Below are 131,523 nucleotides of genomic sequence, written 5' to 3'. Positions count from 1 at the left end.
TGAACACAAGAAGTAAATGATACAGTTTCTCGCAGCGTCGACATTATTTATACAAAATATCTGATATCTGAATTTGTTAAACTAGTGACAACAAAGTACACGAATGCAAAAAAAAATTGACGAAACTGTAGCATTACCATTGCCTTCAACTTGCTTTGCCTATGTATCTTTGAGATTCATTCACTTATCTTAGATTGTTAGAACCGAAATTGAGATTATGTTGATTTTATGCAATGATGCATTCAATTATAATATATATTTATATAAGAAATGTTTATATGTTTATTTTATGGTTTATTTATTATAGAAATATAGGCTATCTAATAACTCTAAACTGTTGCTTTAATTAAATTAATTAAATTAATTTAAAGTTAATCAATTTGTCTTTTTGTAGTCAGTTTAATGTAACGTAAGTGAATTTTATTGGAAAAATATCTTTCAACGGAAGCAGCTGTGTTTGCATGTAAACAAATTTTTTTCGAGCTATTATTCTGTGGATATACCAAAGGGTTCTGTTTATATTCCAATCAATGTTATAATGTAGAACAACTGCATCCAAGGTCATTACACAGAACGTTCTTGTTTGAACTGCTGCAATATTAGCTATTCCTCTGCAGTAGAGATTCTAAATATCGGTGAGTTACATCAGCTTGAATTACAACTCCAGCTGCCTTTTAGGTCGGTGTAAACAAATTCTACTTGCAGTGGTGAGTTGTCTGCTGAGTATGTTCAACTTTGATATCGAACTCAATTCCATAAGATACGTACTATTCCCCTTAAGTTACAAAAGTTAAATAAATTATAATAAAAGTGTGTAGACATAAAAACAAGACAAAAAATAACCCTTCAAACTTCTTTATACGGAATGAAATCTATAGGATGCAGATAAGAAGAAGGAGCGCATTAAGTTTAAATGAATCTGCGAAAAAAAGCTGTGAATTTGATAAAAAAAAAGGACAATGGATTTTATGTGTACTCGTCTGCGACTATAAATATGGGTTGCACTTCATTCAAGAATCATTCAGTGTTCTGTGTTGAGTTCAAAGAGTTATGCAGAGTGCAATGTGGCATAAGGAATTTAAGGATACAATTTTTGCATTTTGGCTCAGAAGATGATATTCAAATCAATTTTGAGAAGTTAAAGGTACATAGAATAATTTACACTTAAGACAGTTAGTTGTCATAGCCAACAATAATTACCTACTAAGTTAAAATTAAATTAAATTTATTTCTCAATAAAATTAATAATAAAATAAAAAAATAAAATATAACAAATTTATTTAAAGACAAATAAAGAATATTTTTTAAAAAAAAGTTAAGTGATTTAAACGTTAATTGGACATTATTGAAATATTTCTAAGATGTTGTGAAATAGTGTTGAGCTAAATTAATTAAATTTAATAAATTCATAGCGTGAAACGAATGTCACGTTACATAGATTAAATAAAAAAAAATAATTAACTTCATATAAATTATTTTATATACATATTTTATATAAATATTTATAAATATTTTTATATATATATATATAAATAAAAGTTTTATATAAATTTTATTTATATAAGTTGTTATAATATATAATATGTTATAATATATGAATGCCATAAATTAAATAATTAATAAAAATATTAAATAATTTTAAAAATACATTTATATAAATAAAAGTTCTATAAAAATTTTATTTATATAAATTATTATAAATTATGAATTTCATAATTAAATTTTAAGATTTTAAGAATTTTAAGATTTTTAAAAATGAATTAAATAAAATAATGAATAAAATAATTATCACGCGCCAAACCTATTACTATAATCTACTTCAATATATTATCATATTTTAAAATATAGCCCATTTTTTTTTTTAATTGAAGGTTTTAATACTACGACATCATTGGAGATACAATCAGTTGGATAGTTTGACTTTTAAAATTTTCTCAAGTTGCCTTTTGGAAAAATCGTAATCATGGATGCTTAACTACTTTGAAATCATCACTAAACATTGAATCACTCAGAAATGCTAGAGAACTACAAAAGCTGTTTCGGCCAAATCAAAAAATTTCTCTTCGTTGTGATTATTTGGGTTTATTGAATAAAAATGTACAATAGGCAGAAACAATATAAATATCTTTTATTTTAAAATAAAGTAAATATTAAAAAACGATAGAATCTCACATATGGAACTGTTCAAAAATTTGGCATATATGCCGCCAAATATCAGTTCAATATGAACATAGAATATTCGCATTCATGATATCAGTAGACATCTGCTCAGCAATAAATTTTAGTAATGCTATTTTAGTATGTAGACGGATCCACAAGTACACTAAAAACCAACAGTATTAGAAACTAAAGAGCAAAAGTGCCGTCTAAAAGCACTTTGCCTTTTCAATATGTTTAAGATTTCACAACGAATTCTGATGATCAACTCCCACATGTAAGGTATAAATAAGGCTAGTGATTCCTTTGGTAGTGTTAGCGCTTTAAATTCAAATAAGGAAGATTTTTCTTATATAAATATTCTCTTAAAACCTAACTTGATAATTTATTCTGATAGTTTCTTGCATGTGTAGTTTCCAAGTTTATAAATTTTAATTTATTAAATTTTTTCATTTAGCTTTACCGACTACCCATCGTATTTATAGCCATTATTGTTATACATATTGAGAAATAGTGCTGATATGCAGCGCAATATTGTTGCCTTAAGAGAATATGGTCGTTACCTTGTTCAGATTCTCCTTATAATTTAATTATTTATTATTAATTTATAACTCATATGAAACTCAAGCTAAATTATTTATAACTTATTTTAACAACTTGGATTCGATTAAGTTAGATAAGAACTGACTGAAACCAGTCATATCAAAATGTGATATGAAATATAATAAATTGAAATATCCAATATCAAAATAAAGCCTCAGATTTAAGGTAATATAATATAGAGAAATATAGTTTTATACATTTTAGATTTATAGTAATATTGGGGACTGTCAGACTAACTTGTGGTATAATTTGCCAGTTGATAAGGTGGTCGGATTGCCCACTGCCATTATTACAAGTCTTCGTGATTTTGTGCGTGGCTAGTACATTGAAAAAAATGAGTTCTTGATTCAAATATTTTTGATTGTACTTCTGCAATTATTATTTGAAATTAATTGAACACGGAAACAAATTTAATACAGTTCTACGACTCTAATATATTGTTTTAGGAATTTTTCGCAAAATGGTGAAATCATGAAGTCTGCAGGTACACCGAATAGATCTTAGCTGAAATTATAGAAGAAGATTATTTTACCACACGGTTTTCTTATGAAAGTAAAAAATATTTTTTCTTATTTCCAAATTTCCGATTGTGGAGTTAGATGACACTTAGTAGCGACGTAAAAGATGGATGTAACGAAAAAAAATTTGCATCAGATCTAAGTCAAAAAACAATGTTTAATCAAGTATTTTTTACCTTCAATCACACTAAAACTATAAAACTTATGAAACACTTGTTTTTATTGTACTATTGCTCAGTGCACCTTTAGACACTCATCCGACGGTACTTCACTCGGTTGCATTACCCTCAAACCGATATCCCAATCACTAATATTCTTCTGGGCAATCTCGCTCAAACCATGTAGTTCAAGCGCCTCCTATACTTCGTTGAGAGGCATTCTGCATCATCTCACTTGTTACCCTAGTCACAAAGTCCATCACTAATATATGTTATCTCCCAACGCTCTTCCAATAATCCCACCCATTTTACATACTCTCCGTTCACCTGTGCCAAGACAATGCTTACTGGCTTAGATAAACCTAGACCTCTAGATATTAAGCCTCTTCACAACATCTTTCCTCTTAATTACTATAGTGAAGTTTTCACACTGCGGTGGATATCTTTTACATTCATTCTTAAAAGATGGTTTTTGTGGGTTAAAGTCCCACACTGTAGTTGATGATGCTTTCCACCTACTACAGAAAGCAAAATTCGTATGATTACGTATTATTTGTAATTTCAAACTTGTCAATAGTACTCGTAGTAACACTGGGGCTGGTAGTACTATGAGTATAGATGGCACTCATTATACGAAAGTAGTTTATTCGGTCTTTGATAAAGTCGGGTGTGTACATGGAACATGTTCTAAAGTTTCCTTTATTCCAAGCACACTATTCACCGCGAGTGTTATCTTCAGTCAAGATTATATTGTGGACGTGTAACTTAAATGACTATATGGTATTAGTATCAGTTATTATGTACTTGAAGTAAGAAAATACAGTCTATTTATATTAGTAATGTTACGAAAATAGATCAAATATTTATTAACATAGGCTTATAAGATGTGTATTAATACTTCATTAATGATAAATTAATATCATTTAAATTAGTCTTAACCTCCACGTACATTTCGAAGTACGCGTATCTAATATACATTCTGAGATTTTTTTAAATCTGAATTGATTTAATTATGTGAAATATTTTTTAAATGTTTTTTAATTAAATAATTAATCAAAGTATTTCATTTAACATATACTCGGCCTGAGTTGTGAATTTCACAATTTGTTACTTAAACCATTTAATATTTCTAATAAATCTGGCAATAATTGTATCTTTTGTGGCTAATTAAATTATTCATTTCGGCTTTGAGATATATTTCTTAATTATTTTAATAAGCTTGAAATTTTAGTTTAATTAATTTAACATATTTTGGCTAAAAGTGGAGTAATTGTCATGAAGCTCGGCATTGGCGAATGCAACTTTTTCTTGAAAAATTTACGATTTCGGTAAAAAGTAAACCCAAACGAAAGTAAAAATTTTAATCGAGTTGACATGACCACAATTTGTTCCTTTTCGCATGTTTTGTGTTTTTGTTGTTGTTGGTCGTGTTTTATATTTCGGACAGGTTGTTTTTAATGTTTTTAATGTTTTTAATGTTTTTGTTGTTTTATTGTTTTTATTGTTTTTGTTAATAATTGTACGTAATTTCAATTTGCGCAAATATTTTCTGTCAATGACAGTTTATGACATTTGCAACTCATTGTTGCGTTCTGGTTGAGCACGTCAACTAATTCGCTATTTTCTTAAGCGTTTAATGTGTACCGCTGAGGTGCGCAGCGTCGCGGACAATCTGCAGAGTTAAAGTACGTTACAATATTATTGACTGATTATAAACACATACACAAAAATATCTTTCATTCATATTATTTTTAAATTTTTTAGGTGCGAAATACAATAATTGCGGTACGTTCGGTCTTATATACCGGATTATTCGATATTCGATTCGGTCTTATATTTATACTAATGTTAGTATTAACCCTACTTTTTTTTCGAGGCTGGGGAACAAAATAGTCTACACATACCCGCAGAAACGTCTTTCTGTGGGTAGCGCACGGTTCGCGCTAATCGCTAACATGCTAAAAAACTCCCCTTTTCAGGATGAACTACATGACCCGGAATCACCACTAGGAATTGCTTCAGATCATGCATATCCTGATTGTAACATTTAATCTTACGACGCTGCTTTTGTACCTGCGTCCAGGCGCCTCAGTTTTGCACGAAGTACTGCCTCCACGTATCTCGCCACCACAGACCAGTTGCTCTCACTTGCCAGTAGTAAGGGTACTACGTTTTCCGGGGTCCACATACCACCAATCTGTGCTTCTAGGCTGGTTTGTAGGCTGAGTATACATGTATATGAGTATTTCTTATTGGGACTCAAAGGATCAAACATGGAGTTATAATTGAATATCTAATCAAAGTAAGTAATTCTTTCAATCTGTGGTGGAGCTAGTCCAACATCGACTACATTACTTTTGCAAGATCTCGTTTATTTTCTGAAATTTCGACACACTATTCCGACTCCATAACATTAATATGTAGTATATAGACTAAAACACCACCTGTTCGGCGAGACTCAATCCCCTTCGGGACTGCTTTCGTATTACTTCTAAAATAGTCTCTTTTATGTTGGCATTTCTATGCAAACCTTTGTGATTTTTGATCTGCGTACAGACCTCCATTTGTACACAGCATTTTCTTAGCGTCTGCTTCTAGATCTATTTACTTCGCTTTGAGGATTTAAATCACATATGACTTTATTTTTGCGATTTATTGATCTATTTATTTATTTATTGGAAAGATTGATCTACCAGACTGTATTTATGGCGACGGATACTGAGACGATTCTGGGCTATTAGCTCTTCTCTAAATGTGAGCCATCTATTACAGAAAAGAAACTGTGATCTGCGTCGTCACGGTCTCCGTCGCCATGAATGAAGTTGGATAGATCAACCTTTCCCATGTGATACAGGTATTTACAAAAATATCCATGTTTGGTCAGCATCTGAGTAAGACAGTAAATTGTGTCTCCCGATTTTCGCTTGAGCCAGGTAATTATATTTGGTGTCAGTCTAGCTGAAATTTGCTTGAAATTTATTTTCTAGAATAAGAAAAATTGAAGCAATTTATATGATAACACGTAAGATACATAATTTCCGCAAGTCTCAATCTTCAGTATCTCAGAACCTTTAGTAATCTGAACAAAACTGGAAAATATAAAATACGCAGTACAAGTGTGTAGCCCGTTCGACTACTGATTCGCTAATCCGGCTAACATGATATGTACATATCTGCTAGATAGTCTAGTAAAATGTCACACTGCTTTGGACTATGCGGTTATACCTATGTATGATTTATTTACCTATAAGCTTTTGTTGCTAATTTCTTAAATACTTTATTTCACTTTTAATTATTTATTTATCGATTAATTTAATGAACAGTCAGTTTTTTGTTTTTACCCAGTTTTTTTAATTAAGATATATATGTAAAGACATGTAAGACTATTTATGGATTTGTAATATGACTTCAGCAATCCGAATGTCTTAGTAATTCGGATTAAGCTCAGAATAAATGGATTTATTATATATGTAAGAGAATTTCATTAATCTATATTTATAATGTATATATAGAATATATGAGTCTATATATTATTGCGTATCAAATTTTTTATTTTGACTAAAAACACTTGTTGGTGCACTATATATTAAGAACCCGTTTGCAGTTTCTGATATATTGTACAGAAACTTAATGAAATTATTTAAATATCGGAGCAATTTATAATATTTATCAAAAATGTGATGTTAAAACCATCTTCTATATGGAGTATAGCACTCATGATAGTTCCATAATGCCGACACATTCCCATTTTTTGAAATATAACGATTATATATTGTTTTGGTAATTTGGTGTACGGTTATATCGGCAAATATACGAGTTCGTTGTATAAACAATTTCTGAAATTACAATATTTCAAGGTTGCATGTGTGCCATAGTCCATAGCCCGTAGCCCGTAGCTCACAGCCCGAGTGCGATTGTTGTTACCGTGCGTAGTAATGGAACGGGTTTTTTGCTCCAATTTTTTCGATAAAAGCACTTAGTATCAAAAAACATGTGTATCCGGTGCCCCTTTGAATGTTGGATGGTGCAAATTTTTTGCATTCCGAAATAACTGCACAATATGATAAAATGGATAATACACCATTTCTTGCTAGAAATACTTTATTAGTTGATGGAAATAAGAACAATCAAGCAATTAAATAAAAATAATCGATCGTCTATAATATTTGAACTACTTTGTAAAAGTACTTTATTAAATACATAACAATCTAATTTTATTATTAAAAATAATAATTACTAAAAACCATATAAAATGCACGCACCTCTATTTGAACATACTAGCCATAGAGGTAAGGACACAAGGTTTAACACTGCAACCACAATGTCCAATCATTAAATAAAATATAATCTCAAAAAAATTTTAACCATCTTAGAAACTCAAAACCTTGGAAATATTTAAAGAGTGTTGTGAGGCTGAATGTGGATGACTATTCAATAATGAAATTATCATCCATTTTGTCGATGTATGTTATGTCGTATAGGATGATTTGGCAACATTGTTCGATGGTACAGAAACAGATCCTTAGATCTCGAAGTCGTCATCTCTCTTAGAAGTCGTTGATAATTAAGTAAATTAGTGGAAAGAATTTGTACATTTCTGTGTTATGTGTATTTTATGGCTAAATAATAAATTAATGTACTCTTTATGTATTATAATATATTCTGTTTTTTTTTCAGGAAACTGTAAATCTAAAGATTGTCCAAACATTTTAGAGAACAAATCCGTAATGAAAGCGTTGACTTTGTGTAATTGTAAAGTAAATGTTAAAAATTCTTAAAAGAGTTCATACCCGGTATTGGTATTTTATTATACTCGTAGAATGTCTCAATGCTTTTACCGGAACAAGAATTTTTCTTGAATCCGCATGACGTGAACGGGTTTTCTACTTTGTTCCGCTTAATGGGATTTTTATGCTCGCAAAACTTAGATGGGAAACAAAAAATTTTTAATCTCATTTTCTTAATTTCATTATATATTTTTTTATTTCATTTTCATTGCTAAAAATATCTTAAATGATTTTTTTATTTGATAATTTTACTGATTTATGGTAAATTATCAATTTTTTATTTTAGAAGCATATAACATTTGGAGCGAAACACGTATTTTCTCGATTTTTTGGAGTTCAATATACTTAATTTTTAGAATAATTATATAAGGGAAAAAGGATTTATTGGATAATATATATTTTAATTTATAAAGAGGTTTTTTCGAACAGTTGGGAACTACAAATTTATTTTTATATTATTTTAATTAATTGACTTTTTGGCTGACTGTAAAACTGTTTCAAATGCCCATTATCATTGATCTTGAAAATAATTCTGGTATTTAATTATTCGTAAATAATTTTTTTTGAGACTGCAAGTACCAGAAATCGAACTCGGGTCCTGCCAAATGTGAAGCTCAGAGTCAGCGCTCCTTAGCCAACTGATCCAAAGCCGTACATTTTTCTGGAGTTTTGTTGCTTTGCTGTAAAAGTATTATTAACAAATTTACTTGCTGTGTTTATATTAGAACAAAATCATAAACCAGCTATAGAATATTGAATTAATTAATTAAATTTTTTTTTATTTTGTTTTTTTAATTGTTAAATTTCAATACTATTCTGTTTGTAGAGGTATTTTAATTTAATTTATTTTATCTTATTTAAATAAAAATTATTATTCTTTGTATATATTTTATGCTGTATAGTCAATTTGCACCATTTTAATTTCTTGACTAATTAATTGCTTAATAATTTTTAATTATTAATTAATTATAATTATTTGTTTTAACAACAAATAATAAAATAATTAATTTGTTAATTTATAAATTAATCCCACCAATTTTCTGTAATTTTATTTTAACTTAAAATAGTTTGATAGAGAAGTTTCGAGCAGTAGTGAGCTACAACAACAAAAACTATTTTTATATTATTTGAATTAATTGAATAATTTGAATAAAAATTAAAAATTTTTTATTTTAAAAATCAAATATTAGAAGGCAAAAAAAGATGAGTTTTTATTTTATCTAGCTTTCAGTTGTATTTAATAGAGATATGTTAGCTATCTCCACGAATTTTTTTTGTAAATGTTTCGCAACAAGAAGAAATCATTGAAGGAGGGACTGTAAGGCGGATGACCCATCAATTCGACGATTTAAGTGCTTAAAAATTCTTTTGTTTAAGCTGATGTATGGGAGCTCGCATTGTCGTGGTGGAGGATGATTGGTTTTTCTGAAACCGTGAACTATACGGGCTTGGGCACAGTTTGGCACGAAACCTGGTTGTGAGGAGCTTAAACCGTCAACCAAATTAAAGGAGAATGTGATTTCAAAATTTTTTTTTATTATCAAAAAACAACTTAATATAAGATAACAGACGTCTGTACACCAAATCTACCTATCCGCATCAACCTAGTATTACCTTCAATGTGAAATACTCTTCGCAAGCACTTAATTCTTTTTTGTCGTTTACATGATCGAATGATAAACTAGAGTAACATTAATCCAACATTTTATGTGAAATCCTTCCAGAAGTAAATTGCTGGCTACGGGCCTGGGTATAGCTAATAAAAAGTTGTGCATTTCAGAGTAAATTTTTTTTATATCCCATGACTACAGAGATTCTCGGTACATGTTTTATTGCTTATTGCTATTATTGCTATCAATAGTAAAAGTCGAGTTTTTCAGATGATTTCTTACCTGACATTGTATAAAAAACATATTTTCTAATTATTAATGATGTTTTCGACTGCTAAATCTGGATTCAATCTAGATTTACTCTCGATGTGTTCAATTTTGTTACCCAGTGGAACATTTTTAGAGTAATCTTTCTTTGCTATAGTTGTGTTTTTTAAAGTAGATATATATATTTTTCATAAATACATATATTGAATCAGATCACACTTTACTTGGCAAGTCATATAAAACAGCTGTTTTTTTTCAGTATAAGCTTGCTACTCTAGGAGAATATCTACAGTGTTATAAATTAATCTCGAGTGTTATATATATCGTTCGAGATTTACCAATTGAAAATGAAAACTGCACTAAAAGTGAATATCGAGTGAGAAAATTACTCCAGATTCACCAATCGAAAATGGCATAAGTATCGTCACATACATAGTTATACTAATTCATCTGTCAATATGAAAATATTGTTCTACAAATTGATTAGCGATGTAACAATATTCTATTAGGGAACATAGAATAAACTCAAGTTATTTAAGTAGCATATATGTTTTACTGGGCGAGTTAATTTTTTTAATATAAAAATGTGTCCAAAAAAATAAATTATTAATTATTATGAATATTAATATTATGATTAGATGAAAATATAATATTAAACTGTTTGATTAATTAGAAAATAGTGATTAAGAAAAATGTGAAGTAGATTGAATTTTAAAACCTATTATTATTTTTTTTTTGTTCATACTAAAGACTCTCAATTTCTTAATTAAACTGTTTAACTTCCGTGTACATAGGCGAGTACGTGGGTACGTGAGTAAATGGTTTCGGCGAAGTCCATTAATAGAAGTCATTAACTGTAAAAAAGAATGAAGTCGCCTTACAAACTGCAAGTCAAAGACTTTGGCCCGCTGTGCGAGGTGTGTTCGAGCACAATTTTTCATTGCTGCTCAATTTGGCAAATTGATTTTTTATTGTCCGGACTTTTTATTGACCTTAAAATTGGTCATTTGCACAGCTTTGGACTTAAGTCGTGCAGCTCTAAGCGGCTTTGGTAAACTGTTAATTGCTGATCTGATACAATTTAAATCAGTTTACTTAGCGTGCAAATACTTCGAATTCCGATACAATTCCATATCAAATAGGCTTCCACTTAATGGATTTTTACACATTTTCGGTTGTTTTTTTAAAATTAAATTTTATATAAATTTTTTTTTTTTTTTGAAACTAATGAAAGGTGTGAAAATTATAACTGCGGTGCCATTGGTCCCTCATGGTTATTCTATGATTTTTATTGTTGTTTTTGTTGTCCTCTTCTTTTAGATTTAATCAAGCATAATTAAATTAATTTCGAAATATTCTGTTCTCTGGTTTATTTGAGGTGTTTCGCTATTTACCATTGGGACATCGCATGAAATTCAGAAATTCAGAAACTCTGAAATTCAGAATTTCAGAAATTCTGAAAAATAATTTCTGACATTATTTCGGTTTTAGGTTTTAGCAGAGCTACTATGTGTACTTCACAAAACCAATTTCGTTAAACACCCTGATGGGTGATCAATCTTAAATTTTCACCGCTTCTGTCAAAAATTCTAGTATGAAGTGTGTATACAATAGTCCGTGTTTTAATGCAAACTCGTGTTTTTTGGATGTGTTGGTGCGTTTGCGAAAGAAGTGGTATGCTGTGCTCAGCTGTGCCTCATTCCATGTGCTACTACTTTTGGCCGTTGCATCCATGTCCAAATCGATGACAGGAACAGCATAAAATTTCAGCACTTCACAACTTTTGTGTGTTACTGGAAAATGCTGGTCGGCGGTCGGTGGTTGGCGACTGATGCATGACGCTCGTTCGATGCTATTGTTATTAACTTGCGATTGGAAATGTCTTTAGGGAAATGAATTAAGAAGAAGTAGAAAGATTCAAAACTGAAGTGCCGCTTTTAACGGCTTATTGACGCCCTTTTCACAACAACAAAGTCATCGGAAAAAAAATATGATTATTTGTTGCTCGATTTTCATTAATTTTATATAATATTAAATAATTTAATTTATACCAATATTATTTAATGAAATGAAGAATATTCTGCATAATACGAATAACTAATATTTATGAAGGATTATATTTTAGTTATTGAATTCAATTTTTAAAGAAAAAAAACTCAAACATTTTCATTAAAAATGGTTGTTTGATTTCAATTAAACGATCTGATGTAACAGATTTAATTGTGACTATTAAAGGATATCCATGATATATATTAGATATATAATATTTTTCCAATAGATGGCTTTAGTTATCTGTTTAGGTATTCCGCGTTGTTTCAGTCCGATCGGGTTATGCTAGACGGCATTAGAAAGATGAGATTTTTTACCTAAAAAAAAGGTTTACAGTTCAGTAATTGATTGACTCAGTTTTATTTGAGCGCTAGTCACAGATGGATACTAACAAAGAAAAAATATGTTATATTTTATTGTTTTCTTTAATAAAGGCGAAAACGCAAATCAGGCGGCTGAAAATGTGAATTGTGTTTATGGTTCTGACAGTTTTAACTGTAATAGCCAATCGTCCGCAATTTTAGTGTCATCGATTCCTTTCCGGTAATTTCGATGTCAAAGATGCACCACGCACTGGAAGGCAAGTTGTTGAAATGTCGTTAAAATCATGGAAATCGATCCGAACGACATGTAAGCACTGCTTTAATTGATCAAGAGCTAAATAATGCACAAAAAACTGTTAAGAAAAATATGAATGGGGATGGAAGAAGTTTAATGTATGGGTGCCACACGAGTTAAGGTAAAAAAGCTTCAATTTTTTGCACTAACCCATATCTGAAGCGATTGGTGACTGATTGGTTGGTGATGAAAAGTGGCGGCTGATCACTTATGACAACGTCGAGCGGAAACGGTTATGGTTGAATAGCTCAACAATTGAATCAACTACAGGAAGCATTAGCCCAGAAACGTCCAGCTAGGGGAAGTTCTTATGCCTCTATCTTAAAGTACAGACCTGGCACCAAGTAATTACCATATGTTCCGGTAATGGCGAACGGTTTTATTGGTGAAAAATTTGCCGCAAGAAAAGCTTGTGAAAATCGGCTGTATCAATTTTTTGCGATAAGGGACAAGGACTTTTATAAGGAATTCATAATGAAAAAATTATCTTTATTATGTCTCCATAATGCCACTTTGTAACCAAAAAAAAAAATAAGAAACTGCCCAACGGTCTTCCAAATTTTAGGCAGTTTTTGTTATTTTAAGGCTTATAGGTATTATATTTTCGTACTATCGAAATTATAACTAAGAGAGAAACGAAAAAACATATATAGGTATATATATATACAACTTTCAAATAAAACTCAATTATTATTATTATGGTTAATAACAATGATGTACAGATTATATGAAACTTATAAATTTTGCATCTTTATGTATCGTAAAATTAGTTCAAATATTTTAAATGTGTATATTAGCGTTATTGACGGCGATAACATAGAAGTATGAACAAAAAAATATATTAATACTATTAGAAAATGTTGAATATTTGCATTTCAAATATTATATATTAAAAGTGAATTTATTTCTTAATATCTGTAAACACCTTTAAGACAAATTTTTATTGAATTTATCAATCATTAAAGAGCTCACTTCACACTTTTGGAGTATAATTCAATTTTCAAAAATTTCCGGTTCTAACCGTGAAAGGTTATTAATATTAGCCAATCCGATATGACAACAGAGTGCGTACCTAACATATTTAAAAATAATGGAACACATTTGAATGTTCGTGGACACTGAGCTGTTGACATGTAAGCCATCCATCTTCCTGCTGTCACTCAAAATTCCTAAGAAGGACAAAAATTTGTTTGCTCCTTTTTTACAATAATTTTTTCCTTGTAAAATGTCCATTTAAACAAAGTGTGATTGCGTGTTATGGCTTAAAGATGAAGTGGTGAATGGAATAACAAACAAAAAAAAAAAAAAAAAATTAAATTGTTAAAGTGATAAGTTATAAAAAGACAATAATAATCAAATTGTTAACTTAGGTTACAATAAATAATAAAATTTGCAAATATTTCCTTTTGAGTGTTCAATGAAAACAAATAAATACAATATCCATGTACCATATCCAAATAATTTAATCAAATTCTTCAGTACATAAAACGCACATCCTCTTGCTCAATAAATTGTCCTTCTAGTCCATTTTTAATAGCAGAAATGCACATTAATTAAGTATATAAATCATTTACACTATTAATAAAATCTTCGAAAAAGAGAAGAAAACCTGGTTTCAGCAGTAGTCTGCCACTTTATATGTTCATTATGAAGCTTAGCATGTTCTATAATTAATAATTAAATAAAATGTTAAATACATCAAGTTGTTGGGGTTAACTTCACCCCACCTTAAATTTCTTAATACGCTATATACCTGTTAATATTGGATCCGTAGTGTCACAATACCCCATTCTGTGTGCTTCATTGAGCTTTGGCGCACAAGGCTGCCATCAACCCGTAGAGTGAAAAAATGAAGTGAAAAAGCTCTATCACAATCACAGACCACAACCATTTACATGTTCTTTTAAACAAAGACCGTAATCTTACGGTATTTGTTTTAAACACAGTTCAATCTGAATCACATGTTAACGAAACACAGATAATACATAATTTTTAACTTGTAAGCATTTAAAAAATAACTGAAATAGTTTCATCAAATGCACTTGACAAAAATATTTAAATAATTCGGTAATTGCTATATTTGAATAAACCAGACGCATGCGTGGTGGAACATATGGAATAAAAGTTAAAAAACTTCTGCCAAAGACCGTATTATTATAAAAATAACTACCGTATAAAAATAACATATTACGGTCTTGGTATACGTTTACAAACTGCAAAAAGTGCTAATTGATTTTGGTTGTAGTCTTGGAAAATAAACTACTTGAACTGTACTTCGAGCAGAGAAATCCGACATACAAACATATCTAGGTATAGCTAGGTATAAATAAATTTCTTTAAATGTCATTAATCACGGGAGTACCCAAATGGACAAGTTGGGAGTCATATAATGAAGTATTTCGCTACAAAAAAAGCTAAAAAAAAAAAATAAAACAAATTATAATAAAGTAATGAATTTCAGCTATATATATTTATATTAGTGACTACAAAAAAAGTTAAAAAAAAGGGAATTCGGTTTTAATTGCTGGACATAACATGTCCAACTCATATCATGCCTTTGTCATCAATCTATCAGCGCTACCAATTATAGAAGGGGGAATTGGGATTTATTACAAAAACACCTTACTATGATAAAATACTACAACAAATATATCCTAATATATAGTTTATTCGAATATTATAATAAATTTAATAAAAAATCCTGAAGGCAAAGAATTGCTGTAAACCAAATTAAAAACTATGGGTATATATGCTATTTGCTGTAATATATACGTATGTATTGCAATATTTATTTTGATTATATCTGATATTGTAATCAATTTTTCTTAGATTTTATATTTTTTTATATAAATAAATCACCTCCGTTTTCAATGCAGTGGACTTAGGCACCTTAGAGAATCGCTGGAAACATCATGTCAATGTTACTTAATTTACTGTTATTAATCGAACAATATAATTGAAGGATTGTGTCGTTTATTGAAAGATTTTAGATATTTCTACTTACATCTAGAATTAAAATTAATGAAAGAGTAACATTATCTATCTCTATTAATTAACATAATATGAACCACCTCATTTACTAGTTTCCTGCCTTGTTATTGTTTGTTTGCAGATGTAGAGAACAATTCTTATGATAATGAATCTAATACACGGAACACGGAATTTTTCTATTAGAACTTAGTACTAATAATACACCAAAAAAAAAAAATATGTAATTGGTTTCCTATAGTAAAATAAGATTAGGCAAAGTAATACCCACCCTATACTACGATTTATTGATGTAATTGCAGTTAAAGAAATACCCTTAACTCATAAATGTATTATACTAGACTTTATTTATAATGATAATTAGATTAAAAGAATAATTCATTCAAAAGAATGTGGCTCCTTAGGTCACAGAGCAAGATCACATAAAGTTATTAAAAATGAAATATATTTATACTGAAGTTATTGTAAAAGTTAATCAAGGATCCAATACGGAATTAAGTGCAATTTTGAATTACAGCGTTGTTCATACACTGACTACTGCAATTCTTTTGAGGGTCTTTCTGGTCATCTAATCATCAGCATCCAAGAAGAGTCCCAATAGCTTCTTAGATCAAAGAGCAAGATCTCTGTGAAATTATTATTAAAATTAATCAAGGATCCAATAGGGAACAAAAATTTTGAATGTTACTTTAATCTTTCATACAGGATTCTGCAGTTCTTTTGACGGTCCTTCTAATCATCAGAATTCAAGAAGGGTTCCAATAGCTTCTTAGATTACAGAGCAAGATCTCCAAAACTTAATAACAATTAAAAATTATTATTAAAGTTAATCAAAGATTCAATAGGAAAGTGAAACTTTAAATGTCACTTTAATCTATCATATAGCGTTGCTCCTACACAGGCCACTGCAGTTCTTTCGGCGGTCATTCTGGTCGTCTTTGGTATTAAATAAGCCATTACTTGAGCTAAAGTTAGTTTTAGTGTATAATGCCACCACTCCAACCTAAATTAATCCTAACTGCAAACTGTATTACGTCTATTAAACAAATCGCTTTTGGTTTAACAGTCTGAATGAATGAAATATATTAATTCATGTGTGGTCTGGCTCTAACTTTATAGTTTTGAAATTATATGTAGTAGTAATTATAAAAATATATTTATTAGAAATGATTTTTTCGAAGAAAATAAGTAGGAACTGTTATAACGACATTTGACTTATCAAAACCAATGAAATTTAGTTAAATCGAAAATTTTCATGGATCAAATTCCGACTATTAATTGCCAGTAATTCCTATATCTCATACTTATTCAAATAAATATTAATATGTAACCATATCTTAATAAGTCCGACAGCTTTATTTAATATTTTATATATTTTATTTTATTGTATTATTTTGTGTTTTAATATGTAATTTACAACAATTAATTTAGTATTTTATATATACAAAAAATTTTATAGAATTTCTTAATAAGAAAAATTATGAGAGCGAAAAAAAAAAATAATTTTTATATTTTAAACAAAAAATTAAAAAATAAAAAAAAATTCATCTCCAAATAAAATAATTAAAAAAGATATTTTTATATTTATTGTTATTGATTTTAACATTTCACATATTATTTATTGTAAAAGAGAAATTATATTTTTTTATTCAAACTTCACTTTTGCATTTAAGCAAAATTCTAAATCTTAAATGTAAATTAATAATTATTTTCACAAGAGAGTTTCTTATCAATAAAGCACACAAATTTTATATTTTACATCAACTATTATTATTTTTAATTTTTCTTTTATTTTTAATATTAATTATTTTATTTATAGAAGAGTTACCAACATTCAAAATTTATTGAAACTAAGCTGTGAATGGAAAGAGTTTTGATTGGCTTAAATTTCTATAAGAAATGACATTCATAAATTTAACTAAATTTACATTATGCGTAATATTTACTTATTGCATTAATTATTTACAAATAATTATATTATTTTTATATTTAATTTGATTTTTTGAGAAATACAAAATCCTTTTTTATTGACTAAAAAACAGTAACACTTTACATTAACTAACTTAGTTGGTAATACTCGGGCGCAAAATCATTTGCGAGATTGCTCAGAAAATTGAAATCAGAAGAACTATTAGAATTCTCGAGACCCGTTAGATTTGTGCCTACACTTGCACTGGCATGATTAATGGGAAAAGCTTGTGCCGTAACCGGCGATCCATTTGCATTTGCGAATGCAACTCCATTGCCGCCGCCTGTCACATTGACATGTGTTGGATGTGAAGTACTCTGCGTTCCACCTGGCAAACTTATATTGTGTGGATGTATGTGCTGATGTTGATGCTGTGCTGGTATGTGATGGCTTTGTGCAACGTGTGTAGGAGGTGGAGGATGTCCTGGTTGGTGGTTGTTTTCATAATAACCATGAGCTCCCGGGAAGTAACCTTCTGAGCTCTCTATTTGCAAACCTAAAGCACTGGCATTGGGTGGTATGTAGGATTCGTTCATACCATGAGGAAAATGTTGTTGCTGCTGTTGTTGCGATTGTTGTTGATGTGGAAAATCATGTGAATGTTGTTGCTGTTGTTGGAAATTTATGTGATCGTATTCGTAGTAACCACCGGCCACAGCATCTAAAACAATTATGTATGTATATTATGTGTTAGTAAGATTTTATTATTATATTTAAATTTATTATTGTATTATATTAATTGGTTCGATATGAAATAAATATCGGAAGGAATATGACATCACTGGTGGGATCAGCTTTAGAAGAAATGCAAGAAGGAAGTGAACGTTACCGGTAATGAACGATTGAAAACGTATGTAAAATTTATACAATTTATATAATTTTATTTATGTATATTTTAGACACTGGTCTTTTTATTTTAGTTCATATAGATCGATTGTGTTTTTTAATTTTGCCAATAACTATGATTTATACATTAAGACTGAAAAGTTTTCGGAAATTCTCATTTAAAATTCGCGCGCTGTATATTTTTCGATATTTTAAGTTTATGTAGTTTGGCAGCACTGTCCTTAATTACTATGCCAAAAATGAGCGCGATCTGTCAGACAGTTCGTTTACGGCAGCTGTTGAAACCAGTTCACCTCAGTAGTGCGTTGCGAAATGTCTTCGACGGTCGTACGACCGTCCTGGAAGGCTTTGTACCACTCATAAACTTGAGTTTTCGATAAAACTGATTCCCCATAAGCCTTTTGTAGCATTCGCAACGATTCTGCACACGAAATTTCGTTCGAAACACAAAATTTGATGCAAACTCTTTGTTCAATATTTTTTTCCATTGTTTTTTTCGCAACGCCCTACTGAGGTGAACTGGTTTCAACAGCTGCCGTAAACGAACTGTCTGACAGATCGCGCTCATTTTTGGCATAGTAATTAAGGACAGTGCTGCCAAACTACATAAACTTAAAATATCGAAAAATATACAGCGCGCGAATTTTAAATGAGAATTTCCGAAAACTTTTCGGTCTTAATGTATATAATATTTATTAATACTCAAATCTTCAGTTGTTAAAACTGAAACAACTGAAATCTTCAGTTGTTATATCGTAGACGTATCGATGTGACATTAAAATTTAGTAGTCAATTATTTTGAAATACTTTTTTCACTACACTAAAATGCTTTATATTGATTTTACTACAATATTGACTGATGTCGTAGACGTATCGATGTGACATCAAAATTTAGTTGTCAGTTATTTTGAAATACTTTTTTCAATACACTTAAATGCTTTATATTGATTTTACTACAATATTGACTTAAGTTGTGCTTAAGTCATTAACTTTATAGTTTAAAATCATAATAATGTCAGTATTGAGACGACTGTCAATCTGTTCTAAATGTGTTAGACAATGCGGTAATAACTGCGTTAATTCTCCATATTATCCCAAAAAATCATTTTATTTTTATCGTTCTCCAACACTTATTCTATTTAATTCCAGAAACACTAGTATATGGAACTTAAGGTTGTGTTACTTACTATATTGCACCGGGCCACCTGGTGGTGTTTGTTCAGCGCCATGATAAAATGGTTCTGCGCCATGATTATAAAAGGTTTGTTGTTGTGCTTGCAAATGTTGCGCTGAGTGGTGATTATAATTTTGTCCATGATTTGAGTGGTGATAAGAAGAAGTCTTCGATTGAAATTCGTGGTGAAGTTTGATATTTTGCAGTTCGGTCTGTTGTTTAAGGTGTGCAGCCGCATTTTGAGAATTGCCAGCAATAAATTCACCTTTCGAATTCAAATACTCTCCACTTTGGAGAGCGTGCTGTTGCTGCTGTTGATGTTGTTGTAAATTGTTTTGTATTTGTTGTTGCATTTTGTGTGGCATTGTTTGAGGAGAAAATTCAATATCGTATTTGCCGTAGTATTCCTGTTGTGAATGCAATTGCTGTGGCGGAGGCGCGGGCGGTTGCAAATGCTGTTGTTTCTGATAGTAAGAAGTTGGGAAGTATGCAACGCTGCTGTCAGTCATTGCCGCTGCATTGGAATTGGAATTCTGATAACGCTTCTTATTAGAACCCGTGGAACTGTTACTCTGGTGATGGGAGGGTGTGATGCTTGGTATTGCAACTGGTGGTGATTCATAGGCGTTACCGAAAGGAGAGACTTTTGTGGAAGTAGAGACGGCTTCTTTCTTAATTATCTAAAGATAATAACAAATTTTGAAAATTCTTAATCAAGTTTTAGAGATCTACTCACATGACTATCATCTTTTTTCTTAACTTTTATTGGACTGTCTTCCATGTCATCGTCGAGGCTAATGCTGGATGCGACACTGGAATCAGCACTAATCACATTTGCGGTTGTCGTAGTTGTGCTGCCAAGTAGATTCGATGATATGCCCGATTCTAGTGTTGAGTTCGGTGTCACTGTAAATAGATTTTGATTAAGTCTCTTACTTTTTTTATATAAAATAAATATTATAAAACAAAAAATTTTTAAACTAATAAAATATTTCATTAAAAAAGTTGAAGTAGTTCAACTTGAAGTTAATTATTTTCTGAAATTTGATTTGAAACTTACAATTTCCAGCATTTTGATTCTTATTGGTTGCGCTGGGCGTATTATTGTTGTGCCCTCGAGAGTTCGACGTTGAGTCCGGTATATCGTCCGAAGGCAGTTCACACCCTTGACACGATTTCTTTGAATTGGAATCTGTTGCAGAGGCAATAAAGTAAAAGAAAATAAAAAATTATACAAAAAATCATTAAAAAAGTGCATCAAATATAAAGTTTCTTTGCTAACGCATTTCATAATAACGCATTTGCGAACGGCGGAAAAAAGATGCCACCGTGAAGATGACAAAGACATGTTGGATTGACAATGATTGATCGGCGTGTATTCTTCTATATGTAAACTTTTTCTACGCTTAACGCTAAAAGGTGGTAGGTAGGTGGTAAAAGTTATAAAAGTTACAACAAAAAAAACTAAAAAAAAAAAATGTTTAAGACAGAAGTAGAAAGTCCAACTGTTGTGAATTTCTTTGTTGCTATTAAGTCAACTTATTTTAATAACAATAACTTAAGTATCACTATTGTCTTTTACTACAAGTCAACAACTACATTTAGTTACATTTATAGATATTATATATTTATAAAATGTATGTATGTACATATATATTCCTACTTTAGGAAGAATATGATTACCTGATAAGCTGTTTTGCATTTGGTAAACACTCTTAGAATAAAAATCTGAACACTCTCTTACTCAAAAATCTGGTAAAAAAAATATTCTTAACCGGCTAAAATATTGAAAATCCCACACTAGAAAATTTATCTGTCATCAGAAGAATTGCGTACTTATTAAGAGATACTAAAGAGATTCAAAGCAAAATTTACTAATTTATCCCAGTAGAAAACATGTTATGTTCGCAGCATGTGATATAGATGGCGCCACTAAAGACAAATTCATATTCTATATCGAAAGTGGTAAAACTCAAAGGTTGTATATTCAAATTTTATAATAAATTGCCGTTTAGTAGACAAGTTACAATGGGTTTAGTCATTGTACTCATGTAATTTTTATTGAATTTCATCTGTTGATGGAGCATTGCTACTTAATGGAAAGAAGTTAAGATGTTAGTTTTGGTCTTGAAAAGCTTAGAAACCCTTTACACAGAATTTCTATAACTGAAGTACTAATTTGAACTAAAACAGACGGACTGATTGGGCAAAAATAACTTAACTTGTCGAGCTGACCAAGAATATAACTACTCTACTTCTGCTTTATCTGTTCTACGATATTTTCTTTTAATGCCTTGCAGAATTCTTGACGTTATATTATATTATATATTATATTATATATGACGTTATTTTTAAACTTGCTCTAAAAAACATCACAAAAATTAACAAAATCGCTTTAAATGATCATGAAGTGACATTCAGAGAGATTTTATACTTGAGATCATATTAAGAAGTGAAATATAATATATTATATATCAGAATAAAGTATATATATTACTTTTTGCATGAATATCTAGTGATAAAAGGTGTGTTTACAAAAACTAACGCGTATGATCGCAATGAGCTGAAAACAATACTATGCTGGTAATTATGATCGCTGAAACGACCATGATTCAATCCATAAATCAGACAATCAGTGATTTGCAAGAAATATAGTGGCCTGATGGTATATCAATAGAACCTACATAACGACGACTTGGAATCAAAAGATCTAAAGAAGACAAATATCATCCTGGACGAATAAGTTCAAAAACTAAATAAACAACTCTGCTTAGTATGTATGGGTGTGACGTAGAAGACATTTCGTAGAAGTTACCTTCCTAGCAATATTAATCGATACAGTGGAATAATTGTTATAAACAAAGCTAAAAGAATATTTAGAGAACTATTAACGTAAAACCTATGTTTATTTACTTGTGATTCCTCACAGTTAAATGTTTTTAGTGAGTCATAAAGATATGTTGGTTGGAACTATAGTAGTATCTTATAATGAGCTGTGGTTTCGAAATGGGTGAAAACGTTAAATAAATTAAATAAGGGGAAGGATATTGGTGATAAATTGTGCGTACATCGGGACAGTCATATAGTAATACATGCATTCAAGATTCTCAATTGAATCCGGAAAAAGTCTGAGTCAAATCTGTTATCTGTGAGAGTGGTTTAAAAATATTTTGGAAGCTGCATAGTCCTTTGTGAATATAGAAAATTAGTAGTAGTATTATCATATTCTAATACTTAGAAATCTATTATTATTTTGTGAAAAATCTAACTGTATCACAGGGCCTACCATTCAAGAGATTCTTAGACGTTATTTAAGGTTTCGAGTGGTTTAGGATATTTTGTCTTACTAACCTAATATTTCTTTAAAAGAATATCATAATATGAATTTTATTTATTTTATTAATGTATATAATATATGTAAAAATAACTTTATTGATATATGAATAATATCAATGATAATGAAAGGTTTATATTATAGGGTTTTCCACTTCCAAAAGTGATGGCACATCGAAAAAATAAATAAAAGTTAGTACTTGTAGATTAGATTATAATCAAGTTTTTACTTGTCTATATTGCTTGGAGCTTGCCATTATGTGTGAAATACATCAGTTAAATTTCTTATAGTATATGTACTATAGGATTTTTATAGTACTGGATCCCATTAGTAATTTAAGGTAACTTTTGACCACATAGCTGGCAAGCCATAACAAGACGGACTTTCGCTTTCAACACAGAATTACAAGGTTTTAAAATGTTTCATATACATACCTCCAGATGAGATATGACAGCATATACTAAATTTTTGAAATTGTAATGGTCTTTTGTCCGTGACTTTTGGATCAACACTTTCCCAGATGCAACAATTATATTGCAAAAAAAAATTGATGCAAAAAATATTTACCATTTTCAAACTTAATTTTCATATTTTAATATGTTTGACTTCTGTTAAACGATCTATATACAAAAGATCGTTTTGTAAAGTAAAAAGATGATACCTTGGATGATTATTTTGTATTGCATATACTATTGAAACAGTACTGTTAAATAAGGCCGACGAAATTTATCTCTTTATGAGAAAAGCATGATCATTTAATAGTTTTAAATTTATTCATGACTTATTAGACCTCTTGCTAATATGATAATTCCTCTAGACTGAAACGGAATGATAGACAAGGCATCCTGCCATCCTGCTTTCCTAAAGATTGCTAATATGATAAATGTCTCTAGACTGAAACGGAATAATAGACAAGGCATCCTTCTCTCCTAAAGATTATCCTGTTTAATTCAACTTATGAAGCGTGATATCTGGTAAATAAGCCCTGGCTATTCATTCAGAGGCCCGTTAAACTAATTTACAATTCATTTTATAATTCATTGTAGTATGTATATATAAAATAATTTGATATGTAATGTTATTAGTTTTTAAGATTGTAAAACTTATTGTTTGGCTTTAAATAAAAGCGATGCAATAAAGACATATTCTTGAATAATAATAAGACATATTCCGCTTAAAAATAAGTAATCAAACGAAAAAGCTCATATATTTCCTAATAAGATATATTACAATACATATCTAATGGACTGAAATCACTCTTTTGAAATGCTGAAGTATAAATTGCAATCATTTGTAATCATAAAATATTTCAGAAGCGCACTAATTTTTCCCGTCTCTACTATTTAGAGAGAAATTTATTTAAATAAAATATGATGAATGAATATATATAAAATAATTAAAATTGTTGTACACTTACTACTGTCGGACTGATCATCATCACCTTTTAGACTGTCTTTATTGTCTTCATCGTCGGTTTTGGAAAGAGTTTGGCGTTTGTGTTTCATGCGACGATTCTGAAACCAAACCTTCACCTGTAAGTTTAGAAGAAGAAGAAAAAATAATAATATGGATGAGTTCAGTAAAAAATCTCAATTTCTCAAAAGGTAAAATCACTTAAAGGCCAAGCAAAAGTAAGAAACTGTAATTAAAATTAAGTATTCAGTTTGCCGACGCTTGCAAACTGCAATTTGTCAGAGGAATGTACGAGTAATTTCAAGTGTCAGTGAGTGTATCTGTGTCTGCGTGTTCGTGTATGTGTGTATCTGTGTTTAAGTGTGTAAGTGTATGTGTCAGTTTGAATTGAAATAAAAGCAGATAAATTTATATTAAAAAACTGCAATAAATGATATAAGCGGAAGATACACAAGCAAACCCACCTGTCGTTCTGTCAGATCCAAGCTGGCTGCTATTTCAATCCTTCTTGGGCGGCATAAATATTTATTAAAATGGAATTCCTTCTCGAGTTCCAGCAGTTGAGTGTTTGTATACGCGGTGCGCAGACGACGAGGCAGGCCATTTTCTGGAACGAATTCAGCTGCAATTGAAAATTGCATTTCCTTGATACTTGAGTAAATGCGATTTTGAACATTACGAACAACACCACCGGCAGGTCGCAATCTCTTCGATGGCTGCCCTACCGAGGTGAGTGTGTGTGTGTGTTGTACTAAAATATTGCATTCATTTCCACTGACTTTTATTTATTTATCGTATTTCATTTAATTTTATTTGACTTAAATAGATTTTTTCTTTATTTTATTTTTATGTTAACGAAATAAATAAAAAAATGTGTCACTATAATGTTTTATTTTATTTTATTTTAATTTATCTCTTCGTTTTTGTTATTTTTTTTATTTTAATTTGTTTTTTTAAGATAAAAAGCTTTTTCATTTATGTAATTTTTGAAGTTGTAACCCATCCATCAGCACGTCACTAAGCATAACTAATTTCATCTGATTTCAGCATTTCAAGTCGAAAGGAAATCTAAATTTCACATTTGTACTTGTAGCGAAAATTTTCCCCCTGTAAAGATTCTTCTGCGATACGCTCTCGATGCAGCTGATGACGTAGAGAAACTGTCTTTCAGCTCATAGTTGTTCACAGTGAGTAAATATCGCAAGATGCTTAAGCGCTAAGTAATTAACAAAACACTAATCAATCAAAAGAGTCGTCGTCAAAAGCGAGTACCTACAGCATTTCTACAGGCCGATTTCTGCCTACTTTTTTTACTCCCAATATTTTGTACGACTTCCGAGGTAAGAAAAAACAATTGTATCTGACATTGAGAAGAAACCAAATTCAAATTCAAATCATTCTGTGTCAAATATGGAGAGGACATAAAATTAATTAAGCTTAGGAAGTGTTTCAAATTTGTTTTAAATTTTTTTTAAACAAAATATTTAATTTCATTAACAAACAATAATTATTAGGACTGAAATTTGTTATGGAGGAAAATGTTCAATCAATGCCTTCTGAACTGCATTAATTTCTTCATACTTATGATTCCAAAGCAACTTTCAAGCAAGCAAGCAAATTTCCATCAAGCAATGAGTAGAATAGCTATTGAGCTTATGTTAATAGAGGCACCGGTTTAGAGATCAGTAAGAGAAGTAGTTATCTCCATTTAGTTTAGCTTGCAATTAATAAATAAAAGACACTTAGATGATGTGTATCTTCCCAGTTAGCCTGGTCTTCATGCAACAAGACCAGAACTTTTGAAATCATTATCTTTCCATTCATTTATTTCTTTATTACTAAATCTTTCAAGGGGCACCGTGAATCCTGAGGGCTAACTTATTCTAATTGTTACTCTTATTCTAAAATCCATAGGGCAGCTGATGACCTGGCTTAGTGATGACCTAGCTTAGTGATGACCTGGCTATGATTCGTAGGCATACAGTTAAAAAGGAAATATTGGAGGTGATATACTAATGAGGCGATAAGTACAGAAAAGAATTGCAAAGATTCATTTTAAGGAGTTGCCATAGTCCAGTAATCCAATAGAAGGAATAGAAAGTAGAACTTAGAATACTATATTTTTAATACTTTTCGTTACTTAGTTTCAGTAACTTGTTACTGATATTTTCAAATTTGTTCTATATCTTCATTCATCACCTTTTATTGATATAACTTTTGTATATAACTACATTAATGTATGTGGGTCTTTGAATTATTGTGGTCATTTAATTTATAATTTTAACAATTGTTAACAAAAAACAGATATAATAAAATTTTTAAAATGACGTTCTCTGTCCTATAATAAGCACATGCTTTAAAGAATATTTTCTTTATTATGTGAATAAAATTTCTTATCACAGTAAAGTAAATAAAATTGAAAGCATAGTAAAATAAATTCGCAGAATTTACACATCAATGAGCATAAATGTAATCTCGGCAATAGCAAATGCTCGACAGACAGAAACACTGATTGAATAACAGGTTAAAAGTGTTCCTTCATCAATAGAACGGATGCCATAAACACCACCTGGAAAACAGAACTTATAAGTGATGCTGCAACTGCCACACCGTAGCGGTGATAGCGTGGGATCAGAGGTAGAAACGGTAGCATAAATTTTGCATAAAATTTGCAACCGAAAATGTTTACGACCGAAACCACCTCCAATGTCAACGACAACGACAACGACAACGACAACGACAGCGCCAACGCCAATGCCAACATCAAAACCGAATCCATAGCCGACACTCAACCAAAACCAAAGTGAATGCGAATTGCAAAACTAAAACTGCAAAGCAAAACTGTAAAGCAAAGTGTATAGAAGCAGAAAATATGATTTCCTTTTTGGAAATGAGCAAAAAGATAATTTTCTAACGTGAAAGCAATGAGAAGAAAAACCTCTACACCCACATACACTCTATATAGTCCATACACTCCATAGAGTAGTCATACATTGCTTACTTGGATCAATTGGATTCTGTTGGAAATGCTGGTAACAGTGACAAGGAGCAGTTCGAATACACTTTCCGCATGATAGTAAAAGATTTGGAAAATGTAAGCGAGTACTTGCACACAGATTGTCTGGTCAGTACTGGTGGATAAGTTGGCTCTGTTGTTGTTTGTGGTAATGCGCTTTGGTAGAATGCGACTACTATTCTGTTAGTTGAGAAAATTACAAAATGGATTTTGTTTGTCAATGCGAGCATTCGAAATGTCATCACGGAAGAGCAGCCGGAAGATGCAAAGTGAAACTTATCGCAACTTTCTAATATTCCTCTTTCAGGCACATACATCCGTTCGACTGTATTGAATTGCAGTGAAAGAAATATTTATCTGCAAAAGATACAAAATACAAGTTGACAGCAAACTATACTTGTATCGAAATACCAAAAATTTATAGTGAACTGAAGTTTCCGATATGCATTTGGGGTTAATTGACTTAATAACAACCCTAGAAAAGCATTACGCAAGCATGGAGCTTGGAATAAATATTTCGAAAACAATAAATACCAAAGCTACCGAAAGAGTTACAATCTAATTTTGTACGGAATTATGGATACTTATTAACGCATTAAACGACATAATTTACTTGTTAACACTTAAAAACACCCGTGAACACAAACCAGTGCTGACCCATACAGACGGTGACGGTAAGGACTTTTCGTTTTTTTGTGCCTTGAAGTGGGCACTTTAATTTATGTGCGCTCTTCCTGGGCCTCGACTACACTTATAGACTCAACCTAAACGAAAGCGATGCTCTTGTGCTCTTTCCAGAATAAAAATTAAATAAAGCGTAAATTTTGCAACAAATGCAAATTTTTTATATAAATAATTTTAAATTATATTTTAAATTCAAAAATTCGCATCTCATAAGCAGCAGCAGAGTGGATACTCTTCCCATGGCACTATAGTAGTCCAAACGCTTACTCGTACATCTACAAACATAAGTACCCACTCTAATAGCTGTTGCTTGAGCAGATCTTGCAACAAAATTTTCGTTAATAGCCCAAGTAACTGATGCCACTGGAATCTGTGAGGCCACAAGAGCACACAGCACACAGCAGTTTTGGTGTTGGAGAAAGGACGACTTGCCACATTAAGGACATGTGCTGATGTTGCGTTCGGTTGTTAGGCGGTCGACCAACGGACATAGAGTGGACATCTTGGCATTAAACAGTGTCAAACTAGTCAGTGAACAATTCACAGACGCACACACCTTTGTCATGGAAATGACCTCAATTTATCTTCCGAAACGTTGGGTTCCATTTACTTTGGTTTTAATTTGAGTTACGTTTCAAGTTGTGGTTAAACTCTGCAATTTAAACGTCGTTTCTGTTAAGTTTGTGGGAATAAGTGGCGAATTTAAACAAATTCCTTGTGTAAAATAAATATTTAGAATTAAAAACTTCATATTTAAATGTTATTAATTAAAATTTTTGTGGTTTTCTTTTAATAGCGAATTTATTAAAAATTTTGGTTATAAAAGTAATGCGAATTTGGTGGTGAAGATCTGACCTTGCTAGGTATTAGTTTGCAAATCGCAGTTTAGATGTGGGGAAGAAATATTTTGGTTTGTATTGATCACCATTGGAATTATGACATCAACATAAACGTTAGTCATTATACTATTATTATCTTTAAATGCTATTAATTTGCAATACAAACAAAATATATTTGGAGTGTAGTTATTTTTTTAAAAAATATGATAAAAATAATTTTAAAATAAATAATTTTAAAAATTCTTTTAAATGACACTTCTTATGGATCGACGATAAGAACACCCAACAATTAAAGGACGGAGACCCTTCAAAAGACTTTAAAGCCTGGATTGACGGCAAACAAGATTCTGTTTAGTGTGTGGTGGGATTAAAAGGGAATTATCTGCTACGAGCTGCTTTCGCCTAGTGCACCGTTCAATTCACACCACTACTGCTCACAACTCGAAGCTTAAGCGAAACAATCAAGGAAACGCAGCCAGAATTGGTCATAGAAAAGAAGTTGTGTTCTATTATGACACTTCCGGAACACAAACATCTTTGAAGACTCGAATTCTATTGACAGAATTTAGTTAGAGAAATTTGGTTAGATCCACAACTAAGAAATCTTAGCTATGTTAACATATAGCACAGTGGTAAAATATCAGTCTCTACTAAAATGAGTTTTCTAATAGACGTGCTCGAGATATCGTAATTGTGTGAGGTCACTATATCCAAAACTAATGTCTAGGTACAATGTCTGAACATAGCATATTCATCTATATTTGATTATATATGCAATATAATTTTTTTAAGGAATAAAATTTAATATTTTAATATGTCTTTATTTAAAAAATATTTTATAAAGAAATAAAGAAACGATATTTATCTTTATAACATATATCTATATTCTACTACAATGCTTTATATTTTTAACGTTTTCTTTCTCTATAGTAAGTGATTGCATTCATTGTGAGAGTATTTGCTTTAATTTAACATAAATTCAATTTATTTAATTTTTATTTTATTTGCTTGTGGAATAAATTAGATTATTCCTGTCATTATTTCGCGAAACGATTGATCAAAATATTAAAATCAATTTAAAAACAACTGATGCAAATGCAGACAAGTGGAGGCAGGGCAGAGTGAGCCGAACATAAGAAACCTGGTACAAGTAGCATAACAAATTTAATTTTAAAAATTCAAATAAAAAAATGAGGCAGAGTAAGACCTTTGGGTCTTATATGTGAAAGTATGATAAATACGAGATACGAGAATCCATCTATGATGGATTCAAAGACAATGAATGTTGCAACGGATGCGCATCTTACGCCTTATTCCATTGTTGCTATTGTTCGGATTGCCGCTGCTGCAATGTTTGCTCTATTGTTGCTGCCGTTTTTGTTGCTACCATTGCCCATGTAACTGAGAAACACTGGCGGATTTTTAAATGACGCTTATAAGTTTCCAACAACAATAGCAACACCAACAACAAAAACGTATAAATATCTATGGAAAACGAATTCGTTGCAGTACATTTTTGTCAAGGACTACAAATCTCATGGAGTAGCGAATGAACGCAACAATCATTAATCATGCGCTTTTCAAGGGGGAAAAGTCAATTTCTCATATAAATTTTGTATGAGTTTGTGCGCAAAGTGCATATTTCTGACTCGATATGACTTTTGCTGAATAACATCACAACAACAACAAAAAATTCAAATCCGATTTTTGATTTGTATAAAATGTAAAGTCTTTTTCTTTTTTTGTTATATTATTTTTTTTAATATATGCACATAAAGTCGTAGTCTTTATGTTTCTTGAATTTAAATTGTAACTAACATTTTTGTTATGTTTATTTAAGACATTTGAAAGAAATAGTTTGAAATTCAGATACATTTTGAAAAAAAAGATATTTTTTACCCAATATTAAAATATGCTTAGCTAAGTTTTTTATATTAATCCCTATGGCAGAATCTCACTTGCGTTGGTAGTACAATCAACTGCCTTTAAAGCCGAAGTTTACTGTTTTGAAGTCTGCACTTCAGTCCAAGTCATAATTAACAGTGGATGTAAAGGCGTCCATATAAGTATCAGACAGTAATCTAAGCAGTTTTCTCTTGGAAGCATCCTTTAATACTCTTAGTGAACTGCTATCACAATCCACAATAAACAGCAAGTAAAACTGCGGTATGCTTAGTTGGATTATTATGGATAACAATCACGCAATTAGCCTCCTCCTGCCTGATAATCCTCCTCAATTAGGCAAAAAGACGTTTTTATACAACAATTCCTTGTAATGGTGGGTAAAAGAATGGTCGTGCTAGAATCAGCAGATGTATTGCTAAATGCAATAATCTGCCCAACGCTATTACTGAAAATATTGCCTTACTCTTGTTGAAGAGTAAGGCACCCAAAAGCTTAAGTCTGGTTCTAGACAAGCCTGAACATAAGCACAACAGATGTGCTGGTGTCTTTTCTACGAGCGCTGGTAGACAAGTACTATAAGGGATGCTACAGGGTAGTCCGACCCTGTCTAGAGTCTTATTATGGAACAGTTACATCTACAACTAAGTGACTCATAAAAAAGAAGTTTAATTAAAAAAGTCGCTACCGGCAAAACATTACCCTTATCAGTGTCCCTTCTCAGTATAAAAGCACTGAAACTGTTCCTTATAGTATAAGTCTGTCTAAAGAGACAGAATGCCTGTTGCAATCTCAGATGGATGAAAGTCTTTTAGCCACATAGTTTTTAAACATCTAACTCATCGAAAGATTTAGAATTAATCGTATAATCAGATAATGTTTTGGAACGAAAATATTGATATGACTCCATACTAAGTTTCTAATATGATAAAAGATGATCAGAGATAAGTTGTCTTATCTTTTCTGACTCATTATATTTGTACCAGTAAAACGTTATTTGTTATTTTTATGGCTGAACTTTTGTTGTGGTTATGGAGTCTATCAATATATCCAATGTTGAAAGTAGTTATTATGTCCTTCACGCATTGAATGTTGAAATCTCTTTACACATTTTCATGAAGAATATATTACCTATAGTTTCCAGTGCTTTTACATTTCAAATTGAAGAACTTTAATTCAAATATTGCATTTCATAAATGTATATCTTTATTTTTAACGTATATAAAAAAAATTTAAGCATTATTTTTTCCACATCCTACTTTAACCAAAAACATTACCCGCTTCACCCTTTCCAACCAATCAACGAGTAAAAAGGATTTACCCAACATAATGATATCATCACCGGCTTTATTTTATGAGTATCTCTTTTCTTTATGGCATTTGTTGATTCATTGCTGTATTGCTGTATGGAATGCATTACTTCAACTCCTGCCAAAGGAAACATAAAAGCAATCCTTGTAAGAGTTTAGTTTCCTGGAACGTCTTCAATCATTTAATCAATGTGGGTTTGAGTGACATTTATGCGGAAAGTCTTTTGTTGTGTTACAGTTTCAGTGTTTCAGTTTCAGTTTTCTTGCGGTACGAAATTAGTTTTAATTAGTAAAGTGTGAAGATTTCCTAATCCCCGAGAAGACGAGAAGAGTAAAGGGTTGAAGGATTGAAGGAACTCCCCTGTGCTCTGACTCCTCTCAACGACGCATATTCGTAATAAAATTAAACTCTTGTTTTTCCTTTATTTAATGTCAAACACAATAAAATCTAAAATATGTTTTTATGTAAATGTCAGAAAAACTATTGCAAAAGTCAACTGAATAATGCATAAGAATAATGGATAAATTCAGAGAAATACTGAAATACTCGTATATATTTAAATTCATGAATGAAATGTTTTTTGGAACAAGACTGCGTAAAAAATTATGATTAATGTTTGTTTTTAGGTAAAACACTTCGTTAGCTTTCAACTTGTTTTGACAAACAGAATTTAAGTTTTCGGATGAAAATTTATTTTTGTTTATGGAAAATCGCTCTGCCTTAAAATATTCTTAAAATAAATGCTTTAATAATTTCTTAAAAAAATAATAATAATTAATTTTTATATGAAAAATTAGCATAAAATAAAAATGTTGTTTCTGAAAGAGTAATTCGATTTTTATGCTTGCCTGAAGTAGAATTATTCACTACATTTTGCAGTCTAATGTGCCAGTCAAATTATATTCATTAGTTCGAGTCCATAGAAATAACGCCGCGTTTCAAGTCAAGAACTCAACAATGAATCAAAATCAAAACATTGCTCGGGCTTTGCGTGTCTTAAACCGTCAGAAGCGTAACTTGCAACGTGTAATTTAATGCAATTACTTTCCTATGTAATTGTTGACTTCAAGTCAGATATTGAGTGAAAAAACTGCCATTGCAATTTGTTAAGCAAGGAATGTTAATTTTATACTAGGTTTCTGCATAAGATACAAATTACACCAATATAAGTTACCGAAGCGAGCGCAATCATGATATAGCCAATGAATGAAATTTATTTTGAAAAGTAAAAGGACGTTAAACCCCTTATATACTATCGCGTATCGGGTTTTCATATTAATATATCATTTAATAAAGAGGTTTTTTCGAACATTAGTGAAATACAACAACAAAAATTTTATTTTTTATATTATTTTAATTAATTGAATTTTTGGCTGACCATACAGCTGTTTCGAGTATTGCCAAATACCCATCATCAGTGGTCTTGAAAATAATTCTTGTATTTAATTATTTGTAAATAATTATTTTTGAGACTCCAAGTACCAGGAATCGAACTCGGATCCTGCCAAATGTGAAGCTCAGAATCAGCGCACCTTAACCAACTGATCCAAAATCGTACTTGACTTTTTGGTTCGCTTTAATGTTATGATTTAAATATACAATTAAAAATTTATATTTTGTATAATATACATTTTATGCATACATACATTTTATGCATACTCTTATTATATTATGTATATATTATAGTAATAATAAATTATATAAATTATAGTAATTGCAATAATAAAAACAAAAATTATGTAGTTGGACATCGTTAAATAGTGCTATCAAAAGATGTATTATAAAGTCTTATTTTTCTCAGTAAGTATTGTATTATTTTATATACAAATAAATTTGGCAGGACCCGAGTTTGAATCCTGGTACTTGCAGTCTCAAAAATATTTATTTACGAATAATTAAATAGAAGAATTATTTCCAAGACCACTGATGATGGGTAATTGGCAATACTCGAAACAGCTGTATGGTCAGTCAAAAATTCAATTAATTAAAATAATATAAAAAATAAAATTTCGTTTTTGTAGTTCACTACTGTTCGAGAAACCTCTTTATACAAATAAAGTGATTTGAATACGGGTATGTATAGTAAAGGCAGTGGTATGCAATACACATTTACAATCATTTCTGTTATTGTTGATACCAAGCTCTATTCACACTCTCGAACCTACCAATTTCGATTAGTTGGTTGTTTGATGCCTTGAACTGTGACGATTTATCTTGTAGTCCTCAAGACTACAAAGACTTTCCTCTTTCCTACATACTTTTAGCATTCACTACTATTCCATATACCATATTTTTGGGTAAATTTATAATTTTTACATATTCTTTTATTATATTGAGGCCAGTTGAGTCAAAGCACTTAAGCACTTTTGCCCTCTACTAACTGCGAAATTTGTTCATAACCCGTCTCTACAACTTGTCTGGATCATTGTTTATCAGTTCATCAGACTAAGCAATAACTGAGCTCAGATCTGCACATCTCCCCGAGGAGCATGTAACCATTCTGAGATTCGATAACACGGTATTGGTAAGCTTGTCAATTTTCGTAAATAGTTTCAGGGATCTATCCTTTATGTATGTTTTGTAATAACTAGTTTTCTTTTATATATGTATTCATACATTATTGACAATAAAGTCATGATAGAACCAAAATTTGTGCTATTTATTTACTCAACACCCTAGCCCAGTAGCAGTTAGTTTTTTAAGATTCCCGCAATATTATTATCAACTTCTATTTAGAAAGATACAATGATTAAACTAATGGAAAAAAAACTTATTTACCCGGCACTGTTGCATAAGCGAAAGAAGTATTTAGGTGGGCATATCGTATCGGATGAACACATAAAACACTGTAATGTAGAATCAATACTATAATTTATAAAAGAAGTTGGAGTTTAAACAACTCTAAGTTTATGAGAAGGGCACAATAGATCTCTAGATAGTAATGCAAAAACTCCTAATATAATTATAATAATGGAAGCTGTACAAAATGATAGAATTACTTAATATAAATTAATTTTTAACGTGTTTTGCCGAAAGAGACTAAATTCTTAATATAAACTATTGTTTTCAATAGAGAGGTACTTCGAACAATATCAAATTCCAGCAATAATAACAATATATTTTTATTTTATTATTTATCATATATAACGACAGAATCATATACATAACGACTTAATTTTCCACGTATAGGGACTACATATTTATATTCTATGCAACATGTAATATTCTTAGAGTAATCAAATAATTATTAAAGCAAGTATTTAATGACTATATTTTATTCCGTAGAATAATTGTGGAGGTTGTGACCGGTCAAATTGCAAGGGTCGCAAGGGTACAACATTTTTTGTAAAAGTATTTGTAGTAATGGGTATATATAGGCAAGTCAATGATGATTTCTATGTAATATACAGTTTTTACCAAAATAAATTGCTAATAAAAATGCAATTATGATATAGTCAGTGATATAGCCAGCCGACCCGCCTCCGTAATTGTAAAGACTTCTTGGAAGACCCTGAGAGAACATGCTAGGTGAAAGAATTGTTTTAAAGGTGGTTAGACCTAAATAGTTTCATGCACATACCATGCATTTCATACTCGAACCATCTGTTAGAATATATAAATCCAATTGGCTGTGTTTTTCGAGTACAGATTGTATGAAAGAAGTTTTGTAGTTCAATTTTTTTTATTTTAATTTATCATTTAATGTTGTGATTTAAATATATAACTGAAAATATATTATAACAATAACTGCAATAATAAATATCGTTAAATTGAATTATTTTGTATTCATCATCTCATCTTAGTATTCAATTGCATAGATAAAGTCTGGTTTTCATTACTTAATTTAAGTACTATGTAATATTATTTTTATTAGTAAGTATTCTGATGTATTGTACAAATGTAAACCAAGATATTTTGATAAGGGTTTATATAGGCGGTTAGATAACATCTTTTCAGCTAATTCTTTGTCATTGATACCAAGTTAACTTTTCATTGTTTGAGTTGTCTTCTCTTACTGCTTATTTTGATTAGAATATATTACCTTAGACCTGCCATATTAAGATTATATACTTTTGGCCTTATTCATAAAAAGTTATAGTAGGTTTGTAATACATTTTATCAAAAATGTTATTCATAAATGTTTTATAGTTATCAAAGGTTTATAAAACGTTATCAAAGGTTTATAAAGTTAAAATGTATTTAAAAAGCATTTTAAGAAATATTTATGAATTGGACCGTTTATATATACACAACTTTAGTAAAATCGTAACAGAAAATAACCGATATTAAATATTCAAGGTCTTATGCATCTTCACCATGATCTACCACTATCCACTTTCTTGCAATCTAAGCATCGACACTGAAACACTTTTAATCTCTAACTCTGTTGGTATCAAGTAGAGAATAGCGTTGAGAGCCGTTGAGTGCTGTGGATATGTACACAGAGCTACTATAGCTCCTATACATGCTATTCTTTGTGCCTAATTTTATTAATATTATAATGCCGTTGAAACGCTGGTCATCAAATCTCAAAAATAAGCTTGTAATAAAGCTTAATAAATATTTAATATATGTATCATTCAATTATAATATAGCTAACTGTGTGAAGGGTCTGAACTGTATGAATTTTAATTTCATTCAATTTATGATTCAGTAACAGAATTTGTATTTTATTGTATTTATTAATTTTATTTTCTAATGATGACTTATGTTGAGTCTATTCCGAGTTAGTGCATCTGGGCACTTTTACTCTTTCATAGCTGGAGGGTTTTTGTAGAGTCCCAACTATCTCACTGACAAATTTGAGTATACCTCATAAGCATCGTGATTACTCAATGACTGATCTAAGATCTGCGTACCGCCCCGTGCGGTTAGTGATTACTCTGAGTTTAGATAGTGCTAAGTAGAGGAGCCTGTTTAAATAAACTAAAGAATATCTTCACATACTGAGATGTTTTCGTATCATACTTATACATTACAGAAAAACTAGAACTTAACCGATTTGAATAAGATTTTTTACACAAATTTTATCACATATTAGTTTTGAAACATATATAATAATAATTGTAACTAATTAGCTTTGGTTTGCTAACTTTATTTATTTAATCAAATACTTTCAGTTTTCTTCCATAATTGCTCATAATTGCCACCCAAATAATTTTAGAACCATTCCGAGAACTTATTTTATATTTTCCATGTATATTAACTAATTAAATTCTTTGTTTGTTTAAAGGTAAAATTAGTATAAAAATAAGTATAAAATTTGTTTAAATATTACAAAACATTTAAGTTCTGCTTATTTTCCCATTTTTACTTTCTTCTCACAGCGCCTGCATTTTCTGTTTTATTAAAAAGTCATTAAGTGGGGTTTATTACACTTTTAATAAGTCTGCGATGGGCCCGAAAAGGGCTTTTTTACAGTTTCTCTTCGGCAACAATTTTTCATAAACAATTTGAATTTATTAAGTTATTTAAATTTTAAACTGAGTTAAATTTTTCATTTTGTCTGGAATGGAAGTTTATGTTAAGCGGCAATCAATACCAAAAAGCCATCGAAATTAAAAAATGTTTTGGAGGAAAAGTGAAAAAGTTTTTTCTATATTCGCGTATTTAAGTAAAAGTTTTTATATAAAATAAAGAAAAAATGTATGCTTATAGAGAAGATACTGTATATAAATTTTTATATATGCGAAATTAAATAAAAAAAGTTTAAATTTTGGTTTGCATATCGCCGTGTCTCTGTTCGACGGAGCTGTCATTTTGGCATGACGTTTACTCATTCCCTGGTACGCGCTCGTAAGTATGAAATCCATCAGGGATGCTAAGAGCTGTCAATCAAAATAAGGGAAACTTTTTATACTTACTAAACTTATTCCTTATTTAAATGTATATTATATACAAGGATTTACGTACAAGGATTCTCGTATTTAATAATTCGTTGGAAAAATGTCGGTTTGCTTTTAAAATTGGATTTATTTTGGGGTGGATTATTTGTGCGAATTTTTAATTTTGTTAAACTTTGAATAAAAATTTTATATAAATATTCTTTTGGATCTTGTGCGAAAAATATTGAAAAGCAATTTAGTTTTATTAAATAAATTGATTAAAATGAATTTTATTCATTTTTTTTTCATCATTTTTATGGTTATTTGATAAATATTGATATTGAAAACTTTAAATATTAGAAGAAAAATATATACGTTGTGATCGACTTGACATTGTATAATTTTAGATTAAAGACCATAAAGGAAGTTTATTAGATATATAATACTTCAGAGAAAAAATAAAAAAAATTTAAATCTTATAAATTTTATATATTTTTATATATTTAATTTTATTGAATAAAAGGAATTAGAGATACACAAATTACAACATGTGAAATAAAAATTAAAATAAAAATTAAAAAACAAAACCGACTTCATATATTATGTTATATGTAAAGTCAAAGTTCTCTTAATGGGTACCACTTATTTCTATAGTTATTCCAGAACTAAATATTGGTTTTATAAGTATTTGGAACAATTCAAACAGCGGACATCTTTCTTGAATGAACAAAAGTTGGGCGACTATAAGTTTCTTAATAGAAAAATATAACACATAAATTATATAAATTATAGGAAAATTTTACCAAAAAACGTATTTATTATTTTATATATTATTACTATATAACTTATTTTATATCATTTTATAAAAAGTGCCCTTTCTAAACTAAGGCAATTAATGTTCCTCAGTCAGGCCTGTAGCACGTAGAAGTGATACCGCGAAAGTTGAAAACAACAATGAATGGAACGACTATATCTACATATATATATATTCACAAATATTGAATTATCACTGTTTAATAAGAAATAAAATGAAACAGAAAGGAATTTTGTTTTATTTGACAGATTACAGATCAGCTGAATATTGGAAAATATTTGATAGTAGATTTTCGTCCTAAAAGATATTGCAAAACGCATATAAATGAAATTTCGGAAAAAAATGTAGGGTGTTTTAATCACTTTAATTACTATAAGGTCAAGAAAACCATACAGGCATATAAAAAGAGTTGAATTATGTATTGTGTATATTATCTATCGCAATTAAATAACAGATAAAGGTTCAATCGATTTCACTTTGGTAGTATGAAAATAAAATAGAAATGTCTCCAAAAACTTGGAAAACTTGAAAAATGGACTTTGAGATAATTGTCGATTCATAAAAATAATATTATCGCTATGAAACCACATCATAATTTCATAATATATCTACAAATTTCTTTAAAAAAATAGAATGATATTTGGGTACCTCTTAATCTAAATAAAAAGAATTTAATGGATCAAATTCTCTCTGCGAAATGCTGTTGAAATAAAGGAAAATCAAGTTTGTCTAACGTAATTTTGCTGTATTTTTAACTATAACTTACTTCTTCTATATAAGATAATGTTGTATAAAAGGGCATCGGTCCAAATAGGATGAAAGATATGGTAGCAAAACCGGATTTAACGGCTGTGTTAGTACGTGTTTAGTGGGATTCAAAAGGTGACATGTATTATATGAGTACGCTAAGATTGTTTGGCTAACCGATTGATTTTGTACTCTACTTCTAGCAATTATTGTGGTTAGACCAGAAATTCTAAAAAAGGACAGGATTGGTCAAGAGCTTTATGGTGTCTGCTCATGATAATATTAGTTTTCACCCATTGTTTGTGGTCTGTCTTAAATTTAAAAGTATTAGCTTGTGTTTGTGGTCTGTCTTAAATTTAAAAGTATTGAATGATCCGCTGTTTTAATATAGCATTATCCGATTATAGTGTGGTGACCACAGCAACCGTGTGGAATGTTAAGATAATTTAATTTAATTTGAAAGTATAATTGAAAAATTTGATATGATTATTAATTTTTTTAATTTAATTTTATTTGAAAATCAAATTAAAAAATTTAATATGAAAATTTCCTAGGTAGAAAAATAACTAATAGAGCATGTTAAAGCTTGCTCTAAAATTTTGAAATTCTAGATTAACAAATAGTTCAGATTACTCTTTTATTGCAAATTAGTAAAGAAGTGTCATTGATAAAATAGTTTTTTTTAATTTCTTCAACAAACTTTTGCTGACATAAAATGGGCCTGAACAGAGAATACCGGAAGGGACCTGGTGAAATGTTAGTTTTTAAATACAAAAATAAGAAATTCTGCAATATAAGAACATCGATTCTATCCAAATAAATTTTTAAAATTTTTAAAATTAAAAAACATCAATTTTGATTAAAAATGCCGAATACTTTTTATCCAATCCTATATGGTCACATATACTTAATAATTAAATACATAATTTGAAATTATTTATAAAATATGTAGTTATTAAATACGTACTCATGTATAATGATGGTATACTTTCAATTTGTTACGAAGTTTATATGGCAGAAAACTTAATATTAATTATTTATAAAAAAACATGTGAAAGATTAAGAGTAATGAACTCTATTGGTTAATAAATAAAAAAAAAATATCTCTAGTTTTTCACAGTTAGGAATATTCCACAATTTAATTTATTATACAGGTTATATATATACATATATGGTGTATCTATGCATATATAGCGTATGTGTATATACATATATGGCAGGAATAGCATAAGGACAATGAACTATAAGTGTAATTTCGCAGTACATATCAATACTATTAATATTTAGTATATATTTAAATATGATGTATAAAAAAGAAACATATTTCTCTTAAAGTGAAACCAAAGTTTTGAAGTACTTTTGTAATTAATTATCAATTTTGTTAGACATTTCGGTTAGTATACACACGTAATAGACACCATTACGTATCCTGCACAATTATTAATAAAAATTTTTATTGATTTTTGTTCAAATTTTAACAATAAAAGTAATTTTTACATAAACAATCTCCAAAACAAAAGTTTCAAGTGCCGCCGAAAAGACAATACCGATGTCGACCGCAATGTAGAACGAATTATGAATGCGCTAAGTTGACGAAACCGCTAATTCGTCAAATGTCCATCAAATCAAATGACATCAATTCACCACAGTTGCTTCACATTATGCGGATTTAATTGTAACGCTAAGCCGTGATTTTGCACTTTCGTACCAATACTTGAAGGCCTCACTTAGTCTTAGTTTCTGGTATGCGGGTTTTTTCGTTAAATTTGTAAGTAGCGCTATTCATAATTTAACAATAACAAAATCATTTTTCGCAAGCTTATTTCAAACATTTACCAAACGGAATGGAAGCGTTGGACACGCGGCTAAATCTTCAAAAGACACCATTGAGGCATTGCACAAAGAGATTTCAAAGAGATCTTTAGAGCGGAAAAGCTGAAAAGCAGCTTATGCTACACTTAAGCGATCGCATTTGCGCCCATACCTCTACAGATCTGCTCCAATATACAAGAAGAATTGAATGGAATCTTGGCAGCGAAGTCTGTTTTGGATTTTTTGAGCAGCTTGTGAACGAACAATGCCAAGCATCAACATTTTTTCAATATTTTAACAATTAATCAATATTTTGTTTAACTTTAAAATGCAACAAAAGTTATTTCAAAGCTGCTGCGGTGCTTCTTCATCTGTTCTGTTGGAAGAGACTGCGGCTGTCAGTGTTGACGAAGTCATAACCAAGAAAGAGGACAAGATCTCAGTATTTCATCTTCGCAACAAAAAGTTTGACAGATCAACGCGCGCTGACAGCTCCAGCGTGTTGAGCAAGTAAACATAATTAATGATCCTGTTTGGTTATTTTTACATGTGGCAGGGTCACTTTTGTTGTGTCTTTTGAAAATCCGATCAGGTTAGTTGCGTGCTTCTATTGAAAATCCGCTGCTCTGTGGAATTGGCTCATTTCAGGTAGGCACAATGCATTATCTCATTAGATGTTGCATTGTATTATGATTTGTTTGTTATTGACTTGAAAAAGCTTCTGAAACTTTTTGCTTACTCGACAACTTGAAAATAATCTAACAACTTAATTGAAGCAATTTTGAATAGAGTTGAATGATGTTTTTGAATTAAATAAAATTACAATAATTATAATAAAATAAACTGAGAGAGAGAGAGAGAAGTTCTGTATATTTTCATTAACACACTTTCATTCATATTTTAATATATTAATTTCCTTTTGCTCTGATAGGTTTCTTCAAACAATTTAAGATATATATGTTGTTCAAATTGAGAACAATAAATAATTTGAAATAAACTATAGGTAACTATATATAAACTATATTTAATCTAAAGAGTAAAGGAATATTTGGTAATAATATTTACACTTACAACTTCAAGCGGAACGGTCCCTTTATGTCATACCATAAAAAAGCCCAACCTTAGACTACAGCTAACGTTTTAGATTTTAATATAAGGAATCTGACTGATAACAGCTATTGAAATTATAACCAAATATTTAAAGTTGAGATGATTTAATCCTTTTTACTTGAATTAAAGCTAAATATTTAGAATTCTAAAAATTCCTTAATTCTAAAAAAGTTATTAAACAAACTGTTGATAAACCTATGCTTGTCAGGAACTGATTATATATGAATTGTCAAATAAACAAAATCGATTTAAATTAATTCAAATACAATTGAATTTGAACGGATACAATCCCTATCAGTGATGTCAATAACCCATCTGGATGTGTTATTTATAAAGAAAACTTCTGAATATAATACAACATTAGATAAAATCAAAAATTAGTCTATATAAATGCTTCTAATATAGCTGAGTGAAACACTATTACCAGTGACAAGTGGTAATTCAAGTGTTTGGGTGTCCTATTGTAAAACATTCTGACAACCTCAATGTATGTTACATATAAAAATATTCATACCTTCGATTCATATACGTATTATATAATTAAAAAGTACTTTGGCGTAGTATCAACAAATCTTCACTAAGTCAGTGATAGTTTTAAACTATATAAGAATGTTTTATGAAAATTGTAAATAGTCACAATACAAACTAAATTCAACTCTAGATTTGAGTTCCACTCAAGCTCACACAACATATAGCCTATATCTTATACTATATAACCTGATTAGAAGTATGTTTCATTCTAATTGTAAAACAAGTAGATAATAAAGTGGATTTGTATTTGATCTATAATAAAAAAGCAAGCTATGAAGAACAGTGATAGAGTTGTAGTTCTTGCAAAAACTTATAAGTCATATCAGCTACAAGCTTTATCTACATTGATACCATTACATTTCTGAAACCCTATTTGCATGAAACCAATGGAGAATATTGTTTCTCAAACTTTTGGATCTTTCAAGTCTAAACAATCCTACAAGCTAATAGACTGAGAATATTATTTCTTATTTTTAAAATAAAATGTTCTAATCTTATTTGGATGGTTTGAAATTCTAGATAAACCTTATAATGTCGACAAGGTTTTAGATCTTGCTCAGTTTAGCGAAAGATAGGGAAAGTTACTGAATAATTGAATAAAACAGACGAAATTCACACTACATTTCACAATATCACTCAAATGCTTGCATTTTATAAATAATAAAGTGTAGAGTATGAGAGATGTTTTCTTCCTATGCTTGAATAAATGGAATATTTAAAAGCTGCAATTTTCATCCAAGTAAATAATAAAGTTGATGATTATAATCCTAAAATATTTCAATTCAAATTTTAAATATATGCTTACTAGGCAACTTAAGACCCTAAATATCAATTGGCACAGTTCCTTACTGATTATAATGCATACACTAATATGAGTCCAATAGATGATTGACTTCCTTTCATAGAAGTAACTTGGTTTCTTCGTTATGATACAGATTGACTTTACTTAATATTCCACTCCCAATACCCCCAATCTCTTTTTAGTTGTAAATAGTTCCCTCCCTACTCACACTACCATAATTGATCCACAACCTAAACCCATATATACGTATTTGAAATTCCTTTAATGTTATCTGCTCGATAGATTTCCGCCGGTTACTACAACAAAAATTTGCTGGTCATCTAGACTGGTTGGGATTTTTCAAGATTTTTATATTCAAATGTGTACATATATTATTTTCAAATTTTATCTGCAAACACTTTTGTTTATAAGTGCTAAATGTAACAGTGTGTATAAGATCTAAGTCAAACCAATCTAGATAGAGAGCTTCTGAGTGTGATAGCTTCCCAGAATTTCTTAATTTATTCTGTATTGTATTGCATTGTAATTTATTGTAATCTATTGATTCAAATATAGATATGAGTATATCAGTTTTACTATGCCTTTAACTTGAATTTAATATAATATATAATAATAGTAATATCTTCTCAGAGTATTAGCTCTACTATTGTGATAAGGTAAACGATATTAAGCAGTGCATATATGAAGGCCTATGAAGTGTAATAAATTAATTAATGTTTGTACCGACGGCATTCATAGATACACAAAATAGTAATTCTTATTTATTTTTTGTTTCTAGATAAAGTGGTCTTACTCCAAAGAGATTCTTGTGTTAAAAAAATAAAGTATTTCTGATATGCAGATAGTAAATTTCCTGAAGAAAGCATATAACATTTACATAAAAAGATGTCAGAGATCATTCTTATACCTAAAATTGGTTCAGAGTATGTAAAATGGTACACAAATAGATGTTAGAGATCATTCTTATATCTAAGTTTGGTTCAGAGTATATAAACTGGTACTCTATGTGAATGTTATATAGAGCTATATAAAAAAAAACTTCATGAAGGACTTGAAATTGCATTTTAATATTATTAATTTAAACAATGCCATGACCAAAATTTGAAAATTTGAAAATATTTATATTAAAATGAAATTTGTTACAAATTAAAAATTCAATTACAGTTGTAGAAATGTTCACGAGGAACAATTTCATTTTTCTGCTCGATTATGTTTCCATTAATAAGTTTTAAATTGCAAGTAATAGAATCGCAAAAAATTAAAAGAAATTCCACTGAAAATCAGACACTCATCTGGGATATGAAAATGCGAACTCATGCTTATGTCTAGTATTTCCATTTCCAACGTGGCCTTAACAATTTTTATGAAAAACAAAAAGCACCGTCCGAAGGAAACACCAGCATTTTTCCGTTCGACCTTAGCTTGAATTAAATGCGCCGAACGAATTTTATAAGGAACGCCTTTGGCAAAATACAGAATTCATAAAAATATTGCCCGGAAAAAAATATTTGCTTGAAACCACAATAACAACAACAACAACAGCAACACTGGAAACGTATAAATTAAACGCTTTTTCTTTCTTATCGCATGCAATAAAGCAAAATAAACGCTTCATTTCCATTTGTCTCGGACTAAAATCGCCTTCAGACGTTTTGTTGTGTATCGCAAAGTTCGCAACGTCATTCAGCGTCAAATGATACTGCACCGCCGACCATATCGTACGGTAAGATTTGGTGTAGCAGAAAAGTTGCAGGTTTCACTACGGCCACCCATTATGGACATGACAACCACAAAGGAGAAAGCCACGGGATGATACACAGCTCACATCCTCATAGTATACGGACAGGGAATGGACCATCTGAAAGCAAAGCATAAGCGGGAATAAGAAACGTTCACGAAGTTATACATTTTTTTTTGTATCTCAGCCTAGAGAGAAGTTTTATTTTAAATATGATTGCTGTTCGCGAATAAAATGTTTTCTAGAAAAACTTAAAGTCACTTCCGGTAAATAGGATAAAAACCGAGATAAAAGCAGAAGGAAATACGATTCGTTTTTTTTTTTGTTTTGTATTAAATCATAATTATTCACAACAAAATATTCTACGACTAAAGCTCGAAAATAATATGGACAGAATTTAAATCCAAAACTGCAGAAAAATGGTCGAGATATTCCTCTATTATACTCCTCTCTAGTGGTAGAAATTTTACTCTTAAATCATCCGCTTAATATGACGATAACAGAATTTATTTAAATTTTTTAATTTGGAACTCTGTATCACCAATTCTAGTTGCAAGTGACATATAGCATACGCCACCTGTTCGAAACGCAAATTATTGGATCTTTTGCAAGCAAAAATTTCTGACACATAATTCACCATGCGACTTCGTTGCCTTGCAACGTTTCCACGAGCGAAAAGTTTTGCAGAATTCATAGGAAATCTTAAGGAGAATCGTATGTGGAACATTTGCAGCGAACAATTTATTTAATGTCTTAGCGCGAAGGGGCATGTGCATGTTCAAGTGATTTAAATGATTTATGTCTAAAGATTTCGACTCGACTTGAGGGTTAATATTAGCCTACAACAACTAAAACAACATCGAACCACCAATGGCACAACAATAAAACTTACCAACTTACCATATGCTTTAAGGACACATTATGCGTGTTCCTTGGTAAGCTCGGTGAGCTTGGGAAGTGGCATTTCAATATTCATGTTAACATGCTATGAATGTTGGCTTGTAAGCATATGTAAATATGAGCGTTGTGGCATGTGTGTCTCTGTTACCAAAATACCTTCTTCTTCGAGTTATAATTTTTTCGAATATAGTTTAAAATGATAGAAGAAAGGTTTATTTCATTTATTAAATAAAACATAAATATTCTATAAAGTAATTTGTAAATTATGAAATATATTCACAATAGCATAATATGTGATAAGGTCACCAAACCCGGGATGTTGTTTATTTTATAAAGACTTGATGTCGGGATCCCGAAAATCCTTAAATTACTTAAAGTCGCAAAAATTATCATCTCTAGTGTGTTCTAATTTAAAACTTGTAACTTAAAAATTTGATAATTAAAAATTTTTAAGTAATGGCCGGTTGGATCTGGTGTTGACAGAGCTTTTGTTGTGTTCAAATAGTGCATAACATTATGAAGTAAGACATTATTATTTTTGTTTAAATGTAATATTTTTGTAAATATCTACAGTAGATGGCGTAGTTCAATATCTTAAGAAGTAAGAAGTAATATTTGCGTATAGCGTACTAAAAAAAGTTACTGAAATTAGTTAATTCTCCTAAAATCCATTCTCAAATCAATATGTTTAGGAAATCAAAACTATGACAAATAAATAATAATAAAATTTACTTATCTAATATTGGAAATTGGCTTTTGTCCATCTTACAGGGATAACATTGTTATGTTAGAATTGTGTGCTAATGTTATTTAATATATATTTATTTATTATTTAATATCTTAATATATAACATTATTGTTATTTAATATATAACAGAAGATTTAATACTCTCCATCTACTTTGCACAGGCAGAAATTTGATAAACGCAGGTAGATACAAAGATATCAGATCTATCATATTATAAAGCCCCGTATTCAGTTATTCTTAGTGTGACTTAAAACTGTCCACAGATAAAATAGAGTAAAGGTGCTGATTCACCAACTCAGACATCTGAATATCAATATATCTGCTTTGCAATTGAAGAACACATGCATAATATACGTTAAGTATGCTGGAAACTACATTCTAAAGGAACTTAAGGAGATATAAGGAATTCATTTGAAGAACATCTTATTTTTTCTAGCTATTTTAAAGTGGTTTATAATCGCTTCAATGGATTTATATGGCGACATATAGAACACCACACCTATGGGGGTTCTAAAGATTACCGTTTAATCATAATTTAATTTATTTAGTTGAGAATTTTAGTTTAAAGATCGTTTTTTGTAATAAAAACGTATGGGTCTAAAAATTCATTAAATAATCTATTTGTAGTAATAATACAAATAGTAGTGTCAAGGTATTTATTTTTATATAGAAAAAATGTTTTAAAGCGTAGAAATGTTTTTCAAATTTGACATCTTAAAGGTGTCTAGGTTAACATCTGTCTTTACAGGGCACTAAACCATTGAATGGCATGGATGACTTGACCTACCCTGTGCTATCTCCTGCAATGCGTGTCTACCAGTTCTCGAGCAAAAAACATCAGAACGCCTGTTGTGTCTAAGTCCAAATTTGGTCAGAACTAATTTTAAATTTCTGGTTGCCTCCTTCTTCAACACACTTGGCGATATCTTTAACATTAGTATTGGCCAGATTCTTGAATTTATAAATGCCTCTGGCTGGTTTTAGCCTGAGCTTTTCTCTACTACCCACTATTACGAGATTTTTGTGGATTCAAACCAGCTTTCTAAGAACACTATTGGCTTTCCATCTCTTTAAACACTATTGTCAAAATATCTTAAAGTATCAGAAACTGAAGCAGATTATATTACCATTTTACTTCTGATACCTGATATAAAAGTTCAATCCTACTAAAACAATTTTTACTTATTTTAATTAAAACATCTAATAATATTTTTGCCAAATTTAGAAGTAAACAAACAACCTAACAATATTTAATTATTTATCGAATTTCAAAGATTAATAATTACATATACCTATGTGTGCAAATATTAGCTAAGCAACGCGGATGGCCATAGGCCATTTGCGCAAACCTTGCTACTGCTCGTCACTAGAGGGCATTTGCTTTAAGCATTTAACCCGTCAATATTAACTAAATCAATAAAATAATAAAAATAAAATTAATAGTTTTTATTTAAAAGTAATTTCTTTCATATGTGTTAGCGATAATTGCTCAAACCTGACATCTTAATTAATCATGCACAATTAATATGAATATTTTGCGATGAAATAATTAACCATATCTACAATTCTTGTACTATTTTTTTAAGAGACTTTTAATTACCATAATTAACATTTTAAATTTTAACAAATTATTACAACCGAATTAATCTCAGTTTGATAAATAGTTTTCATATTAATAAAGTGCTATTTAATTAGTTGAAAAAGTTGAAGAAGAAACTTTTGTTCCACAAATTAAATTTATTACCACTTTAGATATGACCTATACTCGTACATAATAATACACAATATAATATATTAATTCACTTGAATGAATATAGTTCAAGTAGTCAAGAAGTCTCATATCATATTTTGTAGGTAATCAATTTAAAATTCTTGAATATTGGTTAAAGTATATAAATTGTCTAATCTATTAGTTACTTGATCTAAATATTTGATTAATTTGAGAATGTTTATAAAATTATAAAGAAGTTTAAGGACGTGTGCGAGTTCGAGTAAATTGAGGTAAAGTAAATTAAAACTTCCTAGTGATTTTTTGCACTGCTCTTACGTAAATATTTATTTTGCTTATTTATTATTTTTAGTTAAAAGTTTTCATATTTATTTATTAAACATCTTATAAAATTTTCACAAAGGTAACACCTAATTTACTTAATTTTTATATAATTTACCCTACTCGAAATTCTGGTAAATACCAACATTCGCTGCTATACCGACATAATTTTTTATTTCTCTCAATTTACTCGAACCCGCACACGGCCTAAATATAGAAAACAATAAACAAAGTAGTATAAATAGATGTAAATATTAAAAATTCCTTATTAGGTAAAATATTATACTTAATGCCCGATTTAAAAAATTTTTTCAGAGCTATTCCTTTTTAAAATAGAAATATTTAAATTTAAGTTTATTCGTACTTAAATATTCAAAGTATCTTATCACCTGCCATACCGACATAATTTACTATTTCTCTTAATTTACTATAAATTTACTCGAACTCGCACACGGCCTAAATATAGAAAATACTAAACATAGTAGTATAAATGGATGTACCATAAATATTAAAAATTCCTTGTTAGGTAAAATATTATACTTAATGCCCGATTTTAAAAATTTTTTCAGAGCTACTTCTATTTAAAATAGAAATGTTTAAAATTAAGTTTATTCGTGCTTAAATATTCAAAGTATCTTATCACCTTTTCATAAATCTCGTCTAAGAAAATACCATTTGTCCTTGTGCCAAAAAGTGAATCTACTAAATTTGGGTTGACTTATATACTTCCGTTTCCGGCAAACTAAACCATATGCTCTACAATATTTATATTTTTTATTTCATTTTCATGTGCTTCGCAGTTTGAGTCTTCAATTCACATTCAAACAGAACGCGAGCAGATTTTTATGCAAATATCCTAATCAAATTCGCATTTCGAAGTTCAACTTGTTATCCAATCTGCAGCATAAACCTTACGAAACTTTTGCTTCCACATCTTATACGAGTAGAACCGAGGCAGTTGAAAAAGTAATGAAAAGTATTGCAGACTGTGGTGCGTGCTGTAGACTCTTAACATCACAAAATCCACCTATTTTTAATTTATTCCCATTCAACACAAAACCAACCAAACTCAACGTTCATACCGCAAAAAATGTATATCTACCTAGATTCTCAGCAAAGTCTCTATATCCTGCGTGCATCCTGTGGGTGGCTTTATCAAATCAGAGAAGGATGTGCGTTCGCTAACACAGCACACGCACACCTATACACACTCCGTCCGCATTCATGTATCTCCGTCCGTTGTATACTTCCAGCGGAAATGCTGGAAGAAGCGAACGCAAAAATGTTGCGTATGTCATGGGTGTGGGTACTGTCGCATGTATATATGTATATATGTATATATGTATCTGAGCATTTGAAAACAGTGGCAAACATAAAAAATTGGTTTTAATAAAACATAACAGAAACTCGTTTCCATATTAAAAACTTAAATCCGCATGTCGAAGGCGATTAAGTAGCTTCAAGCCGCAAAGCGCTTGTATCTTGTGGTTTGTTCTGAGGTGCAAAAAGTTAAGGCTTTTTTCACTACCTTTGTAATTGGAGTTAAATTGGCTTTTGTTGCTTCTCAATTTGTTCAAAATTAAAACAAAGCAACAAAAGGATTAAATTAGATACTCCACATGGCGACAGATTAATTTGCGCTACATCGAATTGCAAATAAGTAGAAAATTTCTTCCATCGGCTGGAGTAAATATTTTCATCGTGGCAAATTCGTTGCGGATTTCAGTGACAAATGTGCAACTTCAGCGGGGAGTGATTAATTGTTATTTAAATGGTTTCAATTAAAAATATTTCAATATTTTGTGGAAGATACTTTTTTATCGAAATTATTTATGTTTATTCGTAAGTGTAAAGTACAATATTACTTAGAAATATTGTATGAGTTATACACTTTTTTTATGTAGGTCATTGAGAATTTAATAAAAATTGATTTTATTAATTGCGATTTAAGTAAAGCTTTTTATGATAAAATAAAAAGACCCACACCTGAGAAAAAAAGTTCTTATTTTGTTCCTAGGTCTATGAGTTTTTGAGAATTCGCATTGCTAACATTATTTTCAATGACTATATCTCAAACTATAATAATGGTACATATAGAAGCAAGATATATAATAATTTCTAAGTTTACTATATAATTACTGATATAATAATTATTATATTATTATACTAGAAAATTTATCACTGTGACCTTCACATATGTATTAGGCATATATCATATGTATACCATATATCATATCATATACGCATTTTCGTTCTTTTGATAAATTGCCGCGATTTCCATATATTCCGCAATTATCCAAACACTGCTTGCGAATGTAAAAGCAGTCCTTTATTATATCTGCGAAACATGGAAGCATTCAAAACAGATAAGTAGGAAGATACAATTAATGCCTGTGGTAAATCCTAGAAATATGTTGGTCTAACCACATATTAAATGCAGACCTTTTGCTCCAAACAAATCAGAAAGCTGCTGTAACCGAAATAAAAATGTGAAAATGGAATTGGATAGCGCACACTATCCGACGACCAAATAAATATATTTCACGGCAAGCTTTGACATGGAACCCACAAGGCAACAGACGGCCTGGTGCACCGGCTTTAACTTGGGGAAGGACAATTGAAAGAGATATAACACTACACATGGTGCGATATACCTTCTGATCAAAAAAGAACGAGAGGCCTATTTTTGAATTCTTGCACTTATCCAATCGGTAAATTTTATTTATTTTCACGCTGGCAACACTATTATACACATTCTGTCAAAGTTTAACGCATATCGTACGATTAGTTTTTGTTTGGCGTAGTTTTGTTTGAGACATGGGTCTTCAAAAACTCCACCAATATCATCAACCAAGCACCGTACTCTCCAGATATGGCCCCGTGTGACCTTTTCCTCTTCCCCCGACTCAAATTGCCATTGCCAGGAACGCGTTTTAAGACCATAGAGGCCATAAAAGAGAACTCGCTGCGTGAACTAAAAGCCATACCTTCGGCGGCCTATAAAACTTGGAAAATTGGATCAAGCTTTGGCATGCACGTATTGCCGCAGGAGAAGAGTACTTTGAAGGCGATAATAAAGAAAATTATTAAAAATTAAAATTTTGCGTGTTTTTTTAACTTCTCGTTCTTTTTTGATCAAATGGTATGTATGCAATTATACGAACGAAATAATTACTAAGGTTGACATCTTATGTGAAATATGATTAACTAAAATTGGTTCAGCACTTTTACGAAAAAATCGTACTCACAGAAATACTCTGAACCCACGAAAGGTCACAGTGCAAAATTTACAACTTAATAAGAGTAATAACATAAGTTTGGTCTATACATTAAGATGATTCCATAAAAAGTTTAAAACATTTTTGTACCGATAACACAAACTGTCATTTTAGACGCAATAACTTCACCACTATTTATCGAAATTTAATGAAGGATCGAACTTATCGATGCATCTTATTGACAATAGATGGATTCACTGCAATTATTTATTTCTTAATAGTCTTGTTTAGTTTGAAAATCATTGGGGTCTAGAAAATTATTTTATTTTAATTTAAAATGAGATAAACCTATTATATTTGTATTTAATAAAAATATATTTGACTGCTTTTATATACATATAGTTAAAAATCATAAATTAATCATAGAATTTAAGATTTTAGAAGAACAAATTTCGTCGACCACAAAAAAAGCAATAATCTTAAATTACTGGACGCAACACTCCATATTTCATTTTTCATGCATTTAAGTTGACTATTGACAGACAGTGCAGATTGTGTTTATGTAGAATATCTATGAAGATGTGGATTAATTTCTAATTTGAACTAATGTCCAACAAAACGTTAGTGTTTATGTTTATTTTGATGTTTACATTTTTTCCTTATCGATTGTGGTCTAATTTACCTTGATAAAGTAGTCGGTCCCCTTTCCCATGGCTATGAACGCGTCGGTGCGTTTGTACATAATTTACCCTCAGATAGTTGAAGATTGCACAGACATAGTTGTGGATGGACACGACCCTCAAATGCGCTTAAGCGCAGACCGTACAGGCCCACATGTTTGCATCATTAATCATGACATTTCAGGGCTGACACATTTGGTCGATCAGCAGCACATCACTGAAATAAAAATACATTCCGAGCAGCACAGACTGACAAATGGACTAACGTATTCGTTCGTCTATTCGTCTATGTTAAACATATATTCATATCTCAAACAGAGGCAAACGACAGATAAATTGGTAATAAAGACAAGAAAACTCAAATTTTTCTTTGAGTTTCGTTTCGTTTTGTTACTTGAGAATCTTTAAGTATTAATTTTTATTGCTGAAATAGCAAAGATACGAGTACGAATGATTACAATTATTCATTATTTTCCCAAAGTAAATTTTTAACTAATTAGATTTCGGTATGTACGATTATATAAATCCTTTGCATTAAAGTTGTATCGATTTAATTCCTTTATCCAAAATAAAAAAAGGACTTAAATTGAAGATTATAAACCAATGGAATTATTGGCCGATATTGAAGAAGGAGTTCTTGAATTATTAATGACTTGAAACAAAGTTTTCCATAATCTTAAAAGTAATGATTATTAAATAAAGGTATATTTATGTGATTTTTATTTAAGTTATTGTTATATAAAAAAACTTTTTCTTGTTCCATTAACAATATCAAAAGGTTAATAACTTTTAAAACTTTCTGTATTACAAACATGGGTTTATTTTGTAATGAAGTGTAAATCAATAAAATAATTATTTATTTATGCAAGATATGACGACTGTAAAAGTGGCTTAAGTAAATAAAATTGTTTATGAAATTGTTATATATATATATATATTTATTTTCAGTAATTGATATGGTTTACTTTGTCTACAATCAAAGACTTTAGAACTTTTGTTTTTCGAAGTCTAAAAAAATTTCTTGTACTCTATACAAACAACTGTCAAATATTCTAACAAACTCTTCATAATAGACAGTATATAGCGACTAATTAAAAATATTACTAATTATAGATAAATAAAGCATATAAAAATATGTAAATACAATGGTCCCAATTTGGCAGCATTGCTTCAGTAACATATGGTAAGTCAAACAGAGCTGTCATCAATGATACCATAAACTTGATTTAAGGATTGTCATTTTACAATATGAATCGTTTCACAACCACTGAACATAACAAGAGAATAAGGAGATTCATTTCTTGTTTATCGTATATGCCCACAAACAATATAGTCAGTATAATCTGAATAACTGAAATTTTCCAAAAGTAACTATCAAGAAACCATTTAATTTACAAAAAGTGATTGTATGGTACGACAATTCCATTAGATGTAATATGATATTACATATATTACTGAAAATAATGAAAGTGTAATAACATCTGTCAATTTTTATAGCTACGCTACAGGAGTACCAATTTTATTATATTGAAGAATTTAATACATGGATTTAAAGGATATATGGGTTCAACGGAACGGTACTGTGTTCCACACAATACGTTTTGTTTTGACTTTGTAAATGCCGCGCATAAGCTGTTCCACAAATTGGTGCAGTGAATTATTCACCCAAGATCATACAGTTTATCACTATTAAATTTGTTTTTTTGAGGGCACATGTTAAGCGCACAATCCTCAAACTCTCAAACTATGGCCGACTATTGCCGACTATTGTTATATGTAAGCAAATTCTGAAAAATTACTTCAAAACGTTTCAGTACTATTGGTCAGTTGGTTCATGAAGAACGGTTAATAAGATCTAAACAATATATTGAAACAAAATCTGATCGAAACTTTAATTACAAGTGAGTTTTAGTTACGTAAACTTTCGTAATGACAAAATGTGTAGTCTTGCATAATTAATGCTATTGAAATCAATAACAAAAGGATGAAATATCTATTATGTGTATTCCAGTCCCTAATGAAGGTTGGGTTAGGTTATACTGGCGATCCTAAGGATCCACTTATGCCTATTGCCATTCGTGTGACTATAAAATAAACTCAAAGGATTAAACACCACAGTTAATAAGTAGTCAAGACTAAAAGACTTCAACAACTGTTAGCATAATATAAATGATATGGACTTCCTAACAGCCAGTTGCCTGTAGTTGAAAAATCGACATCGAATTTCCTGTCAAAATTGAAAATGTAGAGATGGAGATGTAGTCAATATTTTTTCAAGTACTACTGAAAAGATTATGAATGGAGCCGATGCCATAATCATTAGCCTTCGAAGGCTAATGAAGTAGTTTACGAAAGAAATGGTAGAAAAAAAAATTTATATTAAAATTAGTGGACAACTAGGTTATTTACCCAATCACTTTTGAAATTTTCAGATTCACGTGATTATAGAAATTGTTTAACTATAATTTAAAACAAGTTATAAAATTTTTATGGTACCTAAATAAATATTTGTTGGTCAATTACGGGATTGTGGGGAACTTAAAATATTCGTTTAATTCATCTTGCTACTTAGATCTTGATGATATTACACTCCTTTTTAAATGAAGAGACTAAGCTCTTCTAATCTTTAAGTGGGTTTGCTAAGAAATCAGTGCCCAAAGCGTTGCAAATTACCAACTAATTTTTATGCTTTGGTTAACATTTTTTATATTATGTATTATTATATAATATATATTATATATTATATTAACATTCCATATATGTTCTATATATATTCTATACAAAACCACATATATTTTATTTAAATTTTACATATATTCTTTATATATTTTATTTATATTCTATATATTTCACATATTATCTATATATATTTCATTAATATTCTATATATATTTCATAAATTTTCTATATATATTTTACATATATTCTGCTTATATTTTATATATATATTCTATATATATTCTATATATATATTATATGTATTCTATATATATTTTATATGTACTCTATGTATAATCTATGTATATTCCATATATCTTCTATAAATCCATATAATTATGGATTTATTATATAGAATAGTCAATGAGAAAATTTTTGGTTCGTTCAATTACATATTCGTTAAATTGAGTATTCGTTATATTTCGCGACTACTGTCTGTCTGTTTATATGAAAAAATCTAATTTATTTCAAAAATGTTTGAGCTAAGGCTATTGTTGTTATATCTCTGTATTAAATTTTAAAATAATTATGTATCATTATTTTTTTAATAAATAAATAAATATTTCTCAAATAAATTTAGATTTCAGAAGCAATATTTACGTAAGATTCTTAATTGCACTGGCCAATTATATTATTAGCTCATATAGCAAATATATATTTGCATTTCCATTGTACTTATTATGTATAATAAAACCGTACAGTATAAAACAGTACTGTACGTTTAAAAATTGCACTAAGATAGAATTCGCTCCATATGACCAGTTTTGCTCTTGTATGAGTTTGCATTAGAGGTGGTTCGTTAAGGTCATGTGTTACTGAAAGCATAATTCATATAAAAATAATATGTAATGAATATTAAAGAACTAATATTGACTATAAAATCAAGGAATTACTCACATACGACATAGGAGAACATTATTACACATTACACGCTATGTTCCCTATGTTGTTGATATGCACATGAGTACATAAACTTAGCTTACCACCATCGTACTATATGTGCACGACAAAATAATTGCTTTTAACCATTATCGTTGCCTCGCTACTATCGTTGTTATTAGTCTTAAAAAATAAAAAAACTAAAAAAACTAAATAAATGAAAAAAAAAAAATGTACACAGTCGCCATTGTACATTCGCATACGTGTACACAAAGCCATGTGCACTTCGTTGTCATGCAATGGACAGACCTACAGACGTACAAACGTACAAACGTACAGACGTTCTGACAGGCAAATAAACTTAAGAGCAATTTAAACTTAAGTTGCTGCCACCACAAAAAGTGGCCGGACATGTTCTTATAGATCGCCAATGCTCGCACAGAAGCGAAACCATATACGGCAATGATGAAATGTGTATAGCCAAACATGCTCGTATAAATAACCATGTACGAGTACACTGTACGAGTACATAGATAGCTATTTACATAAAAAGCCGCTGTTGTTCGTACCTCAATCATGTAATTATTTCCTCAAACACTTCGCCACTATCAGCACAACAACAACAACGACAACAAAAAATATTTAATAAAAAACGAAAAACAAAACAAAAAAACGTAGCGTGTTTCCTTTATATTTTGTTTGGTCTTTCATTACAGTTTTTTTTTATTTTTAAAATTTGTTGTGAGCCGCTTGGCAAATAAAAGTAAAACAGAAACACGTCATTTTGTGAGCGCAAACAAGTAACCAAAAAAAAAAAATATATAGAATTGAAAAAAAAAATGAAAGAAAAACATGGGAAAGACACATAAAAAGTTTCGTGTTTTGTTACTTAATTTAATTCAGGTAAATTTTTATCCAAACAGTCCCCCAAAGCATTGGATAAACTCTGGTCACGATAAAAAATTAAGTCTCAACGAAATTGGATGGATTGCTTTAATGGAAATAAGCATTGATTGTTGTGTTTTATTCTGAAAATGGCCAATTTGTGCTTTTTTCATTCGAAAATGGAGCCATTTTATGTGGTTCGCATGTGAACAAAAGATCACTTCGCAAAGGAAATAGAATTAATTCAAATTATGAACAAATACAAATACAAAAAAAAATAAACTCTGAAAACAACTTCATCCTTTATTGTAAGAATTAAAAGAATTATTCATAGTTTGATATTAACCCAAGCTTTGAAGAGTAGAATTTAAATCTAAATATGGATATCAACACAAAATTTCATTGAACTCATTCTAAAAGATTTCAATATTCATTATAGAGACCTATCTAAAGCATAGGCTTGAAAATGCAAACATAAAAGTGACCCCCCCAAAGTGATGTGAAATCGGTTTCCGGGGGGAATAAATCTTTCCGAAGACAGAGAAGAGTAACTGCGAAAGAGTTAGAATTCCTTGTCTCCTATTTATGTAAAGATCATAAGAATTTCAAAAGATTTTGATGTTTATTATTTTGACCTATCTAAAGCATAGGCTTGAAGATGCCTATACTCCTTAAAGTAAAGCGAAAGCGTTTCCGGGTGGCTTCGAAATAGTCGGAACTCATTATGTCTAATTTATGTAAGAATCATAAGAATTTCAAAAAATTTCGATTTTCATTATATAGACCTATCTAAAGCATAAGTTTGAAAATATCAACATAAAAGTGACCTTCCTTGAAGTAATGCGAAAGTGGTTCCCGAGGGAAATAAGTCTCACGGAAGAGGCAGAAGAGTTACTCCGAAAGAGTCAGAACTTTTCGTTTCTTATTTATGTAAGGATCATATGAATTTCAAAAGATTTCGATGTTTACTATATAGACATATTTGAAATGTTACTATTCATCAATATGCTTTTAGTCTTATTAATATAATAACAAATAAAATTTCAAAATATTTGGATGTTCATATTATATACATATCTATCTGAAATATTACTCTTAGTCAAAATTGTTCATCTCTAATCAATGGAATGAAAAACAACAACTTATAAATTTTTTAACGGCCTACTGGTTTTTACTAAATTACATAATCATTGGATTATTATGCTCATAATATAGTTACAATATTTTAAATATTTTGCCTTGATCTGAAATGAAATTTCAAAATATTTGGAGTATTTATATGTGAAACGATTCTGATTGTAAAAAAAATAAACTCATATGACCTTCCAATAATTTAATTTACATGAAATTGATTTCATATTATTAGGTACATAATACTATTTTCTAGGTATTTAATAACTGTTACTGCCAATAAGTATAGTATTTACTGACTACAACTATGGTATACAAACTTTGTCCAAATTCTTATATTCGAATTCAAATACATACGTATTATTTTTGAATTTTTAATTTTTACTACCATTTCTATACATAGGTTAGGTTAGGTTATAACGCCGATCTCTGGTGGATCCACTTAGGCCTATTGGCAGCATATGTAGGAAAAACGCACCTAGAACCTTTAACGAAGCCTAAAATCCTATTTAGTGTTCGGTTTTGTAAATAATCAAGATCCGCAACAAATGTGACTCCTAAAGTGTTGAGTCACTCCGTGCATGAGCTGGGCAAAAACATAGTAGATGAGAGGTACTCACGTCGTCTTTTACACAGCTGCGACAGGTTTGATTGAAAGGGAGAACCAAACTTCTAGCATTTTTCCCTAGTTTATTGTGACCTGTAAATAAACCTACCAAACGACCGATATCTCTACGGGGTGTCTCAATGAGAATTTTGGATTTTCTTTTATCGGAACGTGGCCTTATTACAAATTGTGTACACACAATTTAAAAAATTGTTTTTAGAGGCGAAGGTATTTTTATTATAAAAATGTAAAAATGGAAAAAAAAATTTCATTAAAATCGAAGCTGATCGGGTCAAAAACCAGTCCACTTGTATAAGAATGACCTTTGAACTTTTTATTTTTATTTTTTGCAGTAGGTGGATATCATCGAAAGCCACAGTGTGAGAACTAGTGAAAAAGTCAGAATATATATAGAAATCTCAGTAAAGCTTGACAATGTGAGCGATGGGTTATAAGTACATTTATTATTTTAATTCTACCAAAGATGAGGTTGGGTCAACCTATACTAAACAATTGTGATTTGAGACACAAATCCAATGAGGTATATATAAACAATAAAACAATAAATATATATGTACTGAATGTTGATGTTGTCTTTTATTTTCTTATTTATTCAATTTCATTAACATGAAAATGGTAAATGTTTACAATTTTATATAGTTTCTTATCTGCATAAAACACTTGAAAACATATTTTTTTCTATGCATTTTTTATAGAGAAAAACTTTGGATTAACGGATTAGCATTTCTTGAAATTAATGACCACATAAATCAGAGTTAAAAAACATGTAAATAAAATGGGTTACCATCGAAACAGTTTTTCTTTTCTTTTAAAGTGAAAATATTTTATAAGGATTTACATTTATAAAATTAAGAAAAAATTAATAAAATAAAATAAAGAAAATGGCTGACTAATATTAAAACAAGCTTTCTCACAATAATCTGAAGTGGACCACTACAGAGAAATATTTAAGAAGCTTGCAACTAATTACTTTTTAAATTTTTATTTATTATAAATTATAATCATATTATAAACTATATATATTATTATAATATTTCAAAACAAAATTTTAAGTCAAATTTCTGAATGCAATATATGTACGTAAATAGCCAATTCAAAAAAATTAATTAATGTGAAAAGTTAATTTGTGAACTTACTTATTGAGTTGTCACCTGGAAATAAAAAAAAAATGTACATTAATATATAAATTAAAAAGTTTTTATAAGTTAAGTTTAAAGATTAAATTTCTTATAGATATAATAATGCGTAAACTTAGAATTCTAATTTTAAAAATTTCTTATTTTGGAATACATTTTTAAAACTGTGGTTTTAAAAGAATTAATTTTTCTTGAAAATTTCAAAAACAAAAAGCGAACGTGTAACTTTATCACAGTCCTTTGAGAAACAGACTTATATTTTAAATATTTATACTGTAAATGCTTACTTAATAATTAAATTTCCTAATTGCTTTAATTTTGGTCTTAAAATTTTAAATATAAGTACTATTGAAAAGTACTCTTTTTATATATTTCTAATAAATCCCTTCTAATGAGTGTAGATATTTACACTTTCAATAAAAAGTTGCATATAGAAAAGTGCACAAACAAATTGATTTTCGTAGACTCTCAACAACTTTTTGACATCCAACCCAAAAGTGGAAAATTATTAACCCAAAAGTTTTAAACTATTTTTTTTTTTTTTGATTTTGTAGACACTGCACGTACTGGTCAAATAAGTTTTTCCTGTACTTAAGAAACAAAATATGCGAACTTCTTTCATATGGAAAGGAAGTCAACTTCCAAAGTTTACTTCTTAATAAAGTTGAACGTCATGGCAAATAATAATCTGTTGCAAGTACGAGTATATTTTTGATAGCTTATTTTGAGACCAAAAAAACCGTCTACAAATTTTTTTAATTACTATCTTAATTTTTCAAGTAGATAACTTATATTGTTTAAGTTAATTTCGGAAGTTGCTGAAAACTTAACATTAAAATAGTTATAAATATAAAAAACTTTAAATTATTGGGCCTAGTTACTTAAGAATATCTATTATAATCGTAAATACCACATTATATTAATATTAATTTTGAAGGAACGAATTCGATTGATGAATATTTTGACACAACACTGATGAGAGTTGAAACCAGTCCTTTACGATTATTACAAAATATTTTATTAAAATATTTGATTTGTTTTATAAATTAGATTTGAAGAGAACATTTAAATAATTATGTATTGTCATTGCTACTTAAAATCTTTTTAAGATTGCTACTGAATTACAAACTGCAAACAGGTGCCTAAAATCTGGAAAGTGAATGAGGGACCAATTCGTAGATAAATTCATAGAGTTTCGTATTGTCCACTAAGTACTTGTGTATTAATAAATAATCTTAATAATAAAATTCTACTCTTTTTCAACGATATCGTCCCAAGTGGATCTTTAAAAACTATTACAATGTCGATGTTTACTGACTGACAGATATATATTGGCATTAGATACTCCCAGAGAAATTCAGTGTTTCAACTGCTATTTGATTTCCTTGATGTTGAATTCCTTTCGTATTCTGTAACGTTATAACGATCACTCGTGTTTCTGTTAAACATAGCAAATATTCCTTTTAAGTTGTAAGAGAATAACATTTATGGTCAATTGAAAGCAAATTCTTGGAATTTACATAAATTTTTTTATAACCAGCGAATCAAGTAAAATCGACATTATTAATTCTTATGATATATTTATGACTTCTACACACTCTCGTGTCTATAATGTCTTGTTGACAAATATTCCGCTTCTTCGAATAGAAGTCCTTATAAACTTGAAAATATCCAATTTGAAGAGTAAAGAAAAATCAACGTGGTTTTGAGTGAGTGTCCAAATAGTCCATATAGTCCATAATGCGTTTAAGTCTTGCACAATATTATATCTTTTATTTGAAAAAGTTTACTTTATATTAAAAAAAGTATTTATAATGAAATTTATTGAGCAATACTTTTTAGTTGAGTATATTAAGAAATAAATAAAATTATATTATAAAAACCTTAGAAAATTTTCTTAATTTAATAACTTATTGTTTTAATGACCAAAAAATTTTTTATAATAATTTGGTTTTTTTACGGTCTAATAAGTCAATAGGAAAATAATAAACTTTTTAAGAAAATTTTACTTGTTTTTAAGAGATTTTATTTTTACCGATATTTTAACTTTAATCTACTCTGATCAGGGTAGTACACTGATGATGATGATGACTATAAATTATAGTCGATATTTCGGTTAAAATAAAATCTTTTAATAACAAATAAAAATATTGTAAAGAATTTATTATTTTTCTATTGACCAATTAGTCAGTAACAAAATAAACTTTTTTTATTTAGAATTCCAAGCAACAAATAAAATTATAACAAATTAACTTGAGAACAATTTTTTAAAATGCAATATTTAATAAAAAATATTTTAATTAAAAATTTAATTAAATAACCATTGTTGGATTTCATTTTAAAAAATTATTAGATTGCAAAATATAAATATAAACAACGAAATTTTTGATGTATTTATTCTATATATATAATATTAATATAAATTAATAAATACTAATTTAAAAAAGTATTATTTGCAAAAATTATATTCGAGCTTAATAATAATATAATATATAATATTAATATAAATTAATAAATACTAATTTAAAAAAGTATTATTTGCAAAAATTATATTCGAGCTTAATAATAATTTCGTATAAATTTATTAAATTTCTTATGAACTGTATCTAAACTGTATCTAAACTATATATTTCATTTGAAAATTATTATAAAATGGTTGTTAGTTATTAGTAAATAAGTTTTTTTCGAACAGTAGTGAACTACAACAACAAAAATTTTATTTTTTATATTATTTTTAATTAATTGAATTTTTGGCTGACCATACAGATGTTTCGAGTATTGCAAAATACCCATCATCAGTGGTCTTGGAAATAATTCTTGAATTTAATTATTCGTAAATAAATACTTTTGAGACTGCAAGTACTAGGAATCGAACTCGGGTCCTGCCAAATGTGAAGCTCAGAATCAGCGCACCTTAACCAACTGATCCAAAGCCGTACTTGACTTTTTATTCGCATATTTTTCTGGAAAATGCATTTTCTGATTAAAATTTTTATGAAAATTGCAAAAAATCTTTTCGAACTTAGAATATATCAGAGAATTTAACATTAGAGACGCCTATAAAAAATCTAATAATATTAGACATTATAAAAATTGAGTATTTTATTTAATTTCTTAAAATTACAACGAATTTAAATCAGTTTGTTAACCCGAATATTCAAATTAAAACAAATCTGTGCTCTTCACTTTTTACCAAGAAAATATAAATAAAATAAAATAAAAGTATATATTATTTTGCATTTGTTGGTGTAAAATTTTCAAAACGTGTTACATCAAAATAAATTATTTTGAAACTTTCATGCTTGCAATGTGCACGTAGGTAAGTGTACTTGTGTGGACTTTCGGATGTGTTCCCGTACACCTTTTCTTGTAATAAATATCATTTCCATCTGAGCGTTTGTTATTATACCAGCATTTTGCAATCCTGCCATGGTTGTCGTTACTTTGACTGACAGTAGGTGTGGACACACCACTCATTCATTCTGACAGTTTTCCCACCCACTCTGGCACAGACACAAATTGTAGTTTGTAGTTTGCGTTGTGCCCCTGAAGCATTATTAAATGTTCGTTGCTATTGTTGTTGTTGTTGTTGTTCGTTGCCCGTTGTTGCATGCTCTGCTGTCTTGCGCTCAGCTACGCTAATAGAAAACTTGTGTAGAATAAAGTGGAGAGTGGCGCTAAGGCTCATGTTTTTTTTTGTTTTGTTTCATTTTCCTCTTACAAAGTCATTTTCTGACCATGGCCATTTGAAAGAAAATATATTGAATTGGGAACGAACGTTTTATGGTTTTCCAGTGTATGTGCATTATTCGAAGTTTTTTAAGTTATTCAAATAATTTTCAATTACATTGGCTGAGTTCTTATTTAAACAAAATTAATAATAGCTATTAAAATTATTATTGAACAAATTACAGATTTATGTTGATTAATTATTTTTGCTAGGAGTAAAAGAAACGCTTGCAAAAATGGCAACGTTTTTTTAGTTCAATAATATATACTTAGGTTAAAATATTCTTACTCGACCTATCATCATCTTAATCGACACAAGACTATCACAATCTAAAATCCGTTTAGTGACTTACAACCTAAAACGCTTGAAAGATTGCATAGCACAATCAAAATATATTTGAATTTGAATGAGATTGAATTATCATCTATTGAAGTAAGGAATTCAATCCAACTCAGACTGCAGATACTCTAGAGAAGAGAGAGAAACTGCATACCATGTGCTTGGGGAGTGCCAGGCACTGATATACAAGCGAAAGAAACACCTAGGAGGGTATTTCATGGATAATAAAGATTCAAGACTAGGAAAGGTAGGCTCTATACTGTTTTTCATTAAAGCAATCGAATTTGGAGAAACATTCTAATCCGACTAAGAAGCACAATAGAATTTTTATGTCGCAGTGCAGGATCCCTTCGTTTATAATTATAATAATATCATCTTGGCTTAACCATACCACATATTGGTTTTTAATAATTTTTTGCCACATGAGTTATAATTTTTCTAACAAAATTGATCAGGTTTATTTACCTTTTATGTAGTAAGACCATATTTTTTTGAGTGCACTAATTCCTTTAATTAGAATTGTGTTAAAATTTACAATACATCCTTTTAGAAATTATGTGTTTTATAAGGCACATTTTTTCTCCTTACTAGTACTGCCAACTTAATACCACATATAGTATAGACAAAAGTATATATATATGTATTATATATGAACTAATTTAAATTCAATTATTCCCTAGGACCACTGATGATGAATACTTGGCAACACTTGAAACAGTGTTGTATGGCCAGTCAAACTTCAATAAAATTAAAATTGTTGTTCGAAAATCTTCTAAATAAATAGTGTTGGCATAACATTGGAGATTACTAAGGTACACCAGAAGCCTGATTGAATAGTAACTTCATTAAAATCAATATATTTTTTTTTTATAAATATTTGTATTCATTCCTTTCGATAGGGCTGCATTTAGTACGGTTCCAAATGTGCTCCCAAAGGAGGTAATGAGTCGCATGGTGTTGAAAGTTGTATTTGCAAAATCGTTACCTTTTCACGAAGTATACTGAATATGTCAATACTTAGTATTTTTAGTTCTGACCTTCGCATACAAAAGGTCCAATGTGAAGAAATCAAGCAAATTTACAATTAGTGACGAAGGAGACCATTGTATAGAAACTGTGGAAATAAAATAAAACTTAAAGTATTATCTACCACCTATTGTTTTCTGACAAAATTTTATTGAAATATTCACCGTGTCCCTCATAGAAATATTTGAATTTGCTTGCTCACACACATAGTTTCAGAACATCTTCCATAGTATTTTCGATGTAGACTTTAGCATTAATCTTAACTTATTTGACTAAAATGATCTATGATCATCACTATCAATGGCTTCACTTAGAATTTGATTCGTGGCCACGGTTGCCACTTATGGTACTTTAGTAACAAAATTGGTACTTTTTTTTTTTTTTTCGTTTGGTACTCATGTTCACAAAATGGTACATTTTTGACGACCCAACTTTATTGTGGATATTTCCAATTAATTTTTTTTATAAATGCAACTTTGCACTATTTTATATTTTGTTCATTTATAACACTATTAAAAACACAGAACGAGAAAACAAAAAGGTCCAAAAAAATTTTGGACCTTTTTTACAAAAATGGTACCTTTTTAAACCAATTTTGGTACAGAAAAAAATTTTCAAGTGGCAACCGTGTTCGTGGCATGGTTGTTTTGGACGGTTACAAAGGAAAAGCCATTGCCTTCCATTGTGACGTGTATTTTGTTGCTGCAAAAACAGTCTTTTTATGACGAAAATCATAGTGCTAACGCTATTTTATATTGTGACAAATTAAGATAGAAAATAATCGTTCTGATTGAAATGCACAAGAACTAGTTACAAAAGCCACGTTTCTATTCTTATTTACTCCATATCTTATATCGTTCACAGTTATGTTTTGATATTTCTGATCAGATATATTAAACTAACGACCTAAAGCCAAATCAAATTAAATAAATAGCAACTGAATATTTTTATAGCAAAATTGTTCGTAACAATATTTTAATGCTTTAAAGCAGTATATTTGTGCTGTGTATAAAAAGTACATGCACGAAATCTACTGAATTTTAGTAGGCCCTTATTAAATAATATTAGTTAATTCCAATTATTGGGCCGTGAAAGAATTAAACACTTTACGTATATATAGAGTAACTTTAAATATAAAATATATATTTATATATATTTAATATATATACCATCTGCTCAAAAAGTATTCGGATTTTGTTGTTTGTTAACTACTACTTAAGTAATAGACCTTTTTCAAAAATTTTTTTGTTTTGTTGGTACACCCTTTCTTGACATATGGTACAAATTTGAGCGCCTTCTGTCAATTAGTTTGTTCACAGCAGCTGTTAATGTGAGATTACCTCAAGTGCATTTAGCGATTTTTACTATGGAATATTCTTGTTGTACGCGATTTTTTGACCAAACACGGCACCACTATCATCGCTCAAGCACCATATCCGCCAGATCTGAATCATTGCGACTTTTTTCTGTTCCCGAAACTCAAATTGCTCCTTCGTGGTAAGCGTTTTGAGTCGATTGAATCGGTAAAAGAGATTTCGCTGAAGGAACTAAAAGCCATACCTTCACGGGCCTACGAAAAGTGTGTGGAAGATTGGGTTAAGCGTTGGCATATGTGTATCGCTTCAGAAGGAGCATATTTTGAAAGAGATAAAATAAATTTGAAATAAAATTTAAATTTGTGTGTTTTATTTACACAATCCGAGTACTTTTTGAGTAGAAGGATATTACTCATTAGAGTAATAGAGATATTACTCATGATTTCACTGTAAATCATTTTTTAAGGTTTTAGTTATTGATAAGACTGGCAATCAAATTTGTGAATTCAAAATGATCCGCTGAATCATATCAAAATGCTTGCTATTAATTGTCAATTTAAGTTAAGAGAACTGTCAAAATTGATATTAAGTCTGTTGATCTAATTAATACAAAATTGATTGTTACAGATTGTTACAAAATTGATTACAGACGTGCACACAAACGATCTATGTGAGTAAGAGAAAGAAGATCTAAGAAGAGGAAGAAAATAAAGTAATATCTATATGTTTAATGTGAGTAAGAAATCTTTTTAAATACATCAAGTGCAGTTTATTGAAATTCTAGATTATTTTTTAATCTAAAAAATAATAATAACTAAAAATAAAAAACCATTTTACAGTCATTTTAAAATCCACACTCAGAAAAACAGTTTGTTGATTTGACAAGATTTTAACTAAATCTTAGGTCAAAATATTTTTACTCGACCCATCATGTTGGTTCAACCATACGTAGAAACTGACTGCTTTCTTTTATTAGAAGTACAATGCATATACCTTAGTATTACAATTCTGTTAACCTGGACTTGAAAACATGAAATTTATTTATATTAATTAATATTAAAAATAATAATTTATTTATTAATTTATTTATAGGTTTCAACTTCAAAAAATAAATTGGAAAATATCCAGATATACATACAATATATATACACATATATAGAAATGTAGATATATATTATCACCATCATGCTGACCTATCATGTTGGTTTAACCACTTGTTGGATTTCATGTCTTCTTTACCACATTAGCTAAATTTTTTCTAACAATATGATCAGGTCAATTTAACTTGTATGTGGTTAGAGCATATTTTTCTAAGTGTAGGAACTGACTACTGTTTCTTTTAATAGAAGTACAATGCATATACCTTAGTATTACAATTCTGTATACCTGCACCTAAAATCAAGACGTTTTAACTTTCTTAAGAAATAAATTTGAAAATATTTAAATATATATACAATACAATATATATATATATATATATATAAATGTAGATATATATTATCACTTTAAAAACTTATTAAAAACAAAAGTGCGATAAAATTGAATTTGCATTCGAAAGACATTAACCGCAGCAGTTGTAGCTGCTATACGCAAAGAAACGCAGCGATGATGGCAAAAATTAAATTTAACCGGCAAAAAAATGCCATGTCAATGGCGGCATTTTCATTACTTACAACTGGGAAGTACTGTATCTGCAGTTCAGTTCTCCCGCACATCTGCCTCTCCAACCGCTTTTTATTGCCTTTAATGCTTTGACAAATTATTTTTCAATGCAAATTTGCAATAACGCCGAAAAGGAAAAAAGTTCGACTGGCATTTGCCGGGCTGGGAGCGGTTAGCAACTGCGGATAAGCGTCGAAGCGTCGAAGCTCAGCTAAGTATTTGGCATATAATTTAAAAATATTAAAAGCAAAACGCTTTAGCAACAAAACAACAAAAGTGCAATATTTATAAAAATAAATGCAAATAATGAATTTGGCATTTCATTTGCATATCGTTTAGAGTTGAGAGTTGAGAAATTCCAATAAAAATTTTGTATTTCAGGCACATAAAAATTGAAACAATATGGCGCAAGGACATAAAAATTAATAACTAAAATAAAATCGCTTACTAAATTAAATATGGTATATTCAATAATATATATATTTCGTTAAATGCAAAATATCTAAATGACTATATATTAGATACTTTTTATGGGTTTTTTTGATATTTACTTCATTTATTATAAAATTTTAATGCTTCATTTATGGCAGAGACACGCTGACAATTTCATGCCGTTTAACGAAATCGTCGATCTCGATACGCTTCAATTGCAAAAATATTTAAAAATCATTTAAATCCATATTTATTTTTAGTCAGATTGTTTTTATTTAGATTTTATTATTTCGAAAAATGGGAGATTTACTCCATCGGCCACATTTGAAGGGCAACACGAGCGCTCAGCGTAATTGGCCAGATTTCGTATCGAAGTGTCTAAGGCCGCCTACACACGTACTCATTCTGTTCATTAAATATATTAATTCCACGTTTATTGAAATCCGTCCATACATCAAATTGCATGTATTTACACAATAATAATGTAATAAAGGCCTGTTAGCCGTTTATCGCGCCCATTGTATCTGTCAGATGAATAATAGCCGAACGCATACAATTGTTAACTACAACTCCGGTCGATGTAATTATTTTGCGCACTTATGCGAGTGGGAACGCATGTGAGCTTTGCTTAATTAGTGCTATGAGTGCTGTGAGTGCTGTGTCGCATTGAATAGAAATGAGTCGATTAAACTATTTAATACATGTAATTCATAAACTATTGTAATTGTGACTTTAGTTAAACCAACAGAATTTATTGGTTTATTAATAATTTGTATAATTACGTACAACGATATTTATGTGTGTAAATCAGCATGTTTTTTATATTCAGACAATTTTTTTAGTTTTTGTATTTTTATCCTAAACTTAATTTAGTTTTGTTGGGGTTTTTTTTTTTAATTATTTAAATTTTTTTAACACTGTACTGATAAGCTTTCAATTTGCATAATAAATGAAATCATAGTTACTGCAATTTATATGACATAAATTGCTTTCTCAAGCAATAGTGAACTACAACAACAAAAATTCATTTTATATTATTTTAATGAATTGAATTTTTGACTGACCATACAACTGTTTTAAGTAATGCCAAATACTTATCATCAGTGGTTCCGGAATTATTTCTTATATGTAATTAATCATAAATAATTTTTTGAGACTGTAAGTACCAGGGATTGAACTCGTGCCCTGCCCAATTTAAAGCTCAGAGTCAGAGCACTTTAAGCAACTGACCCAAAGCCGTACTTGACTTTTATGTTCGCACATTTTTCTGGAGTTTTGTTACATTATATTAGACCAAAATCATGAACCATTTGTAAAATAAATAATTGAATTAATTAATTATGTTATTTTATTTTTAATTGTTAAATATCACATTATCTTCAGAAACCGATTTTATAATGTCAAAGAAAAATTTCGATAATGATTAAAGATATTATAAATTTGCAAGCTGAAAGTTGAAATAATGGAAATGGTTACAAGGAGATTTCTTAGGCGATTTGTGTGTTTCTTGGACAAAGGAATATTCTTCAAATTTGTACCATACTGTAAAGTTAGTTAGTAACCATTGAATCACAAAAAAATTCAGATTCAGAAAAATCTACACTATCGTATTAAGGAACTATAACCAATGTATATTCATAAAACCTGACGGGATTGTTAACTTACTATCAGATCGTAAGCCCATATCAAGTGGATTGCGTAATTTAATTTATGGACGAATGTAGAGGTATGTAGTGGATCAAATACTCTAATATATATAAATAGTATTATATTATTTTTTTTGTTTTTTATTTAGTCAAGTGCTGTGAGGGACACCCTTTTAATACACTAACTTACACTCTGACAAATAAAATTGAAAATATTAATTAATTTATTGCTTAAAAATTAACTAAACTAATGAAATCAAAATAAAAATTAACAAAAAAAAAGTAACAAAAACAATAAAATAATGAAAAAAAAGAATAAGACGAAAATAGCTAATGTTTTTATAGCAAAATTGTTTGTAATTTTACTTTAATGCTTTTAAGTGGCATATTTGTGCTGTATAAAAAAATCATATGCACGAAAACTAATGAAATCTTCTTTGGCTCATATTAAATATTAATTAATAGTAATAATTGGTCCATGAAAAATTTAATCACTACTTGTACTATTACTATTAGCAGATATTTTAAGCTAAATTAAAAAGAATGGTAAAGAGTGTGATATATATAAAAAGTTCTAAGTGTGATATATATTTTCTAACAATTGTACGATGACAATTATTGTGACCGTGTACATTTTTCTAATCTGTCAAAATCTAATTCTGTCAAAAATTTGTGATAGTTATAATTTCAAAGATATACAATGGGTTGATGATATTTTACAACAGTAATTGGTAGTATTTAACTAATTAAAACCACTTTTAGAGAATAATCTGAATGACTCATTATGTTATGTATTATGTAATATTATATAATAATAATATAATCTATTATAATAATATAATATAATAAGAATATAATATTATATGATTATATATTCATATAAATTATACATTATATGTTGATTATATGATTATTTTTAAATGTTTAGTACTTTTTGAAGCACAATGCGTTTTTGAAAGAGAGGAGTGTGCTTCCTACATGATTAGGGTAGAATAGAAGAGATCAAAAGACATATTTCATTGTATCATCCTTTTTTAATAACGCAAAATATTGTTGTAAAAGACTTTAAATCTAAAGACGTATTTTACGCAGGCGATGTGCCAAATAGTCTGCAGTTTAAGCTACATAAACCTATAAGAAACTTTAACAACTTCCTCCACAAAGTAGAAAAGTTACAAGATAGATGTTCCACTATATTAACCTCTTTTCAATAATGATAAGAGTTATAGGGTTAAGTCGAAAAAAATCTTTATCCAAATGTATTAATTTTAAATTTCTGCCACAAAGTGAACATAGGGCACAGTAAACTCTATAGACACCAACTCACCAAGTTTTGAGAAGACCACTAGAGTTAAGTGAAATTTATTCACTAATTAATCAATAATTAATATTAGCTTAATAGAACTACAAGAAAAATTGCGTTCATGCAAGTTAAAAGTATTAAAATAATATTACTAATAGTTTCGTTATAAAAAATTCACAAACTGATTATTGAAATTGATTTGAAATTCACTTCTTCGCTTTGATGTGTCTGATCTGGCATAATCAATATATAATTCTGAAAAAATAAAGATCCTTAAGCTATTTGTATCAAACGTAGTGATTGTAAAATAGTTTTATAAGATATGCAGAAAAATGTTATGGATATTTTTTATGAAGAATTCTAAAAATATAGGATGCTAGATTATTGTCTTAAAAAAACTATAGACGATGGTACAAAATTGTCAATTATAGAAGACACTTTACATAATCATAAAGGGGTTTGATGAAGAAAAATTAGAAATATTTGCTTTACATTATTACTGACCTAAAATATGAAAGAATTGCTTGATATACATAAGTTTGTATTTATTTCCCTGCTTAATATTATATACTGTTCAAATCATGCAATAACAACAAAAAAAATTAAAATGATTTAATATTGATTACGCTCCCAGACAGTCCAGTCCATATATTGAACTTTAAATTGTGTATTTTAAAATTATTGTTTCTCCCATTCTGAGAGTGATATTATCTAATAAATAATGCCATGCGTTCTGATAATAATTACTGATTATTTTATTATAAGCAAATTGATTTGCTTAACCCCCTATGATTACTACTATTAATGCCTTTTAGATTATTTCAATATATTTTATTTAAATTTTTTAAACATTTTTTAATATTTAAATCGATTTATTGCAGTCAGATTAAATTCTGTTAAATGCATATAATATATAATAAATAAAAATTTGTTTCTCCATGAATAACTAAAAAACCATTTCATATGTCATTTCATCACCGATGAATATAACGCCGCTTAAATCATTTGAAATGATTAATTTCATTTTCGAAATAATGTCAACTGTGATAAGTGAGAGGGGATGAAACGTATTTAAATCTTTAAAACTTTTATAGGTGTTTAAAAGAGCATGAAAAGTCAACAACTCTAACATGTGTTGTATTTATTTATTGTATTTGTGTATCTGTAAATATTTTGGTAGGAAATAAAACAATCCTTATCCTCTCGCTTTCTGCACTGTAACGGATTATTTTCTGTTTGTCATCAGATTTGAATAAAGAAAGAGATACGTGTATTTGTGAAAAGGCATTCGAATATGTGTGTGTATGCAAAAATGCGACAAAACTTACCACAGATAAAAATTCGTCTTTCCAAAAAGTTCTTTGTGTGTTGCTCCTTGGTACTGTGGGTATTTGTCAGTCGAGCAAAAAACCGCACTATGAAATCCGATTCCTTTAAATGCATTTTCAGATATTTTGATTTAAACATAAATCGCTTTCTGGAAGGTGGCTTGTATTTGCATTAAAGATGCGTACATGCAGATACTTGAACGACTTGAGGATGCCATAACTTCTGCACAGTCATGTATCATAAAAAGAGTGCGCGTACGGAACACGGAAATAATGAACCTAGGGTGGATCGCGTGGTTGGCACGTGAGTGGTAACCATAAATTATAGCCAAAATGGCTTGTAATATAAATTTTAAAATTGTTTCTTGTTGAAAGTTAGCATGTTATTTGGAGGTTTTATATTTCAATAGCGAGATAATTGATAAAGTTATAAAACGCAGATTTGTTAAAGCATAAATTCAAACTTTTTTCATAAGATTTGCTTAGTACAAAAAAAGATACAAAATGATATAGAAATTGTGAATTTCAAATGAAATATTAATAAAATATTAATAATAATTATAATAATAATAATAATATATAAATATTTATAATTAAAAATTTTTAAATAATATAACAATACTCAAATATATTATTTTTCACCAAATTTCATAGTTATTCTAATTTTAAAATATTTCTATTTTAGTGCGTATATTCAAGAAGCTTGAAACTCTTGACAACCTTATTTATTATATATAAACATATATATATATATATGTATATCCTTCAGCAGACGGTGTACTTTCAAAATAGTTATGTATTTATTTTAATATTATAATGATTTAGTACCGCTTCTAATTATTGCTACAACCCTGGACGGATTTGAGACATTTTCATAATCTTTTTCATTTACCTTTAACTGTAGTTCAGGCCTTTTAGTTTCTACCAGTTGAGGCCACGCGTTTTCATACCTTAGTCGATACAGTTAATAAGACTGTATAAATCTGTGTTTGGTTTATGCTATACTAACTCTAGAATCTTTTACTATGATTGCTTCTTATCTATTCTTATTATAAGTTCTGTGCACTCTCTATTGTTACTACTTCTATTACAACTATCTGTTATTATTATTATAATAAGACTTTATGAAACTAAACAACATATACGTGATCTCCTAAGTTTTCAATAAGTATTCAGTGACTGAAAGTATATCTGAAAGTTAGAAGATTGTTCTTTGTAATGATGAATAAGAATATTGTATCTAATTTGATGAAACCATTTTATGAACCAAAGCAAAAATAGAACATATACCTGTAATATAGAACATATTTCACATACATGACAGTCTGTCGGTAACGGGTGTTATGACTAAATATGTAATATTCTTAATTTAATTTTGTGAGGTTCTGATGATGCCTCAGAGTCCTCAATACATAGATTTTCAAGAATTACAACCCTACAGCTTTGCCAGAACTAGGCATCTGTATAGTACAAAAAAAGAGCCTGATAATTATCTCTCTATTCTTTTTTTCTGCAATGGTGGTTAGTTAAAATTGCAAATATCTGTGTCTGTCTATTAAGCAATAACTTGCAAGGAATAAAATATTATACAGATTTTTATACAGATTCTATTCAAGTTTATTAGTTTTCTAGTTCTGTAAAGTGTTATGAATGACCAGATTGGTTTAGCATTGGCACAAATGATTTATTTTTCCTATCTCATTTGTGATTTTATTCATATAGTATGAAAAATAATTCTTAAGGGATCAGAATCAGGAATTTTAAGCCAGCAATTATTTAATAAATTTATGTTCAGCAAAGATATCGAAGTAATAATTATTTATTTGAAGTCATTCAATAGTTAACGATCAAAAGGTGTAGAAACCATATTGATTTTTGAGCTCATATTAAATCAATAAAAATGAAACCTCAGAGATGAAGGTCCTTCCCAAAAATTTCTTAAATTAACATTTTTTTTACACTATTCCGAATATAGGACGTAATCGGTTGACCAAGTTGTGTGTTACATGACTAAAGAGACGCCGGAGGCCATATAAACTTTATAAATATATTTTCGAGTAGCATATTCAGATGAATCACTTTATCAGTTATCTTTCTCAACTTAAACAGACTGCTCTTTTGGGTTTGATGCTAAACAAATGAAAACTTATATACAAACTGTTCATGAGTCCAAGTAGATCAAATCGACAAAGGGTATAAATTAGGTTAATAATATATACAGCGCGCGTACATTATATCGATCTGAGGTAAGTGTAAGTTTTCAATATAATTGTATTGGTCTTTATGTGAAGAAAGAAGTTTAAGAATATTCCTGAAAAATCACATTAGCAAACAGTATTAAAACTTTGGAGGTTCCGCAAACTATGATAAATTTTTGTATATATTTAAAAACTAAGTATTAAGTTTTGTTATAAAACAAAAATTATTATTATTATTTTCTAACTTATTTATAAAAATTATTTTTTATTATTATAAAATATTCTTAAATAAAAACTTATATTGAGCACCCAATTCAATATACATATATATTTAAATTTTTATTTGTAAAATAAAAAAACAAATATATTTAAAAAAAATAGAAAACATAAATATTTGCGAACTGAAACATAAACTTAAATATTGTTCAGTGATACTTAAAGTCTGTCAATGTTGCATTGTCTTCAGAAAAAGTTGGCTCGAAATCATCAATCATTTTGAATTTGACCTTTTTTCAGAGCTCCACGATGTACACTTTTTCTGCTTAATTTTTAACACAAAATTTATACAAAATTGACGACACATACGTTGCGTAGGAAGTAAGGTATTTGAAATCGCACATGTTAAGGATACGGTATACGCCTGTGTTTAGTGCATCTTCATTTAAATATGCTAATACATAGGTTTTTATGAATTTGGTGTAGATACTTAGCTGTCAGATAAGCGTCATACATCAGACGTCGACCATTCTGTTGACTTGATTTAAATTTTTTATATGAAGTTCGTATGGATTTTTACTGTAAGCAGGGAATTTTGGAAATCATCACCCTTAATCGTATACCGTATATGTTCTGTTCCGTTGAGAATTATTTTTGTATTGAACATGAATTTGTCATCCATAAAAATGTCAAACTAAAGCGAACTCGGACTACCTTACAAAAATTAAATGGCATTTAAAGCTGCAAGAGCAGAAGTCAAGACCTTGTTAAAATGTTTCTGATTGATTTCCAAACGGTTTTTATTTAATTTGACATAAGTGAATTGGTCTTCAGTGTATAGAACGATTATGTCCTTATGATTTTTACTATACTTCAATTATTATGTCAAAGTAACAGGTGATTTATGAAGCAAATGGTTTAAAATAACTGTGAAATATTATCACAAATAACTAATATTATGAATTTGATACTAAAACTTTTTTGAATTTAGTATATATACCATACTAAAACTTTTCGTTCTAATAGTTAATAATAAACATTTCAATAGAGATATTAAAATTTCATTAAAAACAAGTTTTGTTTAAAATTTTAAAAAGTATAAATAAATTCTAGACTTATTCCACTAATCTGCCAAAATAGTAATGCAATATATATCTATATATACACAATATATTTATCATAATATTATTTTAAATCTTTATAATATTTTTAAGATCACATGTAGAAACCAAACCGGTTTTAACTAGTTATCATTTTATTACTTTATATAAAAACAAAAAATATAAAAATATAAATATATATATTTGCTCAGAGAATCCTGAGATATTTATTAGATTTATTAGATTATTAGATCCTGTTCAATTCAAATTTAAGAAATAGTTCGAATATTCGAATAATTAGAATAGTTCTAGATATTCGAATAGTTCATTATTCATGTTATAACCAAAAGCTCGAATATTCAAATTCGCTGAATAGTTTGGATAGTTTTAGATCAGAATTAATATATGTTATACAAAAATAAGGTGACTCATACATAAAAAGACAATAATGTAATAACAAAATACATTGTAAACTCGTTTCAGCTTTTTCTTAATATGAAATATATGTTGTGGTCTTTCTTAATGAAATAGACCATACCTAAGGTAATCAGTCTCCAAATAAAAATCATTCACTAAGGTCTTTTATGTGAACCCATAGTGATACCACAGTTTTTTGGAAGCATGGTAGCAGTTCCAAAGGACCATAGTTGAAATATCAGAATGTAAAGCATAACGTAAAACAAATTAGTCATTTTAATCAAATGAAATAGACTTTACCAGAGGCAACCGGTTTCATTATTGGAAGTCATTCACCAAGGTCCTTTACGTAAGCCAATTATGATACCACAATTAACTTTTACCACTTAAACTCTTCCAAGGTGCCACTATAACAGACCGCAAAACTTTTTTATAATTTTAATAAAATTGACAACATAATTAATACCCATATTAGTAATATCGAATAGACACCTGCAGGTTAGAGGTCCTAAACTGTGTAATAGCCAATGGGTAAGTACTGAACAGTGTCTTTAATTCTCACATGAGTAATATCGAACAGATATTTGTAGATGATCGATCCTAAAGTGGGCAAAAGACAAGTTCTGGTCAATGGTAGAGTAGATGAGTCACATTTAAATACTGCACTTTGTTATACATAATGTTTTTTATTTATTTGCCAAATAACGTTTAAATTCTTGTAAAATGAATTAAAAAAATGAAGGTAAAATTAATCTTAATTTTATTAATTAAATTTGTAAACGTAGGTAGTTAAAATGGTAGGAGAAACGAATCCCCCTCAAGTAGTTAAAAAAGGTATTTTGATTCCACATTCCTCATAATAGTGGGTAGAAGAATAATCATATTAGATCCAAATGCATTGTTAAGAGCAACTATTTGATCAATACTAATGTAGGAAATATCGTTAAGTGTGCTAAAGAATGGGAAGCCCAATGGTTCTAGACAAGCCTGAACATAAACACAACAGTTGCTCTGGTATCTTTTTTTAGAGCGCCGATAGTACTTCAGTAGATACAACAGGTCAGCCTATGCCAGGCTCTATGCCGTTCTATATTCCACCTATATACTTTTGATTTACTTCTATATATCAAGTCGGATACATTTGTAGGCAAGAAGCTATCTAGCTATTGACTTGGCTGCTGAGAATGTATGAGCGCACTGCCTATTTGCCTGTCTATTTGCTCAAAATGTTCATAAATCAACCTTTGCTTTATATAGGTACTACTATTAAGATTGGTCAAATAAAATAAATATATATCCATAAAGTCATTTTTAACTGCATTATTTACGTTTAACTGATACAAAGCTGTATCTTTAAAATCGTATCAAATCGCATTATAGCAATATAAGCACAAGATAAGATGTAATCGTAAATTATAAATAAATGTGCAAATCTGTACACAGCTATTGAAAATCCACACGAAATGTTAACAAATCACTTAACTAATGTAATTCTCACATTAATAAAATTTGTATTATTTTTGTTTTTGTTTTTTTTCTGGTGTAATAAAAAACATGAAGTAAATCGTGTACAAATTGAATAATATTTCTGATTTGATTTTCTTTTTACGATTATTATATACCTAAACGTTTCATTTAGATACTTGCTCGCAATCCAACTCCTCAAAAGAGCTTGCGGTGGTGAGTGTCCTGCGCGACTGCCGGTGGAGTAGTCTCGTACTGGACCTTAGCGGTGTATATTACCAGAAGAAGTATTTTTATATTTAAATGAGGTTTAAGAATAATTTTGCCACCGCAGCTAAGTACAAGTAAATTTTACGAGGGTTGCTGTTTACTTTCTATTTGAATAAGTTAAGATACAAATAAAATAAAACAACAAAAAATGTTTAAAATGAAGAGGAAAAAATAGATTATTGTCGCGGTTTAACGCAATGTGATCTGCCGCGATTAAGTGCGGTTTTTTGTGTCATTGCCGCCTGGGTGCGGAATATTGTAAAAACTCTATTTACTGAGGGTGACCCCAATGGTAAGCACCGCGCCGCGTCGCTCCGCAGAGTACTTGGAAAGAAAAGGAATTTATTTATTCAAAAATGCAAAGGCGAGGCTGCAAAAGTCGTTTCGTTTTTCTTCTTCTATTTACTTTTATATTCCAAAAAATTTAAATGTTGACAAATATTCATTTTTAAAATTTTTTTCCTTTAACGATTTTCAAACGCTTTTAGTTAAATGAGTGGAATGAAATTAAATCGATATTGAAGTATTCAAATATTCAAATATTTCAAAGATATTTTTTAATTTTACCTAAGTTATCAGGCTGCATACTGTCGCATAAGAAGTTCTCTATTTATTATTATTACCATGCAATATCTACAATCACTCAATTATGTTTGAATTGAAAAAAATTTCTTTAAAACAAGAAAATACTTTTATATTTTTTAATCCAAAATAAAAAAAATAAACATTTATTTTATTAAAAAAAATTTCACATTAATTTTCCTGAAATTAAGATAAAAAATTAAAATCAAGACACAAAAAAAGCAGGCAAATTTCAAACTGTGCACTTTAAAGTAATGACAAATCACTTCGAAGATAAAAATAATTTTTAACTCGAAGTTTACTTTTCTAACCGTGGCTAATTGTAACAGATTTTTTCCACAATCATGCGGTCGCGAATAAAAAATTATTAACCCTTGAAACCATAATGGTTGCAATACCCCATTTAAATAAAAAACAAAAAACCTCAAAAAAAAGAATTACTTTCTTTTTCTTGCCTTATGGAAATTAGATCCTTTCATTGTGGTAAACCCCCATAAAGACTGTAAAGCAATATTCCTGTTAGCCGCAAAGACTTTTGGAGGCACTTATCTCCATAATAAAGTCGTAATAATTAATTGTTCAACCTTTATAAAAATTACTCCATAATATTTTGTCTAAAAACTCTATGCCAGAGGAGAAAATAAAGTTTGTAAGTGTATTCGTAAAGATTTTTTACTAGACTCCAAAATTGTGAGGTAATATTTTGAACAATTAATTTAATTATTTGACTAGCTCAATAAAAATTAATTTAATGTGTTTCTCAGTAGGTTTATATTTTTAAATTATTATTTACTTTTTATTTTGTGAAAGAAAAAAATGTGAAATAACGAAACTGTCTTCTTGAAAAGTGTCTAATGACCGGCAAAGAAATATATTTAATCTTAATACGGCTATAATCTATTTTCCAATTTTTAACCAAAATAAATATTTATGAATTTATTATAATTTTATTAAGAGCATTATAATAAATAAATTATGTGAATACACAAATTAGTCAGTGAGTTGGGCGGGACTCTGCAGAATCCTCCCAGCTGTCATAGAGTAAAAGTGCCCAGATGTACTAACTCGGAAAAGGCTTAACATAATGATGATTTAAATAATGTTAGCATATAATAAAAAGCCTGTTCAATAAAAATAGAATCAAATAATTGACTGGTTTTGGCCGTATGCTGAACTAATTAATTGGGCTTGGGTTTCCGTTCTTAAAATAGTTTGTATCTTTTACAAACTTAATACAACTAATTTTTTCGATCAAATATTTTCATATCAACTTCAAGAAACTTTTTTCACAAACGTCTCTGTATAAGCTCATAACATCAATGCAATTTAATGGATCCAAATTGAGGTTCTGGATCCAATTGAAAGTATTGTAAATATTTATACCATTGTAAGTACACTCAGAAAAACTCGATCCAACTACATACAATTTTGTTAGAAGAATTTTAGCTTATGTGATAAAGAAGAAATAAAAATCAAGATGTAGTATGATGTAGTATATGAGTCCCTCGTAATAGGTCGATGAAGAATATTTTGAACTGAAATATAGTTAAACCTTTGTTAAATCAAACAAAATATTTCTCTGAGTGTACATTTCGTCCAGATTTATCGAAACCTCAATAATAATTCAATTATTGCTGAGCTTAGAAGAGCATAAAGAACCTCAATTCGTTGCGGTACCAGACATTTGTGAACAAATATGCTTTCAATCTCTTCAACAACATAGATCTAAATTGATGAGTTCCAATTAATGGATGGAAGTGACATTATTTAATTTTCAGTTAAGATGAAAAAATGTTTATAACAAAGAAAACTTGTGAGGTTAAAGTTAAATTACTTGTTAATCCAGTTTTATTCAGTTCAGTGTTATCAAACTTACTACTATAAATGTTTAAAGCATATAATAGATTGAAAAAAAAAAATTTATTCTGTGACAATTTGAAACTTTATCTCTAAACACGGGTTACGGTATAAAGAAATGGTATCAAAAAACTTGTTAGGAAGTCCATATTCTAAAATTGAAGCATCCAGTCTCAATAAGATTAGGGGACTTATTTATCATATCAAATCTTGTTCACATTAGACAGGCTCGTTTAAAGCTTCTGTTGACAGATTACGATTACTTTTTCTACTACAAAATTAATCCATGACTGCCTCATATATTTTGTATAAAATAATTAAACAACTATGTGTAATATTGTCATTATTATATACTATTTTGTCTATTAAGGCTCATTGTAATTTATATATTCTAATATAATTAGATAAGATCATTGAATAAGGAAAATATGTATTTGAATTATGAGATTAGAATGTGACACAGATAGTGTTTTTTTTGCAAAATACACAATTTGTCAAATATTTGCAGAATCTCAAATGAAAAATCGATTTTTAACAGTATATAAATACATGTTATACCTATAATATATATTATATGTTTACATTGATTAATGGCAACGATGTTGTCTTAATTGGTATTGCACTTACTACACTGCTTCTACTTATCCAAACCATAGAATTAAAAAATATTAGAGAGAAAATTATCAAAAGAACAACTTTGTGTCTCATCATAATGACACTAAGCTCCATATGCCTTTTATAAAACAACAAAAATTGACACAACTTGATCACCAACCATCACCAGTTGAACCATTGAACTATAAAAAGAGACAGGAATAGATCAAGAGGAAAAGCTTTGTTGTTATGATGACACTATGCTATACATATCTTTTATAACCTGATTAAATATATGTTACTGGTATGATACTAAGATGAATTAAAGAGTTATTGGTTGGAAAGTTTCAATACATTCATTGTATAGTCTGATATTGCATGGTTAGTTGCGATCTTTGTAACTCTGTTTTGCTAGCGAAAAAATTACCCTTGAAAATATCGACGTTTCTAGTCAAAAATGATAGAATATGTCAGCAGAAATTTAATAATATGAAATAATTGGCAACGTTGAAAGAATACCATAGAGAGAAGCAACTTGAATTAGATAAGTTCCTTAATGACGTTAAAGGAAAGCGGTTGACGTATTCGGATATTTGAGTTGTATTTAACTTATATCATATGTGTACTTACATTTGTACTGATATTTAAGTTATTTAACTTATATATATACATATTTTGTTTGTATATATATATTAGTTCCCATAGATACTATGAGCTCATTTTGTTCATTACGAGTATACTTAATAAAGTTGTTATTGCTTCATTAAGTCATATTTCATTATATCTTTAGTACATAACATAATTTTATTACAGCTGATATTATTAAAACTGCTTTCACATAAAATAAAACTATAACAAATGTAATTAAATGGCACAGAGGTATTTGTTCAAGAACTTTAACTAAAAAACGCCGAAAACTTTTTGCCCGGCCTAATATTTACTTATTTAATTGGATTATATATAGTTTTTAATCGAAAATCAGAACAAAAGTGATTTTATCTATGATGTTTCAGATGGTTAACAACTAAAACTTTTTATTAATAAACAATTATGATCAGAAGAAATCTGTGAAAATATAATGAAATCTTCTTAGCTTTGCCAGACTGCGAGTAAGGCCACATATTTGATTCAGCAAAAGTGCAGCCAAAAATCAAAATCAAAACTGAATGAATTCAACTGTAAAGGTTAAAATTGTAAACGTGCAAATGACTCATCATAAATAAAATTAAATAAAAAGTCTAAATCAAAAAAAGAAAAAATTCATTGAGAAAAAGTGCACGGCATCAACATAAATATTATGATAAATGGTTTGATATAATCATAATCCGCAGGGGGTAAGTTTAAAGTGCGCCACAGATACTTTTTTACAGCGTTCGGAACTGTCAGAAAGAAAAAAGGGATGAAGCGGATTATAAGCGCAACATATGCTCAGTGGGTGGATAATGCAGATGGCGTTGTGATATACTCGTATAATAATTTTCAAGTAAGAACAAACTCTAAATAACATGTTATCAATAAAAAACAATTACTTATTGTCATTTAATAATTGGCAGCAGAAGCCATCGAATGGTGAAGGGACATACGATACTCGTACATGTAGAAGCAGTGTTTTGACTACAAATATGTGAGTCTTTAAATTCATATAAAACTTTTTTAAAAAAAACCAAATTGTGCACAAAATGAAGACGTACGGCATTTAAATTTATTTCTTACACTCAATTGCTTTAAGAAAATACACTTCAACCTAAGAGGAAAGTATCTCAAACTTCCTCTGTTTGTTAACACAGCGCTTAAGAGTTTATAGCCATTTTTATTTATCTACCATGAGCATGTTCTGCAAAATTTAACGTCTTCCTCCCGCACTTTATTTACATTTATAAAAAAGCATAAAAATACGAACTCAGTCATAAATAAGATACTTTGTAGATGTATTGTAATAACACAAATGTTTCTTTATCTTGCGGCATGTACGCGTGGCTGTAAAGCGAATTTTATACCCATGCTTTGTGAAGTAGATACATTTTACTTGCAAAGACGCAGATTGTCTCATCATAAACGGGTAATAACTTTATATGTGTGCCTTTAATAAGTGTTAACTTATGCCTAATTAACAGTTTATTTAAAGCGAAATTATTTCTAATAACAATTAGAGACGAGATTATGGGAAAAGTTTTGCCTTGTAAGAGGTCTCGAATACAGTGAATATGTAAGAATACCTAAATAATTATTACTTGGTAAAAACATATAGAAAATTGTAAATTGAAATCGAAAACATATCACCCTTAAAATATAATTATTTCTGAACTACGAACTGTCGAGAAAAGTAATAGAAAATGTATTATATAGAAACAGACTTTTATTATATTAAAATTAAAATTTTTGTCGTGAAATTGCATAAAATCCGGTACTGTGGCCAGAAGAGGCCCTTTAAACCTTTGTGAACAAAGTCCAGGACTAAATCTAGAGAATCCAGGACTAAATCTAGAGAATACCCGAACATGAAGGACAGTAGCTTCAATAAAACGAACATAAAACAGGACACCAAAAAATGGATCCAACAAAGTATCAATGAATACTGAAATGGAATAGACGGCCTATATTATTCCAAAAAATTCTTAAATTTTGATGCCAAAAAGCAAACACCGCTCTCAACCTAAACAAGAAGAGTCTAAACTTACTCTCTGGTACAGTATCAGGCCATGCCGCATGTAACAAACACCTACACAAAATAGGTATTCCGATACCAATATTTGCAGATTCAGCTGTCATGAGGAAGAGTCTATGAAACATCTGATAACCAACTGTGATGCACTACGCCGCGAAAGAAACAAAAATTTTAGGTACATACCAAGTAGAGGATGAAGACCTTCGAAACCTTCCTCCCAAGGAACTGGTTCGATTCCTCGAGATACCAAATATCTAAATACAAAGGGGTTTACAATAGATCAAACTAGTCGCAGTGCAAAGGGGCCTTAGTCTAACCCGAAACCCCCAAACACCATTACCATCACCAAATCTAGAGAAGAACACTTAATCTGTTCTGTGAACATAAATTCCACATGAAATAAGTTTCTACTGTGCGTTGTTAAAGCTGGACAGTCACAAGAATATGCTTAGTAGTTTTCTCATCTTTGAGGCACAATCTGATTTCCGAATTAACAGATAATCGTAGTTTACGAAAGAGATATTTCAGAGACAGACACAAGAAATTAACAATCCTTAAGAAATTTTATAAAAATATTAGTAAAAATTTTATGTACTTTTTAGATTACTTCATTTCTTTTTTCCTTTTATTTTATTTACTTTATTTTTTAATATATAAATTTGTTTTTTGGTTTGCAAAAAATTTAATGAAATCCTCCTAATGAATGAGTGTTGGACAGATTAAAACTCTTCGTCTTACAAATGTTTAAACCAAAACTCAGTTGAATTAATTTGACAAAATTAACAAATTGAACTGTTGAGCTCACAAAACCAAAAAGGGCAACAACAAAACCATTTGTACCTCTTACACTTTCATGCACTTCACCAACATCATTTGTAATCCAGTCCGCTCAGCATGAAGTCATCAGCCGCATGTTGTAGTCGTTTAGCCATATAATCACATACAATGACCTAGTGAGGATTTCCTTAAAGAAGATATATTGACCCTTCAACCGCTTTAGTACATACGAGCATGTAGCGCTCGGTGTGGCGCTTAAAATTTGGAATATTTCACACCATTTATTTGCTCACTTTCACTAATGCGCTGAAACATACAAAATAATTGCAGGAAATCCTGATGGTATTTCTTAAGGGAATTACTGAGGTAATTTTCAATGGATACTCTTCATTGCCTATGCATACTCAGCAAAAAGAAGAGGTTCATATTAGTTTCGGTTATTTGTGAGTTGAATGAATTTCATACTTTTCTTCTGTGATGAATTGATTAGCAGTTTAATACTTCAGTTCCAATTGAACCCAAAACAGTTCAATATATATTTTAATTATTTTCTATTTGTTACATGCGAGTATGTAGCTGCAGATCAAGTTGAAAATATTGCAAACTAAACTGAATTTTTACGGGGTTATCTATTTTATGGTTTTAAAAGTAAGCGTAAATGAAATACAATTGTGATCAAAATTTAAAGAAAATTTTATTATAAATTAATTGTTTAGACCTTGCCATGAAATTCTTGGATCCTTACCAATGGATCATAATTTCACCAGTTAATAATAACCGATGTTTATATTTAAAGTATTAGACTTTGGAGATTGCCCCCTAAATATAATCCTTTACGTAACTTCACAAAAGTGTACATTGATGACAAACTGCATAATCCAAAAACGTATAAAAAATTTCGCAAAGCATTGGTGAAAGAATGTCTTTTCAAATTGACATCTATTTCTGTAAGCTCACAAAAAAATCCATTTGTGGCAAATCAATAGATCCCAAAGCATGGATTCAAACAACTATGAAATGCAAAAGATTGCTAAAACCTCATTATATTAAGACTTTTTATACACTCAGAAAAATATGATCTATCCAGATATTAATTAAATTGACCTGATCATTATGTTAGAGAAACTTTATCTTATGTGGTAAAGAAGATATGAAAACCAACAGGTGGTATGATAGAACCAGCATGATGCATTGATCATATGTGTGTGTTAATAAAAAAAAATTATAAAAAAAAAGTATTAAATAAAATAATTAATTTTTTTTCAGAAGAGCTTGTCCTCCTAATAGCAACTAAATTAATATTTATATCGACCTGATTAAAATTTTTATTAAATACGTTAATAAGTAAATTAAAACATTTACTTTTCTTACTAAACTGACAGATCTATGTCAAGTTTATGGACTTATAAAGTCAGTTCTTTTCAACTGAAACGGAGTAGCCGCACCTTTTCAAAGGAATACTGTTCGTACGTTATATACGTCAGACTTCTACATCTAAAATAGTCCTTTAGGTCTGGCACACAGACAATGCCTCATACATGAGTATGAGTGTGTTGGTGCACAACCATTATCTAATTATCACTTCATGAAGATTTTAAAAAGAATAGAGACAGTTCCATCTTTAAGATGAGCTTTCAGGTCTTGCATACAGACAGTGTTTCATCGCTTGTATCATTACGGGCCATTATTTGTTATTCAGTAAGCTTTGGTGCATAAGGCCGCCACTTTAACCTAACCTAACTATAGATTTCGGATATTTTTAAAAAGCCCCAAAATAAAATACATAGTTTGATTTTTATTGGATATATTTAGTATTTTCATTAAATTAATTTTCATTAAAAGATATGCACTAGCAGAAAGGATAACTTCATGGGGTCTCTCACATTTTCATCACAATATATTTATATAGACTTAGTACATAATCCTCTAGATATATAACATGATTATTAAAATAACAGGGTACATTGTTAATTAAGGTAGACGGATTAACTTTTAAATCAATTTGTGGAGAATAAAATAATTTCCTTTGTTTATAAAGAAATATATCTATGTGTATGATAAGAAAGTGATGTATTTATTATATCATTGAAAACCTATTATTGCAAGTAGTTACTTAAAAACTGGGTAAACACAAAAATGGAATGGTAGATTCTCTATTGTAACATATAGTAATATAATATAAAATAACAATCATTTGATATATGAATGGCCTAAATACTTGATTGTATTTAAATAATTTGGTTTAGGATATTTAATTTAACAAATAACTCAACTACAACAAATGAATGAATCTTTAATTAGAAGGACTTAACCTTCGTTTTACTGTTTTGTATTTCATTCAAAATTCTAAGCAAAAAGCGAAGCGTTTTCCTCTAAATGAGATGCTTTAAAGAACTGCTATGTATATCCGTACTTTAGCACTCTTAAAAAAATATGTTTTTACTTTCTCAAATATTGCTTCAGATTAATTACAAACGATTTTTATAGAAGCGGTAATGTTGACCATATGTTGTTTTTGCTCCGAAAATATAGGACGGACGAAACAATACCGACAGCAATTTGTGCTCGCAAAACAACAAAGATAAGAGCAACCAACGTTCGACTTCACGGACTGTAATGGTGATTAATTAATTTTCGCAATAGGCAATGTGAATGAATGGGAGCTGCTAGCAAACAACAGGTCTATGGGTTTACAGGTCTACAGGTACAACAGTAAATGCAAAATTAGTGCAAATACTGAAAATACTTCAAGAGCTGCAAGAGCATTTACATTAAAAATTAAATAAAATTACTTTAAGCTAAACAAAAATAATCATGAAATACAAGTGCAGTTACTGCAGTAAGACTGCATCTAAAATGCAATTGCAAAGCAATATGCACTTTGCAACTCAAAACATTACGAGTACATATAGTACGTATATGTTATGTCAAATATGTATGTAGTCAAATTTTTCACCAGGAATAAAAAATATTTTGACAAATGAACCTAAATAACAGGTTGCAGTTCATCCGTACTTTGTATTTTTATTTTTATCGGCTTTGGGTTAAAAAGGGCACAAAAACGTCTTCTTCCCAATGAAAACTGAAAACTGAAAACTGAAAACAGAAAACTGTATTCTTCTGCACTACAACGAACAATTCATACTCATATGTTATGCTTTCAGTAGGTAATTGGGCAGGCAGCGTTGTAGACAGACAAAAACGGATGAACAGATAGCCTTGATACCTCATTTATTATTATATTTTTTCTGTTTCAGTTTCGGCTTCCAGAACGTGTAGTTTGTAGCGGTGTACACGCTTGTGACTGAATTTTGATTCCAGTCTTTACATAACAGAGAGTTTATACGTTTAAAAGTAATCGGCACAGAAACAAAAAAAAACAAAAACAAAATTTAAAGATCGACACGTTTCCATCAATCTGAAGCAGAACATAACTTATGCACGTAAAAGCCGAACTCGAAGCTGAACTCGAAGTTGGAATCAATCTCAATCCTCCTCAAGAAAATTGTTACAAATGATCACAAATAACAGATCTTTGCCGCTCAAACACGCTCATTCGCCGGTCGCCGGCTTATGTACAATTTTATATTTCTATTTTGAAGTCTTCCCATCAAAAGAACCGAACCCGCTCCTAACCACACAACCTCACATGTGTTTTGACCAACTTGCAATTTAAATGTGACTCTTTGAGTCGCTGTTTCACTTTTGAATTGTTAAACGAATCGCGTTTAATTTTCTGGAGCGCTGAGACTAGCTCCATCCGAAAATGGCGCCGTATTATTATGATGCAGTCTCGCATTTCGTTTTAAGGTGAATTCTGATGATTTTTGATTAATGAGATTTTTGCATTTTACTGCTGTTGCTATTGCTGCTGCTGCTGCTGAAATTCTTTTAACACAATTTAGGGAAAGAGATTAATTTGCTTGTTGCGCACTTACCTTGTCCATTGTTGTTGTTATTGTTCTTGCGCGATGTTTTTTTCTCTTTCATCCATGGATATTCTGGCACAGACTCCATACCATCCGGTGTTTGTGACACAACATTCACCGGATATCCGCCAACAGGTGTTCCCAGCTTCGGACTTTCTGGACTTAAATGATTAAGAAATTCAGCCATTGATGGTTGAGAATTTATAAAACCCCCCTCGGATGTCATCCAATATGCCGTGTCGGCCACACGTTTATCACAGTTGGGTCCCATTTTATTGACAAGCATTGTTTGTGGTGGCACTTGTGGCACTGGTGCAGAAATTGATACCACAGTTTGCCCTGTTTGTACGTGTAGTGGGTTCAATGGAGATTCTGATTTTATTTGTGCGCCCATTTGGGGATCTAAAGAACTACAAACTTCTTGCATTTTACGTTCAATTACATGAAGTTTTATTTCATAAAACACAATGCAATCTGTTTTAATGTCTTCACTTATGTTTATGCATAATTTTAGGACTTAGGACTGAAATTAGAAGAAATAATAGATTTTATTTAATATGTTAACACGCTGATTTGTGTATAAATATACTTGTTTCACATATTGTATGTATAATAATATATATAGTATACAAGTATTATACACATATAATATGTATACTATTACAATCATATAGTATGCTCATATATACATATATGAAAATACTCTACAAACTAATATTAATTATTTTGTGTCCAAACAATTTTAATAAAATCAAGGAAAAGAAATCATAATTTATTTTACTATTATAATTTTTATATCATTGATATTCCGACTTAAGTCTGAAGTCCTCATCAAGAAACTTAACATTATATTAAAATAACATACCAATCAACATTAATATAATGTATTTATATATATATGTATATATAGGAAATAAATTGCGGTTTCTTTTTCTTGATTTTTATTTTTTAACAACAATAAAATTGGACCAATTAGCCTGTAAAAACATTTTATTATAAACAAATATATACTATCTCTATATAATATGTATCTCAATATATATGGTTTTAGCCTGTAATATTTTCTTGACTGAATTTATAATTTAGTTAATAAAATTAATTTTTTATTAAAATCAATAAAAATATCCTTACTGTTATCATATCTTTTCTACTCGATACAAGCCATCAAATTATTAATTAAATACTTTAAAAATTCACTTTTTTAATAACCAACTTATATTTATATATTTTTAACGGATACCCTGTAGACAACTATAGTCAAAATATATATAAATATAATTTTTATATATATAAAATATAATTTTTAAAACTAATATAAAGAGTTGATTATTGTTTAACATTGACCAATATGTCCGTTCAAAAATATTTTAATATTTTAATGGAATATACGTTTTTAAAAATTAAAATTGTTTTTTATATGAAAACTTTTATATATAGAAAAGAAAAAATAAGTGATATTCATAAGTGAAATTGTAGTATATAAAATATATGCTTTATGATTTTAATAGATACTTTTTATACTCGTAGAACACAAAATATTTTTAAAATATTAAACTCAATTTATTGATAAATATAAAATAAATATTATAAATTAACAATTCATTATTTTTAATTCTAATTAAATTTTTCGACTATTTTAGGTCATCATTTAGTTTCATTCATATTGAACCATATCTAAAAATTAATTTTCAGTAATATATGGTATACAAACATATAAAATATAGAACTACTACGATTTTAAAACTTTTTAAGTTATTAAATTTTCTTTATTTTTATATAGATCAAATTTAGCAAAATTATTTTAAAATTTGAAATAAGAGTAAATATATTATTATCAATACAAAGAAACTGCTATTAATCACACTGTATTTTAAATTTATATCTTTATAATTATATATATAACAACTTATACATATATAGAACTATATTCTTTAGTCATATAAAACTAAATGAAAACATGTATATATGTTAGCTTTACTTCATTTTATAATAGCTTAAAATCTAAGGATATACTCCGAACTGGCACAAACAGAAAGATTAAAGGACAGGTCTAAATAAACTCATTTCGTCGAACTGTTCAGTAATATATATGCTCAATGGGACACGTGAAGTATCTGGAAGACCATTTTGATCGGCGTGTCACCTGAAATAACGGAGTCTGAAGATGTGCTCTATGTGCTCGCATCTTTGCGAGTGATGCAGTGTTATCACTGAACAGTAAGTACTTCTATATAAAGTTATTTTAAAACCAAAATGGATTTATGGTGTCTCGATCTAGGGAACAGCTGCGAAATCTAATATAGCGATATTATAAAGATTTGCATCAAAAATACTTCGTTTGTGTGCTACTGCACCATGGTATCTCTCAAATAGTACTCTACAACGCGATCTCCACTTCCCATCAGTGTTTGAAACAATACTAAGAGTCAGCAAAAACTACCGAACGAGACTATCAAGTCACCCGAATTCACTTGCACACGAAGATTTTCTATGTCGGATCTGCCAAATAGAAACCAAAATACGATTCACCAAACTCACTAATAGCCAACTAGTTATTCATTCTTAGTTGTAATTTGGTTTTTGTAATAGATTGTAATAGATCCCGAAATCCCATATACTGTGTATGGTTGTATTCCATTTCATGTGTTGTGTGTAGCAATATCCCTAAGATATATAAGTTGGCTGATGTTTAATGTAATGCATTCACTTAATATGTCTTCAGTTTTAAAATTAATTACATAGAAACGACAAGCATGAGTTGGAAAAAGTATGAGTTGTTAAGATGGTATGTTACTTTCTTTTTGAAACCCCTACGAAAATTTTAATACGTTCTCTGTTTAGAGCAAAAGTCTATTTGAAACTGTCTTGAATCGGTTTTATCCTGCACTTGCAGTTCACTTAAAGATTTTACAGTTTGGATCTCTTGCACTACCTGCGTATTTCCACTAAGGTCTTCATCGCTGGAGTACAAAGTGACAGATCCAAATTATTGTTATTGAGTTATTCCACTGGTAAGGTAGTGAGCCCTTTTATCGATTTGTGTTTTCGTGCCCCAGAATCTAGTACAAAGTGAAACACTTGTTTTATTTACATTAAATAAGTTGCAATATGCAATTTAGTAAAAAAATAAATAACCAGGAATATTATTTATCTGTTGTAATGTAATTTTATAATTATATATATTTCAAAACTAATTTTTATTAAAATAAGCTCTTACCATAATTTAACATATTATATGTACAAGTACTTAATAATGTTCTTCATTAATTACTTACTAATGTATGTATAAAATAAAAATTAAATATTATTAAATATATTATAACATATATTATATATTATATTTATATATTTCTGTATACCCACCGTACCAGTATATAGAGAAACTTATTCAAAATTTTGGAAAATGTAAAACATCTTTATTTCAATATTATAAACATTTTTAATAACAATTGTTTTTATATATTTTTTTATTCGGCTATAGGTCACTTTTTGTTAAATAATTCAACGTTCAATATTTTTTTATTATTTTTTGTATTGATACCTTAAAGACCCAGTTACAATGGATGCTTACAACAACACGTATTTTAAAATACAGTTAAAATTGCTTGAATGCAGAAATAGTGATGTTAGAAAGCATACTTCAAACTTCTCTCACCACTTATCTATATAAGCATCTAGCTATTGGTACTTTAAGTGTAGCAAAACGGATTTAATATAAAATTATATAACTAATATGACAGATAGGACAACTCTTCCCCAGACTCCGTTATACGGGAATATATTACATTTATTTATCGTTAGTAATTAAGTGATATTTCTTCAACTGAAATCCATTTATAGTTCTTTAACAATAAACGGAATATAAATGATTATCTCTTTGTTTCAAAATATATTATTTTTAATTGTAGTTAATTTGCCATAAGTACTTTAGTCACACAAATACTAAATTTTTTATAAATATATGTACGATTGTGTAGTCTCAGGCTTTAGCTTATATATTATAGTTAATAATATGTACAGTGGCGTAACTACATTTTTTAGGCCTGTAAGCAAATTCTAACTAAGGGGCCCCTATCAACATACTAAGGGGCCCCTCTTTTTATACTCTTTATACGAAAAATGTGAAAAGGGTATATAAGGTTTGTCAAGATTTTCGTGACACATTAAAGGAAACGTCGGAAATACCATTAAGTATATATCAGTACAGTATATATATACTTTTTCAGTTCAAGCTACTCTCTCAGCTTTTGAACCCTTCGAATGAAACTTTGCACACATACTTTTAGCCGACCCTATTCACCATTTGATTTGATTGAAATTGGACGTCTTGTAGCTGTGATATAAACTTAACAATCGGATATGAGGTTTCTCCGTTTTTAATAAAGGTGTTTAAATAGAATTTGGTGTATACAGTACTGATATTTGCAAAAGACAATGTACAAAATTATTTTCAAATGGGTTTAAATCTAGATATAGTATGTGTCTCTCGATTAAGACACATACTTTTCTTAGAAAAACTTTTTTATTTTATATTTAGGTTTAATATTTTATTTGAAGTACATACATATTATGTACTTTAAATTTATAACTTACGTATCTTTTATAAAATGCAATATGAAGTTATTCCAATAAAAAACGTTTACAAACATTTATAGTGGGGCCCCCTAAATTCGGGGGCCCGAAAGCGTTGCTTCCAGCTGCTTCCCTGTAGTTACGCCACTGAATATGTATTACATTTAATATATATTTTAATATTATTATATGATTTATTTCAAAAAACATTTTTCTTAATACTATTAACTTTTATATTTAGTTAAAGTTAGAGTTACAGCGATTCACATATTAACATTTTTATTATAGTTCAAGTTAAGTATTATAAAACTTATTAAGTTTTTTTAGATATATTTAAATGTTTATTATCACATTTTTTAATTAATATTAAAATTTTTAAAATGTCTAAAAAAATTTTTGTATTTTTCTTATATCTTATATTATTATTCTTATTAATTTTATTCTTATTTCATGTAATTTATATTTCACATAATTTTTTTTAAATTTAATTTTATTATATGCAATAAGTACACATGTACATGAAACATCTCATTTCATAGATTAATTTATTTATTATAACTAAATTCAAAATAATTTAAATTTATCTAGGTATAGTAATTTTCCCTTTTTTCATCCCGTAATTAAATTAAAAATATTATGGAACATATTATGGTGATCCTTTTAATAGAGTATCTTTTAATAAAATTATCATCAATATATTTTGCTCTATATATAATATTAATACAATTATATTTGTATTTAGAGAGCTTAATAAATTCAATATATAATATGTTTTTAACACGTTGGTTATATAGTTGATTATATAGATAAATAGATTAAAAAATAAGCAGAAATCAATAAAATCAATTAACAATACAGTATCTCGTTAGATTAAGTTTTAACCTTCGAAAAACTGCAAAAACTAAAAGTAATGCCTCCTGACAAAGATAGAACTCGAAAATTATTTATTTGTATTCCTGTAGAAACTAGGAAAACAGACTTGGGAGAGAACAATATTAAACACGATTAAAGAGTATCTTCTCAACATAGTCACAAAAATCGTCAAAGGAATCAGTGACGTGGTGACATAGTTTCAAACCCTGTTTTAAATCTAATGTTCTCATTATTAGATAAATTTACAATAATTTTTACTATAGTTATATACTTTACATATATTTTTTACTATGAATAAATAAAAAAATTAAATAAACAATGAATAAATAATTTAACAATAATAATAATACAATTTAAATTATTTCTTAGATTTAGTATGAATGATTTCTTGTTTAATATTTTTTAATATATTCTATATTTCGACTCTTCTTGAGAGTCATCATCAAGATCAAAATCTAACATAAATTAATCAAGGAGAGTCGAAATATAGAATATATTAAAAAATTTTAAACAAACGTTGAATTATTTAACAAAAAGTGATTTATAGCCAAATAAAAAAAGTATATCTAAACCATATTTTATCTAAGAAACGAAATATTGATTGCAAAAAAATACATTATTTTAATTATAATAAAATTAAATAATAAAATAATAATAAAATTACGGTCAAATATTTTTGTTTTTCATTTTCCTTCTTCTAATTATAAATTAACCTATTACTTATATGTATATTAAAATTTCTTTCGCCATATATAAGAAGGTTATAATAATAATCTCCAGAACTACATATTTAGCAATTGAACCTTAAATTTTTTACTATAAAAAAATTAATTAATTATAATTTATTATTGCTATGACTAAATTTTGTTATAATATGTATTTTATTTTTAAAATTTAACTTATTTAACATAAAAAATCTATTTTCAACCTTAAAATTAATTTTTTTTTATAATTTATTATTTTAATAATAAACATTTATTTATATATTTTTGAACTGGCTAATTGGTTACTAATAAATATACAGTTTTTAAAATTAGTTTTAAACCGTTTGTTTTGCTCTGATATTTCGACTATAATCTAAAGTCATATTAAGGATATAATATAATCTATTGATATACAACACAAATTTTTATATGAAAAAATATGTATATTTAGATCTAAAATTTCACTAGTGTTAATAATAAAAAATTATAAATAATTCTAAATTTTTTTTATCTAAATTAAATTTACTATGTCTTCTGTCAAATACTGTTGTGACATTTACAATTTTTTGATAAATAAGATTTAAGACCTGGTACTTTACATTTTAGGTAGTTCTCCCTGTGGAGAGCTACTCTTTTTGTTAAATTAAAATTTTATTCTAACATCTTAAGAATAATAAATTAAAAATATATATCTGCGTACTTAAAACTTACATGATTAAACATTATTCCACACAAAAGTTGTAATTCCATTTTTGTTTTTAATTTTTGTTATATTTTTAAATCATTTTCACAAGCACTATTAATTATTGTAAATATATACAGTTATTTTTTTATTGGATTGGATAGATATATATAACCAAATACTTTTTAATTAAAATTATTGTTATTATATATGTATATTAAAATTTGAAACGATCGAGAAAACAACACCGCACGATATTTTATGGTTTAGTCAAATATGTTAAGTAAATTGGAAATTGTCATTCAATCCGCGCTTACAAGTCCACAAGAAAAAATTTATGGAGCGTTCGTATAAATGGTGACAAAAAACGTAATCGCAACAACAAATTTCAAGTCAAAGCAAACGTACTGTCATTCTCAACGGATGTACGTTTGGAGAATTTCACCGACTACAAAACTACAAACGAAACCAGAACGAAAAGCTGCACTGATCACTACACGTTGCCCACCAACAACAACAACAATAACAAGTCTTCAACAACAACAACAACAACAAAAACAAAAACAACGACAACTGCTATAAGAAATGTCAACACGCACACTTGACATGAGTGGATACTATTGCAATTTGTAGATATTTTTTTGTTTCAGTTTTCACATGCTCTCCCAATTTGTTGCTAACTCTTTCTGACCACTTGGAGTTAAAGGAACCGGTTTGAATAGTTATGGTGGATTTTGAGTTTGTTGAAGAATGAATTCAATTCAAATGCACTTTGTTTACTTATTTTTTCTACACGCCACTTTGAATGGCTGATGTCAGTTCGACTTGCAGAATTCTTGCTTGGAAGAATTAAACGCCTTTTATTTTATATTTATATTTATATAAGATTTATATTTATATAAGATTTATTATTTTTAATTTTTTTTTTTTTTTTTGTAATTATTAAATTTTTTTTTTGAGAATATGGTTTTTAAGTATTTTCACGATTAATACTAATCCTTCACACAATATTCGCACAATTGCAATACAAAACTCTTGAACAATATTCAATGTGTTTTATATAGTCATTAAGAAATATTATTAATTTTACCTAAGTAATTTTATTTTTTTAATTTATATATTTTTCTTAATTGTTTTAAAAATTAAAAATTCGTAAAATGCAAATTGCAATTTCCGCGACATGAAGTCTTCTTTTCTAGCTCACAAATAAACTTCCATTCCATTTAATAGCACATAACGAACTGACTTTGCTGCAAGCACAGTGACACCAAAAGCAGAAAGCAACCACAAAGAGGAGTGGCTTACGTACACTTGATGGGTGGAAGAAAAACACTACCAGCAATTTTTCATAAATAATCTGAAGAGCAAATCTTTACAAAATTATTTGGTTGTTTCGAAATTTGAAAACCACAACAGATCTAACATTTCACTTTCAACACTTAAACTGTAAAATTGATTTCAAAATTAATTTTTAATATAACAAACTCTCCCAACAACATATTTAGAGCTGTTCTTAGAAGTCTGCTGAACTTTCAAACTCTCTGCTTTGCCTAAAAGGGAGTGTGAGATGCCAAACAAATACACTCAGTGTGTATGTGCAGTTTCTGTGATAAGAAATACTTTGGGTGATGGATTGAGTCTCATAAGAATTTCCCACACAATTTGATTGGCCAGCAAATCATAAGTACTGCATTTCCTCCCATAAACAAGCTACATAAGTCTCCGCTCTTCCGATTGGTTGTTAATGTTGCATGCGCGTTGCCATGTTTTGTTAATTTTGTTGCTTTGTAGCTTTGTTTTATTATTGCTTTTGTTGTTTTAGTTATTTGGATTTTGTTTACATACTTTTTGTTGTATTGGAATTTATTACTTATTTTAAATATTTCTTTTTGCTTTTGTTTTTAGTATTTATTTTCTTTTTCAACTTTTGATATTTTTGACATTTTGTTTTATTCGAATTCCTGCTTTTTTATGATTGCTTTGCACTTTTTCTCTGGTTTTATGTCGTCTTCTCTATCAATGCGAATCAATCTTGGTGGCATTGAGTTTATTTTTTGTTGTACTTTTATTGCTCACATTTCTAATTTTTATTGGAAAAGTTAAACTCCGCAGCATTCATTCATTCATACATTCATTCAACACACTTCGTTATGCGGTTCTTGAATGAAATAATGAAGTTTGATGAACGGAATCAGATCTTCATAAAGAAGAGCAGAAAAATTGTTTGGGTTTCTTTCCATACAGTGGGTACAGTGGGGTAGCGCAAAATTTACTTCAAAGGGGAGGTGTGTTTTCAGATAATATCAGTCATTTAAAAAAAAATTTTGTGTTATTAAACAGTCATGTTATATTAATTATAAATATATTATTATTATTTTATTTATTAATAATGAATATATATAAATAAATTTGTCTGCTTCATTTTCTTTAGGGGGTTTTAGTTCACAGGCGCCCACCTCCTGGCTACCTGTCTGTTTTAATTTATAAGCGTATAAGCTTTTCGTTTATTAATGCTTTAAAATTTATAAACAAAGATTTTAATAATGTATTATTGATTATAACTTTATTGAAATATTTATTTACGGCTTTAGGTCAGTTGGTTAAGGTGCGCTGACTCTGAGCTTCAAATTTGGCAGGACACGAATTTGATTCCTGGTACTTGCAGTCTCAATAAATTATTTACGAATAATTAAAGACAAGATTTATATTCAAGGCCATTGATGATGAGTATTTGACAATACTCGAATTGAAATAATATACAAAGAATTTTTGTTGTTGTAATTCACTACTTTTCGAAAAAAACATCTTTATGAAATATTTATTTATTTTTATTAGTTTTATTATATTTGTCTTATTAAATTTATATTTAATACGACTTAAGCTTCAAAGAGTCATAATATCGGTCCTACATTCTGTAGTTTAAGGAATAAAAGAATAATACATAATTTTTATAAGTAAGTAAGAAAAAATGTTGCAAAACTAAATCCTACAAGAAAAACAAAAACAATGTAGTAATGCAAATCTTAATTAGTCAAAATAAACTTATCTAGAAAGAATATCTTCAACTTTAGGTTTTGGTCTTTAGTTGGGCTTAAAAAATGTGTATTTTTTTTTCAAAATACTCAATCTTTATCTCAAATTATTTTATATATACTTTTGTAAGATTTCTTTTTTGTAATATTTTTTATACTTATCTACTTACTTAAATGGCCAGAATAACCCGTTGTCGGATTTCCGCCTGACGTAGCACCATTTCCCAGATGCCTCAGCTGCATGTACGTCTTTCCAATCTTGTATTTGGTGTTTCCTCAACTTAAATATTCCACCGGAAACATGATTTAACTTTACTTCCTTCAACTGCAGCCGCTTCAAATATCATGATAACATGACCAACATAAGTTCAATTAACGTGCTCCATTAGGTCCGCTAGGTAAATTTTTATTTACGTTTCATTTTATTACTATTCAAATCTAATGAATATTAAATCTCATTAATGTACTACAAGATTTGGTGATTGGAGATCCGTAGTTTTGTAAGTACTCGAATGTCTTCAGTTTATGTAGTTTTCCTTTTGCTTTAATTTTTTATGTTAATATCTTATTGAATTCCAGTTATGTATCTATTGTTTTACAAAATATACGTCTCAGACACTCAGCCAAGAAGAAAGCTTTTGAGGCTAATGTATCTCTTGAAATAAATCGAAGAGCTATATTCAGACATATGAATATTCATTATAAATTATTTATACCATTGAGCGATGATTATATATTATTGGTCTCTTGTAAGTATTCTAATTACAGGGAAAATACTTATTTATTATTATTACTCTAAGTATATAGAAAGAAGTTATATGAACTATACCGAGTGTGTCAAAAGGATGTCATCACTTTCATATATCAGATGCATAAAATCAAAAACAATAGCTTGATGAATTTCCTATCTTCTTCTTCTTATTAGTATCCGTTTCCCCTAGTTGGGTATAGGACCGCAACGATTCTCTTAAACCGCACTATGTTAGTTGCATCAATAGCATTTCTCAAAGTTAAAACCGGTGCACCAGGGGGTCATGCTATATTTGTTTGGCGAGGATAATTATTGTGAATACTTTGTTAGATATATGTAGCAGGCTAATCCCTATAAAGTTATTGCAGTCGAAAATGTCACCTTTATTGGAAATTTTAGTTGAAGGCTCTCATTCCAGTTTTCCGGCATATTTTCTTCTTCCCAGATTTTCTTCATAATTGGCTACCAGACGACAATTGAGAGATTTACGCCGCATTTAAGAAGTTCTGAATGTCCTATAAGAAGTTTTAGCTTTTTTCACATTTTAATATATTTTACTTTTATAATTTGGTTAAAGAATGTGAAAATAATCATATACCGTCTTTATATAATGAATCATTCTTGAATCAATGCCACCGTTTCAAGAAAAGTTAGATCAAAAATCTATATTAAAACAAGTAATGTAAATACATAGAGAAATATAAAGAAAAAGTATTTTTATAGAAGACAGTCCATAAATATTTTTAAAGCTATTAATAAATGTTTTATTGCTACTTGATGGTACTATTAATTTTTTTCTAACTTAGTTTATTTATCTGAAAAGAGTTTAACAAGATTTTTCATGTTTTACAATTTAATTATTAAATTTTATATAACTAGCACCATTTTATATAAAAAATAACCGAACTATATATAAAATATAAAATTAAATGCAATGTAACATATATAAAACATATAAGGCAGCCACTTCAACCTATCTTAAACTAATCTAGGCATATTCCTGTTTTAACTAGGTTAGGTTATGCTGGCAGATTAAAAAAGCCACGCATAAACCATTAAGGTTCACTGCGACACCAGATCAGAGTCTAAATTTTTCAGAGATTGTCTGCATCACTTAGGATTCAAGTGTTATTAGCGAATTTTATTAGGATTTCAACAGAAACCTCAGGTACCTATGTGCACTACCTTTGGTAAAAACCGGGCACTTACACAGCAGATGCTCCAGGGTTTCCTTTGCATTTGGCTCGTTGCATTTCCTACAAGCATCGCTAGGAATACAGATTGTGATTTAGTCTTAAGTTAAGATTCTTAGCTCCTTAGCGCATTTTTTGTAATGACCGCAATCAATTTAAAACATTTTGAAATAAAATCTTGAGATATATATTATAGTATGATTTTTGCGTTTGGGATCATTTAAAAACAACTCATATAATGTTCCTAGAAACAGATCGTTTAGGTTTTCTTTCTGAACGCACATTTTTTCGTAGCTTAGATATACCTATTAACCATTTAACAGATTACAATTTCCATAAACATGGGATATAATTATCACTCGCTACATTGGTACAGTTTATTTATATGTAGTTATATTTTCCATAACTAACTCCTCTGCACTTATAATTAGAAAGGAATTTCTTTACTATTTGATTAAAAGTATCCAAAACTTGTTACAAATTGTCACTTTATTACCAAAAATCTTGCAAACACTCCATCCAAAGCTACATGCAAAGGAATTTGCGTTTGTGATTGCATAAATTCCCACAAATGACAATTTCATTCCTCCCCTCAGCAACCAGGAAAATAATATTTTCAGAGCACTTGAGAATTTACTATAAGCCTTGCAAATAAAACTTACAACCAAGTGCGCCTTACGATTAGCTATAAAAATTATAGATTCAATCTAATTAGAAAGCTCGACTGTGGTTTCGCGTTTTGCGTCCCACGTCTCGCGCTGCTTAGATTGCGCAAATACCCGCAATCCGAGTGAATATTTAATTTAATTAACAGAATCCATTTTAATTGTATCTGGTCGACAAGAGACTCGAGTGCTCGCACAGTTGGAATTTATTGTTATGGCCCGAATGGTTAAATGGTTAAAACGCTATCCGGTTTTGTCATTAGAATAATTTTACGTAAAGTGCTTTTAAATTAACTTTGCTTATTACACTCCAAACCAGAATTGCATTGTTTCCTTAAAATAATACAAAAAACAAAAACAATTTGTGCATATTTGCCACTTGGAATCCTGATTTCATTCTTTCAAACGAGCAAATACCATAAAGCAAATATGCTTCATATCTCTTGGTAAACAAACACTTAAATGTATTTAAAAATATATTATTTGATTGTCAAATAATTTGGTATTGTGAAACGATTAACCACACCCTTCAAACCAAAATCACATCTATATTCATTATGAGATGTGCGCTTGCCAATAAGTGGGTGTAGAAACATCATCTTCATACACTGGAGGCCACATGTTCGAATATGTCAACAATGCGTATAAAAATTCCAGAAATGTGTAAACGATACGAACACACCCACACTAACCTATCCACATTCACATACTCCCATCGTCCTAGTGCAACCCCTTCTCATTGATTTCGGGATCTACTTAAAGGAAACTGAGTTTGTAGCACTTTAGCACTATTTCCGCTTACAATCACTCGATGATACCTAACCAACAACAACCAACAACAGCTAAGAACAACCAAGACTAACCAACAAACACACAACAGTCGAAACAAAGCGAAGAGCAATAGCAATTTCCCAAGGGACAACAATTTGCCACAAGGGTTAGCATCACAACGACATTCCTTTAAGAAGCGGAAGCAACCATACAACATTTTCACGCTGTACTTCCTCCCACCATGTGTTCCCTGACCGTATGTTTGCGGGGCTCTGATACAAAAATGGCAATAATAAGTGTACTAACAATATAAGTAGTAAGTAGTATATGCGGTTAAATGTCCATAAATCAAATTGAGTGTCGTTTGCGAGCAAATTTGGAAAAATATGGTCAGAATTTTTAAGATGCCCACTCTGGACCTATGGACTCCGAAGTGTGTGCATTGAAATTCAATGTGGTTGACAATTTTTCTATGTTTTAAAAATGTTTACTTCCGGAAATAAGAAGGATACACTGCATTTGACTTTTCAATGGAATTTCTTCAGCTTACACCGCAAATGACCATTAAAAGCTATCAAGGAAAAAATGTGGTCAATTTTATTTAAATTAATGAGAAAATATAAAGAGTTTGACCTCAGAAAGGATTCAAAGTATGTTTTTGGTACGAAAATGAGAGTTAACAAAAAGGATAAAAATGTTGAGTTTATAGAATATTTTTTAGAAACATTGTTGATATATGAGATGACATGTCTTTAAAAGAAATAAAAACATTAAAAATATTTAAATATAAATTTTTAATATAATTTTATAATTAGAGCAGTATTGAGAGCAACTTTTAAAAATGTTGATTATTTCTTATATTTAAAATATTAAAATTTTTTATAATAATATTATTCAAGAAGTCATATATTCACTTGTTTATTTATTCATTTATTGATTAAATTGTTTATTTATTCTGTTATTGAATAATTTATTTATTTATTTATTTATTTAGTATTTATCTATTCATTTATTAACTCATTTATTTTTTAATATATTTATTTATTTATATATTAATTGATTTATACACATATATATTCTTTTATTTGTTTATTTATTTAAGTATTAGTTCATTTTTTAAATAATTTGATACAATGTGGTTTTACTCGTTTATTTCTTTATTTTTTCATTTATTAATTAATTAATTAATTTTATAATTTTATAGAGGTTTTTCGAAAAGTAGTGAATTACAACAACAAAAATTTTTTTATTTTATTTTAATTAATTAAATTTTTGGCTAACCATATAACTGTTTCGAATATTGCCAAATACTTGTCTCAGTGGGCTTAATTTATTTATTTATTTCTATTTAGTTATTTATATATTTAATTATTTTTTTTTTAATTTTAAGATAATTCAATACCAAATTTAATTATTTTTGTAAAATATAATTTATATATTTATTTGTTTTCTATATACTTATTTATTTCTATATATGTTTATTTATTCACTAATAAATTTTTTTTTTCCTTTGTTATTTATATATATACATATGTAATTTTCTAGTCCATTATTATTATTTCGTTTAACTCCTGTTGGAACATAGGACCTCAGTAGTCCATTACACTATGTGAAAAAATGAAGTATGTTACATCTTTTTTGTTTTTTCAATAGTTTCAGGTAAGTTTAAGACAGCTAGGCACAAGTCTGTAAATTATCTAAATCCCTGGAAATAATGGGTTAAAGTTTTTAAGTTTAGATTTTAGGGGTTCAATAAAACATGTTTTATTTGAAGACTTATGAACTTATGAACTAGTACTTGTGTCTAAAATTAACTATTTGTTAATAGATATTTTTCTGAAGCCACAAAATTATTAGTCCTCTTGTAGACATTAATTAAATATAAATAGAAGGATTATATTCCTAGAGTTGAAAAGTTGAAAAGATCGATTGCATATTGAAATAATCTTACAAAGACTCGCTGTAAAGTTATATACTGTGACTTCAATATCCGATTGACGGCGAAAGCCATAATCGTATAAGGATAAATTAGAAACTAGTTATGTCAATTAAGTTAGGTTTTTCTTATTTTTTCTTATAATTATTTATAATATTTGTTTTATATATTATAAATTATTGAAAATGTATAAATTTATTTTGTAAATGTAAATATAACCTATTTATTATAATAAAAATAATACTACTACTACGACTACTACTGTGACTTCAATAAAGCATTCATACTGTTAAGAAAGTATTATTATAATATATAATCAGCAAACATTCAATTTTTTAACAAAAGCTGAAATATTTTTTGTTGAAGAGTACTTATTTACCGTCGGTGTTAACAATTTTATCTCCTATATCACATTCCGAAGCACAAAGCAGAGCTATTCTACAGGATGTGATTAGAACTTACAACGCCTTTCAGACACAATAACATTCATTCATTCAAATGAAATAGTCCGATTTTATTGAGATAAGTTGCCTAACCCATGTGTTAAGAAAAATTGCTTCATTCGAGGTATGGCGAATAACTTCTTTAGTCAAGTGATTATCTGATATCCAACTCATGTCATGCTTACTGTAAGATTTTTTAAATTTTATGTCATATATCATACCTATTATGATATTTTTGAAATTTCTCAGAATCGTCAATCAGATTTGTTATAATTATCCAACTAGTTTCCCAAACACATCTTGCAAGGTTACGAATTTTATAAGGCCATAGTGCCTTTTATAGCATCGTCAATCAGAGCCTCAATTTTAAACCAACTGATTTCACAAAAAGATTCTTGTCTCCAGAATTTCATAGTAGAATCAATTTTTTCAAGTTCGTTTGCAGATTTCCAATAAAGAACCTTTCAGGTTTTTCTCGCTAGGATCTATAACATGTCATAGCAGTGCGCTAGAAATATTAAAGCAAATCATTAAGATAATAACCTCTAGAAATCTGCTTGACTATTCGTAAGATATGTATGTATAGGCATTTTAAGTCCACTCCATGAGTGGAGTGTTCTTTATTGTGGTGCAAAGATTTTTACAAACCGAATGTATTTCTTTTTTATAGTAGTGCGAAGAGTAACAAAAATTAAATTAATTAGAGATTTGAAGAGTTAAAATTGTGAAAAACAAAAGTTGTATTATTTTTTTTATATAGATTATCATTATTAAAAAGAAATTCGACTTTATTTCGTAAAACTCTAAAGATTGTGTGTAATTATTATATCAGAATATTTTTTTGCTTCAAATGAGCTTTAGATATTTTGCATTATTTTTATATAACATATTATATTAGAAGTGCTTGTCTCTAAACTTAAAATTGAACATTCTCTAAGATTAAAGGATCAATTATAGCCAATAAAACATAATGAAGTCTAATGATAGAGCTTCGATCCTGGTAAAGACATAACATTATGGAGATTATGCATGTTGCATACCATTAATTTTATAGTCAGTTACATGCACATATGGAATGTACGAGTATTCCACATGTGCTCCTACTCACACTTGAACGTAGTGCATATGGCGGATGTACTGCTGATGCACTTAGAACATGCTCATATGAATTTATTGAATTCCGCCTTTACCGGCAGTCGTAATTGCGGTACACAATGCCGGACGTGGTAAGAGAGTTACCCAGTCATTCACGCTCATTTCAACCATTTTAACAAAAAAAGGAAATATTAAAGTGGATAATTGTCGAATAAATTGCACTGGTTCTTACACCATTGCGCGTTGGTAAATCGGTCGCAACGCATGAAGCAGCGAGACTGCGTCCATATGATTTTCCGGCGTCGACGCTGCGACTTGAGTGTGAAGGATTGCCATTATTTGTTATAAATGGATTTCGTGTAATTTAATTGTCGTCTTCGTTTTAAGAAAAATGGTAGATATTTTTATATAAATTTGCCATTTGGCTGTAATCCAACAAAGGAGCTGGGCAAACCACGTTTCAACGATACAAGCTAACTACAATGATATATTTAAATAAAGTGATAGACTGTAGTTATAAATTCTTAAGTTGATTTTCACAATATGCTTCTATTTATAAAACATATATACTTTGTATACACAAGTATATAATAAATAAAAGGGTAGTTATAAGTAGAATAATAAAATATAAGAAAAAATTTCAAGACCTGATAATTGGTATTTGGCACTACTGTTCGATAAAAACCTCTCTATTTAAAACTATAGTTTATGTTAACAATTTAGTTTCTTTCGTCAAAACGGACAACGATTGCTGTTATTCAAGTTAAGTTAAACTTCGAATTAAAACTACTTACTCAATGGAATTCAAAATATAACCACAGAATGTAAACTATCTTTATTCTTATATGAAATTGACCTCCTTGCAACGATCAAACTGGCAATAAAAGCAAAGCTGAGTACAAATACACAAATTTAGCCAATTAAACTCTTCTGTCAGATATTAACATCAACCTGCTCCAAACTAGGCAAGAAACTTACCAGTCTATTGTTTCAACTAATGCGTAAACTGCTCAGCACTACAGTATTGGTGCTAACAGTTCACTGCGTACTAGGAAGATAAGCTAAGACAATGGGTCTGCCCTATAATGTCTTTGGACAGGGTTGCGGCAAAGTAGATGAGAGCGAAAACTGTACTCTGCTTCATGTGTCAGTGTCCAGCATTAGCTAAGCTTAAGACTAGCATGAATCGGATAACAATTTGATTGTGATAATAATTCCTTTTTTAAGATTTTCTGTTGTCTTCAATAATTTTTGACGTATAAATTAAAGACTTTAGATTCTTAAAAATCAAATTGTCTGTTAAAAGAATATTTGCCACGTGACAGATTACAAATTATATATATCACTTTTCATTTTAACTATAGTTTATCTCTGCTACAATATGGTAATGTAAATATTTTTAAAAATCACATATCAAATATGCAAATTTTGTCATCGTTTTAACCTTAATCCCATCAGTTAACCCAATATACAAAAACCAATTTTTCTGCTTCTATTTTAGCTACAGAGAAAAAAAGTATCTCACAGAAAATGGTAAAAAAATCTGAAAGCAACAGATGCGGGAAACAACCTCACGAACAACCCTCATGAGTCAAATTTTAAACTTTTAAACCAATAATGTATGAAAAAATGTTGTGCTTTCCATGCATCGCGGCGATACAGACTCCGACATATATCCATATGGGTATACATTTAGTGGATTTGAAAACAGAATGAAGAAGAAGCATAAGGTAAGTGCAAAAATATACCACTTTTTGCTCAATTGGCATTCATGTGCTTAAGTGATATTTTTTTCACGCTTTCATTTCCGAATTACCATTCAGAATACCAAATAACACAGAGCAAACTGTTGTCCCAGTGCAGGTGAGCTATGGCTATGGGCGCAGGTCGGATGCAAGTAGTAGTAGATTCTCGGGCGTAGCTGCCAAATGGCGTTTTGGTATAATTGGCGTAAACACTATAACATTTTATCGCATTCACTGTAGTTTATTTTATTTTAAGAAGGATTTTTTCGCAAATTTTTTTTTTTTGGTTGGTGAAGCATACTTCTTTGTATATGCAGAAGTGAACAATTTCACTCACAAACTTTGAAAGACAAACAGATTTTTCACATTATTTGTGATATTTTGGAAAGACTGTCAGGTGCTGTCAAATCAAAAACCAGGCAAATCACTATGGAACTCAACGAGTACAAAATGTCATAACGTTGAAACGTGTGAAAATTTTAAATTGACTCAAAATATAAAAAATTCCGTATATTGTTTCACTTAAGGAATTTAAAATATTATCAGTTCCAATTGCAAATCTTTTACTTAAACTTTAAATTCAAAATTTATCCAAATCAGTAGTGTTCACTATTAGAATATAAATATTCATATTTCGTTCTGAAAGCAAAAACTCATTAAAACTTTATTTAATGTTTTCCAACTCATCCACGAACATGTGAGTTGAAGTATGTTTACATTCCTCAACTATTCAACTTCACCCTACACTCTGCATTTGCCTTTACTCTCGTACATAAGGTATTCTTACACTTGTATGTATGATCAATTTCCTAACGTAACTAAACTCAACTAATGAAATTATTATTCATTATTAAAAAATTTAAGTTTCATAATAAAAGAAAACATATATGATCATTAGATGAAAATATCTTAGTTTTAGTACTAAACAATAGAGAATGTTTCAATAAAAAGATTCTATCTAATGGATGGAGTTAAAAATAAATTAGCATATTCATATTATTTATTAATAAATAGTTTTGCAATATAAAAAAATACAGTTAAAGGCGACAAGTCCAAGTTAAAAAAGACCTCCATTTTTTTGAGCTGATAGTACTAAAACGGATACTGCTCGTATACAAAGACAAATGTCAGCAGATAACACTGAAATTGGTAATGGAGTATACAGAAATGCTCAATCTATCTAGGTCAAATAAATCAGGTATACGTACTGGTTCGTTGGTTGCAGTGACAGGCCATTAGATAACTTCCATGTACCTCAATTAAGTATATTTCGCCGTTTTACTACCACAATCCCTGCAAGCACTCCTAATTTAAAAAAGAAAACACTAAATCCATCCCGTCGAATTTATATAATTTAATAAGTCTTTCATCTCCACCAATGAACAGTCTGATAAACTGTCAAAGAAGTATCTTCTTAAAAACCTTTTTCTTCTGGACGCCAAAGTCGGTTGTTCATTTAGAAAATGTATTATGATTTCTTTTTCCTGCGCGCTTCCACAACTTTTGCAAGGAAGATTATGAGGAATGCGCAGTTTAACTGCTTGGGATCCTAGACAACTATGACCAGAAAGAACTGCAATATGCCTTGCAGTGTTGACGCGGTCTCTTTTGATGAGTTCCAAGGATCAAATTTTATTATAGATACTGTTGCTTTAGAAACATTTTTAAATTGAAACTAATAAAAATACACACAAATTTGTAAGAAAAGGAGCATTCACTTTATTTTATTTTATTATTTTTTTGTGGCACGACAACCAATAACATTTCTCTATATAATTATTAGAGAAGAAAAATACAAAAAATTATATCATGGCAAACTATTACATTCCACACCAAAATGCAAATCTGTTATATGGACATATATATTAATTTAATACGACAACTATATTCAACTTATATCAAATTGCAGGAATATTTCAACTTAAAGAACATTTTAAAAATTATAACAGAACTTGTAATAGAACGATTCCACTATCGTCTGAATAAACCGCAAATCTTCTTCCACTATCATATACGTTCCACAAAATGATAGTAAAGTTCATGGTCTCCACTATCTTTTATTCATTCTAAAATACATTTCAAAAGTTATTTTTTTTTAAAACTATTGATATTATCTGAAAGTTTTTCCGAAGAAAATTTCTGGCTACGGGCATGCGTCTAGTGAAGAAATAGTGTTACATGAGAACGGAAGAAATACTTCAACATAAATATTACATTTGATGATGAATTTAAATTCAGTGAAATAGGACAATGTTATAACATCTATTTACAAAGTAAGATAAAGGGCATTGCTCTAGGCTCATTAAGGATGCAGAAGAGATCTTAAGGTCGTGGTGCTATGTCCTTCTCATAACAATATTCGTATGTAACTATAAAGGCAAAAGACCGCTTATGCCCTAGAAAAAATCTTTTTAACTGCACTCTTTTAAATTTTTAAAACAGAGATAAAAATTCGACGATTCTACAAGTTTCCTAACTGAACACTTTACTACGGTATACTTTTAACAAATTTTTCGGGCTGACACTGTTGCTATTCCTTCTTTCTGACGCTGCAGGTAATGTAGATATATGTTCAAATAGACATTGGTTCATCTATCCATTTACTTCCAATAATTTCTAGTATAATCAATGCATACTTAAAAAATCTGTGGGTATATCTGTAGTTAACTAAGTAGACTTACAGCCAGTGGCGTCGCTAGGCGTCAGCGATGTCGGCGACCGCCGACGGCCTCGCGCCCGCAGGGGCCTCGCAAAAAGTTACCGACTGTGGATTCTAAGCACTTAATATATATTTTGAACAATGTGGTTTGATAGTGGCATTAACCATATTTGAAGTATTCCCGAATGTTTATATAGTAACCAGATTCACGTTCACAGATCCAGTCAGTATAGCTTCGACGGAAAGAAGCTACTCAAAGTTAAAAGACGTGATTAAGACGTACTAGAAAAGTATGAAGATCCAAGAGAGACTATCTTCATTGGAAATTCTATAAACTGAAGCAAAAATAGCAGCTGGCGCAAATTATGATATAATTTTAAAAAAAATTGAGTGAGGCTAAAAGTAGGAAAATTCATTTATTTTAATTTGATTAGCAATAAAACTTTCAACAATGTAACTTGAAAGTTCACAAATGGGTTATAAAGGGGGTCTCGCAATTCTGTGTCGCCGACGTGCAGAGTTGGTCTAGCTCCGCCACTGCTTACAGCTTACTACACCGATATCAACCAATTGAAGATATCATATTATTATTAATAATGACAACATTTTGTTATTACTATATTGCAATTGATAATGTAGAGCGAAATTCCTGGCTGAAAACAATTTTGATATTAGGATAAAAATTTAGACCCTCCTTTCAATTCATATTTTTTGTCTACATTTAATGTAACCTGACCAATATAGAGCGATGAAAGTCTTTATTCTTACAATCGACTTTAACAGTTGTTTACAGCATTTGAAAAAAATATGCAATTAATTTCGCATTATTTTTTACCTTCTCTTACACTAAAAGTAGAATTTAGTTGATATATTTTTAAGATCCATATAAGAAATCCATTAAAAAGCCTCCAATATTAGAGTGAATGGAATTGGTGTATTTCAAAATTCCACAACTATACATTAGCATGAATCTTGATTAATATTAAGTTAGCCGAAATTGATCAAGTCTAACTTTAATGATAAATATATAATTTGGCTTTACCTTTTTCAAAATCTTCTTTATTACTTAATATTTCCTTAATATATATAACATATTACTGTCGAATATGATTATTGATATCATTCTAAGAGGTCAACTATCCCTTAATGTTTATTTGATGTTAAATGAATTTTTAAAATTATCAACATAAGCTCCATAAATAATTTACTCTAATAAATCGATTGGTGGCTAATACATCCTTTCTAAGCGCAATTGTTTTCTATAATTAATTAAATTTATAGAATAAAAAAATAAATTTTAAAAATGCTGATTATTCTTTAATTTTTATTGAGGTCATATGGTGTTTTAGTGTAGCACGTAAAGTAAAGCCACCTTGACCAGCAATTATCCCTGTGCGGAATTTTATTTTTCAATGTTCATATGTCACTTCAGTGGTGGAAAAACACAACTCTTTCGCGTTCGCATCCTAATACGAATCAATTGAAAAATCCACCCCATAAGACAAATATAAACAAAATTCCGGTAATCAATCTTCTTCTAGTCATTGCGAACTGACAGCGTCGTCGTGGCGTAGAGTCAAATAGCGATCCTTTGTTGTTCATGCACACCCTTACCACAAATCCAGCAAAGTAGAATCTATCCTGAAGGTTGATGTACACATTTTAGTGCTACATGTGCTTTTGTCCTATTTATTCGAAAGGTTAACCATGTGAGCTTGAGTTTCCTTTACATACATACACACTTAGAGTGTCTGTTGGCATTTGTACTTCCACATGTTCGGGACTCCAACTCATGTTATTTTACACTTCCAGAAGTAAAGTTGTAAACGTTCGCTGTGGTAACGAAGTGATTCTTTCTGTTAACAACGAAAATGGATGGCATTAATGGGAAGACTTAGCACAAGACTGAGTTGCTAAAATTTTGTTAAGAAATTAAAACCAATTATTTGTTTAGAGGTTATTGTTTGCGAACTTCTAAACACCAATTTAAATATATTATTAATAAATTATTATAAAATATATTTTTTTTAGTAATAATAATTATATTTTTGTAACACTTCTGCTTTTATGATATGTTTTTTCATATGAAAAAAATTTTTTTTTATTATTTCAGCAAGGTGAGATCTCTTTTAAAAATAATTAAATAATATATCAGTTTATTTTTTAAGCAATTACTTAAAATTATTTAGTTGGTAGATTTTGCATTGCAATATAGAGACCTATTGTGACACCTTTATGCAGACAAAGTATTTTTTCTAACCCGATTTCCTCGATTAATTTTAGTATTGAATCTACTTTACTGAGTCATTTTTTCAACCGATATAAGATACGATATAAGTGCCGGTTAAACTCTTAACAAGTGCTTTGAGGCCTTATTCTCTTCCGTTATAACCAATTATTAACACTAGAAAATAATTATTAATTAAATTTATGATTTATTTAAAATTAGTTTATGAACTTTTACAACAAATTAACAAAAACTCCAAGTGCGAACATCCATGTCACTTACGTCTTTGAGTTTGTTGGCTAATGAACACTGTCTCAGAGCTTCACATATGGCAGGGTATGAGTTCTACCCTTGGTGCTTGCAGTCTAAAAAAAAAATAATTAAGAATAATTAAATTTAAGAAATAAGTTCAAGCCCATAAGTCCAAGATGATAAATATTTGGCAATAATCGAAACAGCTATATGGTCAACCAAAAATTCAGTTAATTAAAAATAATAAAAAAAAATTTTTTGTTGTTGCAATTTCACTACTGTTCGATAAAAACCCCTCTATTAAAAATAATAGTTCATATTAAGAATTTAGTTTCTTTCGTCAAAACAAAGGTTATAAATCTATATATTATTAAATGTACAATTTAAGTATTAAAAAGAGAATTATTTTTAATAATAATAGAATAATAATAGAATCATTTAAAATAATAATAGAATATCCGCATATTATAATTTAATTTATAATTAATAATAACATTTGTACGCATCTTGATGAATGACGTTAAACACCAAGTAAACTGATAAAATTTAAATATGTAAGTACTCCCTATGGTTTAAGGTACTGAAATTTGATTGATCTCTCCAGCAGATCTATATTTATAGAATTGAAATGACTAAGGGAATTAAGTCTTTTATTTTGTTTTAACATTTAAATTCAAAACAACTCGACACTTTGAGAAGAATGTATTGCTAGTCAAGTCGTCGAAAATTCCGTCAAAAGGATCCAGAACTCTAAAATGATCCGTGTAGAGCATTTAAATATTGTTGTATTTTATATCTAATGGGAAAGTTTGGTAACTAGAGAGTTTCCCCTGGCTAGATGTTTTCAGGTTATATCGCCTGTGCTCGGTCGCCAGACCCTCGTATGCGAGAACATCACGTATTGGTATGCGAGAACATCACGTATTGGTGAGCTTGGCTGTTGAGGAGGCTAAGCTGTTTATTCGCATCATTTCCCTATTGAGGCTAACACAATGTGTATAACCTTGCATTAGGTACTTTGTAATATGTATTAATAAATTTGGTTTGAACAGCTTGCATATATAGTATTGCTACAAATCCAAATCCTCGTATAACATAATAAGTCACTCCAATGCTAGGAAAGAAAATTTTAATTTACTTATAAATTCATATTTTTAATTTTGAAACATAAGACTTCCTGACAGTTTCCAAACTTTTCGAAATGTAGGCCACGAGTAATAGAAAAAGATTGTTTATAAACGTAGGAAATGTAATGGATGCTATTTTCGTTGTTGCAACAGAGATAAATGTTCAACTGATCTGCTTACTTTTCAGAAAGCTCATGATATATGTTATGTAGATACTCTAATGTAAAACCTTATAATTTTTAAAAGACTTAAAGAGGTCGCGTCATAAAAGGCGTTAAGAAACACTGGTCTATTAAAAGTGAAAGTAGATACAACTTCTAGTCATATTCTCTGCAGTTGTGTGTGATTGATCTTAACTAGGAAACTATCATTAAGCCGAAAACTGATGATCCCGTTTTATGTAAGTAACTCTGTAATAGGAGTAATTTAGACCTTCATTCAAAAAGCGGAATGTTTTTTTTCGGTTATTGACACAAAAGAGATTTACTTTAGTTATAGTACCCTTTCCTCTGTTTCCTCTTCGCTGGAAATATGGAACTGTAATATTTTCTACTTCATTTCGTTCTATATGTACTGTGATTGTTGTTTCTAGTCTTTTCTTTTTAACGAGGTGTAAAGCAATAGAAAGCTAAATCAGCGAGTAACTTCAATCCTCTAAAATACCCGGATATCCAACGGTTTGTTGACTCGGGATCACCGATTTGGAATTTCATTAAGAAGTCGTCTAGAGCACGAAACACAAATGTCTGTTTTTTTTGTCGTCATTTTGTCAATTGACTATTTTTTTAATGTGTGTGTTTTCATTTGTCACTCCAATTATTCTTTATGGGAACGTTCTTCGCGCTTATGCGAGCTATAGTAAAGCTTTCCGCTCTTTTTCGAAATATCTAAAAAACTACTTCAACATATTTGATGTGCAATGCTACTAGGAGTTGATAGATGTCCTACACGATCCACACTCAAAAAAGTATGTTCTAATCACATACTATATTAGTCAAATTGACCTGATCATTTTTGTTAGAAAACTTTATCCTAGGTAGTAAAGAAGATATGGAAACCAACAACCAATATGTCGGGTAAACATATTTTAACCTGACATTAAGTATTGTATGGTTCAACCATATGATGCATCGGGTAAAAATATTTTAACCTGACATTTAGTTAAAATCTGGTTAAATCAACCAAATTATTATTCTGAGTCCATGTTTGTTGTTTCTAGTCTCTTTCTGTATTATCTGCAGGTACGCTCGAAGTGAATTTAGTTTCAATGGATATTGGATATTCATTACTAATTTTTTATTTTTCATACTTTGTCCTGACAATGATTTTGATTTTTTCACTATAACTTATAGAGTTTTTATTGTCCCTGTTATTATTATTGACTGATTTAAATTTGATTTTAATATCATATATATCCGAATTTTTCAATAACCTTTCAACAGGAGTGAGTAATTTTTTCTTTTTGAAAAGATATGAGTGTGCTAAAAAATAAAAATGCATAATACATTTTAATTTCGTCAATCAATTGCTTTAGAAATTATTAAACAAAATGTAATCATTTAAAAAAGAAACTGAAATCTGAAATGCTAAAATTCTCGAAACAAATGTTGCCAAATCTAATATAAAAAATAAAACAATTTAACAGAAAAACTCATATTTGGCTCAGGCTGTGCATATACCCAGCAGACGGAAGCCAGCAGCCAGCATAGTTCTGCATATGTTAACTTAAATAAATTGGTGTCATCACATCATAAAGCCATTTCATTATATTGAAAATATTCCATTTGGGAAATGGTGCAGCGCTGATGATGAAAAACGGCGTTAATAAAAACTTGCGAACAAACGCAATACTCTGTGTATACTCGACGGAAGCCTGTATTGGACCCGCCATGCAACGCGAACAAATAAAAAGCATTTTATATACTCTGAACTTTTCCCGACTTTTGTGGAAATTGCAATAACTTCAAATATTTATTTTATGGAAGAAATGACAATTTATTCTGGCAATCTGACAATCTGACAATACATACGCAGCTGTTGTCAGGAATCGCTGATATGGTTTATCATTCAAATCTGTTCCAAAAAATATGAAGTTTCTTTATTGGCAAACTTTGCTCGTGTGGAAAAGAACTATAAACTTGTAAGTAATTCGGATATCACACACAGCTCGGATGTCATAAGCAAATATTCGCAGAAGAGTTTTATGTTTCTTTGTTTATGAATTGCAAATTCATTTTATTCATTTTGCAAGTCAGAAATAGATAAAATTAATGAAAAAAAAAATCATACTATTTTTTTATTTATTAAGAAATGATTTCATATCAACAACATCAATGTTAATATTTTTTTCAAACTATTTATGATGTACATATATATATATACACACGTATTACTGCATTCATTAAATGTTTTTTATTTAAGCACAAAATAATTATTAAATTTAATTAAATTTTTTATAACAAACATCAATTTTCTTATTTTGCTTACTATAAATATTTTTTTCATATCCAAAATTGATAGTTATTTATTAGTTATTCTCATACCATGAAGGATTACAACCATGAAACACATTCTTGAAATTTTTTATAATTTATATGAAGTAGTTAATTTCCTTAAGAAAAACTGAACATAAATAATGGAAGTGGAAAGTATCTCAGAATAGCTAAAATACAGTGTTTTGTAGTTCACAAATTTTCACTTTCAGATGCATACACAAAAGATATTAATTGAGTTGCGTTTTCATTAAATTAGCTCATCATCCTTGTTGCCCCAATACATTAATTTACCAAAATTTTTTAGTATATATTTAGTATAAATCTAAATAACATACCTTCTGCTCAAAAAGTACTCGGATTTTGTAAATGAAACACACAAATTTAAATTTTATTCCAAATTTATTTTATCTCCTTCAAAATATGCTCCTTCTGAAGCGATACACATATGCCAACGCTTAATCCAATCTTCCATACACTTTTCGTAGGCTCGTAGGCTCGTAGGTATGGCTTTTAGTTTCTTCAGCGAATTCTCTTTTATCGATTCAATCGACTCAAAACGCTTACCACGAAGAGGCAATTTGAGTTTCGGGAAGAGGAAAAAGTCGCACGGATGCAGATCTGGCGAATGTAGTGGTGCCGTGTTTGGTCAAAAAATCGCGTACAACAACAATTTTCCATAGTAAAAATCGCTAACTGCACTTAAGGTAGTCTCACATTAACAACTTCTGTAAACAAACTAATTGACAGATGGCGCTCAAATTTGTACCATATATCAAGAAACAACAAACAAAATGCGGATACTTTTTGAGCAGAAGATATACCTAAAATTATATAATATAAATTTTATAAATATTATTTTAAATTATTATAATATTTAATTTTTATATAAATTATATAAATATATAAATTATATAAATATATAAATCATATAAATATATAAATTATATAAAACTATATATAAAACCACACTGTATTACATCAAAGCATGAACCGGACCTTGATAATGTAAAGGTCTTACACTAAGAAAATAATCAACAAAAACGCTTTTTCTTGGAAATGCTATATATCCTTCAAACTCCCAGTGACCCCAGACTTAACTATAAAACTGACATACAACACTGTGCTCAGGTGTATAAAAGCACCTTCAACAAATCCGGAAGAAGATAAATATATCTCTCCTATATATGTTATTTTTATATCTATTGTCATAGTATATGTTAATTGCTTTCTATATACATGTATATAATTCATGTTTTGATGTTAATGTATTTTATAATTTTTTCTTTATGATATGTACTAAAATATTCTTACATCGTATTAAAATTCTACAGTATCCTGATGATGACTATAGATTATAGTCGAAATATTGGTTAATATAAAATTTTTTAAAAACAAGTAATAAGTTTTAAAAGATTTATTAACTATTGACCAATTACACCGTAAAAAACAAAATTATTATTAAAATTATAATATAAATATTTTTTTACATTACAATAATTTTTTATTTTTAAATATAAATTATTTAGTAATATTAATTGAAGCAACTACAAGTAGTATTATACTTGAATTGTTCAGATACATCGAATAAAGTATTTAATGTTTAGCTTTGTTAAAGCGTAAAAGTTTGCTTAAACGGCTTTAGTTGGATAGTTTTTGAAGTTGTTAAAAAAGTAAGACCCAAAATGGATAACCCTACAACTTGATAACAACTTCTACAACGTGGAATTGATAGCACGAATGTGACATCTTAACTTTCTCATAACTGAACTTACAAAGGAACCTTCAAATATTCCAATTACTGTCTTAAGGTATTGTCTAGTTAATCCACGTTACAGTTGTCAGCAGTATCTATATGTCTGAGATTCCCAGAATTTAATAAATTTAATTATGTCAATAACTTATTAAGGGTCGTCAAATATTTAGTAATGATCTATACTCCTATGGAGTGTTCCAAAGGTTTTAAATGCCATCAAAAGAAATTTTGCTCACTATATTATAAGTTTTACAATAACCAATTAGGTCTATCCAAGAATAACGTAAACCGTAACCGGTTTGCAGCAATTTGTACTTGTATGGATTGTTCTAAATGTTTCAAGCACTATGCTACGGTATTCTACCAGACAATCTTATCAGTCACAAAGTAAGGTATGTCCATTATCCGTAAATATATATTTAATTATGAAGACCACTCTTTATTAGACGTGCAGCAACTTAGGACCTACATTTTAACTTACTTACTAAAAAACAAAATCATATAAATGATAAGACCAGATCAGCAATGACCTGGAGAAGGACAGTTCAGGAGGAAACAGACATATCGTTTAACGAGTTGAGAGCAATAGCACAAAATATAAGCCAGTGGAAAACTTTTGTAGACTTTTGTAGATGAATAGATGAAATAAGTATTTGTACGAATATTATGTTCATTTAAATGAATAATAGTTTGTAAATTGACAGTTGATTGCTTTAAGAATAATCTTGACTAAATTGGGAGCTTAAGACATACATATATTATAAAAGTAGTATTACACTGCTAAAAAGTATTGGATAATTTAACATTGATTCCGGAAGAACATTCTGTGAATAAGAAAAGCTGGAGACAACTGTTAACTACAGGTGTCAAATCCTTTGGAAAAAATGTGATTTACGCAATAAGTATGATTACATAGCAGTATTTTAAAAAAAGTATATAAACTTTTAAAATTAAATGTGTATATGTACATTAAAAAAAAAATACATTTATGGAAAATAGTGCCAGATTATATACGATAATGAAAAATAAAGCTAGGTTGTTGCTATATCTGAGTATATCTGTTCACATTGTTTATAGTCTTGTTTATAGACCGATAGTCCCAATATGTTCAAGTTATCGTCTTCAATGATATTATTTTTTGGAATGATATTGTTTATAATTAAATCTAATAATCTGCCCTTGCAAATAATTTCTAAATATTTTACCACATCTTGTAAAATTCATCAATTATTTTTTTGGTCCACAATATATTTTGCATTTAAGACCTTTGATTGATGTTTACTTTTTATATGTAAAGAAAAGTGTTCAAGTAATCCCGAGTTCACGTAAACCACATGTTCTCATTTTGGAGTGCGGACTGTATATTATTCATGATTTAATTAAGTAGTGTATTATTCATACGATTAAAGTAGGCTACGAAATCTCAAATCTTTATCTTCCGATTGAGGATTGGATACTCAAAAGAGTAAAGTAAATACCTATAATTTAAAACCTTATTGTATATAAAATATAAACATAGTCTACTAATGGCATTGTAAGGTGTATAAATAAAATAAATTTTTTTATATAAAATAATACAAACTAATTTATAAAATTTTTGTTTTAATATTTTTAAATAAAATATTTTTTACATTCTCACTTACCATTAGGCACTAATTTTTTCATTATAGCAAATACACAAACCACTGGTTTGTGGCTAAAATATTTAGTGTTGAAAACTAATTTGTATTCTTTAATATTATAGAGACTTTCCTATAAAATTTATTACATTGCAATAAAACCGTAATAATTTATTATTAATATATTATTATTTTATTTAGTTAATTATTTAATATAATGTATATAATTCATTAATATATGTTTCCAGCGTATTATTTGATTACAACAATTTAACTTCTCTAAATTTTTAAATTTTATTTAACCCTAATAAATACAGTAGACTCTTGGTATAACGAAAGACCCTTCCAGTCCCTATGAGATTTTTATTATATCTAAGGCTTTCTATTTCTAAGTTTTTTGTTAAGGCTGTGAAGCAGTATTTTTTACTGAAAAGAATTTTATAAAGTAATTATATATTTTGGACCAGAGATGCTATCAGTAGGTATTCCATTTTCTTTTTTAATGGTATTATATTTTGGTAAAGTATTGGTACAAGTCCTTATAAATCATTTCATATATATCTCACTGGTCTTTGTAAAACACGTAGCCGATTTTTCTGGTCCGAAGTACTTTCTTGGTAGAGATACGCTGATTTAGAGAAAACATTTTTGTTATTTTGAACAATCAAATGCAAGATCGTTTATAGTATTCGTTATGTCATGTAACTCTTAACTCTTAAAGCAAGAGCTAATACAGCTAATAAATGACTGAAAAATATATTTTAATCTTTATTATTAATGAATTCAATGTAGCTGATATATCAGTAACGCTCTTTCTTGTTTAGGAGGGTTCGAACAGTAATAGAAAAACAACAATAAAATTTTTAAGTTATTCATTGAAATTTGACTGTTTCAAGTTTTGCCAAGTAATGATCTTCAGTGCTCTTAAGAAATATTCAAACTTTTTTTAATTAGTTTATAATCCATATATCATTTGTAGGACTGCAAGTGTCAGGCTTTGAATTCATGCCTGTCAAATTATAAACGATGACTAATCGTATTTTCCCACAAGTAACTAAGGTATCATTTTATTTGTAAGTGACATTTACCAACCAACTTCCCTGTTTCTTGGTAAGAAAGAAAAACATTTAGTAGAAAACGTTTTCGAAATCCATATTCCGATTTCATTTTAGTCTCATTTTAAGTTACGGGACATCTGTGGACGTTCGTTACTAAATTACTCTGATTACTCTGAGTTCCTCTATTCCTCTATTAGTTTTACTAAATATTGCTAAGTGTTTATTCTATATTCTCAAGTGTTTATTTTATAAAAAATATAAGAATATTACATATTTATAATATAATAATTCTTTTAAATAATAATTACAATATTTTATGTAATTAAGAATAGACAATGCCATGTTAATTATTTTTTCAAATAATAATTACAATATTTTTTATAATTAATAAGTAGAGGCAATAAAAATTTTTTTTTTTTTTTTGTAATTGCAATGCCATAATAACTTCTTTCCCTTTTTAAATAATAATTATAATATTATAATTTAAAATTTATTATTAATAATTAAATATTATAATATATAATTACAATAATTAAATTTTTATAATTAATAATAATTTGTTTTTCTGTGAATAATATTTTTTATAATTAATAGTAGATGCATTGCCATATTAATTTCTTTTTTAAATAATAATTACAATATTATAATTAATAATAATAATGTCAATTATTTTTTCAAATAAGAATTACAATATTTTTTATAATTAATAATATTTTTTTTTTTAGTATGCATTGCCATAATAATTCCTTTCCTTTTAAATAATAATTACAATATTATAATTTTATTGCCATGTCAATTATTTTTTCAAATAAGAATTACAATATTTTTTATAATTAATAATAATTTTTTTTTTAGTATGCATTGCCATAATAATTTCTTTCCTTTTAAATAATAATTACAATATTATAATTTTATAATATAAAATTTATAAGTAATACTTAGATGCATTGCCATTTCAATTATTTTTTCAAATAATAATTAAAATATTTTTTATGAGTCAATAATATATATTTAATGAGTCAATAATAATTTAATAATAATTTCTTTTTTGTTTTTTTTTAATTAGTAGTAGATGCATAATAATTTCTTTTTTAAATAATAATTACTACAATATTATAATTTAAAATTTATTTTAAATTATTGCCATGTCAATTATTTTTTTAAATAATAATTACAAAATCTTTTATAATCTTTTATAATTTTTTTTTGTTTTTTTTTTAATTAATATGCAATGCCATAATAATTTCTTTTTTTTGTTTTTTTGCTAATTTTTTTTTATGCAATGCCATAATAATTTTTTTTAAAAATAATAATTATAATATTGTAATTTTATAATTTATAATTAATAAGTAGGTACAATATCATGTCAAACCACTGAGAATAAATAAATTATAAAATCTTATTTTATGCTATCCTATTTCTATTTTATGCTATCCTATTTTATTTGAAGAAACAAATAATTACGACTTCATTGGAAGTTCTTCTTCCAAAAACATTTAAAAGGTCAATAGAATTACCATCTATTGATTCAGATGGTAATTCAGATCTTCGACCGAATTACCATCCATAGTATCATTTTTCTCGTATGTATTATTAGAATAGTGAAGAATGCCCATATTGTTATGAAATGAAGATAATTCGGTGGGATATGGAACTTCTGAATTCATTGAATGATTTGATCTGTAAGCATTTGTGAATTGTAAAAAGTTAAAACTGGGAACCTGATTTGTGGCATAACTGCCATACGATGCAGTATTTGGATGATGCAAATGATTTTGTTGCATCTCACAAACGCCTAAATGGTTATTAGTCCCATTTCCAGCAGTTAAAGGGTTTGATCCATGGAACCCGTTTAAATTGTTATTAATAAAATAATTGTTGCGTTCTTGCAATTCGTCACTGTGATTATTGGTGCCATAACCGCCATAATTAGCGGTTGAAGAATTCCCATATCTCAATCCCATCTCACATAAATTATTGTCAATAACGCTCTCGTGGGTTTGCTGCATTTCGGAAACGTTGTTTGGAAACTGGGTTCTTGTTGCCAAAGTATTATTAGTACTACATCCAGCATTTGAAGGATAATCGCATCCGGGTTCAGTTTCAATGTTCAAAAGACTTTCAATGTCAACATTTTCAGTTAAGGAATTTAAATCTGGAAATCCATTTAATATTTCATCAATAGTGTTGTCACTGATTTGCATTTCGAGAATTTCGTTTGGAGACTGGGTTATAGTTGACAAATTATTATTAATGCTACATCCAGCACTTGAAGGATTAATGTTTTGTGATTCGTCATATTTCTGGCTATTGTAATAATCGTAGCCATTCGTTCTATTATATCCGAATTGAAGAATCTGTCGAATAATACTATTATCTGAATCGTTATTTTTTATTTCTTCAGTTGAACTTACGGTACTAATTGTACCTTTCAACTGAATTTCGGAAGATCCATCTGAATTAATTTCTGCTTCTTTCTTGATGGAGGCAAGTTCTTTATTCAACTTTTCTTTCATTCTTTTCTTCTCATCATATTTACTTTTCACGCGCCGATTCTGGAACCAAACCATAATTTGCGGAACAGTTATATTAAGCTTTTTAGCCATTTCAAAATTTTTAGGACGTCTTATATATATATTCTTTTGATATTCTTTTTCTAACTCCATTGCTTGTAGCTTTGTTAAGGTGGATCGTGGACGAGTTTGCTTTTTTGGCTTAACATTTCCTTTTTTATTTTTATTAGGTGATTTTTTCTTAACTTTTTCAGTTGAAATCGAATAGTTGGGATTATTAATCTCTGATGTGGGCTCACATACGCTGTGAAAATTAGGTGTGCCGTGAAAATTTGGTGTGCCGTGAAATACCTGAAATAAGAAATATATATTTTATTTTAGTTTAAGAGTAATCACTGAATGATAGTAATAAATTATAGTAATTTAAAATATTTTATAATTTTTAAATAAATTAGTTTTGTCTTTTGACCATAACTCACCATAAATTCTCCTACTTCAGATAAAATATTTTCCATTGTATTTTGCATAACGGGTGAAGAATTTTGCACATATGTTACCATCTCTTTAATCTTTCAATTTGCAATGATGTAGCTTAGACTATTTTTGTCAACTAAATTGTTCATTAATTTGCTTGAAGGTATTTATGCGCTTCAAGGAGAACTTTCTTCATGTTATTTGAACCGCCTCAATTTTTTAAATATACACGACTTCGCACGAAACTTGTCTCCAGAATTTACCTGTTCGACTATAAGTAAAAGGGGCTTCGTTACTAACAACCAATAAAATGCCAGGAAAAAGGTTTCTTTTAGTATTTATAAAGCATTTCTTCTAGTTTCAAGGTTATATATAACATATTTTCATCTTGTTGAGGATTTTATGGGTGCAATTTTTCAAATAACTTATGCTCTGATTAGAAAATATATTCTCACGTACGCCGTGTCATAAAATTTAAATGTTAAAAATAATTTGACTTAGCGACTAATTGACTTTTGACTTTGATAAATTGACTTTTTTATTTTATTAATATTTGAAATTAAAAATAAAAATAATGTATTATATTATAAATAATATTTATAATATATATTATTAAGAATAATATAATAATAATAGTAATTATTATATTTATTATGTTTATAATATATATAGATATATATATATTTAAAATCATGATGGCAGTGGTTATTTATTTTTTTTATCTTTTCTGTATTAAAAGATTTTACCAATATCTAATTATTATTATAAATTATTATTATTAAAATTGTTTATATGAAATCGCCCAACAGCCGGTACTGTGGCCAGAAGAGTCCTAATGTACCAATTTCACTATTGATTACATAAAGCCCTTTAAGGCTTTGTGAACAAAGTCCAGAAGTAAATCTAGAGAAGAGCTATTAAATTGTTCTGTTGACAGAAATTCCATATGAAATAAGTTCCGTGCGTTATTAAAGCTAGACAGTCACAAAAAATACGCATGGTAGTTTCTTTATTTTCAAGGCATAATCTGCATTCCGAATTATCAGATAATCGTGGTTTGACCATAATGACCCGTAATGCAACCCGTTATCAAATCATCTCAAATCACCTTTTGCAAATTTAAGAATATTTTTGTAGGAGTCCATGCAATCCTGGTATCTCCTATTGTCATAGGTACCAATAGGTGATTTGGATTGTGGTAGTCCTGATAAGTTATGGCAGTATTCCTTATTGTCCTGATTCTCCTTCATTTTTTAAGAGAGAGGAGGATACTGTGCCGTAGTTCACAAAAAGGTTCAAATCCCATCAGTGTTATGGTTGCTCCTTTGTCCTGGTACCCAGATTATCGACAACTAATTGGATTCACTGAGCAAGTTTAGTTTTTCAAGGCATTCTTGCAGCAATATTGAGGTCACCTGATTAGAGTTTAGTGTCTTGATACTCTAAACCAACTATTTTGAACACATTATTAATAGTAAATAAGTATTTTTGAATCTTTTTATGAATCGAATAATTCCAGTTCCCGTTTTGCTATGTTAACTGTCATTTCATTCATTGATGAAGAACTTTTATAAAATTGTTCTCACAGATTTATGGTTTATCACATGAACACATTATTTTTCTTATTCCAGTTAATTAAAATACTGCAAACGTATAAATCAAAATTTTTTTAACTATGTATCCATAATAAATTATTATATTATTATAATATTATTAAAATATGAGACATCTGAATTATTGAAATGTTTATGACAAATTTTTATTGTTACTGACTATAATAAATATAATAAATAATCAATTTCAACTGTTAAAACAATTCAAGACTATTTAATTTATTATCTATTAATTTTAAATCTGTACCATTAACTAAGCCTGGGATACAAAATTAATTCTTCTCAACCCCAAGGACTGTATCTCCTAGGACAAAATTTTTTCCCGAAGTACTGATTTTTATTTTAATAGAGGAGCTCATACAAAATCTTTTCCAAATCGAAGATGACCTATTCTAGAAAGACCATAGTTGTAGCTAAAATTATATATAATTTTATATATTTTTTCCCAAAGTACTGATTTTTTTATTTTAATAGAAGAGCCCATACAAAATCTTTTCCAAATCGAAGATGACCTATTCTAGAATGACCATAGTTATAGCTAAAATTATATATAATTTTATATATCTTTTCCCGAAGTACTGATTTTTTTATTTTAATAGATTAGCTCATACAAAATCTTTTCCAAATCGAAGATGACCTATTCTAAAATGACCATAGTTATAGCTAAAATTATATATAATTTTATATATCTTTTCCCGAAGTACTGATTTTTTTATTTTAATAGAGGAACCCATACAAAATCTTTTCCAAATCGAAGATGACCTATTCTAGAAAGTCCATAATTGTAGCTAAAATTATATATAATTTTATATATCTTTTCCCGAAGTACTGATTTTTTTATTTTAATAGAGGAGCTCATACAAAATCATTTCCAAATCGAAGATGACCTATTCTAGAATGAGCATAGTTGTAGCTAAAATTATATATAATTTTATATATTTTTTCCCGAAGTACTGATTTTTTTATTTTAATAGAGGAGCTCATACAAAATCTTTTCCAAATCGAAGATGACCTATTCTAGAATGACCAAAGTTGTAGCTAAAATTATATATAATTTTATATATCTTTTCCCGAAGTACTGATTTTTTTATTTTAATAGAGGAACCCATACAAAATCTTTTCCAAATCGAAGATGACCTATTCTAAAATGACCATAGTTATAGCTAAAATTATATATAATTTTATATATCTTTTCCCGAAGTACTGATTTTTTTATTTTAATAGAGGAACCCATACAAAATCTTTTCCAAATCGAAGATGACCTATTCTAGAAAGTCCATAATTGTAGCTAAAATTATATATAATTTTATATATCTTTTCCCGAAGTACTGATTTTTTTATTTTAATAGAGGAGCTCATACAAAATCATTTCCAAATCGAAGATGACCTATTCTAGAATGAGCATAGTTGTAGCTAAAATTATATATAATTTTATATATTTTTTCCCGAAGTACTGATTTTTGTTTTTTAATAGAGGAGCTCATACAAAATTTTACCCAAATGATCTATTCTAGAATGACCATAGTTGTAGCAAAAATTGTATATATATAGAAAAAAAAACATGTAGTATAAATATTATTCCTAGAATATTGAGGAATATAAAATAAATATCATTGAAAAGGTATACTAATTTTAATATCCGGTTAATGTGAATTTTTTTTTATCAAAGAAAATAACAATAAATAAAAATAGTATATTTCAAGGTCTAAATAAAAGGTTATTACAGCGACTTTTAGTTTTATAATTCAGAATTTGGTTTTGAAATATATATCAAAAATAATAAATATTATTTCTTTTCTTCAGTATTTCAAGTGAAGACATCATTTCGCAAAAAATGAAAAATTTCCGAATGATAAAGAAATAAATCCCCGATTTTTCTCCCACCTATATAACTGATAATAAAAATAAATAATAAAATTTCATACATAACTCAACTTAGGATTAATTCAACTTAGGATTTGAATAAAACGTTTTATCAAATAAATATATAGCCATAGATATATAGATTAAATTTTTTTTAGTTAGTAATTAGCGTTTCAATTATACCAAAATTCAACTATTTTAATCAAACACATCAAATATTCAAGCTTCTTGAAATTGATATAATAATTTAACTAATAATTTAATTTAATAATTTTTTTTGATAAATATTTAATATAATTAATTCAAAATAACTTTCAATTTTTGCGTTAATACAAATAAAAAATGAATTTTTCTAATATTTTATGAAAGTTGTTAGATATTACCGAGGCATAGAAATATCCATATCGGACGTAGTCAAGGAAATACAGATTATTAGCATTGTTCCACCTTCTAAACATGACCGAGAGAGTATTTCACAAAGCAAAGAGTTCGCATGGTAATATGCTCATATGGGGGTATGTTTTATTAAGTGGTAAAACTATTAGTCCAATTTGTATTCACTTCTTTGTTAAAATTTCTATTCCATCACCTAAATCTCCAAAACTGCTACTTATTATTATTAATTTGTTACTGATGTGAAATCAATGTCAATAAAGCACTCTTCTATATGTTCTATATATTGCTGTCCCTTATCTTCTTGAGATTTCTTTTATAGTTATTTAATCTATGTTATGTTAATATCTGTGGTATATTATTAGGCTGATTTAAAACTACTCCATCCAAAATAAAAATCATAGCATACTTTAGGTAAATTGACAACTAAACGATTATAGTTTAATGAGGTTTTGAGGTTTTGAAAAGAAGTGAACTACAACAACAAAAATTCTTTTATATTATTTTAATTAATTGAGGTTTTGGCTGACCGATATAGCTGCTCCGAGTATTGCCAAATATCCACTATCAGTAGTCTTTGAAATATTTCTTGTATTTAATTATTCCTAAATAATTTTTTGAGAATGTAAGTACCAGGGATTAAACTCTTGTACTGCCAAATTTGAAGCTCAGAATTAGTGTTCATTAGCCTACAGATCTATAAGCGTAATCATAATTAATAATCGATATACTTAAATTCATTAAAACCTATTAACAGTATTTTGGTCAAAGAAAAATAGGCGAAAGGGTGAAGGGTAAGTGCAGAGCAGATTTACAATTTGAAGTAAATGATAACCTTTATTTGTATAGTAATTTATATTATTGCATATATTTTATTCGAATACTCCCGAAATTTTATAAAGCTACTCCGTCTGTCACTACACATGTTCTATTATAATAATTATAATTAGTAATTTCAAATTAACAATTAGAAAAAATTAATAATTAATAATTTTTTATGTATAATAATATATATTTACATTTCATCATAGGTATCTTAACTATTATTGACATTACTGTAAATCATCTGTTACATATCATCATTGGTAATTATTATAAATAAATAACTTCCAAGAATAAAAGTTATAATTTCTTCACGGCACATTAAAAAGGTAATTACAAATAAAGATTATTAGAGATATTTTTTGAATAATTCGTTCGAAATACTTTGTCCTTCGTGAAAATTTCTTCGAAAAGTAAAAATGATCCACTTATGCTTCCTCTTCAGATTTAGTGCGTAACAATCCGCTGAAATGCACTCTGAAGCTACCTGATCTATAAAATAAATAACTGTGGGAATATCCTCCTACAACAATAGATATATTTGGCATTAAATTTTATAGGAAATGTATTATGAAAAAAGATACAATATTTTATAAGTCTCGAGGGTTATAAATAGGTATAAAACTTAACTAAAATTATATTTAAAAAGGATTTGAATTTTTCGCGGGATTTCCGTTAAATTTATGAATGTAATTGTTTTCATATTTCCGCAATATTGAATTTTATTTAACAAGTACGGATATTAGGTAAATTTTTTCTTCGAACATGGGCTCAAGATCAAAAGTTATACTATTGTATTTTTTTACAATTGAACATGTAACTAAAAATGGTTATATCAACTTAGATAAACAGTACTTGTGTACTATATATATTATTGGGATAAGGTGATACTCATAAGATACTAACGAAATTTTTTAGAAGATCTTAATATGTAAGATATTAATTGAACATCAGTGATATATAAGAACATAGTTGAAATAGTTAAATATACATAAATATATATATATATATATATTATATATATATATTATATACATTTTATTAATCTTTTTTATTTGATTGAACGCGAATAAGTCTCAAAGGTGCATGTTATGATTGCAGTCACAGTCACCAATTGTTGTTGCTTTTAATGCAAATTAAATGAGCTGTCTGTATCAAATTGACGTGACTGTGACTGCAATCATAACACGCCCATAAGGCACTTTTACTCAAAAGTATCTATGATTATTTGGGTGATTGCACATTATCATCATTACATTAACTCTTCATCATATGCATTAAAATATAATAATGAGTTATTCAAGGTGATTTTATAGAAGTTTAGTTTGATGGTCATTAGTTTGATGGCCATCTTCCTGTTTATGCATTAATAGAGTGCAATTCACTTTTAGTGTAAGCATCTACAAAATCAAACAATATTATTCAAATCTTTGATATTCAGGTAAACAAATAAACCTAAGCGAGACCTGGACGCAGGCTAATGAAGTAAAATATTTATGATTAAGTTCCGGAGTAGAAACGGCCTGGCATACGAGGGTGATTGTTTTAAGTTCATGCAAATCGAGCATTTCTAAACCTATTCTCAACAAATAGAAAAACCATTTGATATTATTATTTATGCGTTTGGTGAATTTAAAATCTGTGGAGAATTTATCACAACATCATTGAAATATCAAACGAAATTTTCATATTATCGTTATAAATAAAAATTATATTCGAAAAACAAATGTAAATCATGCGGTTTTAACATATTTATTATATATTATATTTAATAAAATTAAACTATTTTTATAACACAATAGGCCTAGTGGATCAACTAAGTGGAATCGCCGGTATAACCTAACCTAAACTAATCTATTACTAAAAAATTAAAAATCTTTTGTGTTTTGTACACTGAAATATAAAAACATTAATTATAAAATCTAAAATTTAAAAGAAAAGCTAATAAAACATGGGTCCCATCATATCCCATTTATAAAGGTTTTACTCCTTTTCTTTTTTTCTTTTAATTTTTATTAGTTTATATAAAATTTTATTTTTTTATATACAAAAATTACTATATCTTCAACTCAATGATAAATAGTATGAGTATAGTTAGAAGTTAATCTATCAGCATTTATTCCATTAATTAATAATAAAAATAATTTAATGTCATCTGAAATTTGATATAAAGATATTTTTTAATTCAAGTCTTAAGATCACTTATTTTATTATTCTCAGTAATCCTAACTCTCAAAAATACTAAATTATTTAATCGTTTTTCTTCTTTAGTTACAAAAATAAGTGCTGACAATATTTTATATCTCAGAATTTTTTGAGAATAAAAATAAGGGTTCTATTTTAACTTTGGAAGTATATAAACAAGTTTAAAATCTTTTCCTCTCTATATGAAACATTGCTTCCCATTAATAATTGATATTTTTATTACACTTACTCATAATCTCGGTGTTATGAAATTAAAGAATTTTTAAATATTTATAAATAATTTGAAATAAATTATATTATATATATTTAAAATATTTAATTAACTTAAAATATTATATATAAAGCATATGTATAATACATAAAAAAAATTTATTAACTATATAATGAGATTGTCATCAATTACCATTCCCCATAGTCTTATGATATATTTAGACGATTTGACAAAAACAAATCTATAAAAATCAACCATTCAAATTAATTCAAATAATTAATTATAGAGAGGTTTCGAACAGAAGTGAATTGTAGCGACAAAATTTTTTATT

General features: G+C 28.9%; 2 protein-coding genes across 2 annotated transcripts; both read right to left on the bottom strand.

Moving 5' to 3' along the window:
* Positions 1–17,813: 17,813 nt before the first annotated feature.
* On the bottom strand, positions 17,814–89,892 carry LOC119685232 (homeotic protein proboscipedia). Its single transcript, XM_038099467.1, has 8 exons — positions 89,456–89,892; positions 60,596–60,610; positions 24,956–25,113; positions 24,496–24,610; positions 20,805–20,936; positions 20,481–20,650; positions 19,758–20,424; positions 17,814–18,385 (listed from the first exon to the last, which is right to left on the bottom strand). The coding sequence occupies exons 1-8, from the start codon at positions 89,871–89,873 to the stop codon at positions 17,814–17,816; spliced, it is 2,247 nt and encodes a 748-aa protein (XP_037955395.1). The 5' UTR covers positions 89,874–89,892.
* Positions 89,893–122,542: 32,650 nt separating this feature from the next.
* Positions 122,543–124,344, bottom strand: LOC119683573 (homeotic protein proboscipedia-like). The gene is made up of 2 exons (XM_038097333.1): positions 124,091–124,344; positions 122,543–123,962 (listed from the first exon to the last, which is right to left on the bottom strand). Exons 1-2 carry the CDS (start codon positions 124,169–124,171, stop codon positions 122,619–122,621), a joined length of 1,425 nt encoding a protein of 474 aa, XP_037953261.1. The 5' UTR covers positions 124,172–124,344; the 3' UTR covers positions 122,543–122,618.
* Between the last annotated feature and the right edge of the window lie 7,179 nt (positions 124,345–131,523).

The sequence above is a fragment of the Teleopsis dalmanni genome, chromosome 2, assembly GCF_002237135.1.
Source record: "Teleopsis dalmanni isolate 2A chromosome 2, ASM223713v2, whole genome shotgun sequence".
Classification (NCBI taxonomy): Eukaryota; Metazoa; Arthropoda; class Insecta; order Diptera; family Diopsidae; genus Teleopsis; species Teleopsis dalmanni.
This window is presented reverse-complemented; position numbering and strand designations above follow the sequence as displayed.

What these genes read in the sequence shown, in the direction of transcription:
- LOC119685232 (XM_038099467.1), bottom strand. Translation starts at nt 89,873, where the DNA reads ATGCAAGAAGTTTGTAGTTCTTTAGATCCCCAAATGGGCGCACAAATA. An exon ending in GAATCAAAATGCTGGAAATT is followed by an intron (nt 20,651 to 20,804) that starts GTAAGTTTCAAA and finishes ATCTATTTACAG; the next exon opens with TGACACCGAACTCAACACTA. An exon ending in AGAAAAAAGATGATAGTCAT is followed by an intron (nt 20,425 to 20,480) that starts GTGAGTAGATCT and finishes TATTATCTTTAG; the next exon opens with ATAATTAAGAAAGAAGCCGT.
- LOC119683573 (XM_038097333.1), bottom strand. Translation starts at nt 124,171, where the DNA reads ATGGTAACATATGTGCAAAATTCTTCACCCGTTATGCAAAATACAATG. An exon ending in CTGAAGTAGGAGAATTTATG is followed by an intron (nt 123,963 to 124,090) that starts GTGAGTTATGGT and finishes TTCTTATTTCAG; the next exon opens with GTATTTCACGGCACACCAAA.